Source organism: Sardina pilchardus, chromosome 19, assembly GCF_963854185.1.
Source record: "Sardina pilchardus chromosome 19, fSarPil1.1, whole genome shotgun sequence".
NCBI lineage: Eukaryota > Metazoa > Chordata > Actinopteri > Clupeiformes > Clupeidae > Sardina > Sardina pilchardus.
Window position 1 is genome coordinate 28,616,510 of NC_085012.1, and position 142,890 is coordinate 28,759,399.

General features: G+C 42.5%; 8 protein-coding genes, 1 long non-coding RNA gene and 1 pseudogene across 16 annotated transcripts in view; 2 read left to right on the plus strand and 8 right to left on the minus strand.

The window, feature by feature from the left end:
• Positions 1-11,572: 11,572 nt before the first annotated feature.
• LOC134066475 (uncharacterized) lies at positions 11,573-12,265 on the minus strand. Its single transcript, XR_009936448.1, has 3 exons — positions 12,224-12,265; positions 12,073-12,131; positions 11,573-12,000 (listed from the first exon to the last, which is right to left on the minus strand). It is a non-coding gene; the product is annotated as an uncharacterized LOC134066475 (long non-coding RNA).
• Positions 12,266-29,795: 17,530 nt separating this feature from the next.
• LOC134065812 (zinc finger BED domain-containing protein 5-like) lies at positions 29,796-32,599 on the minus strand. Its single transcript, XM_062520901.1, has 2 exons — positions 31,325-32,599; positions 29,796-29,933 (listed from the first exon to the last, which is right to left on the minus strand). The coding sequence occupies exons 1-2, from the start codon at positions 32,597-32,599 to the stop codon at positions 29,796-29,798; spliced, it is 1,413 nt and encodes a 470-aa protein (XP_062376885.1).
• A 17,347-nt stretch (positions 32,600-49,946) lies between these two features.
• Positions 49,947-55,012, minus strand: LOC134065813 (CDK5 and ABL1 enzyme substrate 1-like). The gene is made up of 10 exons (XM_062520902.1): positions 54,591-55,012; positions 54,368-54,433; positions 54,125-54,214; positions 51,898-51,975; positions 51,673-51,775; positions 51,243-51,396; positions 50,856-50,959; positions 50,651-50,757; positions 50,270-50,477; positions 49,947-50,087 (listed from the first exon to the last, which is right to left on the minus strand). Exons 1-10 carry the CDS (start codon positions 55,010-55,012, stop codon positions 49,947-49,949), a joined length of 1,473 nt encoding a protein of 490 aa, XP_062376886.1.
• Positions 55,013-56,441: 1,429 nt separating this feature from the next.
• Positions 56,442-58,869, plus strand: LOC134065814 (membrane-spanning 4-domains subfamily A member 4A-like). Its single transcript, XM_062520903.1, has 6 exons — positions 56,442-56,555; positions 56,875-56,985; positions 57,149-57,205; positions 57,390-57,539; positions 57,893-58,012; positions 58,190-58,869. The coding sequence occupies exons 1-6, from the start codon at positions 56,442-56,444 to the stop codon at positions 58,298-58,300; spliced, it is 663 nt and encodes a 220-aa protein (XP_062376887.1). The 3' UTR covers positions 58,301-58,869.
• Positions 58,870-59,306: 437 nt separating this feature from the next.
• Positions 59,307-70,376, minus strand: esco1 (establishment of sister chromatid cohesion N-acetyltransferase 1). Its single transcript, XM_062521058.1, has 10 exons — positions 70,304-70,376; positions 66,565-69,193; positions 65,400-65,487; positions 65,166-65,229; positions 64,944-65,028; positions 64,053-64,184; positions 63,733-63,822; positions 60,983-61,126; positions 60,429-60,613; positions 59,307-59,872 (listed from the first exon to the last, which is right to left on the minus strand). The coding sequence occupies exons 2-10, from the start codon at positions 69,190-69,192 to the stop codon at positions 59,725-59,727; spliced, it is 3,564 nt and encodes a 1,187-aa protein (XP_062377042.1). The 5' UTR covers position 69,193; positions 70,304-70,376; the 3' UTR covers positions 59,307-59,724.
• Positions 70,377-71,508: 1,132 nt separating this feature from the next.
• On the plus strand, positions 71,509-87,388 carry rbbp8 (retinoblastoma binding protein 8). 5 transcript variants are annotated; one of them, XM_062520594.1, is made up of 19 exons: positions 71,509-71,570; positions 76,347-76,485; positions 77,514-77,556; positions 78,352-78,447; positions 78,716-78,828; positions 79,056-79,128; positions 79,361-79,515; positions 80,316-80,402; positions 80,860-80,927; positions 81,246-81,328; positions 81,583-81,913; positions 82,146-82,254; positions 82,362-82,432; positions 82,818-82,908; positions 84,668-84,844; positions 85,951-86,011; positions 86,100-86,190; positions 86,890-87,031; positions 87,128-87,388. In XM_062520594.1, exons 2-19 carry the CDS (start codon positions 76,356-76,358, stop codon positions 87,214-87,216), a joined length of 2,010 nt encoding a protein of 669 aa, XP_062376578.1. In that variant the 5' UTR covers positions 71,509-71,570; positions 76,347-76,355; the 3' UTR covers positions 87,217-87,388. The 5 variants fall into 5 exon arrangements, with proteins under 5 accessions (XP_062376578.1, XP_062376577.1, XP_062376579.1 ...); XM_062520593.1 differs by lacking the exon at positions 71,509-71,570 and adding an exon at positions 74,395-74,525; XM_062520595.1 differs by lacking the exons at positions 71,509-71,570; positions 84,668-84,844 and adding an exon at positions 74,395-74,525.
• An 857-nt stretch (positions 87,389-88,245) lies between these two features.
• LOC134065815 (galectin-3-binding protein A-like) lies at positions 88,246-92,004 on the minus strand (annotated as a pseudogene).
• Positions 92,005-99,214: 7,210 nt separating this feature from the next.
• Positions 99,215-102,983, minus strand: LOC134065631 (galectin-3-binding protein A-like). Its single transcript, XM_062520599.1, has 5 exons — positions 102,892-102,983; positions 101,518-101,721; positions 101,110-101,241; positions 100,580-100,868; positions 99,215-100,449 (listed from the first exon to the last, which is right to left on the minus strand). Exons 1-5 carry the CDS (start codon positions 102,968-102,970, stop codon positions 99,450-99,452), a joined length of 1,704 nt encoding a protein of 567 aa, XP_062376583.1. The 5' UTR covers positions 102,971-102,983; the 3' UTR covers positions 99,215-99,449.
• Positions 102,984-104,948: 1,965 nt separating this feature from the next.
• On the minus strand, positions 104,949-109,327 carry LOC134065632 (galectin-3-binding protein A-like). The gene is made up of 6 exons (XM_062520600.1): positions 109,289-109,327; positions 108,341-108,437; positions 107,844-108,047; positions 107,120-107,251; positions 106,691-106,991; positions 104,949-106,522 (listed from the first exon to the last, which is right to left on the minus strand). The coding sequence occupies exons 2-6, from the start codon at positions 108,429-108,431 to the stop codon at positions 105,484-105,486; spliced, it is 1,767 nt and encodes a 588-aa protein (XP_062376584.1). The 5' UTR covers positions 108,432-108,437; positions 109,289-109,327; the 3' UTR covers positions 104,949-105,483.
• Positions 109,328-129,003: 19,676 nt separating this feature from the next.
• Positions 129,004-142,890, minus strand: part of agla (amylo-alpha-1, 6-glucosidase, 4-alpha-glucanotransferase a) — a 24,807-nt gene continuing 10,920 nt past the window's right edge. For 3 of the 4 annotated variants that reach the window (XM_062520633.1, XM_062520634.1, XM_062520632.1), the window contains exons 12-33: positions 142,288-142,475; positions 141,674-141,797; positions 139,272-139,537; positions 138,625-138,780; positions 138,036-138,186; positions 137,386-137,510; positions 136,890-137,002; positions 136,615-136,749; positions 136,236-136,366; positions 135,989-136,125; positions 135,040-135,173; positions 134,105-134,280; positions 133,560-133,662; positions 132,746-132,971; positions 132,336-132,447; positions 132,031-132,166; positions 131,343-131,455; positions 130,902-131,113; positions 130,429-130,526; positions 130,227-130,314; positions 130,008-130,141; positions 129,004-129,648 (exon numbers count right to left, since the gene is read on the minus strand). In XM_062520633.1, the coding sequence (XP_062376617.1) occupies positions 129,531-129,648; positions 130,008-130,141; positions 130,227-130,314; positions 130,429-130,526; positions 130,902-131,113; positions 131,343-131,455; positions 132,031-132,166; positions 132,336-132,447; positions 132,746-132,971; positions 133,560-133,662; positions 134,105-134,280; positions 135,040-135,173; positions 135,989-136,125; positions 136,236-136,366; positions 136,615-136,749; positions 136,890-137,002; positions 137,386-137,510; positions 138,036-138,186; positions 138,625-138,780; positions 139,272-139,537; positions 141,674-141,797; positions 142,288-142,475 (3,176 nt within the window). In that variant the 3' untranslated portion in view covers positions 129,004-129,530. Of the gene's footprint in view, positions 129,649-130,007; positions 130,142-130,226; positions 130,315-130,428; positions 130,527-130,901; positions 131,114-131,342; positions 131,456-132,030; positions 132,167-132,335; positions 132,448-132,745; positions 132,972-133,559; positions 133,663-134,104; positions 134,281-135,039; positions 135,174-135,988; positions 136,126-136,235; positions 136,367-136,614; positions 136,750-136,889; positions 137,003-137,385; positions 137,511-138,035; positions 138,187-138,624; positions 138,781-139,271; positions 139,538-140,258; positions 140,383-141,673; positions 141,798-142,287; positions 142,476-142,890 lie in introns of all 4 variants that reach the window. The other variant, XM_062520631.1, reaches the window with a different exon arrangement.

Here is a 142,890-nt window from a genome sequence, read left to right on the forward strand (position 1 = left end):
CAGAAAAAACTCTGTCATCCTCAGACAAAACCGTGTCAGAAAAACCTCTCTCATCGTCAGACAAAACTTTCTCAGCGTCAGAAAAAACTCTGTCATCCTCAGACAAAACCGTGTCAGAAAAACCTCTCTCATCCTCAAACAAAACTTTCTCAGCGTCAGAAAAAACTCGAAACTTGAAAGGATCCGCTTAAACTGTATACCGTTGCAAGTTCACTTGAGTAAACTACCCACTTTAACTAATGTCAGTAATATTATTCAGGTAGTTGTCATTTCAAAGAAATGACACAGCTCCGCTTAAAATGTTACCTTAGCTAGGCGGCTAGCTAACTAAGGTAACCATAGACAGTAAAAGATATGGACAGAGGGGGTCATCCCTATGTTCCCCGGGTCCTATGTTCCCCATTGTTTCCCAAAAGGGTCCTATGTTCCCCAGTTGCAATACATACTGGGGAACATAGGACCCTTTTTGGGAAAAGCGGGGAACATAGGACCCTTTCTAAAATGTAAGAAAAAAAGGGTCCTTTGTTCCCCTGTCCCATACAAAGTGGGGAACATAGGACCCGGGGAACATAGGTACGCTCCCTGGACAGAGCTATAACGTAGACGGCAGCAGAGACCGAGGAAGCAAATTTCAACTGTCTTTTTAGGTCTTCTATTTCCGTCATAGGTCTCCTGCGCAGGCTCAGGTGTCGTACATGTGACGTAGGCACGTAGTCTGACCAAGTCTGACCTATGACGACGCTTTACTCTCTATGGACGCATGCGCATTCCCACGTTAGCATTGATTTCGGAAAAAGTTTATTACTCTGCCGATAAAACAGTTAGGAGATTATGACGCCAATTTCACAATGTAGTATGCACTCCGACAATAGAAAATGTTCATATAAAGGCTTAAAGCGCTTCAGCTGTAACGTTATTTGATGTCAAAGTGGCGCTTACGCCCCATAGGATTCAATGGAATGGCCAGCTAGCCACGGTCTACTTTTTAGCATGGCGGCCGCCATACTGTCTACACTCTCAGAACGTTCGCTGCCCCCTTGAAGGTAACGGAGTCTTTCAACTGTTAGTGACCTGGCAACGCATAGCTATTTGTCATGGTTACTGCCATTCACTTCCATTGCTTTTTAAGCTAGCGTCCGCTAGCTAGTTAGCTCGGTTCACAGACTAATTAAATTATTCATGTGGTCAGAAGCTTGCTCTAGGTGTCTACACATAAAACGAAGCACCAACAACTTGGCTCACGAAACCGACGTTTATAAAAGAAGACTGTTATGAACACTTACCCCTTCCAGCTCCTCACGAAGTAAAGTCCACGATCTCGCGTGACATTTCTGAGCTTCATATGGGGTTGCGGTCTCGAATTGATTCTACGTGTATACTGACTATTCCAAAGTTTACAGACTGATTGGTGCTTCGTTTTATGTGTAGAAACCTAGAGCAAGCTACTGATGAGGTTTGGCGCTGTTTTGAGCAATGTTTAGTGGTTTAAAAATGCGATTTTGAAAGCGTGTGGCTGTTTGCCCCATGCTAACCCACTGTTTGCGATTTTGGACTGTAGCTCCTGCCCGTGCTAGCTCTGTACTGCGTGATGAGCGAAAATTACTTCCTCCACGGCTTAGTTGATGTATTTTCATTCAGAAAATAGCTTTATTTTCAATTTCCGCCAAACTTATGCTTTAAATAATTAAATGGCCTTACAACAGTTTGAAGCGGAGCTTGCCACCGATTAGTTTCGGTTTCTGTCGCGCAAATGCTCACACGCATGCATGCATTTAATGAACACTCAACTAGTTGTATTGTTCTCTGTCTGATCACATCAAATTAGCAAGTATTTCATCCTGATGCCAAAAACGTTTGTTTTCGTTGCTACAGCAACCTGTCAGATCAGTTACTAATGTGACCCAGTCTGAATAGAGCCATATCCGATTTGGACACTTGCTAAAGGCAGTGTGAACAGTCAGCCCTAAAAATCGGATATGAGAAGGAATCAGATTTGAATCAGATTCGTCTGCAGTCTGAACGCGGCCTAAAGGCCCACCCCCTGTGTCTGCAGCACCCATAGGCCTACTGCTGGTGCTCCCTGCACAGCCACAGGCCTCCTCCATCCTTTATCGTGGGCCATTCTGCAGCCAGAGCTTTGTACCTCTTGCACCAACAGTGAAGGAGTTCATGACTAACAAGTCCTCACGGCCATATGGGTCTTGCCATGTGCCTAATTGTGGTGGACAGCGGAAGAGGTACACACCTTCCAAGGACAAAGTGGCTGGAAGCATGCAAAATATATTTTCCTACTGTCCAGCCACTAGGATGTCCATCACCTCTGGCTTTGACAATGTGGTGTATGACAACTTTGAACACTTTAAAGGGATAGTCCTCCTCTCATCCAACTTCGCATCCACGACACTCTTAAAGGGATATTCCGCCATTTTAGAAAATACGCTCATTTTCCACCTCCCCTCGAGCAAAACAATCGATATTTACCTTGTTCCCGTTCATCCAGCCATTCTGTGAGTCTGGCGATACAACTTTTAGCTTCAGCCTAGCATAGATCACTGAATCAGATTAGACCATTAGCTTCTCGCCTGCTAGCTTCATTTTTAAAAGTGACTTAGGGCGTATTCACACCAGGAAGGTCCGTTAGTTCACTTATTTGGTCCGGACCAATTTTTTTTTCTTTTTTTCTTTTTTAGTGCGGTTCGCTTTCACACAGTGATTAATTGCAACCAGACCAGAATTTATAAACAAAAGCACATGTGCTAAGGTCGTTCAACCATTGGCTGGTAAACGTGTAGGTGGGGTGAAGAATAGGAAGCCAAAGTCAAAGTTGGCCCACGTAAATATACTATGTTTGCGCACTGTACTCGTTATTATCCTAGCAATATAATTTATACAGTTACAGCTTTGCAGAAGTGCTTGAGCGTCAAGACCGTTTGATGCAAGTTTAACAATATCATGCTCGTAATTTTGCAACGAGGAAGACGTGCAACAAAACAGCTGAGAAGAGCTCTCATGTGTGTCCAACATGCTAACAGCAGGCCTACGGAAGACGGAACGGGTAGGAGATGCTAAATCAAATTATTGTTGGCAAAAAAAGCGTTAGCCCACTGCTGCTTACAGCTGTTGTGCGTCACGGAGCTATCCTACATTTCCCATAATGCGCAAAAACTACGGGAGCTCGTCAAATCCAAAAAAGGTAGATTTCTGTAACTGGGTCGGATCGAGGTCGGTCTGCTTTCACACCATAAACGAACCGCACCAGGGTTCGATAGGAACCGCTCCGAGACCACCTCCTCAGCTGGGTCTCGGTCCGCTTGTTTGGTCCGCACTAGAGTTCGAGTGATTGTATTCACACCAGTCAAAAAGGTCCGAACCAAGCAAGAAACGAACTTGAGTTCGTTTTAATCGAACTAAACAAGGCAGGTGTGAATACCCCCTAAGATTTCTGGTAATTTTCCCATTTAAAACGTGTCTCCTCTCAAGTTAGAAAGTGCAATAAGACCAACTGAAAATGAAACCTGGCGTTTTTCTAGGCTGATTTGACATGGAACTACACTCTCATCTGGCGTAATAATCAAGGCAACTTGCAAACGTACCATAGGCACAGTGATATCGTACACAGCATCTGAAAATAGTCCCCATAGACAACAAGCAGTAGTAGTGCCAGTAGCTGCAAGTTGCCTTGATTATTACGCCAGATGAGAGTGTAGTTCCATGTCAAATCAGCCTAGAAAAACGACAGGTTTCATTTTCAGTTGGTCTTATTGCACTTTCTAACTTGAGAGGATCCACGTTTTAAATGGGAAAATTACCAGAAATCTTAGTCACTTTTAAACATGAAGCTAGCAGGCGAGAAGCTAATGGTCTAATCCGATTCTATGATCTATGCTAGGCTGAAGCTAAAAGTTGTATCGCCAGACTCACAGAATGGCTGGATGAACGGGAACAAGGTAAATATCGATTGCTTTGCTCGAGGGAAGGTGGAAAATGAACGTATTTCCACAAATGGCGGAATATCCCTTTAAAGGTATACTATGCAGGATTGGCGATATCATCGCCGGTTTCGCTTTCATTTTCGTTTCGCTTTTCATTTTCGCTCGTTTTATGCTTGCATATTTCTCTGCAGACCTTCCCCTACAGCTTTAGCGTGTATATTTGACAAAACTCCTCAATCGGTCAGTCTGCCGTGCCTTTTCATGAGACTTTACATGACACTTCCTGGAGTAGAGCATGGGTGCGTGCCCGGTGTGACCTGAAGTTGCAAGTGTGGTTTTACCGCTACAGACCACTAGAGCGGCCAAAAAAACCACTGTTCGACCGGTAATGACTCATTTAATCATAACAGTATGGAACGAATTGATTAACTGAAAAACGTTGCATAGTATACCTTTAAGAGTGTCGTGGATGCGAAGTTGGATGAGAGGAGGACTGTGTAAGTGTAAATATATGTATACCTGTAAATATGTGTGTGTGAAAAACGTAACTCTGCAATGCCACTGTTCCTGTGCCATCTGTAGGAGAGAGAAAGAGGCTTATTTCTGTGTGTTTGTCTCATTTTTTGAGTGTGATTTAAAGTGCTTCAGCAAGCACAATCTATTTATATAGTTAAAAAAATGCACTTTACAGTTTTGCTTAAAGTTCTTTTGTTTGCTTTTTATTTATTATTATTTATATTACAATTCAAATGCACTTTGTAGTATCAGTTCTGGTCTATCTTCAATATCAACGCCAATATTTGTCCTGTGTGTTGTTTGTTTGTCAGCTTCATGTTTTTGTGATGTTTGCTTCATGTTTATCTAAAGTTTGAGACTCCTCCTCCTCACGCGACTGCTCTTCCTCAACTGCAAAAATATAATTATGCTTATCACAAACATGTCTATACAGCAATACATTTTTTTGGCAGTTTTTTGCTTTAACTATTGTACCTTTCTGCACGTAGTAGTCCCTGGCAGTGAAGCTGGTGGACTGGCACATGGCGTACTCCACACCAAGGAGATCCTCCTCGTCGGGGTGCTCGTAAGCTTCGGGGACTGGCATCGGTGCAGCGAAGTTGGGCTCCAGGACGTGCTCCTTGCCAAAAAGAACCTCGGCCTGCTGGTTGATGCGCTGTATCTGCCGTGGGTCCAAGCACATCGTCTGCTGGCCGTGACCACCAGCTACACGGAGCGATGCCATGCGATGGTTCCACTGGACGGCAAAGGACACCAAGTATACCTGAAACACACATTTCCATTTGACCGTTATTGTGTGCTATGCCTACAAGTGATGACTGAAGCTGTGAAATAAAATGTATCATCAATCATTGACGCTTTTCTTTTTAAATGCAGTGTTTCCCACACATAGACTAATTTGTGGCGGTGCGCCACAGATTCAGCACCGGCCGCATATTGCGTTTTGTTATTCTTTTTAAATTATTTATTTAATTTTTAACGCTAATGAAAAACACGCAGCATTCGTTAAACTGAATTTCCTTTCCCTGCTCTCCCTCTCTGTCAATCACGCATCTGTCTCTCATACACACAAACACACGCACCCATAGACATAGAACGCTAGACGGAGCATTGGCTGCTGAGACGCGAGAAATACGGCCGCCATCTTGGAGAGGTGAACGTCGAGAGACAACACATACGGAAGATACAGGATTCCGGGCTGGTGTGCTGCATACTCCTACTCAAACGAGCGAACGGCAGAGATGAGGAAAACAAGATAACTTCACAAGTAAGATTTAACATTACTGTGCTATTGTTTGTATTTTGTAACAGCATATTATCATATTATCGATAGCTACCACAGAGTTAAAGATGCTGACATCGTTAACAGCTAGCACTATTGATCGTTCTAGGTTAACACAAGAGTACAACTAGCTAGAATTGCTTGGCAATGAAACTGATTAAACATGACATATTTGAACATCATAAGTAGAAGTAAGTAATTGAAGTTAAATATTGTAAAAGCCAATAGGAGTAAACATTTCAGTCCACATTGAGTTGGGGGTGGGGGGCGTTGTTAGCTAGCAACTTTAGTCAGCAGCTAACGTTAATGTTAGCAACTTAGTCATTCATTCATTCATTCATTCATTCAACCTTTATTTATTCTCGAAGAGTCATTGAGGGTAGCCCTCATTTTCAATGAAGCCGAGATTACAGAAGCAATAAAGGAACAAGAGATGTTGAAATAATATAATAGTAAGATAACATACAGTCAGCAGCTAACGTTAGACAATCAGATGGACAGTGGCTAGTACAGTATAGCTTTCCAATGCAATGTTGTGTAATACAAAATGCGTGAAAACCCCTTTCCAACCTTACTTGACACCTGGAGGGGGGTAATATTGGGATTAGTGTTGAACTATTACATCTGAATTGACTAGCTGTCGACTGTTGTTCCTAGACCCTCAGTGTTTACCTCATAAGTACTGACTGGCCTTACTTCTGTGTAATATGAGCAGTACACACACACCCACCCACACACACACACACACACACTGTGTCACTGAGTAGACCATAAGGTAAGAGAAATTAGTACTTTTAAAGTCATATACATCATGTTATTGTTACTCTCTATCACTCTCTTTATTAAATTCCTTGCTTAATAACTTGCTTGACTAATTCATCTTTTCCTCATAACATTTCAGATCTTAAGATGGACATTGTACCAAAGCAGGGCCATGAGTATACAGGACTGCAGAGAGTTTGAACGGCTCCTCCGCTGACTAGCGTTCAACTGCTCCTCCGCTGCCCAGCGTTCAGCTGCTCCTCCGCTGCCCAGCGTCCACCTGCTCCTCCGCTGCCAGCGTCCACCTGCTCCTCCACTGTCCTCTACCCAGCGTCCACCTGCTCCTCCGCTGCCCAGCGTTCAACTGCTCCTCCGCTGCCCAGCGTCCACCTGCTCCTCCGCTGCCCAGCGTCCACCTGCTCCTCCGCTGTCCAGTGTCCACCTGCTCCTCCGCTGTCCTCTGCTGCCCAGTGTCCACCTGCTCCTCCGCTGTCCTCTGCTGCCCAGTGTCCACCTGCTCCTCCACTGTCCTCTACCCAGTGTCCACCTGCTCCTCTGCTGTTTGCCATTTCCTGCATTCTAGTGCATTTTACAGTTTTTGCCCGTTGCACTATAGACCAATGCTTAGACTAAAGTAACACAACTTGGAGCTTTTTGTACCATACCTCAAACACATGTACCCATACCTTAAGCAATTATGCAACACACTTGGTCCTGCATACTATCTATTTCATACATAAGGCACTTTGTTCAAAAATGAAATCTCAGGGCGCCATTCGGAAAACACATGTAACCAAAATACAAAACACATCGGGCAATTGCAACCACTCAAATACACACTTGAAGGCACTTACTTGCAAAACTGAACACCAATCAGCCAGCTACAAAAAGCTTTCAGTTTAGCCATTATAAATAGTGATGTGAATGGTATAGTTCCCAGTGTTGTGTCATGTTTACTGTGTAGGATTTTGGCACAATGAGCGGTTACAGTTTTGCTAAATGTATTCCAGCAAGGTGTTTTATATAAAGTAGACTAGTGTGTTCCTCCTGATCTGAAAGTGTATGCATATGACGCAAGCGTGTTTTATTTTTTCACCAGAGTTACATTTTGACAAAGGATTGTTAGGTTTTCATAGCAGAGTTTAGGTACTGATAGTAGAGTTTCAATTTGACATAGACGTGAAAGGTATATTTCCTAGTGTGGTGTTCTGTTTACTTATGTGTAGAGTTTTGGCACAGTGAGCGAAGTTTTGCAAAATGTGTTCAAGCAACGGGCAAAAACTGTAATAGATTGTAGCTTAGCCTACTAAAGATTTAGTACTGTCACAAGTTAAGTTTATCTAGCCAGGCATCATACATGGTTGAAACAAATCACCTCACCTGTGTGTGTGTGTGTGTGTGTGTGTGTGTGTGTGTGTGTGTGTGTGTGTGTGTGTGTGTATGTAATGTTTAATAATCATCCCAGTGTTATTACAGCAGTTTAAAAAAAACTTAATTAAATTGTTTTATTAAAATCTGGTGTGCTGTATTTACTATGACCTTTTTATGGAGTTGCAGTTGAATCCAACAGGCAATGCATGACCTTGCAATAGGTTTATGGCAAGCTGAATGAAATATAGGCCTATAACAGTGTAGTGTGAATGATAACATTTCAACTGTTTTATACAGTTTTATTGATGATATTAGGCCTACTATTCTCCCTATTTTTGTAATTATTCACTGTTTAATTTAATTTGAGTTATTTATTTGTATGTCGCTTTGGACAAAGGCGTCTGCTAAATAACTATAACCATAATAAAACAAACAAAGGATTGCAGCTAATGAACTATTATCCATATCCAAAATAAATAAATAAATCTGCTCTCTGCATTTGTCTCAACCAGGATTCAATAGGATTCCCTCCCATCTTTCTCCTTTCCCCCCTTATAATAGTCCGGCAGCCAAATGCCATAATTTAGGTAAACCTGGTTTTGTCGGTAAAAGTTTTTTTTTTTTTTTTTTTTGCAGAATCTAGTAGGCTAGGGGTACCTCTTTAAGATTTAAGAGGATGCCCGGTGATATCCCTTGAGCAATTTAGTATATTAAGGTGAGTGATGTATGGTACAGTGGGTCAAAACGCAGCTTTAATCACAAAATGTGCAACATTTTGCTCTAAAACCAGATAATCGTGTGTCCTTTAGCATAGATTTGCACATGACAAAAAAGAAACGTGAAAATTAGTGGTATGTAGTGAGGAATTATTACTAAAATGGTCTGACAATTAATTTCTCCAGCCAAAGCGATTACACGGAGTGGAATTAATCACCTTTCCAAGATGGCCGCCTCGCGTCTCGTTTGCTTCCATTGGCCAGAACGTCGGTTGCTCTGTCTAGCGTTCTATGTCTATGCACGCACCCACACAGCCCCTCCCTTCCGTGCACACCGCGTCTGTCTCCATGAAAACCAACGATATCATCCCTGGAAGCGTGGTCGCACTAATGCTGCATTCCAGACCTCATCCAAACGAGTGGGAGGTGGGACCTACCCTACCTGAAAGGTTCTACCTCCCACTTCAAAGCGTTCCAAGCATTTTGGAGTGGGAGGTTTAGAAAACATGGGTGACCGCTGTAACGTTAGCATACCGTCGTAACGTTAGCATATTAGGCTAGGTTAACTGTATAACGTTATAACGTTACTTTCACAATACGTTGTATTCTTTGTTGGCACAATTTAAAGGGATAGTTCGGATTTTAAGACACGAAGTTGTATGGGTTCCCTGTCAGCAACGTAGTGCATCAGCACTGACTTACCCCCGACAGCGTCCTGTGAGCCGAGATCCAGCCGGTTTTAGATCGTTTTTGATGCTGAAGAAAGTAGTCCGGCAAGTTTCTGGGGTCACGAAAGTAAAGTGTTTTTCTTCTCAAAACCATATGCGTTCAACCGAGTGATATATTTGCACCACAAAAACGTTGTCCAGGAAAAATTCAAACCTCGTTATCACTGACTTATTTTTCGCGATTCCTATCACTGCGCGCTACTGACAGCTGGACAACGTTTTTGTGGTGCAAATATATCACTCTGTTGAACGCATATGGTTTTGAGAAGGAAAACACTTTACTTTCGTGACCCCAGAAACTTGCTGAAGAAAATAGTCCGGCATCAAAAACCGGCTGGATCTCGGCTCACAGGACGCTGTCGGGGGTAAGTCAGTGCTGATGCACTACGTTGCTGACAGGGAACCCATACAACTTCGTGTCTTAAAATCCGAACTATCCCTTTAAGTCATAATATGAAGAACAAGTTAATTACCGTGGCTAAAACAACCCTACCCTAAAGTTTATAGCGTATTCTTTGAAGTTACCTCTCACGGAGCATGTCTCCATGGGCGCCGCCATAATCCTCCCACTTCATTTTGTTGAGGTCGGGGCAGGTTGAGCTCCTACGAGTTCGCAAGTAGGAGCTCCCACTTCGACAGTCGTTCCAGTGTATCTTTCGTAGTTGGAGGTAGGATAAATCCTACATCCCACTAGTTTAAATGCTGTCTGAAATGCACCATAATGCACATGACACTGCTCGGGTGAAGCATAAAGTTCTTCCGCAAACTTTGTAGCCTATGCGTGCAACTTTTCCAAACAGTAGAAGTAAACCCATTCTCCTTGGCCCGCTCTCGTGCGTGCTCAATGGACACCCGCCCCTGACATGCACATTTAATCTAGATAAAACATTCACAATCGTGAACGCAATGACGCACAGAAGACGACTAGCTAAATTACTGTTAGATCCGTTTAGCATCATTAGTATAACCTGACTTTCGCCAGATCCTGTAGTTCGCTGTCTGCTTCACACAAGGATCTGGGACTTCTCGATAGGAGATGTATTTCTGAAGGCGGGTCCTTGTAAAACATCCTCGCATGTGATTTGATAAACCACTTGCCTGTTATCTTGAATGACGTGCTAGGCTTCTTCAAGCTCTTGCCAAACCCGGTCGGAAGAAGAGTAAAAACATCCTTGCCACCAATAAATGTCTTCAAAACTATTCTCTGTTAATCTTTTAAAGAATGAATACTCGATAGATTCGACAAAACGGTTGAAATAGCAGAATCAATGTCAGCACAAGACTCCTCGCTGCGTGCCGCCATTGTTATTTGAATCAAACACTCGCTTCGACGCTCCTGATTTGTTGCTCATTTTTTTATCACTGGCAGGGGTTTGGATTGCCCTCGCGTCCAGACCCTTGTGTGGAGCTCAGCGAAACGCTTCTGGTGGAGCATGGCGTAACTACAAGGGTCTGGCGAGAGTCAGGCTATCATTAGTAGGCTTTGCTGCAGACATTTGATTAAAACTCTTGCATTCAAGTTGACTGACCTTCTTAATACCAATGTTTTTCAACTCCAAGGGGCCTGTCCCAAGGAGAAAAAGTATTAGCTTACCTGAACAGAAAACTTAGCCTGCTACTTTGTTTATGTGGCAAGTGGTAGTAAAGTGTTAGATATTAATTTGTATGTTATCCGACTACGCCACCCTGGGAGTTTCACCCAGGGAAATGTATGTACTAAGTTGCTCAATAGGCACCCAGGTTCATTAACTGTGAGAGAGACGTGGTTCCATTCCAGTAAAATGACAATAATTTATTAACAAAATCTAAAATTACACTCACATTGTCTCAAGCACATCAGACATACCAAGGGGAGACAGACAGCAGGAACTGAGGCTTACCAGCGAGGGGACTGGCTAACTAAGGAGAGAGGCGTCCCAGGAGAGGTCACACCACTGCAAGAGTGTCCACGTATTCGCACACACACACACACACACACACAGCAAAGGTCAAATCAGCAACACCCGTGAGGTATAATAGTAGCACACCAAAAAGGGTACACCACCAGGAAGACAGCAGCCCCTCCACCGTAGGCCTCAGCTCCTAGAAAAGATGCAGGACAGGGGGAGGACAATTAGTGGGAGCCACACCGGTTAATCAACCACATAAAGAATCACAATTACGGGTAAGACACGGGCTCTCAGCAGCTGGACAAATGGCCTCCTGCCAGTGCAACATAAACAAACAAACAAACAAAACAATAAACTTAAGTAGAAATTCCCCAGAAATAATAAATACTAGCACACTGGTAATCCACAGCACAGATGGAATAGCAGCCTCCTATCAGTGGCTAATCAAATCATAAGAAGAAAGCTAGAAAACCAGAGATACATTACAAAGTAAGAGATGTTGGGACACTGGTTATCAGCAGCGCAGGGGAAATGGCCTCCTGCCAGTGGTAAAGCAAATCAAAACAGTAGAGCAATAAACCAAAACCATGTACACACAGAATTGACAAGGATGACACGTAATATGACAAGGTCGAGACAAACGTTAGCGGTCACACGGTTACAAACACAGATGAGCGATCACGCTTCGTGAAGACAAAGCAGCAGCGGTCACACAGCAGCAGTTCCCCGTCTCGTTGTTAGCTAAGTCTCAGTAGGTTCGCATAGCAGAGGGCACAATAAGTGCTAGGATGTAGCAGCGACTACCTAAAATGTAAACAACATTCATTATATGTGGCGATGTAGCCTATTTGCGTCACCGATAAAATGTAAACATACCGGCTATGATGCAATTCCAACTACGGAGATGCATGGGGATGAATGGATCCACAAGGAAGCTGTATACGCAAAAAGTGCACAAGTATAACAACTAGACAGCCACAAAATCAACCAACAGCAAAACTTCACGAGGAAGTGCTCAAATTGTTACCTGTGTGAGCAGTGGGAATTGGGCGAGCAGCGACCAGCCAGTCCGACGTGAAACAGGAAAGGGTAGTCACAGAGAATATATACAAAAGTTCCCACCAAGCCATTGGTTGACCAATTACCTGTCAGTATACGGGGCGCTACAGACCGGAACTAATTTCCGTTCTGCTACATTTACAATATTTTGAGGCTTCAACCAGTTGAATTTAAGAGGTGGAGTTATAATAATATGAATATAACAGACCAAGACATGGGGCAACCACCACACATTGCCTTCTAATCTGTGGGAAACACTGAAATGATACCATATGAACATCTTTTTGTGTGTGTTTTAATCACTCACTTAGAACGGCATGATCCCACAGGTGGGCGTCAGTGATGCGCGGGTAGCCTACGTGTCTGAATGACCCGCCCCGCCGTTTACAACTAAAGGCTGGCTTACATTGCACGATTTTGGTCTGTTTTAACAGTCGGCGACTACTTTTCCAAAATCGGGCGGAAATCTTGCCAGTTGTACTAGAATCTCGGCGCGCTCCCGTCATCTAAAGGCTGGCTTACATTGCACGATTTTGGTCTGTTTTAACAGTCGGCGACTAAATTTCCAAAATCGGGCGGAAATCTTGGGAGTTGTAGCCTACTGAAATCGCAGCGCGCTCCCGTCATCTAAATCGTTTAGTGTAAGGTGCCAATCTTAGCGGTTTTAAGTCCGTCGGAGGCAGTCTTTTTCTAGTTTTGCCGTTACGACAATATCAAACATGTTTGATATTATCGGAAGTCTTTTCAGTCGTGGCTCATGCAAATAGTGACGTGAACATTAAAAACCAATAGTAACCTTGCGCGAACATGAAACAGGAAGGGGCAAAATAGGCGACAGCTGTAGCCTTTATGATTATTTGTTATTTCATTTCTTAGTCGGTTGTTCTACGTGACAGAACAGCTCTATATCTGTTAGTGATGTCACACATCAAACAATGCTGCAGAAACGCGAAAAAATTACTTTGATATGAGTAGGCTATCATGTGATTTCCTGTGAATGATGACGTGTAGCCTATTGCACGATGGAAATAATTTGAAGGAATCTAGCAGCAGTCTTGTAAATAGTGACCCACAGTCTTTGCAAAATCCTAATCTGAGACTGGCCTGTGACTAGACTGTGACTAAAAACTCAATGAATTGTCTTTAGATGTGAGAGGGTCTGAGACTGTAGTTTTTCCAAAATCTTTTCCAAATCTTTGCAAAGTCTGGCAATGTAAGGTAGGCTTTAATCGTTTAGTGTAAGGTGCCAATCTTAGCGGTTTTAAGTCCGTCGGAGTCAGTCTTTTTCTAGTTTTGCCGTTACGACAATATCAAACATGTTTGATATTATCGTAAGTCTTTTCAGTCGTGGCTCATGCAAATAGTGACGTGAACATTAAAAACCAATAGTGACCTCGGTCGACGAACACGAAAACGGAAGGGGCAAATAGGCGACAGCTGTAGCCTGTATGATTATTTGTTATTTCATTTATTATAATTTATAAGTCGGCTATTCTACGTGACAGAATAACTCTATATCTGTTAGTAATGTCACACTATCAAACAATGCTGCAGAAACGCGAAAAAATTTATTTGATATGAGTAGCCTATCATGTGAGTTCCTGTTGATGATGACGTATAGCCTAGTGCACGATGGAAATAATTTGAAGGAATCTAGCAGCAGTCTTGTAAATAGTGACCACAGTCTTTGCAAAATCCTAATCTGAGACTGGCCTGTGACTAGTCTGTGACTAAAAACTCAATGAATTGTCTTTAGATGTGAGAGGGTCTGAGACTGTAGTCTTTCAAAAATCTTTTCCAAATCTTTGCAAAGTCTGGCAATGTAAGGTAGGCTTAACCCGACCGCAACTCGGATCGCAAAAAATAATTATTGAAATACAGGACCCGACCCGCTTCTTGTAAAAAGTAGTCTAACTTAGTCGTAGCGTCATTTAGCTACGCAAAATTGGTATCTCATGCATGTAAAACAATAATATATATTGCCTAATTATATATAACCTATAATTGCTCAGAATTTGGGAAACATGCATTTAGTCTACCTTTTTTTTGTTCCGTGTCAGCATTCATCCAAAAATGTGGCTATTTGACTCAACATTCTAGGATTTTCCTATACAAATTCTGTTTCAGCCGTTCCTCACATGAATGCCTTGAAGCTCTCCCAAGCATGAAATGCAGGCATAGAATATTATTAAGAAACTCTTTAACGTCTTCATCAATGGACCAAAAGTCCATTGCTCCGCGATTATAAATTGCAGCGAGATGAAACCTTTATTGCACGACGTGGGGAAGAGCAGACGTGGGGCTTTCCAACGAGCCACTAGGCCTATATAAGTTGCGCAAGGACGCACATATTGCATGCTCATACCAATTGTAGGCTATATGCCTTGATGACATTAAATTAAGAAGTATTTCCTGATTTGGGAAACTTTTAGTTTATTTTTCTTTCCATAATACCATTCGATCTTGCTGCAAATTATCAGACTTGAGAAGCACGCATTGCATCGGCAACTTCGCTGCTCAGTAGACGATTCTGCCACTTTCTATAGAGGCCAGCAGTTCGAGAAAAAAGCTGCAGATCATAGACAGAGAAAGCATATGCTCTGAGAACAGAACACAACTGCATGTCAAGTGTAGCCGAGGGTCTGTCTACGCAGAAACAAGTGCATTTCTACATGCTCGTGACAAAATGTGGGGGATAGAATCGCGTTTCAGTGGGAATGCTGCAACTTATGTCTTTCTCTTCTAAAGACAATTATGTACGATATAAATGACAAAAAAATAACGGCATATTTTTTTTTACCGACCCGACCAAACATGACCCGCATATCATTAAAAATATTTGTTCTTGACCCATAACCGCGGGTGACCGCGGTCGCCCGCTCGATTTGGATCAGCCCGCGCATCACTGGTGGGCGTGCAACCCCTCGAGAGAGTTGCTGCCTCACCGGCACCTGTACTTGTTAAGCCGTATGCCGTTCATCAACACCACCCTCACAGAGACATACATCTGTACACCAGGGGGATCCTGTAATACACAACATATTGCATTCCTTATTTATTCTGGTGCCACTTTTAAGTGTTGCCATACAAGTTTGAATGCAACTCAGGTGCTTGCTGGTAACTGCCCAGTGTGCGTCGACTGCCTCGGGCGACTTGAACAGGTGGATCCCATCAATGTCAAGGCCGGCTGGTCCCCGGAACTCAGCAAGGATGGACTCCATCACTCCACTCCATGACTGTTGATATACAAGTACTTTATGCTGTACATATTGTGGTGTATTTTCCTTTTATATTATTTGGATAAGACACATTAATAAGATACATTAATAACCTTTAATACCATACTTATAACGAAAAGAACAATGTGTACTGGTCAGGGTTTCCCGCTGCGCTTTCCTGCTAAGGCGGCCGCCTTAACAACACAGGGCTGCCGCCTTAACTAGCGTCTTCAAGAAATAAATAAATAAATAACTATATTATGTATAGTGATATTCGCCGTATTACTCTGTCATGTTTTCTCCATGTCATTCCAAACCGTAGCCGCTAGTCTCCCTTCTCTGTAGAACGCATAAAGAAAAGAAACTTTTTCAAATCGAGTTGGCCTATGCGCACAGGCGACGCGCTCATTCAGCATGAGTATTTGATATCAGGTCAGGTACCACTGCCACGCATATCTCAGAGTGACTGCGAACACAAATAGCCTAAACCTTGCTAGATTTGACGACTCTCACAGGAATGGTTCTCCGTTGAATCTACCAAATGTGTGGGATGAGCGGCATAACACTTTTGAGCGCTTTATCTTTTTTTTTTATCACTCGTCTACTATGAATGGATAGCCCACTGCATCTTGTAATTTGTTGTGACAAACACTTGTGCCATCTAGCCTACAGCTAACAACAACTTGTGACGGCTATTCATTCACGTGTTGTACAATACTGAAATTGTCTGAGGTTTACACAGGCTAGTTTAAACTTTAAACATAGCCTCTTGTCTCCCATGCCAGTTTCATTCATCCCGACCGGGCGGGACGCACGTTTCCGTTTTGTAGAAATAATTCCTGAATGTTTTTGTTCAGAGCTGAACATGCAACTGTATTTGACAGATGACAGATTTGGTTGCTAGTGACAAAATATTAGCGTTCAATGCGGTACGATCTCGCTAATTATGTTTTTAAAAGCATTAAAAACGTTCCGGCTCTCTTAGGCTATATGAGCAACAGGCACAAATACAGCTCCAATCAAAGAATTGCAGCTTTAGGCTACTAAATCACAATTCACTAACTTTACCATACTTTACCATACAGTCGCAATGTTACATGTTCATACAGTTTCATCTTTATTTCATGATATATTCTAAAATATCCACCATTACAAATATTCTTGGTTTTAATAGAATATTATAATATTGACTGGCTTTAAAATATATCCTATGGTGCTATGCTGAGCAGTGCAAAGGTTTTGAAAGATACAAAAGGCCCTGCATTGGAGTTATAAACTTACACTTTTAAGGTATAATATTGTCTAAATTGTGTTAATGATGTTTAATTGGTTGCTGATTCAATTAAATCTGATACAATGAATGTGAAATCCAGGTATATTGCTGTCATTAGTGTCAAAATTCAACATTTTCAACATGCTGACAGCCTACTAATTTTTTACTTCAGCTGACCTCCTTGTCTTTAAGTAAATCAGAAAAGAAGTTATTTAGATAAGTGTGTGCTAGACTGCTCCTGTAGCCAACAATCCCCTCTCTACCCTTTGGGAATTGAACTGTTATATGATCCTTGGTGATGTAAATTATGAAAAACCCTTTATTTGGTTGGTCTTGATGTGGCCTTGACTCCTTTAAGACTCGGTCTCGACTCAGACTTGCTTCCTAAAAGACTCGGTCGTTGTCACTCGGTCTCGGCTGCAGTTCAACCAACGGTCTCGACTCCCCCCCCCCCCACCCCCCCCCATCGTAGGGCAGTGGCGGCGATGCGGTGGGGACGCTACGGCGACGCCCCCTTCCCCTGGACAGACACCACCTTAACTAACAAATTTTCTGGGGGAAACCCTGCTGGTGTATATGTAACGGGTGCTAGCTGGTTAGCTATGCTGTGGAACGTTAGTAAACCTCACTCCCCGACGCTTCAAGAGCGCTGCTGGCATGAAAGCTATAGTAGCCTGGGCTTTTAGCTGGATTGTTAGCGTGCTCGACTCCCGATCCGAGGTGCTGCTGTCTCGCGGGTTCGAGTCCGGGCGTGTGCAGGGCTGGACCGCGGTGGTTCCACACAACGCAGGTTACATATAGAAAAGAACAACATGTACTGGATCAGAGTGAAATGGGAGAAAGGGGACTTTCTACCCAGGCAGGAGTGAGGGCAAGGTGCCAGCTGGTTGAAAGTGCAAAACAGATGCAAACTGGAAAACTGGAAAGAACCAGAAAACCCAAACTATAGCAAAAGAGCACAAACAACTATGACTCAACATAGTGACCTAATGAGAGGTGTGCTCATATTCTTTAAAAATGGAGGTGGATGGAACTTCCACCATTATGATTGGATCCTTTTGCCCCTCCGCCTTTTCTGATTGGCTAAACAAGATCTGGTGACGTTCTCAGAAGGAGGCGTTTCTGAACAGAATATAAAGGGGAGCAGAGCAACCAGTGATCAGATCGATCTCGTCGAGGTACCAGCTGGTAGCGCCGCCTTCACTCTATTGCTTGGTAGTGCAGTTCAGACATTGTTTGGATTGTAATATCATTGTGATACAGTGAATAAAGATCATCAGTGTTGGGAAGTCTCTGTCTGCGTGGTCTCCTTCGGATGCCTGTTCCAGAGTGATAATTGGTTTCTTCACAAGAGTTAATTGGTTCCAGAGTGCTAATTGTTAAGAAGTCCAGGAGCGTGGAATTTTCCACCACAATATCTTCCTCATGCCGTCGATGCACAAGATCTCCCCAGTGGTGCTGAGGATCTGGTCCCTGTACACGGGCATCTTCTCCATCTCCAGGATCAGGTGCGCGCGCCTCAGGACCCGAGCAGACGGAAGAGGAGTAGGGGCGATGGGAGGGGTGTAGGTGCCAGCCGGTCTGGCAAAGGACAGGATGCCTCGCTGAGAGGATGGGGACTAAGCCGTGGACGTGTGGGCGTCGTAGAGGAGGGTCTGGTACCGGTCCCAACGCACCACGCCAGCCACATGTACTGCTGCTGGGCGTCGTCCTCCTCGTCATCGTCGCTGCCGTCCACATGCGCTTCACTCAGCTTGCGGCAGTGCTTGCACATTAACCTCTCGGTCAAGAGGGTGTAATGGCAGTTCATGCCGCACACTTACCTGGCGTAGCTGCCGAACCCTCTCTTCTCCAAGAAGTAATCAGGCGGTGCGGGGCAGTTGGGGTTGGGGCAGCGGATCAACGCCTTCATCACGCCGGCCGGGCGCCAAAAGAAGGCAGGGGTGGTAAAGAAGGAGAGCATGTTGGGCACAGCTCCCTTGACGGCCATAGGAAGAGGGGGGTGGATGGAACTTCATCTGCTTCAACAGCCTCCTCTTGGCCATCTCTCCCCTGGCGTTCTTATACCTGGACACCCTCTCGAACAGTCCGTGGGTGTCGTTCGTTTTCAGCCACTTGATATTGGCGGGGGCCATACCAAAGGCTTGGGCGGACTCGGACGGCTGCTCCCAAAATTTCTGCCAAAGGCTTGGGCGGACTCGGACGGCTGCTCCCAAAATTTCTGCCAGTCCTCCAGCACGACGGCACCAGGTTCTGAGGTGTCTCGGAGGGACGAGGGTCCGCGCCTGTCATCTTGGCCCACAGAGCTGGCAAGGTCGCCCCAGGTGGTCAGGTGTGGAGAAGCATCTCGCTACAGTCCGCGGGAAGGCGGGGCTTGACGTCAAGCCCCGCCCACATCCAAGACAGCCATTTTGTTTTTGATTACGTCACTCGCAGGCACTTGTCAAATTCATAGAGGTCAAATTCCTGGATTACGCTATTTACCGAAGTAGCTGCTACAGCGAAGATAGTACCTATCTCTCTGCAGAAGAGTTGAAGACTCAAATATGTCAGTAAGTAACACATATGATAGAATAAAGAAGTTATTACTCGCAGGCACCAGGGGGCGGGAAGCACAGTCACAACTGATACGGCCAGCCGTCGTTAAGCGGAAGCGCAAATTTCTCTGGTTCTACGATTTTTGCCTTGCCGCCGCCAGAGCCAACTTAAACGTCAACGAGTCGACAACTTGGCAACACTCCGGCGAGTATACTAGTTTGATTTGTTTCAGGTAAGCCTATTTTCTTCAACCATTAGAACGAAATACATAATTTTTCCTTTCATATAATATTAGTGGCTCCTTTTGACGTTTACACTATTTTAACTGGTAAGCTAAGGTTAATAAAATGTTGTTATCCGTGTGTAAAATAATTTAGCAACGCTTTTTTTTTTATCCAAATCGACTTAATTTTGACAGTTTACCTGTTTCAGGCCAGGGCTCTCTCGCCTAGAGCAATTTAGGTTTAACTGCTAATGCCATGCTTAGGATTTTAATGCACAATTTCCACGCTAGCATGCTAGCCTGATAACATAGCCGCTACCACATCCTCCGTAAGCCAAAAAATAATCGAGATGTGTCGGCAAATTAGCAGCTATCTATGTTGTGTGATAAGTGTTTGTATGTTAAAATATTGATTACAATTAGATGGGTGTCCAAGCATCAATTGAATATGGCCTCTCCCTCCTCCCCCGTCTCTCCCATAGACAGCCCCAGGACCAAGGCGTGCAGGTGGTGTGACTGGAGCCGTGGAAAATGTAAATATTAAAGCACTAACGTTTTAGCCTATGTTTCTGACATTTAAAATTCACTTATGAACCAAAATATATTGCATAAAGTTGTTATCAGGGATTACAATTCTCGTTCGAGCGACGGACAATCGTCATTTGGAAAATTGAGTCCCCGATGGTGCACTAAAGCTAACGCTGGACAAGCGTTCCACTCTAGAATATTTATTTCGCCCTCAGCGTGCGCCATTTTGATTACATAGCAGGAGCATTTTCTAACTCGTGGTAATTGTGGTTGAGAAAATTGAAGCAGCGGCAATGGAAAACACACTTTACAGAGGTACAATCTAGTTATAGTTAAACTGTTCATGTTTTTGACACAGTGTCGAATAGAGGATTCTATCATAATTAATGAATATTTAAATGTTGCAATAGTCATTCCTGTTAAGTGCACGGAGTTGTATTAAACTATCAAAGACTAATATCTTTTTTGTTGTATTAAATCGTCCATCAAAGATTAATATCTTTGGTTACTTCAGATACAGACAGCAGATGTTTGTCCTGGAGTTCCGTGCCAACACTATATACTCCGATTTGAGTAGCGATTTGTGTATGCCGCCATCTTGCAGCGGCGCCATGGCTGTGGTGTGCGTTCTCATAGTTGTTGTATGCCGGTGACTGAGAGCAGTGACAGTATGAATAAACTACTGATATTAATTCATTAATTACTATATTGAAATATTTGTAAGCGGAAAGTTATGTAGTAGGATATATAAACACTGCTGGCTATGTTGAACCAATAATTAAGGATCTTTTGTTGAACTGACTTGACCTTATAGCATGCTAGCATTTAATCTTTATGGACAGCCCAAAGTGATTAAAAAGTAATGTAATGTTTAATGTTGGAATTAAATACTTGTTTCAGCAATAAGTATGAAATAATATAGCTGCAAGCAGCAATGTGGGGGCCAAGCAGGCAGGACAAAAAGGCCAGAGTTGCCATGGTAACTCAATGCTGTTACGTCAGGCATGTAGTTTTAAGCAGTCACAAGAATTTTGATGTAAAACAACCCAAGATTGGCCGAGAAGCGAGCTCATTTCCTGTTCGGCGGCTTCGCCGTCAATTTCGATTGGCTATTGCGGGCGGACGGTTTAAGATATCCTTTCGAAAAGCACAGCCTATGTTACACTCGGGCTGAAGATCATCCCTGTGAAGTTTCGTGATACATTTTGTGACCTGTGGAAATGTTTAAGGGATTAAATCCAATATGGCGGCCGAATCACATAAGGTTGATGTCACAAATTTAAATGGGTCAGCCTAAGGACTTCCCACAGTATAATTAGACATCAGTAGCAAGTTTAAATTCTAAACACATCAACAGCTACAGGCCAAAATGCATTTTTGCTAACTGCGGCGCCCCCTAGAGGTCAAAGGTCACCAAATTTCTTGAGCCTCATCCTGATGGGGTCTAGAGTCCATGTACCAAGTTTGGTTTTGATGCGCGCAAGGATTGCTGAAATATGAGCCCACTTCCTGTTTGGCGGCTTTGCCGCGAAATTCGATTGGCTGTTACAGGCGAACGGTTATAGTTCCGAAGAATAATTTCAGTGTTGTGATGGTCTGTAGATCATGTGTGTGAAGTTTGGTGTCGATCGGACAAAATCTGTAGGAGTAGAAGGCTTTTAAGTGTTTTTGATGAAATACAAAATGGCGGAAAATCCATCATGGCGGAAAATGATGTCACAGGTTGCGTTGAACTCGGGCTGGTCCAAGGATTCCAAAGATACATGATTTTTGAAAATTGGCCCAAGGGGTCAAAAGTTAGGTGCGTGAACGCACGTCTAACTTTGACCTGTTGGTGGCGCTAGAGAGTTCGAGGTGCCGACATGAAATTTGGTGACATGAATAATGGGACTGTCCCTAATCAGTGTGCCAAATTTCACAACGTTCCCGTAGTTGGTTCTATGGGCTGCCATTGACTTCCATGTCAGAATAATAATAATAAGAACAAAGACAAACACAATAGGTGCCTTCGCAGCTTCGCTGCTTGGCCCCTAATTAAAATAGGATACAGCAAGAAAATAGACTGTCAACACACATCGCTGTGTTGACGTTCGTCGCAAGCTAACATTCCCATAGGAATAAATGGAAACACTGGAAAAAAAATAGCCTCCATAAGACCTCCCCAAATCCAGAAAAATGTATTACATTGAAATCGGACAATGTCGTTATCTTTGCCCAACGCCCACCAGAAACGGCGTTCAGCGGTGTTCGGCGGTCTGGGCTTGCCGCGCAGGATTTTAGAATAGTTTTCTATCTCTGTGCGGCTGCTGCGCGGCAGACGTTTCCAGTGGGCGTTGCTCCATTGAAAACAATGGAATTCTATTTTTTTTCGTGGCGCGGCGCGCCGCTTACGCTTCTGGTTGGCGTTGGGCTTTACTGGTAAACTGTGGTGTAAATTATGTGACGAAATTCGAAGTCTAAATATACAAACTTTATGTTGAAAGTGTAACTGCGATTTCCATAGGAATATAGTCTAAATTAATTAAAATCTTCGTTGCCTCACGCACAACGCAGACAGGGCGACCGCTCTACTTCCGGTATTTCGTCGAATCGGTGTGAGACAAAGAGATAGCAAGCATCGTGTAGCCTAACACTACCAGCACATATTTCTATTCTATTTGCCATCTTAGAAAATTACATCGTTTGATTTTCTCTGAATGGCTAGTCCAGAGTAATATGTTCTTGTAGAAATTGCAATCACGGCACCCGTGAAAAACAGTCAAGGTGCGCACCATTTGCTCCTGGGAATCCAAATCATTTTTTTTTTTTTATGTACAATCTGCATAGTGCTTTACACTGTCAGATTCATCTTACTATGTCTCAATTTTTCTCTCTCTCCATCCATCCCTGTGCCTTTTTCTCTCTCTGTCCCTCTGGAGATCTCAACACACACACACACACACACATAAGAGTACTGTCTCAATTGAATTTAATCAAAAATGCCCTCCTCCCTGTCAGATGACCACCAGCATGTTACCCAACCCAATAACCCAACCCAATTTGAGACCGGAGAGGATGGGCTCTAGATCCACCCATTGCTCTGGTAAGTGCTTTCAATGAAACCAGTTTGGTCTCATGACCCCCCCCCCCCCCCCCCCAAAAAAAAAAACAGTACAGCTTTAATTAGCTATCCACGATGGGGCTATCTATGCATCATTTCTTATAATCTGCAGTATTGGTGCTTCTCAGTTGAGCCTGACCTCCTAAATTGAAGTCACTGGTTTGGACCTTTGGACTTTTCAGTTTGGTCCGAATCTAAATTGCACTGTATGTTTACTATGTCGTTCTCTTTGGATTTATACTTACAGTATTTTTGCCTTTACAGATTAGTATATTGGGTGCAGTAGGAGGGCCAAACCCTAAAAAAGTTACTTTAGCGAGGATATTCACAGATTCTGCTGCAAAGCAAATCAATTGGAAAGGAGTCCATGGGAAACTACGGTTTAAAGACATGCAGACCCGAAGTTTGCTGATCAGTAAGTATCTTAATGCAAGGAACGTCTGTCTGTGTCACACTGTCTGTCTGCATAACTCTCGAACCACTCATCCGACTGACCTAAAATTTGACACAGGTCTTGCTAATGGCATGTGTGAATGCAGTGCAAAGTTTGGTCGTTTTTGGGAAAAAAATGACAGATATCGTTAAATTAAGCAAAATACAATTCTACCGCTCTTTAGCCACTATAACTGTAACCACTCCCCCATTTCGCTATAAAAATAAGTAGGCCTAGTTCGCCACACAGATAAAACAGACAGTTTCAGGTGTTGACCTTCACTTTCAATGAGATTCCATTGCAATAAGCAAACAGACCTGTTGAGGATTGATATGAAAGACGTGAATGAAAAACACATAACCCGTTGCCATTGACAGTAGTCATTATATACTTTGTGCAGCGGTAATTATATAGGTTTAACAGACCTTAAAATGTTGAAGGCCCATTCATGTGAATGGACATTTCTGCAGCGCTCTGAAGAGCTGTGTGATAATGCAGAAAAATACCTGGGGGTCAATTTTTGAGTTATACTTCAGTGCTCTTCTCGAATCAACACAACTGCATCTCAATGTAAATGGCCATTTTGTCAACAAGGGGCTTAATAGTTATGCAATGTCATGTATGCTGATCAAGTATTGATTGTTCTGTCTAAACAGGAGCTGTAAGGAAGAACCATGCTGGTGGCGGAGCTGCCGACACTGATATCGACAGCTTCGCCATCAGGTGGTTCAACCTAGCCACTGACCGGGGGGGTGGACGGAAGGAGAGGGAACAAAGAACCAGGCAAGAGGCAGCAACCTAGTTTTGGTAAGGTGCAAATAAATCTAGCTGGCTCAGCCAAAGTTTATCAGATGGTGGCTTAATTTGGCTTGCAAAATTATTGGCTGGCTGTGGCTGAAATTCTAAGTGGCGGCAGCTTCGGGGTCTAGATGTAGATGAAATGTAGAATCGGATAGAATCTGATCTTATTTCAGAATCCCTCTTTTGCTTTTGAAAAACCCATTTCCAATATGTGATCCATTATCCAAAATCCCACTAGATTACTTTTGAAAACTGGGCCCACTATCAATGACTCCTACCTGTTTACAGAATTTGTTAATAATGATAACTGCCGTTTTGCTGTTCGGTCCTCGTACCAAATTTTCTTGTTCCAAGACTAAGCCATTTTTCCTCAAACAAGATTTTTACATTTCCAATTTCCAAACCGTGAATCAACAGTGAACAACTAGCAAGCAGGAGAACGTTTTAAATCTAATAGGGCTCGGGATCATGACGTGAAAACTTCGCGGGCACAGCCATATTGGCAGCCTCACTCCTTAGTTTACTATGGATTACTATGGATTTACTCCCACTTATTACTGTGTTCCTGTTACTTAGTTTTTGCCTTCTTGGTCGTATGTTGCTGTGTAGTGGGGTGTAACAGCGCAACCAACGATCGCAAGAGGAAAAGAATCGCTAATACTATATTTCTGCTTCTTGTCTTCTGCATCTGAATGAATGGATATTACGTTCGGTGCGCTACCAACATGGCGGCAATATTCCTAGAATGCAAGCCGTGTGCCCGAGCCCTATTGTCGGAGTCGGCGCTGAAACATAAATTAGAGACGCCACGACCCGCCTTACGTTGCTTGTGATTTGTTGCTTGTGATTAGATTTAGGCACAAAGGACTTATGGATTGGTTAATGCATTCAGTCAATCAGAGTTACTCTAACTACGGCAAGGCAAGGACCAAAGTTTATTATCATGAAAAAAATATATATTGTGCATTGAATGGGGAAATATTTTGCGTGAGAAATGTCAAGTATGGCGTGTGGTGTGAGAATGGGTCAAATTGCGTGACTCTCACGCTCAAAGCGTGAGACTTGGCAGCCCTGATATATATATATCTATGGATAACCCGGTGTTCGGGCCAGGAAATCCCTTTCAAAACAAACAGAAGACAGAACACTGGTGAGACGAACGTTATCCACTATCACTTACTAAACTATAAAGGGTTTGAACTTAAATAAACACGACATTGATTTGACAAGACTGTTTGATGAGTGCTTATTGTAACGAAAAGGACAATGAATGTTACGTGAATGATAACGTGATGACAATGTAATGATGGTGAAGGTGATTATAAACAGTTAAGAGTGTACCGTCACACCGGTGTGACAGGAATGTTGGAAAATTAACATTCTAAAGAATATCTGGGTTCATTGAATTCTACATAGAATTTTAGAACCTTGAATTGTTGCGGAATGGAATCTTGTGTTAGAATGTTCAAACACCCTTTTAAAGGTTAATACGTAAGGGATAATGTATAGAACGCCGGTCATTATGTAAGGGATAATGGACGACACGCCGTGCGGTTATTCAAAGTTAATGCACGTTCTAGACGGTGATACGGCCCGACGCGAAGTGGAGGGACGTTCCGTCTAGAAAAGTTTAATAAGAATTATTTTCCGATAATGACCAGCGTTCTATACATTATCCCTTACGTATTAATCACGCTTATTATACGGCTACTTGCCAAAACGAGAAAAGAAACTCATCTCTATGTGTCTTTAGCAATGGCTACCGTTTCGTGGCTTCCGCAACAACTAGCGGAGTGAACCCGTTGCCCATTGGCAGCGGTCATTATACCTTCGGAGCGGTCATTATGCAAAAATAACTGACCGGTAGAACGTTGAGAGGCCCATTCAAAGTGAATGGGAGCTCCCTCAACATTCTAGAGAGCCATATAATGAATTCTTCCAGGTGGCTAAAGCGAAGCGTTCTCACCAAAGCCATCGATATCTCAAAGTTGCGACACTACCATTGACTCCCATGTACAAACAATGGCGGCACATCCGGTATGTCATGGTCGTTGAAAGGAACTATTCTCATTGAGAATGAATGAATATATCAGGTGAATAAGACTTTTCTACATGACTTATGGTCGTGTGAATAATAATGCATTTTCATTGAGTAATATGTATGTGGAAATGCAGTTTATAGTAATTTTCATTGAGTATTTACTGTAAATATTAATGCGATCACTGCTGTCAATCCCGTAGTAAACCAGGGACCAAGGGAACTACTGAGGCTACCCACTAACCACGTGACCGCTCTAATCTGGCTTTAACATGGAAGTCAACGGCTGTCGCAACTTTGAGATATCGATGGCTTTGGTTCTCACTATTCATTTGTGCCACCTACGTCACTATCAAGTAGAACGCCGCCATATTTACGACCAATTTCGTCCAATATGGCTGCCCACACTGCCCGTTTGGATGGAAGAGAAAGAGAGAGAGATCTAAAGAAATGTTCAATTTTAGGCTCCGATCTTTATTTCTTACCCCGAGTTTTCCATCCCTTATAATCTGCCCCACGTTTGCTCCAATGGCTTTCCATACATTTATGTAACCACTCATACAGTGGCGTTAATTAGGCTATTTTAAGATAAGGTGACGATGTTCGGGACCATAACCGGGAAGATAATCCCAAAAATGTGGGATAAAAACGGGGGACGTTTTCAGTTTGACTCTCAATCCGATTGAAATACATACAAGTTTTGTCTTCAAAAAACGGGGGGATAGGTCGTTTTTCTGTAGCCTATTTTCCCCGGGGACGGGCAACCAAATCAGGGGCTGTAGGAAACCGGAGACTGGAGCACCGATGTCTATCAGTAGCCTATCAGCATGGGAAATGTACGTAGGCCTATAATAAAAAGCATGATTTTAGTGGTAGTTAACTGACCAGGTAAAGTTGTTAGGCTCATGTTAGTGCCTCAAATAAATTAAATAAATAGGCCTAGCCGCAAAGGCATTCTCCCTCTCACATTATTGCGTTTTTAAAATCGAAACTGGGTTTTGCTGAAGTAGCCGGCTACAGGCTGTCTTTATTACATAAAACCAAGCAACCAGTGTTGCTAGATCCCAATTGGGCTTCTTTTATATCGTTCGGCGGGGGAAAATAAGCTGTAGACGGGTAAATAACATTTTGAGTTCAATGGTTCTCTATGAGAAAATTGCATCGGGCGGGTTTTTGCTAAAGACGGCGGGGTGATTGGGCGGAAATCAGTCAACCCAATCTGGCAACACTGCAAGCAACACGGTGTAACCTTAAATTTGCTGTTTAATGCTCTGTCTGAAGCACACAAAAAAAATTAGCAATCAGGCATGCATCACGCAAGACGCGTCGATTTCTGTATGTAGTAGCCTTTCTCATTCACACCGATAGCAGCCACTACCGCACACTCTGTAAACTAGCAAACTCCATAATATCTGTAGCCAACCTGCAACGTGAATACATTTGTGCACCGGACATTGGCAAGATATAAAAACAACGTAGCCAGTGTATATAATGATCACAATACAAGTAGATAGACTACATTACAGAAACAGCACAAACTACATCTCTACTAGATCGCATTTTGATGACACCATACCTCTGCCTAAGGACTGTCGCCGCACCCACTGGGCTACATGAAAACTAGTAAGGGGTCCTCCGCAGCGTGGGAACCAACTCCTTCCACACCCAAGCCACACACACCCATTACTATTTACTGTACCCAAGAGGAGTATGAAACAGTTTTTCACCGTGCAACATTGTACAGAACATGCAGGGAATAAGGGGAAATTCAGGGAAGCTTAACCCAGACAGCAAAGGAATCCAAAACAGACCCGCGCTCAAGCCGCCACATCCGCCTGACAGTCAGCCTCCGTTTTGGATACGAGCACAGAACACAGTTCGCCTCCGTTAACGCGCCTTCATACGGCGGATCCACGCCGGACCCTGTGCGGGTCCGCTAACGGTTTCCTTCCTCAGTTTTTTCGCTGATGGAGTGCGGAGTGGAAGACGAAACAGCGGTGTCTGAGGGCTCACTGTGCTTCTATATGCTTTATGTATGCAGTTACCTTATGTATGCAGTTACCTAGTATATTCAGTGAAAACGTACTTCCATAACACCAAGGCAAGTTACCTACTTATCTAGCTTTATTTGCTGATATAATCCGTAATTTGCTATACTGGCCAGCTGATGATAGTTCACATTTACACACCAGCTAACGTCTAGCTTGCGCAAGCTAATTTAGCTCACTTTCGACAGGGCTAAATCTTGTTCAACTTGGGCTTTGTTAACTTTTTAATCAAAGCTAAACTCGAAAACTTGATTTGGTTGAACGCTAACTTTATGTATGCCTGTGAACAACAAGTTGGTTTGCGTGAGCTAGCGTTGGCTAACGATAACGAATATGAATATTTTTCGTCAACGTTAATGAAAGCTTAGATGTTGGACTCGGGAGTCTTTAAGAAGACTTAGATGTGTTTAAATCTTATTTCGTTCTTGGAGGGAGGCTGATTTCACATTGTTTACCTGGCCTGGATAAGATAACGTTTGTGATTTTAAATTATGAACGACGTATCGATAGTTCTAGTAGTAATGCAAGCTATGTGCCATGTCATGCGCATGCTCAGACCTGTTTGAAACTTTTTGAACTCGTAGATGGCAGCAAGAAATACCCTCGGGATTATGGTGCATTCCAGACAGCATTTAAACGAGTGGGACGTCGGATTTATCCTACCTCTAACTACGAAAGGTGCACTGGAACGCCTGTCGAAGTGGGACCTCCTACTCGCTAACTCGTAGGAGCTCGACCTGCCCCGACCTCAATAAAATTAAGTCGGAGGATTATGGCGGTGCCCATGGAGACACACTCAGTGCGAGGTAACTTCAAGGAATACGCTATAAACTTTAGGGTAGGGTTATTTTAGACATGGTAATTAACTTGTTCTTCATAATATGATTTAAGATTGTGTCAACAAAGAATACAACATATTGTGAAAGTAAGTTGTAACGTTATACATTTAGCCTAGCCTAATATGCTAATGTTACAGCGGTATGCTAACGTTACGGCGGTCGCCCATGTTTTCTAAACCTCCCACTCCAATGCTTGGAACGCTTTGAAGTGGGAGGTAGGACGTTTCAGGTAGGGTACGTCCCTACCCCCACTCATTTGGATGAGGTCTGGAACACAGCATAAGCCTAACTCTAACTCTACAAATCCAGCTTACCATACCTGGCAATGCAACTTTGGGTGCTGGAGGATGTGCAGGATGTGCACGTTTGGACAGGGGCTGGCATTCACTATCCAGGTTAAACTCCTCGTTGACATAGATTTGATTTGCTCTAGAAAAATAATAAATTGATGAATGCTGTTTTCACTTTAAGTTACTGTTAGTACAGAAAACATGCATGGTTTTAGATTTTAACAAACCTCTTGAATCTTCCAGCAGTTTTTTCTGCATCTGACTCCATGTCCGATGTGTCACACTGCTGCTTGAGGTACCTCCCCAGGCTCCTTTGTGCTTCCTGGTATGTGTCTACAATGCAGAATTGCTGTCAGTTACAGGTAAATGTTGGTCATATTGAGATATTTATCAAATGCCAAAATCATTTGACAATACGCACCACGACTAATGAGCACTCTTATAGGTTGTAAGGTTCCCTCCTCTTATGCTGCCCGGACCTTGGTAGTGTCCTTCGTAGGGTAGGGAGGCCAGAAGACCTTCTCATCATGCACCCATGTGTGAGGTACAAGTTCGGTGTCGCCATTGTTGAACTGAATTACGCTCCACTGGTTCATTTTTATTTTATTTATAGAGGCGGTGTGCAAGCTATAAATTAACCACACAAACAGAATTGTATGAATTTATATAGATGTGAATGAACTGTTAGGTTAGGTTAGGTTTCTTTTCTTTATTAGTCTCCACCAGGGAGAAATTTGTCTCGGAGACAGGGAGGTTGCAGCATTACACAAAAGACAAAGAGGACAACACCAGTAACAGAACAGATAAAAGTAACAGTACAGGCTCAGAAACATTGGATATCCTAACCCAGGGGTTCTCAAACTTTTTTGGTCCGGGGACCCCTAATGGAGCAGAACATTTTCCGAGGCCCCCCCCCCCCCCCCCAAAAAAAAAATACAGTTACCACAATTGTTTAAAATAGGCATTTTAATGCAAATAATTTAAAATAGGCATTTTAATGCAAGTCATTTAAAATAGGCATTTTGATGCAAAAGTAGGGCCTAGGAACAGTTTTTTTGTCAAATGTGGGCCTACTGTGTGTAACTGTATTTCACTCACATTAATGAATAGTGGTGGGATTCTATTTAAAATTCATTGAAATCAAAAAACAGACTGACAAACTTCAGTGCAAACACAGCATGAATTATGCATTCAGAGGTAACTGTCAAGGAGTAAATTAAATTATACATTTACTAATCAATGATTAGTAAGATTAGTAAAATCAAAGATTAGTAAAGTGAAAATCAATGATGCAGTAACAGGCACCAAACTGGTGTCAGAGTAAGACAATCAAACTGCTAGAAATACATGCATTAGGCCTACTATTAAAAATTGTATTAACCATTTTTTGGTGGTGGTGGTGTGTGTGTGTAGGGGGGGCAGCTGGAGAGTGAACAGGTGAGATTTTACAGGTTTTGGGGAACTGTAGTATCATCATCATCATCATCATCATCAATGAGATGGGTGTGCCTGTCTATCACTACACAGTTTGTCCAGTCTTGGTGTGATGGATGATAGGCAGACTCTAAGATCACTCTCCACATGGAGACGAGCTCTGTACTTGGTCTTCATTGCAGTCAAAGACGAGAAAGATGACTCACATAAGTAAGTAGTAGGAAAGGGTAGCAATATCTGCATAGCATGTGCTGTGAGTTCAGGATATTCAGATAGTAGGGAGGGCCAAAACTCTGCATGGCTCACCTGCTGGAATTTGGCCTTCAAAGTCCGATCGCAAGACAAGTCCACTAACTCCTCCTCTGCTTTGCCTGTAAGGCTGTGTATAGCTACTGGAGCAAAGGGATCTCGCACCCAGTCCCAGGCATCAGTGTTGACATCTGAGAAATATGAGGTGAAGTGCTTGCTGAGCGCAGCGAGGTGAGAGGTGGCAACGTCTTTCACGACAGTCACAGGCAGATCGTTTGCGAGCAGATATTCTGTGAGCTGCGGGAACATGTCTGTCACCCCATCTTGTAGTCGTCTTCTCCACAACTCTGCTTTCCTCATGAAGGCGGTGAGTTTGTCGCTTACCTCAAGGATGGAGGCATGGCGTCCTTGGATGGAGAGATTAAGGCTATTGAGGGCATTGAAAACATCCACCAGATATGCCAACTTAGCAATGTATTCAGGATCGGAGAAAAACTCTGCGATGTCGGGCTTCTCCATTCGCATAAATTCAGACATTCCGGTACGTAGTTCAAACACCCGCTGAAGCACCTTTCCACGAGAGAGCCACCTCACTTCAGAATGGTACAGCAGTGTGTCATGGCCTGCGTCCATCTCCCGACAAAGTTGCCCAAACAAACGTGTCTGCAGTGCTCTTGACTTAACAAAATTAACTGCAGCCACAGCTTTATTCAGCACGAAGTGCAAGTCAGGTTCCATGGCTTTGGAGGCTAGCGCTTGACGATGCAGCATACAATGCACAGATTTGACGTTCGGGTTGACAGCCTTTATGCGAGCGACAACACCACTCTTACGGCCAGTCATCGCTGCCGCTCCATCTGTGCACACGGACACACATTTGCCCCAGCTCAGCCCAGCTTCTTTAATAAAATCATCCAGGAGCCTGAATATCTCCTCTCCTGTTGCCCTACCAGGGACCATTTTGCAGAACAAAAATTCCTCTAAAATCGATCCTTCCCATGGGTAGCGGACAAGAGCGATCAGCTGAGCTGCACTAGCTATATCAGTAGACTCGTCCAGCTGAATACAATATTGGCTACAGCAGCGAAGTCTATCCAAAAGTTGTGACAGGATGTCATCAGAGAGATCATCAATCCTTCGCCTTATGGTGTCGTTGGAGAGTGGCACAGTTTTCAGTTTATTAGCTGCTTCTGTTCCGATCATGACCTCGCACATATCCACTACTGCTGGAAGGATCAGCTCCTCCGCCAAGGTATGAGCCTTCTTGCACTTAGCTATACGCTGGGCTACCAAATAAGACGCTCTCTGTGCCCTCTCTGATGTGGTTGCCATCGTTGTTAGCCTTTTTCGCTGAGATACATATTCCTCACCTTTTCGTTGAAAGAATTCTTTTGGTTTGCTGATGTATTTGGGGTGTTTTGTTAGCAGATGCCGCCTTAGCTTGGCTGGTTTCATAGCTTCGTTAGCTAGCACCTGGAGACAGTTCACACACATAGGCTTTCCTCCGCTGCTTTCAATGAAGCCAAATTCAATGTAATTGGCATCATATTTTCTTAATTTGTTTGGCTTGGAGGTGCCATTAGGCCTACTCGTTTGTTTCAAAAAGCGATCCATTTTTATATTAAGTAGCCTTATACTGGCTCACTCTATTAACCAGTGTTGTGACAGAACTTATAGGCTAACTGAGTCTCGCGGCTAATATAACGTTAAAGTCTTAGAACGTGTTTTGACAGCTTGACGTAATTTGTCAACAAAGTATGACATTGGTCAACGGTATGAGGGCGGGAGTAAAGAGCAGAATGTGATTGGATTGCTGTATATTCTAAATATCAGAGATCTGCTTTAATCAGTGCTGCTGTAGCGTTTCGTTTATTAAATTGTAACTTTTTCACGGACCCCCTGGCAACACGTCACGGACCCCACTTTGAGAACCACTGTCCTAACCCACTGCCCCTGTCCCATCAAGTCCATACTATCCCTCCCCTCAGCCTTCACACACCTTTGCACATCACCCCCCAACCCAAAAGCACATTCATTCTATAATAAATATCTATACATTCATTCCATAATTTAAGAGGAATACATACCTACATGCATGCATGCAATAAATCCCCCATCACAGCTGCACCCCCTCAGTCATTACTTCATTCCATTACCGACCACATCTTTTCCCTGTATTCAGTAGCTTAATAGACTGAGGTATAAAAGAATGTTTGTAGCGATTGTGTTTGCACAGAGGGAGTCTGAATCTCCTCCCAGAGTTCGGATGTATTCCCCATTCAGTACATGATCGCTATCTGATACAATGACATTTGCCTGTCTAATAGTGGCCTGCTCAAAGAGCTCCTGTGGGTTAAGGGGGGGAATCACCCCCATAATTCTTCCTGAAGTTTTAATGAGGCTTGAGATTTCTGCCCTGTGTTTCACTGTTAGGTGTTATTACAGTATGTATTGATGAACTTCTGAACTTTTATTTATTCTATTTATTATTAACTGTATATATTGATTACGAACTGTGTGTATGTGTGTATATATATATATTTATTCCTTCATGAATTTTTACTGAACTGATTGCTAAACTGACAGCTGGGATAATTTACTTGGTGTGAATTATTGGGATGGCGATGTAGTCTGTATTGTCAGGCTAAAGTATGTATTTTCTATGAATCAACTCTAACCTCACCACACTGACAGTCTTGCTCATCCCTGACACTTTATACAGCCCAATTAAAGAGGATGGAAATCGATACTGGTTATAAGAGTCCTTCTTTGTAAACGTTCTGAAAATGATATAAGTCTCACAAGCTACCCTGACTATGTTCTCCACAATTCCAATGTTGTCAAGTATTTGTATGCCATTGTTCCCAAACTTAGTTGATAAAGTATACTTTTCAGTGACAACTTTATGGTACTGATCTCCATGGCCTAAGTGAGACACCACTGGACCATCATGGTGAGGGTGCATGTACTTGTGGCTGTTCTGGTTTGGGCCTAATGACTCTGTGGGTATCTCTGAAAGCCTCTTCACAGTTTGCTGCAAAGGCAAGTGAGGCTTGTGTAATAGGCTCTTTAAGTGACCCTAGTAATTTTCGTACGGGAAGCCAGCAATGTTGTCTAGGGGACCAAAACTCTTGTACTCTGCTGCCAGGTGTGTCAGCTGGTGGACGTTATACGTGATTTCAGCTTTCCCGTACAGGTGCCCAAAGTGATTGACAAATGAAACAAGCAATTCATTTGCAGTCTATCATATTCTCAGCTGTTCCTAGTGTCAACAGTAGCTGCATAGCCACAGAAAACAACAAAAAATTGTTGTACATCTCTATGGGAATGGTGTTGTTTAGAACTACAGGGCCAGCATACAGCATAAAGTACCGCAGTTCAGTCGCCTTCCACCTATCTATCTCTGAGAGGGCCCTGGGTTTGCGGCTGAACTCCGTTGGGGTGTAGGGACTCAGTTGGTTGAGTTTAACAGAGATTTCTTTAATGGTGTTGCTACCCAACCTAGTCTTCAGTGACTTGCCTCTCATCCAGATATACACTAGTTTCCTAGTTACTCCAAGACAACAAAGATGCATATAGTCTGAGGGAAACATCGTAACCATTTTCACCACAGAAGCTAGGGGAGACAGTGTTTGACCTAAGTGATGGTCCTCATCAACCATTGAGTCGAAGTCCTCATCAGTCCTCAATTTTGCATTAACTTCTGGAAAGACTATTTTGCCTTCCCATTCACCCACTTGGACGCATGTCCAGGGGTGTTTCTAGACTTTAAGGACAACCTGGGCTAAGCCCCTATAGTGTCATTGCGCGCGCACAGCGCGCGCCGAAAATTTTTTAAGGGGACATTAAGGGGTGCGCGAAATGAAGAAGGCAATGGAGGATCTACAGTAGCCTATTACTGTAAAATATAATGTTATACTCCTACATTGTATTTTTTACAAGGAACACAAGATAGCCTATAGGAAGAGCACTATTGAGAGAAAAATTAGGCTTATCTGACTATAGCTGTTACAACTACCCATAAGCTTACACTGTCCAGGGACACACAGCTAGGCCTACTACCAGTGGATGACAAGGAGTCTGAGTAGATATAGCATAGCCTATTAGGTCTAAATCAAAACATACAACAATACATACTTTTCGAAGTTGAACTTTTAAGCCTAGCCTACACTCATCTGCTCCTCTCAGAATGTGTGTAGACAAACATAGTCCTACCAACGATTCATATCAAGCATCTGCCATGGCTATATGACAAACAGGGGTCTGAATACAACTTCTGATATGAAAAATAAAATATTTTGAAGTGGGGGAAATGGGGATGTATGAAAAAATGCAGAAATGTGATGTGATTGTGATTTCAAAAAAGGATGTCTCGTGATCACCGCTAATTATACAGATACATTCTATACGCCATTGGAATCAGTAGGATCTCCTGTTTATTTTGATATGCAGTTTGCCATAGGGCAGTAACGAAATCATGAGATATTTCACAGAGAAGAATGGGTATGACGCAGAACTGCATGTGATTCATTTTTGTATGTACAGTAACTGTAATTTTATACAGTTTTTTATACATACTGTAAGTATCTCGCGAACCGTTCATCATAGAAACTAGTGGCTACTGCCACTGTAAAGGCCAGGTTACGTAGTTTCATATGATATGCCTGTTATTTCTATGCGAAAATATCTCGCAGCAATATGACCGAAAAGAATGGGTGCGGCCGCGGCCGCATTGTGCGTCTCTCGGAGAAGGCAGAGAGAGTCGGCCGGCGGCCCGATGGTAATAATCTTGTCGCGGCCCGGTACCCATAGATTGAGAAACAAACACTGGGCTAGCCCATGTAGAAACGTGAAGCTAGTGTTGTATTGTGATGCCAATCGATAGCTTGCTTAGCCTACTACTGGTGGTGCTCAACATTTAGCACCAGGCAAATGCTGGTTGATTTTGAAACTGGCTGATAGATTCAAGCATTACAAAAATTTACCCCGGGCTCGGCTCAAATTACCCCGGGCTGAAGCCCCGGTAAAATCGGCTGGTGACGCCACTGCGCATGTCACATCCAGAATAGCCATTGTGGCCCTTGATGTTTTTAAGAAATGCTCGGGCAGGGGCATCACACACAAATGTACTCACTTTCACTAGTATCTGCTGTCCATTGTGCAGGATACCTTTCTGTAAAAAGTCTTTAAGATTCGCCATGAATGGCCCCAAAAACTCAGACACACTTTTTGGCTTACTATGGCCGCAAAAGAGGCCCACAAGAAATGGCGATCTGGTGTGATCCACATTAACTGTGGCAAGAATGGGCCAGAACTGCAATCTACTGCTTTTAAACAGTGGAAGTCCATCTACGTTGAATTGCATCCACACAGTGTTAGCCGGCAGGGTCAAAGATTTTAGCCTGGATATCAGCCCAGTGGCTAGACCAAAGTGTAGTATTTGCCACCTTCCATCTTCTTAGTTGGTACTTCACATTTTGTCCTAAGAACTGTCCTAGCATCTTTGGGCAATTTTGGGTGAAAGACACGCAGAATAGTAAGAAGTGCAGTCAGTGCCATGTAGAAGTCCAAAACCTCAAACTAGTCAACAAATACTCAAAGGTTGGCTCCTCTTTATCAGAATCATCCGAATCTGATGAATAGTCATTAACACTGTCCATTGACACCTCATTGGCTCATTTTCCCCTATAATGGGTAGTTCCTCTTGACACATGGGTAGTTCCTCTACAACTGAGTGACTAGAGGCTGGCACACTTGACTCTACTACTACACTCGGAGTCTCAGTATGTTCTATTCTGGCCATGTTGCCTTGCAAATTTGAACTACTAAACGTCTCCTCAAATGTCTGTAGTATTTCAGATTCTGTGGCCTTAAGCCTTGACCTAATTTTGCGCCTCTTGGACCAGCGTGATGCCATTGTGGAAGTGGTGTAACAATTCAGAAATTGACAATTGCATACTTGATAAAGGATGAACAATCTGGGGAAGGAGAACAAAAAGGGAGAGTGTCAGCAAACAGCATTTAACTTTATTTCACACAGCATTTAACAGTATTTCATCTTGTATCCTAAGACTGTCTGAGCAACAGTTGTGCACCTAATGTTGTATGACTATTACTGTATTTCCTGTTTTCTATTATTTTCTGCTGCTTGTTGTGTGTATGGAGCAGGAGTCATTAGTAATTAGCCCACTATAGCTGTGTCTCATTTCAGGGGCTGGATGCTTCGGAGCATTCGTGCTACCTAGCACCGGTCTTCTGTGACCGCATAGACCCGACCTAGCTGGACCAACGGTTTTTTAAACGGGACGGTCTAGCCCCAAAAGAACGGCTCTGTTACGTCATGAGTCCGAGCTTGGCCTACTGATCTGTCAAACTCATGTAGGCTACGTGAAAAGCATCCTTTCAACACGCCCATGTCATCAAAACATGTTACATTTAACTCATAGGCTACAACAGTACAACATGCTACTACTGACTGAGAACAATCATCTATTCGATGTTTTATTTTTTATTTAGCAGACGCTTAGAATAACATTCAGTGCAGAGGAAACGCTAACAAGGAATTAATGTGGCATAGGCAATGGCAATCTTATTTTATTATAAGACTAGTCAAAACAGTGATAGGAGGATAGCCTATATGGCCATATTCTATGCGTGCCTTGTCCATCTCCAATTTAAAATAATTTGTTAAACCACCGGCTAAAAGCGGCCACACAACTGTCGCATTAGGCTATTTTCAAGAGATGGCTATTTCAAAGGGAGTTGGATGTAGCGTTCATGTGAGTAGCCTTGCCCTTTTTCTTTCTACCCTGGTTAAAACCAAACTTTACAGGTAGGGTACAGATGGGCATGGCTAGCGTAGGCTAATTGCTTTCGCTGCTTGACATAATTTCAAAAACATCGGAGGGAATATAACAGGAGTTTAGATAACTGGCTATGGAATTGCAGGATAACGAGCTGTGATCAGCTGATGTGAACTTATGCTGGTCGTTTGCAGGCTTAAATGCATATATTGGACTTCGTCGTTAACTGACCTAGCTTGTAGCTCCATTGAAACGTTGACAAACGTCATTGAGGCTCAGCTGATGATCATATCCATGTTATCCATTTAGCAGAAGTTCGTCTCTTGCGCAAGTGCTGTTTGTAGGTTTATATCATGTTTATAGGCTATCTCTTTTCATATCTCGATCATGCACAAAGCATCACATGCATTTGCCACATAACATAGATCGACAAAGTAGGTTACTCTATTGGATTGCCCTGAGGAAGACCCGCTCCTGTTGAAGGGCAGTCTCATATAACGGCAGAAGATGCGCTCTCATATAAGTCGAAACGCGCTAACTTTATCCAATGAAATAAAGGATTTTAAAAAATGTTTTCACTTAATCGGTGTGCCTCGGACCTCTGACTAGCCTACTGCCTTCTACAAACTTTATCACCAAGAAACTTTACATAGGCTACAGGACAGTCGCAGTTTGTTTCAATTCTATTTTTGTCCGTTCCCGAAGAGCTGTTTTTTACTTTAATTAAGCGACCCAACGCAACTCTCTCTCTCTCTCTCTCTCTCTCTCTCTCTCTCTCTCTCTCTCTCTCTCTCTCTCTCTCTCTTTCTATGTTAGGCATTCTATTATTGCAGGTTTACAATTAGTGATCAGAGTTGCTTTCATTAGGCTTAGGCTACTGATTATATACAAGAAAACTATCCCCAGCGGCATCGTGTGTGCAGGCTGTGGTTAATTCAGGCTACACATTTTTTTTTAACTGATGGAATTGTATTTGCTACTTAATTTGCTAGGGACATATTTGTAATCTATCAAATTTAATCTAGTTTCCATTAGGCTAGATGTCACCAACACATGCTTTAAGAAACATTTGGTGGATGTCATTCACCCTTGGACTTTACGCAAACGGCCATCAACTAACATTACGATCTTCTAGTGGGAACCAATTATAATAGACTAGCCTAGGCCTACTCACTAGTGATTATATGAGCATAATGTTAATTGGCATATGACTTGATAAACCATTTGAAAGTGAAAGGCCAATGTTTGAGCTTTATTTAGGAAGTGATTATTTTGATAGCCTACGGAAATCGGCGACATCGTTTAAGCATAGTTCAGATTTCAAAAACTTATTTTGAAACTGAGACTTAACTGAAAATATATAATAACTTAATTTGAATATTATTATAACCTTTATTAAATGTTTAAACGTGTAGGCTACTCCTCTGCCGTCTGTCTCGCCAACTCAATGAAACTCAATGAAACGTCATAAACGTATCGAATCTTGGTGGCCAGGTAGGCCGCGAAGCATACATCCGATGCACACTCCGTTTCGGGGAAAAGAAGGGTGGGTTTGTCGGCCGGATTCGAAGGAGCCCACGGAATGGGACAGTACTAGGCACGCCACTATGACGCAACCGGTCTACGAATCCAGCCTTAGAACCACGCAGCCCCTGGAATGAGACACAGCTTATGTGTTTCTAAATTAGCCATAGTCATGTCCAAGCTCTTCTGTTATTTTAGTCCAGATGTTGTCTTTCAAATTGACATCAACATATTTCTGGTGTACGGTGTACATTTTAGGACATCCTCAGACTCAGGTGTCAGACTCAGAAAAACATCCGTCATCCTCAGACAAAACTGCCTCAGCGTCAGAAAAACCTCTGTCATCTTCAGGCAAAACTGTGTCAGCGTCAGAAAAAACCTTGTCATCCTCAGACTCAGGAAAACTACCGTCATCTTCAGACAAAACTGCCTCAGCGTCAGAAAAACATTGTCATCCTCAGACAAAACTGTGTCAGCGTCAGAAAAACCTCTCTCATCCTCAGACAAAATTGCGTCAGAAAAACCTCTGTCAGAAAAACCTCTATCATCCTCAGACAAAACTTTCTCAGCGTCAAAAAAAACTCTGTCATCCTCAGACAACCGTGTCAGAAAAACCTCTCTCATCCTCAGACAAAACTTTCTCAGCGTCGGAAAAATCTCTGTCATTCTCAGACAAAACCGTGTCAGAAAAACCTCTCTCATCGTCAGACAAAACTTTCTCAGCGTCGGAAAAAACTTTGTCATTCTCCGACAAAACCGTGTCAGAAAAACCTCTCTCATCGTCAGACAAAACTTTCTCATCGTCGGAAAAAACTTTGTCATCCTCAGACAAAACCGTGTCAGGAAAACCTCTCTCATCCTCAGACAGAACTTTCTCAGCGTCAGAAAAAACTCTCTCATCCTCAGACAAAACTGACAAAACATACAAACATAATTGAGATTACAGTATTTCTGTCTAAAATCATGCATGATAGGCCTACCAATGAATCATTCCATAGGGCACGGAATGAATAATTTAATTAGTCTGTGAACCGAGCTAACTAGCTAGCGGACGCTAGCTTAAAAAGCAATGGAAGTGAATGGCAGTAACCATGACAATATAGCTATGCGCTGCTAGGTCACTAACAGTTGAAAGCAAAGATTCTAGAATCTTTGGTTGAAAGACTCCGCTTAAACTGTATATACCGTTGCAAGTTCACTTGAGTATAAACTACCCACTTTACCTAATGTCACTAATGTTATTCAGGTAGTTGTCATTTCAAAGAATGACACAGCTCCGTTTAAAATGTTACCTTAGCTAGCTAGCCAGCAACCAGACAGTAACCAACAGCAGCATGGTCTGATATTAAGTTATTTTCTTAACAAATCCATACACCAAAAAATACACTATTAGGCTTGAAATGATCGGGAAAACTTACAGATTATGACAAAATATTCCAAAATACCGTCAACAAATCCAGAAAGCCATAATGGCCAATTTATTGATAACATAAGTATCCCATTGATATTAATGCAGCGAGGGCGTACTCCCATTGAGGGGCTAGCTGTCTGGTTGCTGGCTAGCTAGCTAGCCGCCTAGCTAGGTAACATTTTAAACGGAGCTGTGTCATTTCTTTGAAATGACAACTACCTGAATAAGATTAGTGACATTAGTTAAAGTGGGTAGTTTATACTCAAGTGAACTTGCAACGGTATACAGTTTAACCGGAGTCTTTCAACTGTTAGTGACCTGGCAGCGCATAGAGCTATTTGTCATGGTTACTGCCATTCACTTCCATTGCTTTTTAAGCTAGCGTCCGCTAGCTAGTTAGCTCGGTTCACAGACTAATTAAATTATTCATTCCGTGCCCTATGGAATGATTCATTATTATCATGCATGATTTTAGACAGAAATACTGTAATCACAATTATGTTTGTATGTTTTGTCAGTTTGTCTGAGGATGACAGAGTTTTTTCTGACGCTGATAAAGTTTTGTCTGAGGATGAGAGAGGTTTTTCTGACACGGTTTTGTCTGAGGATGACAAAGTTTTTTCCGACGCTGAGAAAGTTTTGTCTGACGATGAGGGAGGTTTTTCTGACAAGGTTTTGTCTGAGAATGACAAAGTTTTTTCCGACGCTGAGAAAGTTTTGTCTGAGGATGAGAGAGGTTTTTCTGACGCTGAGGCAGTTTTATCTGAGGATGACAGAGGTTTTTCTGAGTCTGACACCTGAGTCTGAGGATGTCCTAAAATGAACACCGTACTGGTGGCTTTTGTCATATTAGACAGGGTATTGGCAAACAAGATTGATGAGTTTTCCACCCATTTTCTCTTCCTTGGTGAAGTTTTACGTACTGTATTGCATCTAGACCCTGCAAAGTCATTATTTGATTGGTTAGGAGCTCTTTTTCGCATGCGAAATTTCGCATCAAACAAGACCGATCCGAAAGTTTTTTTTCGTCGCAACGAACTTCGTCCTTGGTGCGTACATATTAATTGGAATACATGTGTTTAAGAGCCTGCGTAATTTCGTGCGAATATTCGTCCGAAAAATCGGACTTGGTGTGTACGGGCCGTACACACCAGATACGACACGAAATTGCGGTGCGAAAATGCGATGCGATCCGAGTGCGATGCGATTATTTCAATGCGATGCGATTATTTCTATTTCGCATTTGTTTCGCGGCATAATAATAATCCTGTCATGGCGAAACGGGGGCGAAACCTAGAATTCTCGCGTCTGTGACATCAGCAACCTCAATAGAGCTCCACAGTCCCGCCCCTCCTCCGAGAGAGGTGCTTGCCCGGAAGTAAATTTCTCATTCATTTCTCCCATTGACTTCTGGAAAAATCCGGATATAAAGAGTTTTAGACCATGCCTTAGGCTAACCAGCTACGATGTGACTCATAAGCATATAACTTATCATTTTGAGTGAAAAAATGAACAGAAAATGTAAAAAAAGCGAAAGGTACAAGACTGTGTACATATCTTGAATTCCGAGTTAGAGAACTCAAATCCCGTGATGCTTTGCAAACGTACACACATTTCCAACATTTGCAGCCTAACGATAGTTTAACATGGTTCCATATTAATAGGAAAAAAGATGATTACTTCCTACCGTTTCCATTGAGTAAATTCAACCTTCAAGATGAGAAAACTGTTCTTTTTCGAAAGACCACACATCGGTCCTGACAGCCCTGCAGCCATTTTAAGTTTTGAAGTTCCAGCGAGACATAGCTGGACGATAGGCGCGGGAAAAGTTGAGTACAGTTTGTTTGGGATTGCCATGGCAACGGCGATCTCTACCAATCAAAGGCTCTGCTTTCACCAGTTTTACACGTTAGGGTGTCGGGTAGTGTAGTACTCTCTTGTTAAATCGTGAATAAAGCATTTTCTCAAAACAAGGTTGATGCCCCATTAACTTTTGACATCTATATGAGCAGGTATAATCGCTTAGTCACATCGTAGCTGGTTTTAAGTCTACCACGGACAGTTACGATTTTATGGCTTATTCTCCAGTTGTCAATGGAGAAATTGTATTGGATTTTTTCATCCGGGCAAGGCTGTGGGCAGGACTGTGGAGCTCTATAGCATGTGAATAGCGCAGAAAGGACACGACTACTGACTTAATTTAGGGAATCATCTCTAATAGTTTGGTTAATTTACGGTGAAATTGTCAAAGACTTTGCCTGGCCCCTTTATGTGGAATTGAGCTTACATTAAGTAAATCGAGCAAGATTCTGCATAACGCAAACGATTACAATAGCCTATATGTTTGTTGAATGTGTCTATTGGCGCATTTCCACTATGGTCCTGGGCCGGCCCCAGGCTTTACCCCGGTCTTAAACACCGGTGCCTAGCCCCAGTGTTGTATTTCCACTACTGAGTTAAACACCGGGGTTTTACGTGAACTTGGAATGTTTACTATACAAACGTAATAGCCTACGTTCATTTCCCGGGAGAGATGCATATCGCCGCCTATCATAGCAGAAGTAACCTTCGACATCCGGGTTCGTATCTTAGCAACGGGAACGCTGGCCGCTTAAGCCGCTCCGTCCGACTTGTTTTTATTCAGATTATTTATATTTACTATTTTATTACTGATCATTTTTCCTTCATTTTTGTACTTTCGTTTAGTTAGATGCGTAGTTAACCTTTTTTATTTCAATTGTTTATTTCGTTTTTCCATACTTTTTCTTCATTTTTTCCCACTTGTGCCTCGCTCTACCTGCGCTGCCGGGTCAGCGCTGATCAGCTGTTTCCATCAGCGAGACATCTGAGGACTGGTCCACTGTTGACGCTAAAAACAACTTTCTGCACTGCCTGCTAGTGTCTCTAGTCAGTGTTTTTCTGACGCTGATAAAGTTTTGTCTGAGGATGAGAGAGGTTTTTCTGACACGGTTTTGTCTGAGGATGACAAAGTTTTTTCCGACGCTGAGAAAGTTTTGTCTGACGATGAGGGAGGTTTTTCTGACAAGGTTTTGTCTGAGAATGACAAAGTTTTTTCCGACGCTGAGAAAGTTTTGTCTGAGGATGAGAGAGGTTTTTCTGACGCTGAGGCAGTTTTATCTGAGGATGACAGAGGTTTTTCTGAGTCTGACACCTGAGTCTGAGGATGTCCTAAAATGAACACCGTACTGGTGGCTTTTGTCATATTAGACAGGGTATTGGCAAACAAGATTGATGAGTTTTCCACCCATTTTCTCTTCCTTGGTGAAGTTTTACGTACTGTATTGCATCTAGACCCTGCAAAGTCATTATTTGATTGGTTAGGAGCTCTTTTTCGCATGCGAAATTTCGCATCAAACAAGACCGATCCGAAAGTTTTTTTTCGTCGCAACGAACTTCGTCCTTGGTGCGTACATATTAATTGGAATACATGTGTTTAAGAGCCTGCGTAATTTCGTGCGAATATTCGTCCGAAAAATCGGACTTGGTGTGTACGGGCCGTACACACCAGATACGACACGAAATTGCGGTGCGAAAATGCGATGCGATCCGAGTGCGATGCGATTATTTCAATGCGATGCGATAACCTTCGACATCCGGGTTCGTATCTTAGCAACGGGAACGCTGGCCGCTTAAGCCGCTCCGTCCGACTTGTTTTTATTCAGATTATTTATATTTACTATTTTATTACTGATCATTTTTCCTTCATTTTTGTACTTTCGTTTAGTTAGATGCGTAGTTTTTTATTTCAATTGTTTATTTCGTTTTTCCATACTTTTTCTTAATTTTTTCCCACTTGTGCCTCGCTCTACCTGCGCTGCCGGGTCAGCGCTGATCAGCTGTTTCCATCAGCGAGACATCTGAGGACTGGTCCACTGTTGACGCTAAAAACAACTTTCTGCACTGCCTGCTAGTGTCTCTCTCCCTTCCCACCCTGTCCTAGCTGGTGTCGGTTGATTATCCGGAGATTGAGGCTTTGTGCTAGCCAGGCCAGGCCTGTTTGCGTTGTGAACATGAAGACCTGATGATAAGCCAACACTGCCGCTGAACCTTTTTGAGGCATATGTTACTTGGCTGGTACCTGCGCGACTTCACTATCTCACAACTGTACACCAAGTTGTGTAGCGGAGTGACTGGCTGGCCATGGGGGCCTTGCGGTACTCAGCATTTGAACTTATGCAGATCACCTCCGCAACTGCCGCTCTCAGCGACGAAACTCTCCATCTCTGCCGTGCAGCGGGGATTTCACGCAGAAAACGTTACATCCATCGAGGCTCTGGTCTCTCCCGCACCCAGAGGGCTCCTGAGGGCAGCGCTGTGGAGAATCTACAACGACCTCCTGGATCGTGTCTGGTTGGGTCCTGCACACCGCAGCGCAACAGTGTCTTGGTGCCATCCACCAGGGGTGCGTTTCTAGAAAGCGTCGTTTGCTAACTTGCGTCGCAATCTTGGGAGTTCGCTCCGTCGTTCTTGAATTTGGTGTTTCTAGAAAAGGTAGTTCAAACTCTCAATCGCAAACAAGGACGCAAAGTTTGGTCGTTTGAACTACTGCCCCTGGGCAGTCGCACCTGTGTCGTACCTTGGGAGTTCCAGTTGGTGATGTCGTCAGTGCAAGATCGCCTGACCAAAAATCACAAGCGCCCAACCAAAAATCACTAAGTTGTTGTTTTCTCGTGACTCAATGATTGCGCTATACTGTAAGCTAATATAAAGTAAAATACCGTTGGGCTCATTGTTGCTACGTGTGTTACCTTGCGTTCATTTGCGTGTTGGTTTGCGTTTTGGTAGGCTACTGTTATAATATTGACAAACCCTCGGGTGAAGCACACCGTTCATAGTATAGTGGTTAAGGCAGGTGGTTTATCATCACAACATCGTAGGTTCTTTTCCCGTATGCATCACACATGCTTTTGTTTCTGACTAGTGAAACGTGGAAATAACCCTAATAAGTAATGTCGTGGAACTATTAAACTGATGTCGTGTTCCTGGCCACTCGATGTGAAGCAATTAAATATATTTAGGGTCTAACCTATAATTGTTGTGTGTGTGGTATGCCTGCTCTTACTCAAAAGTGACATGGAGAGGTAAGATGCGAACTTGGGCCGCGCGCGCAATGTACTGACGTGCAACAGCTGAACCACCAGACACCGATTTAGTATTGTGATCATTTGTAATTAGTCTAGGCCATATATATTTTGTACAGATATTTTTTAGATATTTCACACAAATAAGTACATATATTGGACAGCTTAAGCAAACTGTTTCATGTGCTTGCATAGGTTTACGTTTTTTTCTGATAGCAATGATAATGCCAGCATGAATCACTTTGGGTTTAAATTAGACTCGTCGACACATAGTGGGTGCCTCTCAACATCCCTCCTCGATCCTCGGTCCTCTATCCCATTGTTGCCGCCCTATCATTCAGTGAGGACGAGGATCGAGGAAGGAAAGGAGAATCTATAAAAGACAAGTGATAGGCATCCAGTGACGGAGCATTTCTAGTGGGTGGGGTATTATACGTTGACACCTTTTCCACCAATGAAATGTGCCGCTGGGTCCTCAACAACGTTGTTGGAACAACGGTGTTCGAACAACGGAGGTAGCGAATTGCGACACAGGTACGATGCTTTCTGGAAACAGGTGTAACACTGTCGTTGTTTGATAGCAAGTTGCGTCGCACCACGGTGGTTAAACAACGCTGTTGCTAACTTTTCTAGAAACGCACCCCAGAACAGAAGAACATCAGAGCTGCATCCATGCGCTGACTCCTCCGGCTGACAACTCAACATCCACCAAAGTCGACAACACAGCCAAGACTCTCATCAAAGTAGCTCTTGTCAATGCCAGATCCCTAGCCATAAGACATTTATTCTAAACGACTTTTTTACCACCCACAACCTAGATCTCCTCTGTATTATGGAGACCTGGTTAAATGTTGGTGAGTCCAGCCCTTTCTCTAAGTTATTGCCAACTAACTGTACTTACTTCAACTCCCCGAGAACAACTGGAAGAGGAGGAGTAGCAACTATTTTCAAAAATAGTTTCAACTGCAGGCAATTATCGACACTTTATTCCAGTTTATTCCTTTATTCATGTTTGTGTTTAACCGGGCTCATCCAGTGTTGTTTGCAGTAATCTACAGACCTCCTAAATACAACAAGGACTTCATTAATGATTTCACTAATTTCCTGGCTGAAATATTGCCAAAATACGACAGGGTCCTCATTGTCGGAGACTTTAATATTCATGTCTGCTGTCAGACTAAGCCGATGGTGAAAGGTTTCTTAAATGTTATTGATTTGTTTAATCTGACACAGTCTGTGATGAGCCCTACTCATTTACAGGGCCATACACTAGATCTGGTACTGTCATGTGGTATTCCTGTCTGTAACGTCGATATACGTCATGCTTTGTTCTCTGATCATATGCCCATTTTGTTTGATTTTTCTCTACCATGTACCAAACCGCTCACTTCAACATACTGTTGTCGCTCGCTAAAACCCTCTACTGCCACCGATTTTTCAAACTTGCTGTTAAATCCCATCAAAGCTTACCGCATAATAGCACAGAAGAACTAACATCACTTTTATACTCCACTTCAAGATTGATCTTAGATAACATCGCCCCTTTCAAAATCATACAATCCAAGTCAAAAACTGAACCATGGCTGAATGACGTTACACGCACAGCCAGGCAAGAATGTAGAAGAGCAGAAAGAAAGTGGAAAAAAGACAGACTTCAGATATCCTATATACTGAAAAACAAACTATCTGCTTACCAGAAAACAGTAAAACAAGAAAAAAAAAATATTTTCTGATATAATTGATAAAAATGTCAACAATCCACGTGTACTCTTCAGGACTATTAACTCTATTCTGAACACCCCTCAGTCTAACAGCCTTGATATTTCCTCAGATACTTGTGAGAAATTCTTACATTTCTTTGTTGACAAGTTACCACTATTAGAGCTTCTATCTCAGCACCCTCCTATGACCCTCCTACTGCCCCCTACTGCCCTACCCTCAGTCATTTTGAACCAGTCTCTCTCACTCTCCTCAAAGATACAATTAATAAGATGAAATTTCCAACCTATCCATCAGACTTGGTCCCCCCCCAAGCTTTTCAAAGAAATGTTTGATACTACTGGACCTCTTATCCTAAATATCATTAATAGCAGTCTTATGACAGGTGTTGTACCAACCATATTTAAACATGCTACAGTACTCTGATTAAAAAGCCGAATTTAGACACAACAATCCTGTCTAACTTCAGACCCATTTCCAAACTTCCATCCCTTTCCAAAGTCTTGGAAAAAGTTGTACTTGCTTGTAACGGTGGCGGCCCCAGGTAATTAAATATTCAGGCGCCAGGTAGGCCTATAATCCTACCACTTAACTAAGGAAAACACCGTCAGCTACTAAACAAAAAATAAGTAAATAAAGAAGACTCAGGTGTTCTTTTCTTAAAAGTCACGTCAAGTTTTTTTCCGTCATCGATTCTGAATTTTCCGTCAACGATTCCCGGCACAACGTAACACCGGGGCACCTGAAACTTGGTGGGCATGTAGCCCCAGTAGATTTCTGCGGAAAATTTCGTTTCGTCCCTGGGGGTCACTCCACCCCCGCGCTGCCCCCGCCCAAAGCCCAAAAATTGCAGATTGAAAAATTCCTACATAACTACCTGAACCGTGGCACCAAGGATGACAAAATGTTTATGGTATGTTGGTCTTAAGAGCTCGCATCAACTTAGCTTATAACCAGTCATTTGTGATTTGCACCCCCATGGTAAAAATTGAAAATGCAATGTAATATTGCTTTAATTGCCCCTATCTTCAGATGAAATGTTATGAACTGCACCAAATTTCAGAGTATGCCAAGTTTTGTGGAATTTCATCCATGGGGGGCTATAAAATAAATGGATTTATGTGTACATTCAGGACTGTATACCCATCGGCCTGTAGATGGTGGTATTAACCCTCTGGAGTCTAAATCCCCCCCTGGGGATTTGAAAAACATCTCAATCTCTACTAGTTTTTGTAGAAACATATAAGTGACACCATTAGAAACCTTTAATCAACTAGTTTCCAAATATATGTTTTAAAAGAGAATGGTTGCTCTGGGTGCAACAAACATGCAGGAACATACACACACACGCACACACACACACACATAAATACACACACACACAGACGCATACCTACACACACACGCACCAGCACATACACACATGTACATAAAACATTACACAAACACATGCACAAAGACACCTACACGCATGCACACATACACCCTTACACACACACCTACACACACCTCACACTCACACACACACACACATGCACAGTGCACACACACACACACACACACACACACACACATCTTTGACTATGTTTTGTGAGATGCAGCACTGTGTGGACTTTCACACATTGATGTGCTCTTCAGTGAAACTTAATGGCATGGAAGTTATTGAAATAGAAATAAATGTGGCTTAAATTATTTAGTTTTGGCTGAAAGCTTCCACTCATGACTGGGAGTTTGTTTATTCTCATTATACTAATTTGTTTATTGTTTATTTGGAGGATTTAATGGGTGAGACAGAGAGATTAATAACATTGCAATTCAGTGAATAATAAAGAAATTAAGGATTTACTTTTTACATTTGAAACGAATAACTTCAAAGCAATGTCATGTCATACAAGTTATTTTGAAGTGTCTCATTGTGTGAAGGACAGATTAAGGTCTAGAATAAGGTGGCTTACTAACATTATACTGCCATCTCCACTGTCCCATACAGAGTTAGGTAGTCTGTAGTTTAAAATCCTTGATGGTTTATGACGATATTCAGTCTAGTGTCCAGCAGTGGAGAATGGTGGTGTTGGTGGTGTGAGAATGGTGCTGTTGGTGGTGTGAGGTTTCCTCATATGTCAGGCGGTCTGCAGCATGCGTCTGTAATGTGGTAGCAGTTCGTGGTCAGACAGGTAAAGGTTAAACTCGAGCGCCACCAGCACAGGAAACTCAAATGCCAGCAACTCCCTCCTGTTCAGCCTCAAACGTTCCTCTAGCCTCTTAAGGACACACACACAAAACATATCCATGACATTTCATCTTTAGGAATAGGTCAAAATCTAATCTTATAAAAGAGGTTGCAATACATACTGTAATACTTCACAATGTAAGAGCAGACTCAAATCTTCACAATGTACGAGAAGCATACAGCACAATCTCACACTGTCACATGGGTCCTCACATCAATCAGCTGTTTGACCTCGAACCTCTTGAGGTCACTGCCAATCTTGGCGGCCAGGAGGATGCAGGCCCCAGCACATAGCTTGCGGTTCTCCTTGTCCAGCTTGCCTCTGAGGGCCAGCTTTTCAAAGTACACAAACACCATGGCCACTATGGGCTCCTCGTAGCCACAGTCCTCTTGAGCCAACTTGCGGATTTCTTTCTTCAGACTGCGAAAGTCACAAAGGTAGAAAAGAAAAGAATACAGGTCAGGTCCAGTCTACTTTTCTTGGTTTCAACATCAGCTCATTTCACCCAAACTGATTCACAAGTGTGGATTGGTGTGAAATTAGGCAACTGTTAATATTATAATAGTGTAATGAAATAATAATAAAAGCGGCACCTCCGAATTTTGCTGAGGGTCAGTTGAATGTGTGGAAACCTCTGTCTAAAAGTGTCATTCATGTCCCTCTTCAGCTCACTGGGCTTGGTGTATTCAATGACAGTAGTCTGAGGGATGGAGGATGGAATGGGAGACAGATTGTCATTGTTTGCTGACCGTACTTCCTACTCTGTTTTCAGTCACGCTTAACTGTAGGACAGTGTACCATGTAAGAGGGGAAGACAAGCACACGCTTGTGTTTGCCGCATGGCCAGTGGGGGTCATCCAAGAGGTTTGGGTCATAGTATGTACGGTCTCCTCTATTCGCTCCTGAAGGAAAGATCACACCATGAATATGAGCATCCGGATCTGAGTCATTTGCATTGGCATGCATTGTGTGTAACTGAATCCAGCTAATGGCGCACAAACGTTTTGAAATAGGCAATGTTTCTATGTAGAACCTGATAAGTAGTCTGAAACTTCCAGCGGCAGATGACATGGCAAAAACACTAAAAAAGAGTCGCGAAACTCCTGTGTCCAGGATATTTACAATATTCTTTCACATTGTTTTGTAAGTCTCTGGCGACATGATTCAGAGAGATTCAGTGCTGACCTGTATGTTCCTTACAATGGGCTCTGATGCTCCGCATGGGGCTGAAGCCACGCGGAGCCGCAGGGTAGACCGGGTCTAAGGAGCTCTGCTGCCCCACCTCACAGTCTCTGCTCAGGGCATGGGTGGGGTACAACAGCTGGGTGTACGAAACAGTCTGGAGGGATACATCAGACACGAGCATGCAGCATTCAGAGTTCTGATTATGGCATGCAGTTAAAGAATGCTTGTCTGAAAGCAACGTCACTAAATTACTGAATATAGACACATGGAATTTCAGCTTGTCAGTATAGCCAACTGGCCATTTTTAAGATCACACCTTTACATTTTTAGCATAATGAGCATCATTACTGATTGCCAGTGACTCACGGAGAAAATTCAAATTGTGCTCTCGCGAGAACTCTGGATTGCCAGGGTAAGTTTTAAGACTGACCTTGCCATTAGCACCAAGCTCGACACCTTCCAGTCCCACGACCATCTCTTTTGTGGCGATAGCTCCAGATGGGTGCTGGTGTCTTCTCTCCAGAGCCACATCGCTGCATGTGACAGACATCATGCGTCACACACATACTGTATCTGATATCTCTAAACCTTTGTAAATCCTATTGGCTTTAAGTATGTATTAGGAGAAACATTCTGTACAGTGAATGCAACATACCCATCATGGCTGTATTCTCGGTAAGGTATGAGAGAAAACACACAGAAGAGAGCTCGTCTGACACTAATCAGAATTATCCTGTGATGGAAAAACACCAGTTACAACCTGAAATGTCATATTTCTTTTGCTTCAAGTGGGAAATATCATTGTATAGAAATAGGTCTACACACAATGTATATTACACTTTTATTACAAAGCTTTGTGTCATCTCAACTCCCAACTATCCCATTGTTTAGCTTAGTCTTTTGCTGTGTTTTATTTGTTTGTGAGGATGTGTGTTTTGTATGTGTGTTTGTTTTATACAGACATGTTGTTCCTGATCTTAACACTCATTGATGTCCTCAAATACTGAGGTGTAATCTCTGTCTGGACTTTTGCAACCTGTTTAGATCTTGGAACATCTCAAAATGAGATATGATGTGTCTTGTTCCAGAAATCTGGGATTGTCCTCATCTCTGTTAGTAGTCGACCATTTGCAGTAAGTGCTTAGGCCTAGATACAGTGCCTATAGAAAGTTATCATACCCTTTTGAAATAGTTCCTTTTTTTGTCTTACAGCCTGAAATCAAAACCCATTTTAAAAAAAATCTTTTCCAGTTTTATTTACAAATGTAGCTGTACAACATCAAAATAATGAAACAAAAGTCAACAGTTCTGAAAATTAATAAAAAATTAAAAACTAGAATAACAGGGTTGGGAAAGTCATCATACCCCTGACTTAATACTTTGTAAAGCTTCCTTTTGCTTTCATTACAGCCATCAATCTGTTTGGATATGTCTCTATTATAGCTTTGCACACCTAGACAGGGGAATATTTGCCCAATTTTCCGTGCAGAATTGTTAAAATTTAGTCAAATTCTGTAGGGAATGGCGATGGACTGCTCTCTTCAAGTCAATCCACATATTTTCTATAGGATTTAAGTCAGGGCTCTGACTTTGCCACTCAAGGATATTCACCATCCTATCCTTAAGCCACTGCTTTGTTCTTTTGGCAGTATGTTTAGGATTTTTGTCGTGTTGGAAGGCGAATGACCTCCCCATCCTCAGCTGTTTAGGAGAGGGACGCAGGTTTTCCTCAAGAATTTTGGTGTACTTGGCAGCATCCGTTTTCCCTTCTATCCTGACCAATTGCCCAGTCCCCGCTGAAGAGAAACATCCCCAAAACATAATGTTGCCCCCACCATGCTTCAAAGTAGGTATGGTGTGTTTTGGGTGTGTTTGGGTGTGTATACTGTGTTTGGTTAGCGCCTGGAGCTCAGTCCAAAAACTTCAATCTTAGTCTCCAAAAAGTTCGATCTTAGTCTCATCTGACCATATAAGCTTTTTCCACATGGTAGCAGAATATTCCAGATGTGTTTTTGCACTGAACTCCAAGCGCAATGTTTGGCGAAAACCAACACAGTACACCACCCAAAACACACCATACCTAGTGTGAAGCATGGTGGGGGCAACATTATGTTGTGGGGATGTTTCTTTTCAGCGGGAACTGGGCAATTGGTCAGGATAGAAGGGAAAATGGATGCTGCCAAGTACACCCACATTCTTAAGGAAAACCTGCGTCCCTCTCCTAGACAGCTGAGGATGGGGAGGTCATTCGCCTTCCAACACGACAATAATCCTAAACATACTGCCAAAAGAACAAAGCAGTGGCTTAAGGATAGGATGGTGAATATCCTTGAGTGGCAAAGTCAGAGCCCTGACTTAAATCCTATAGAAAATATGTGGATTGACTTGAAGAGAGCAGTCCATCGCCATTCCCTATAGAATTTGACTAAATTTTAACATTTCTGTACGGAAAATTGGGCAAATATTCCCCTATCTAGGTGTGCAAAGCTATAATAGAGACATATCCAAACAGATTGATGGCTGTAATGAAAGCAAAAGGAAGCTTTACAAAGTATTAAGTCAGGGGTATGATGACTTTTCCAACCCTGTTATTCTAGTTTTTCATTTTTTATTAATTTTCAGAACTGTTTACTTTTTTTTCATTATTTTGATGTTGTACAGCTAAATTTGTTAATAAAACTGGAAAAGATTTTTTTTAAATGGGTTTTGATTTCAGGCTGTAAGACAAAAAAAGTAACTATTTCAAAAGGGTATGATAACTTTCTATAGGCACTGTATATGCCCACTTCCCACAATCATATTTATTAGATGCAAAGACAGTGCTAGTGGGGTGTGTGTGTGTGTGTGTGTGTGTGTGTGTGTGTGTACAGAGTACAGAGTACCTGCCATCACTTGTATCATGCTGTCGCAAGTTTTTTATGAAGTGGACCCTTCTAGAGCTTTTCGGTCGACGAGAGCGTGATGATGAGCAACTGAACAGAACACATAGTGGTCTGAGTGAGCTGTTTATCTTGACCTGGTGTTCTACAGCATGGGCAAAGTTATACCATCAAGTGTTCTGGTGAGGAGATAAAATATGATGCAAATCGTATAAAAAATGTTGTGAAATGAAGCATCTGAATTACCTGCGGAGGGGAGCATTTTCCTCGATGTCCTCCAGGATCTCGAACCGTTGCAATGTGTGTCTGCGTCTGCAACAGATGACAGATGATATTAGTGAAAGGTGTGAAAGCGGTAAAAAAAACAATACACCTGGTGGTGTCATGTTAACATAGCCTCAGACTCCAACTAGCAAGATAAAAGACTTTTTCTTAACCGACTCTAATCACGTGTCTATCTGAAAGTTACCTTGTCCTCTGCAACTCCAAGGAAGAGCTGCCCTGGCTGTCTGAGGAGCTGTGTGCTTGCTTTTTGAGGGAGCCCGAGTGACCTCTCTGGGCTCCTGGGGTGAACCTCCCTTTGACCGCGCCGGAGAGGAGATGAAGAGGAGGAGGATGGCCACTGACGTCAGACGCAGCCTCTGCGACTCTCCGTGAGTCCGTGGCTACCTGGCCAACAGGTGCATCATCACCACCCTGCAGCTGGTCTCCTGATCCACTGTGCAAAATCGCCGTGGTGATGCTACTGTGATGCTGCCGTGTTGACGTGGCAACCTCACTCCTCATCCCTGCACCCAAAACACCCTCCCCGTCGGCACCCTGCGGCGGCACACTGTCCAGAGAGATGTTCCTCAGGAAGTGCAGCGCGGCCTCTCTGCTGAGCGGGTCCATGTCTGGTCCAGAGTCTCTTGTGCCAACAGCACTGATAGTGTGTGCTGTGCAGCAGGGCTCCTGGGTGCACGGCTGGAAGTGACAGGTCTTGAACTGCTCAAGTGGGCTTGACACACAGCTGACAACACAAGGCTGTTTTAGTAGTCTGTTACAGTCTACGTGCAAGAGGACCCTAAATCAGAGCATCAGATTGTCTAATACTGTGTGAATACATTATTAATAAGTTCAGAAGAACCCTGCATTAGTTGGTACACAATGGATCCTAATTTGAATTAATTGCAAAGTACAAATTTTAAGTCTAACTAAAACTAATTTAGTAGGCAAAATAACTGTTCTAATTTCGATAGATAGATAGATACTTTATTGATCCCCAAGGGGAAATTCAAGAAAATTTCCGACCACAGGTAAGACCTCGGCCACAAACACTGATGAATCAGCTCTATGGTCCCACACGCCACATGATAGGTATGCTTCATTCAAGAGTACTTTGCCTGTGGATAGACTTTCCTCTTTCCCCACCATTTAAATCAGGGCCCACAGTGTTAAGTATTGTTTGTGGGAACAACTGTACTTCAGCTAAATTGAATGTTGAGTGGAAATCTGCAAAATGTGTGTCATTTAGAAAAGCGGAATATCTATTTCAATATTGACATACAACACTGCATGAAATTGAGGTAGAATAACAAATAAGATACAATTGAACATTAAACTCAACAGTGTAATTCAAAAGAGAACAGACTCCCTCTGACTTGCCCTTGAAAAATGAACACATTGTAAAGTATAGACCTTGCTTTACAATCATAGCCTGGGACCCATTTTCAAATACAGCAGATATTTCTAACAACTTGACCAAATGCATACTACGGTAACTCTATAAATAAAAACATAATGTAAGCAGGACAGAATACAACAAAAACAGAGCAGATGAAGCTGTACGCAAATGAAGTGCAAACCAGAAAGCACCCCAAAAAATAGCACAACTGCAGTGCTGACCATGTGATGTCTCTGATACACCATATTGTATCAGAGACACCTTTGTAATAATTTTATCTTGAGAATGGCCTTAGTACATGCCAAAGCAGCTCAACAATTTTGATGGGAGGATTTACTGTCATATCTCACGGGGTACACAACATTTAGCTTTCTGAAAAGAACTTCCTCTGAACACAGACACCTGATTCATAAGGTAAGAAGAATATTAAAGATATGAAAAAATGCAGGTTGTAGATTTCTTGATTTATTTTTGTCTGAATTGTGTCCATATACTGTAGGTGATTTGAATTTCAAAAGTTTTTAAATGTATCACACATAAACATTATTGTTCTGTAGCTGTGCTGTAAATATGTTGTCTCTTTGACACCGGTGAGATATGTTAAAGTACCCGATTTACACTATACTAAAAGCTTCTTTTCATTAATAGGCTAGTAAGATGACTGACAATGGTCAAGTAATTTTGAACCAGTTCAAAGAAAATGATGCCGAAGGTGTTCATGAAGCTCCTTTGCTTCAAACGTTCCTTAGAGGGCATCCGAAAACCCTGGGGGTAGGAATGATCCTTTGTTTATTTTCTTCTACAAGATATGACAATGACTAGGGTGGCAACTGAGACTTAACAATGCTACCACCACACACCACATGATATTTTAATTTCTGCACAATGGACTGCTCATTGCTTGTTGATCAATTAAGTTAGAGCACATCGCCATGTTTAGTAGTTTCCCACAGTCCTAATATAACAGGAAGTTACAACAGTAATGAACGAAAGGAACAAAACTCAAGCCTTTTTGATACAGTCAATTTAAATTAACCTTCTGAGGCTATGGAAGCCATATCAAATGCTCCATCTCTTGTGTCGCTTACAGACAGTTCAAATTTTGGTTGGTGGAGTGATGCTCATGTTTGGTGTGGTGATGACAATACTCATTCATGCAATGTCTGCCCGCTCTGGTATCCTCTTCTGGGGTGGCCTGATGGTAAGATATGTGAACTATTATATATAATATATATGTATTTTTTTTGTGAATATGACAAAAGTGAAGCCATAGTCTTGACCTCTCCTTATCAGTAAAAGTTGTATGCATCATGAATATTTTGAATTCATCTATAAATAAATCACAAACGTTCCTCTTTCCCCAGTTTGTAAATGCAGGAGCACTCTCCATAGCAACTGATAGAAAGCTCACTGTGCGTTTGGTGGGTATTATTAGGCAGAGGTCATCCTAAAGAGCAAATCCAAATTGTTGAACAGACCTCAAGAGATTTTGAATGCATTACGTTCCAAAGAAATTAAACCAGACCACATCGTCTACTGCATACAGTATATTAGGAGACACATGATCAGTAATTTCTTCAATTGTATCTTATTACTATAATGCAGGTCAAAGCCACATTTGGAGTAAATATCTTCTGCTCCATAATTGCACTGATTGGCATTGTTCTTCATTCTTTGGATTTGGCAATGTTTTCCTATTTGATCAAATCAAGTAAAGAGTCATTCAAATGTGTTCAGCCATGGATACTGTATCTGGTAAGTCTGCCTCTATCACATTACACCAATATAATCATGTGCATATATATTTTTGTATAATGTTCTTCAAGCTTAATGCCTCAATACCTCAGGTAAGTAAAACTATATGCAAAATTACCCTTGTCCTGGATAATATCGGACAATGGCTGAGTTTCCCAGATTTGTTAAGAAGCTCTTAAGTGCTAAGAACCTCTTAGGAGTGTTCTTAGAACGTTCTTGGAGCGCTTCTAAGAAGTTCTTAGCACTTAAGAGCTTCTTAACGAATCGGAGAAACCCGGCCAATATCACTTTATAGAAGTGGTCTATAGGCTATGTTTCTAAAAGCTTCAACATGACTGGTTTCTGTCCCCCAGGGCAGGTCAGTAGGAATCTCAGCAGTCATGCTCACTCTGTCCCTGCTAGAGCTCATCATTGGCATCTATCTCTGTGTGTTTGCCTACAAAGCCACTTTTTCTTACCGCTTCCATCCAAAGGTGAGGATCCTTTTCAGTAGATGTTCTTGAATCGCTCTGGTCATTGATCAATCTCTACAACCATTTATTGCTCTACACGGTTTGAAGTGTTAGCAAAAATATTTCCATGTAGCCAATATGATTTAACTACATTCACTGTAGTGTTGCAGTGTGTAAACTGAAATTGTCTATGTGCAGGTTGAGTTTGTTCCAGATGCACGAGGTCTGAACATTTCAACTGCTGAAAATTCAACTCAAGGTCAAGGTCCACTGATAATGGCCAATGACAATCCCCAAGAAGAGAATTGAGCGCAGAATTACTTCAACACTTATCTGCGGTTTCATTTATTTATTTAACTTTTTTTATTTGTCAAATTGAAATGTCAATAACAGCTTTATTATTTTTGATGAAGTATCCTGGATTTGATTGTTTGTTCTACTACCATGATGCAGCACCAGAGCATCATATCAAGATAGGTCTCTCTTAGTCCTTGATACTGGAACCCTATAACCTGTGGTATCATTTGTGCACTCTGATTAATGTGGGGTTTGCTTTGTTTTGACATGACATAAGGCATACACCGTGTAATATAATTTCTGACGTACATAGATGTAACTTGTTAACTGTAAGTTTAATGCAACCTATTGGTCTTAATGTTATGCTACTGTATTCTTTCCACATTAATCCACTATTCTCATTTTTTCACAAGACATGACATGTAATTTTTAGAATTCTAACTTGTATTTCAATAGCTGTAAAATGCCTTTGTTTGCAAAATATATAGCGCATAACTGTTTATTGACTATGGAAAACCTAGAAGAGCAGCCTACTGAGATTGAGGTGATTAAAAAACAATACTTACACACATGGTTACAGGAGGCCTTTTATTAGACTTTTTTAAACAGATTACATTATACAGCTATTTGTGTAGCTATGTCCTCTAATCTCCGGTTTGTACACTAGGTCAGTTACGCAATGTTACCGTTATCAAATGTGTCTATTGCTGTCAATTTCATCTGTGTAAACTTTTAAAACACCAAAAGTCTGTCATAGTAAAAAGAAAAAATGCCAAGAAAATATTTCTCTTTTAAAATGTTTAACAGTACAGTTTTTAAAGGGAAACTTACCTAACTGACAAAAAAAGATCACTCATTGATGTTTTGGAACCTGAGATTCTAAAGTAGTTGTGAGGGTCTCCTCTCCTGACCAGAAGGCGGTGCCCACAGCTAGCGTCTTGAACCGTTGGTGCAAAGTCTCACGACTGAACTTTGGAAAGAGGAAACCAGTTTGGGGTTGCTGATGTGCTTGGGGGGTAAATGACACCTTTTGGAAGGTCCCAGCGAAGTTCATGATCCACTCAAATATTTGAACCTGAGTGAACATCATCAGACTCTCACAGAGCAAAGTGATAACATAACATGAAATGCTGCTCGGACAAATTTCACAGGCCAGCCTCAGTGGTTAAAACACTTGGGCAATCTCTCTCAGTCAGAAGGACAGACAGTGTCCTCTTGCGTGGTTCTTTCACTTCAAACCAGAGACATCGTTCCACACATGTGAGATTTGCTGTGCAGTGTCTGCTGCAATACTATGTGGTCAAGCCCATTCAGAATGGACTTGAGACATACTTGCCATTTGTTTTAAATCCAGGCCATGATTTCTTCATCTCAAAACTATCATGATTCAGTCAGTGATCTGGGGGGTACACACATGAAGGGGGGCATGGGAAGGGTCAAGTTGAACGGTTCCCACTGACAAAGTTATAAACCAGGAATTGGGAAGTGCCGCAGTAGTGGGTGGCGAAGAGTTTTCCGTCAGGTGTGGGGTCTGAAAAAGCGATCTCTTCTTTGCTCAGGTGTGAACCATAGATGAAATTATTCCTAAAATGTAATACAGACAATTGTTACTAAATGAAAATGATCTTGTTTCACTTTGATAGACAGAGATCACTTGATTAAAAATGATTGTTTCTCAGACACATTCATTGAGACTTTATCACCACAAAGTACTCTAAGTAACTTTTTGACACTTGAGCCATTCAAATATTTTTCTCTCATTAGCATACATACACAGTATACATACTGAATTTCTTCCCCTCTGCATTTATGGTACAGAATCTGAACCTCTGGTGAGTTTATCTTTATGAAGTCAAGCATACTAGTTTGTCTTTTTTAAGCCAGGGAATCGGTTCTATTTTATTCCCTTTGCATATACAACAAATAGACAAAAAATGATAAAAAAAAAATAAGACTGCCTGACAGGGCTAGGACTCACCTGAGACACTCTATCATGCTAGTTTGAGACAGGCAAGCATGCTAGTTTGTCTTTTTTAAGCCAGGGAATCGGTTATATTTTATTCCCTTTGAATATACAACAAATAGACAAAAAATTATAAAAAAAAAAATAATAAGACTACCTGACAGGGCAAGGACTTACCTGAGACACTCGATCATGCGCGAGGCGATGCCTCGGCGTCTCATCAGGCTGAAGACCCAGATGCGGCTGATGCCGCAGAGGGCCGGCTCGGGGTTGGTGGAGCAGCACCAGGCGCGCTGCCGCTCAAACATCACCTTCTCCCCCTCCGAGCCCTCCGGCACAGGCTCCACGATCACCCGGTAACCCTGGAGGAGGGAGACAGCACAAAGGCCATAAACGAGACACTATTGTTATCTTCATCGTTACTATTATTATTATCAAATAATTTGCAACAAGCTATTAGAGTTTAAGTCCTTCGCTGGCCTTTCGTCACATTTCGTCTTCAAATGATAAAATAAAATAAAATAAAATAAAGCCGCATGTCCTTTTCTCTGTGTGCATGATGATTTCAAGAAGATCTGAATAGAAGATGATTCATCTATGCTACACTGCAGTATGTAGTTTAGGCAACAACGTGGAATGCTTATTTGCCACCTCAAAAAAACACACACACAGTGGGAAAGCAGGCCTCGAAGCGCTGCATCTGCATCTGCAGCCATTCAGACGTCTCTCACCTCCTGGATATGCTCCGCTATGAGGCAGCCGGCTACCTTCTTGTCACTTGAGATGAAGAGGAAGGTTTTGGTCTGAGAGGGGCACTTGGTCTCGACCTGCTGAAAGCCCAGGTCATTGTCCACCATCTCCCTGATCTCCTCCACCTTGGTAGAGATCAGAGGAAGATTTCAGACGGTTATGCAAAGCCATCATTATAATCTTAGACACGTATGTACTATAATCTCTTATTACATGGCTCTTCAGAGTGCTGCGGAAAGTTACATTCACATGAAATATTAAATTAAATCTATATAATGACCGCTGCAAAGTATATACCCATATTTTCCGGCCTATAAGTCGCACTTTTTTTCATAGTTTGGCTGGCCCTGCGACTTAGTCAGGTGCGACTTATATATGAAATTTAACATGTTTTTGAATAATTCCAAAATGAAAGAGGAGTATACATTACTGTCTACAGCTGTCTACAGCTACAGATGGGCGGCCATTCACGCCTTCTCATCATTAATATTAATCTTTTTGGCCTCCGTGTCTAGCAGCCTTTTTCTGATCTTGATCTTGGATTTTGTGAATACATTTCTGAATAAATGCGACTTATAGTCAGGTGCGACTTATATATTGCATTTTCCTCTTCGTGAGGCATTTTTTGACTGGTGCGACTTATACTCCGGTGCGACTTATACTCCGGAAAATACGGTAATGACCACTGTCAATGGCAACAGGTTTTGCTTTTGTGTGTTTGATTCACGTTTCATATCAATCCGCAACAAATCCATTCACTTCTTGCAATGGAATTTCATCGAAAGTGAAACTCTATCTAGTAATACATTGCCATGTAACACCTGCAAAAGTTCTATCTGTGTGAAGATGTATTTATTTGGTTAGCGGAAGCCACAAAACGGTAGTCAAATCATTGCTAAAGACGCTGCACGTCCGGGTTCTGTTCGTCCTGTCGGGACTTATTTTCCGATAATTACCAAGTAATCCATTATCCATTATCCCTTGCATACCCTGGTTAGTCTGGGTACGTTAATTACATTTCAATAAAGGCAACATGCAGCTTCTCTATGGGTTTCATCAGGTCCCTTTCCACAGGTGTATAAAATCAAGCACCTTGATTGTCAATGCAGACTGCATGGTGCTTGATTAAAGGAATAGTTCGGAATTTTGGACATAGGACCTAATTTCCAACTTTGCCGAGGTGATATAGGTCGGTGGAGACCTAGTTTTTATCGCGTTTAACCCCTTCCTTAAGTTGCAGCGTTCCCCTTTGCTAACGCTGGTTCTGAGCTAACGCATTTCATCTGTAACATCCAAAACAGTCTTACTTACTCCACAGCACACCCGAGACAAGTCAATTAAAACGTCAGACTATCGATGTACATGTCCGTGTTGATAGAATAATTTTAGAAATAAAACTAACCTTGCAACTCAATGATTTATTACATTTTGAGGGACTAGTTTCTCAATATCAATCCGCTACTGCTACAAAGTAGGCTATTGCAATGCGATGCAAGGTTAGTTTTATTTCTAACATTGTGCTATCAACACAGACATGTGCATCGATAGTCTGACGTTATAATTTATTTCGGGTGTTCTGTGGAGTGGATTAAGACTGTTTTCAGTGGCAGACTGGATGTTACCGTTGACTTGCATTATCTCGGCACCAGACTAGCACGAGATGAACGCTGCAACTTCAGGAAGGTCAGAAATTCACTGAATATGGTCTCTCCACCGACCTATATCACCCCGACTAAGTTGGAAATGAGGTCCTATGTCCAAAATTCCGAACTATTCCTTTAATACACCTGTGGAAAGAGACGTGATGAAACCCATGAGTAGTAGGGCGAAGGGTTTGGAGGAGTGAAGGGAATGGGACAGAGCCTAGAGTTCTCAACGGGCCGGGTCGGCCCGAAAAACCCGACGGGACCCGAGGGTTCGGGCCGGGTTCGGGTCAAAAAATATAAGCTCGGGTCGGGTCGGTCCTCGGGCTTAATTTTCCACTCAGTGAAAAAAAAAAAACATTTATTAATCATCGCTGTTGTTTACCGCGAATCATCATTAATTTCCCCTTATGGATCAATAAAGTCTATCTATCTATCTATCTGTACCGTAAAGAAAGTCTGGCTGCTGCATGAAACGTGCATGCAATCATGGAGCGGGGACAGACGTGACGCTGTGTTGGGAGATGGAAGGACAGAGCTGGCAGCAACTCTGCATGTGTTCTGTTCTGTTGCACCGCACCAACATTTATTAGTTCCTGTGCAAGTTCTAAGAAGCCGTCTCCTTGAACAAAATAAAATGGCAGTAGCCTAGATTGTTGCTGGGCAATAGGCTACGTCTTCGTGAATAGCTAACAACTCATTGCCATCATAGTGAAGCGTGTTTGAAGCGGTTATTGAAATATCATGCTCTGTGGATGATTCTGCCTTTTTTATAGCAAGAACAGTAAGTTTCCCCATTTATATCATGTTTCTATTGTGGAAAATATCGTTTCACTAGGTTTTTACGTGAGTTACTTAGGTTGGCCAGGCCACTGCACATAATTGTGCCCTTAACGACCGTCCGTCTCCATAGGATAACATGGGGAAACTCGACCGCCGGCGTCGGGCCGCGGGCCAGGTTTGGATAGATCATTCATATTTATGTGTCGGGTTACATCGGGCTCGGGCTTTGAAAGCCACGGGCCGGGTCGGGTCGGGTTGTAATTTTCAGGCCCGTTGAGAACTCTAACAGAGCCTATGACACATACCTTTTTCAGTGCATACTTGGGGTCATCGGGAAGGACAAGAATGATTTTGCCATCCGGGTACTCTCCCAGAATCCTCTCTTTCTTCCATCCCTGTGGGGGGCAGAAGGTTTAGTCCATGAAAACATGACTGATGTGTACATGGCTGTTTTGAGGGTCAGAAGCTATCGTACAGGCTTGTTCACAATTCAAATGAAACATCCAAATAAAGTGTATGTTGGTGCCTTAGTTAGTATGTGCAAGCATGTTTGCATGATTAAGAGTGAGACTTGGTGTATTCTATGTGCATGTAGCAGTGCGTGTACACATGTGTCCCTCCTCACCACGTATCGAACGGCGCTGATGAACTGGTTGTGGAAAAGCAAGTGCTGAGACTCATCTTCTGCACTGGATGCTGAGTACAGCATCCCACACACACTGCAAACCGTAGCTCCAAAGGACTTCTGACCAGACTCCTAGATGACACACACACACACACACACACACACACACAAACACATCTTCTTAATTTCTGCCCAAAATTCAGCGCATTCAGCGAGTATACATAATGACACAAATGTATGAGAATTCCTTTGACAAGATTCATGTGACTGCTGACAACAACAAAAGCACAACAGACGTTATGGACACACTAATATATAATTAGTTAATAATAGTTAAGATAATAATATAGTGTGTTATAATAATAATAATATAATATATAACCAAATATAGTGACTTCCAGTAATAGATGAGATTTAACAGTCCTTTACCAGATGCTTTGCTTTCACTTTTGAAAATTGAGCTATCCTGAGACCCCTAGTGACCAGCCTATGCACGTGGCCCAAATGGCCACATACAGTATGTGCTCATTTGTAGCAAAGACCACATATTTGCTGTACAAGGGGCTTTTATTTGACCAGCGTTAATAGCAGCGTTTCCTCCAGGCATGGATGAAAACAACACACACACACACACACAAAGTCACTAGACTCTACAGCACCATCACATTAGCTCAGTTTCTTGGTAGCTTATCTACAGTATGTGCAAGGAATACATGACACTGCAGGCGTGTTTCTTTCCAGTATGGAAGCAATGTCTCCTTTGCACAATCCATCAAACCATTTACAGCCAGACACGACTGTGCTGGTGAAAACCCAGCACGGCCACCCCAGGCCTCTTGGTTCGATTGAGACTGTAGCAGAAGTGGACGTTGACACTATATTAAGACTCACGGTCGTAGTCTGCTGGCCTCCTTTGGTGGCCTCTTTCTTCATATCTTTCTCGAGCTTTGAGTCAGACTGTGGACCACAGTTAGCCCTAGAAAAACACATACACTCAAATCAGCACAACATGTTAGAATGACATTACGTCCTAATGCACATATTGCTGCACAGTGTGGGGAAAACAGCTGATGTGAATAAATTACTAAAAGAGAAGATATTTTCATATCTTACTGGACAATCTCTCCGGCTGGTGACTTTGTCTGATCTGTTTGAGCTGGTGGCTTTACCTCATTATCTACGAGGTTTGATAAAATGTGGTTAGTGTATTACAAAACATGCCTCAGAGCATTTTAAGTATTGAGTCAAACATGTCATCTACAAACAACATGTTTGTGACTTAGACTGTTAGAGTGTGATAAACTGGTATACATTTTGGCACTGCAAAGCACTTTCAGATGGCTTTACCTGCAGGTGACTTAACACATAGATGCTTCTCTGTAACGTTCACCGTGGGGCCTTTGGACTGTGAGGAAGAAGTTTGTCCTGAACTGCCCTGTAACGTTTCATAAAAATAACACACAACAAACAAATTTCAGAAAAATTCGACATGGACATTAGCCACGAAACTAGGCGATTCTGAAATCTTTCGACAAAGGCGTCTGTTAAGCAACATAACCATTTATTCTGGCCTCTCTCAGATTCCAACCAGGGCTAATCACAACCTCTTCATACGGTGCAGGCTTTATATAGATGACAGACAGAGGAGCACTGTTGAGGTACTTTTGTAAACAATCGATGGCTGCAGCTGATTGTGTCAGTAAATGACAGCTAGCTGCACTTAAGGCCTTTGTTGACAAGGAAGATACAGTGGGGAGCACATGTATTTGATACCATGCTAAAACAGGAATACAAAGTCATCATTTGACAATTGATCTTAATGCCTTAATTCAAAAAATGAGTAAAAATTGAACCGCCAAGGACACCAATTTTCTTTGTGATTGAAGAATGTATCGTAAATAAATAAATGCTTTCCTTTAATGGGAAGGAAGTATTTGACCCCCTATGTAACCCTATGGGAATTTAACACATAGGGTTAACATAGGGGCAGGCAGACTTTTATTTTTTAAAGGCCAGCTATTTCATGGATCCAGGATATTATGCATCCTGATAAAGTTGCCTTGGCCTTTGGAATTAAAATAGCCCCACATTATCACATACCCTTCACCATAGCTAGAGATTGGCATGGTGCTTTTTCCAGTAGGCCTATTAGCCTGTTTGATTTACATTGAGCTCAATGAGCATCAAACAGGCTAATAGATATTAAGCTCAATTGTCAAATGATGATTTTATATTCCTCTTTTTAGGCAACTTTAGCATGGTATCAAATACATTTTCTCCCCACTCTATGTTTATTGTAACTCCAACAGGAGGTATGCTTAATCTAAGACCTTAATTGGCAACACTCCTTGTAAATAAAAGATAATCTTGAAGGGTCCAGAACAACTCTCAATTGGGAATAAGTCTGGTGCCAGCCAGCAAGGCTAGGTTGACAACTAGTTCCTATCAGAGAAAACAAAACGTGAGATATTGGTTGATAACAGTGGGAGCCACACAATATTGTCCTTATTACCTCATGTTTCCCATTGCTGGGTACCACTGGCTTAGGGATCTCGTCATCTAAGCCATCCAGCACAAAGTCGTCCGCAGAGTACTTTGGCCTGGGAGTATAGGGTTTGTATTCTATTGGAGGACGTGCCTTTGGGACAGTCACTCCATTTGGTCTGGGAGGGGGAACTGGAGGGAGTACCCTCTTGGCTTCAGGTTTACTGGGAGGTTTTAGGGCATACTCCTTTGAGACGGGATGCTTGGCAGTCCGGTCAGGTCTAGACACATTTGAGGCAGCAGCTGGTGTGGGAACAGTAACAACAGAGGCAGCAGCAGGAGCAGCAGCAGGAGCAGGAGGAGGCGTTGGCGCTGGAGAAAAAGCAGCAACCGGCGTAGATGATGAATCCCGATGGTCTTCTCTGAGAGGCAGGTTCTGACTGGCCTGATCGGACTTCAGTTTCTTGACCCGCGTCCACGTAAGTTTATCCCTCTGGAGCTCCACCTGCCGCAGGCGCTGGTATCGTGACAACTTCTTCTTCTCATGGACCTTCAGTGGCACAGTTATCTGGCTCAAGAAGAAACGCCTCTTGGGCGTCTCTGCCTCCGGCGGGGGCGCTGGTTCTGGGGCCTTCTGCTCAGGCTCACTGGTCTGAGGGGGCTGTTGGGAGCTGAGAGAAGGCTGAGCTGTTTCTGCTTCCTTGGACTCAGCTCCGTTTTTCTGTGTCGCAGGCGTTGCAGGCTTTTCATCCCCAGCTGCTGGCGGGGGTGCTGCTGCCGCCGCTGCTGGTGGTGGTGGTGGTGGTGATGATGATGGCAGTGCTACTACAGTTTGGGAAACAACGTCTTTCTCTTTCTTGATCTCCTTGATTAGCGCAGTGTCTGACGCGATGTCGTCAGCGATCTCCTCACACAAGGCTAGCAGGTTCAGCTGCCTGTGAGCGGCTCTCTTAGAGGCTGCAGCCTTCGCCTCTGCTTGCGCAGCCAGACGGGCTTTTGTCCTGGCCTGAGGGTTCATGGCCTGCTTCTTGGGCTGACCTTGGCTACTCCCGGCCACTTTGTTCCCACTGACCAAGTCCTTTAAAGAGGCCCTCGCCACCCCAGACGCACCTGAAGAACTCAGTAGTCCAAGCGCTACCTTATCCAGTGCATCATGCTGGTTATCTGTTGAGCCGAGCAGGTTCTCACTCACCACTTCTACCACACAGTTCTCGATTTCAATCTCCATGTCGTCTGTGTCCAGCATCGGCTGTGTGTCTAAAGAGAAGTCCGGCTCTGGTGAGGGGGGTGCATTTGTTGGTCCCTCTGGAGAATCAGCACCAGTGCTTGATGCTGTCAATTCAGTCACATCTGAACTAGGTGGATCAGTGCAAGTACTAGGCTCTTCGAGGACTGGTATCAACTGATCGGGGGGATTTGTGGCATCTTCCAATGTTCCCTGCGGTTCAACAGTAGAAACAGCAGGGGCATCCTTGTGCTCTCCCTGGCAATCTTCACTCTGCTCTGCCATCTCTGAGGTAGACACCGGAATAGAATCCTTGAGGGATTCTGTAGTCTGATCAGCCGGGGCTGCAGTTTCTGGATTTGGAACCTCAGTCGGGGCTGCAGTTTCTGGATTTGGAACCTCAGTCGGGGCTGCAGTTTCTGGATTTGGAACCTCAGTCGGGGCTGCAGTTTCTGGATTTGGAACCTCAGATGGGGCTGCAGTTTCTGGATTTGGAACCTCAGTCGGGGCTGCAGTCTCTGGATTTGGAACCTCAGTCGGGGCTGCAGTTTCTGGATTTGGAACCTCCGCTTTGACAATAGCGGGAGTCCGTGGCTCTTCCTGTTCATCTGACACTTTTTCAACTTGCTCCCCAACCTCTGATGCAGTTACTGAACTGTCCTTAAGAGATTCGACATTCTCGCTGCAAGCCACAGAATCTGGTTCTGTTAGCTCTTTTGGCTCATGTTTAATATGCTGCTGTGTTTCTGTTGTGGCTGCTGTATTGTCCTGTGCAGGTTCCACAGACTGGTGCTGCACTATGGCTTCCTCCTTCGACCTTTCAATTACTTGGGTTCCCTGTTTCTCATTTGAGGAGATCAAAGTCTTTACTGTTAATTTGGAGGGTTTGCCATAGTTGTGATCTATCTGTATGAGATCCAGTATTAGCTGTAAACCTGTAGATTCCAATCTGACAGAAATATTGGTCTCCTTTGGGTTGTACTTCCTTTTGTAGCTCCCCAGCCCATTAGACGGAGGGCGACCAACAGGCCGTTTTATCACATTCCCCTCACCATCCTTCTCCTTCTTCCTTCTAGTTCTCTTTCTCGGAATTGCCTCTCGGATTTGTACAGCCATTTCAGAGTCCTTTGAGTGCTCTGGCTTTAAAGTAGCTCCTTGTTCAGCTGTGTTTTTTTTCCGCCTCCCTCGCTTTGCACCCTTTGCTGGTCCTCTGCGCTTCACTGTTTGATGGGGGGCACTTGTGTTCTCCTCTGTGGAGGGTGATTTCTTAGACTGTTGATCCTCCATTTTTTTCTTCTGGGATGCTGCTGCTCGCAGTGACCTGCGCGGGCTTTCAGGAACATTGCTGGTCTCTGTCCCTGACTGCTGGTCCAGCTTTCTCTTTTTAGTTTGGCTGTCAACTGATTGTACCCTTCTTTTATAAGCTGGCATTCTGCAAGAAAAGAGACATTGAAAAACATAAGCATTCATGTGATGTCATGGGATGAGGACACACATTTATAAACGGTTATCATTAAAGAAGAACAGAAGGCCAGTGCCACTGAATATAAGACATGTCAAATCTACTATGACAGCAATCAACTTAAGGTACCGGTGGTTATTACCAGTGATTAGATGGTTTATTACATTAGTTATAATCATATTATTTTACCTTAACAAGTGTTTGTGTCACTGAATGTCAAGTTAATATTGTATCCGTAATTTTTCAATATCATGAGAACACGATTTGATCATTCTAAATTACATATCATTCAAAAACACAAGGCCTGTGTTGCACTGTTTTCTCCAGAAAAATCCACGACTCGTCTCTGGCATGTATGGATTCATTCTGACGGCTCAAATCATCGGTAAGAGTAGGTCCAAACATAGTAATTTAGGCGAAATAAAGCTGAAATACACTGACTTCGTAGTAACCATCGAGTCAGTGGTCAGTAAGCTAGCAGGCGAGCTAAAAGGGTGACAGGTTTAAGTGGCAAGCATAGCTAAAAAATAATAACCACAAGCTACCTCAATTTAACAGAGGTGGTAACCGCTTCATCATTCTGCAATCACCTTTGATACAATCGATAGCGCACAGAAGACACTCACTTTTGACACCTACTGTTAAGGTAGCTACTTATCTGGCTCAATGCATAGGTCCGCTGCTGTAGCAGACTAGCTACGCTTGTTGCTAGCTAGCTAGTCATCTTTCAAAATTGCCATCATAATTGCTCAGCACAGATTTCTTTCTCTGCACGCTATTTGGCAGGCTATTTTTATAAAATATAAGATGCGCATACATTTAAATACAAAGGATGTCGCGTAACTATGATAGATGGCTGATCACAAATGACTACTTCTTGTTTTTCCCCCCCGACAACTTATCATCAGCTAGCTAACTGGCTGGTTGGCTGGCTAGGGCAGTCATCTAGCAAGTCAGCAAACAAACGAGGAATAAGAAGCTCGTTTGGCAGTAACAGCTAATAACCGATGTGCAATGTACATTGATATTACAGAATAATATATAACTCTCAAATAAGCCAATTATACATTACAAACTCACTTTATGGTTTACTTCTACTCCCCAACAACAGCTGTTTTCTCCTGTGAAGTAAAGTTTGGCTGTACTTCCGGAGCTAGCCAAGCGAAGGGAAGTGAGAAAAGGGGTCATTGTTTTGGTTTTCCCACCTCTCACACATTTCATATGATTATGATATTGGAAATATTTACATTTATTTTTATTCAGATTTTTGACAACATAATTTATCACATGAAATTATCATTGTCGTTGGTTGGAGTGATTCAATGTGACTGGTTTGTGTGACGATGTATAAATATTTTTTTTAAGGGAATATTAGACATGATCTTTACACAGTCTATGATTATAATTTATAGCTGGAGTAGTCTATCAGTCGACATCTCCTCGGTGAAAATTGTTAAATGGTCAGTGTAGAGTGTGCTCTTTTATGTCTATGGTATCATTCGAGCCAAAAACATTGTAGAACTCCTCTACAACAATCGACCATTTGCTTGCATAACGTCTGACACATAGCCAGATATAAATGATAACGGTCATTATGTACTTAAACATTGGTATCTTTGCACATATTGTGTTGTTTGTTTGCAACAGTTTAGACACAACAACCATGAAACTAACGGGGAAACATTCAGCCCTTTAAAAAACCTCCCGCGGAACCGGAAATCTACATAGCATTCTATCCCACAATGCCATACGGCGCGCGCTCTATGAAACTTGGTGGAAGGGTAGTTAGCATTTTATATTTCTTTACACTCTGCATTTATATACTTCTTGAAATGGGAGTTTAACTGACCATTGGTTTTCTCTTTGCTTGCTTATACTTTACGGAAGTGTCTCGTAAAACTTGCCGCGTTCATTTAATGTTAGTTTAGCTGTTGGTAGCTCACTACCTTTCTAGGCAAATGCCAAAAGATGCAGGTTGACGCGGGCGCGAATTTACGGATCCTACTACAACTGCTAGTTCTTACATTAACCCTCATGTCATGTTACTGTTTATTGTGTCATGTCATGTTACTGTGATTATTTGTTTGCTTATGTAGAAGAGTGATTGAGACGCAAAAGCTATCTTCAAAAATATAACTTGTCTATCGTTTTTGTTGTTGTCAGTTAACCTCAACGTTAGCCTACTAACTAATCAATGTTAGCAAACGTTATCATTTTTGTTGAACTTGTATTACCTTTTGAGGCCAATGAAATTCAAGGTAATTGTAAGTAATTTCCCGCACTCTAGGTGGTGCTCACGGAGTAGGAATCAAAGACTATGCGACACATTTCCTACCAACACCGCTAGGTACGTGTATTCATCTCTTTCTTAAGCAAGTTGGTCAATCCATAGTTAAAAGCATTATTTTATACTATTTGTGCCAAATGTAAGTGACTTAGGTATCAAACAATGCTTATTTGTTGTTGTATATTCATATACTGAATTGGAACTGTAACTTGCTGTAAATGTCGCCACCTTGATGATACTATTTGTTTGTTTGTTTCTTTGTATGTGTGTGTCCTTGTGATATGTCACTACTTGACATTAAGCAAACATAATGAAGACGCTCTGGAGTTGTCCAGACATGGTGTTTCGATAGCTTTTTTGTTGTCACATCTGTCAATGTATGTGGACCCTTTCTCAATCATTGGCTCTTTAACATGACTGTAATCCTTCTATATAGGCAAAAATAGAAAAATATCTAGGATGGTATTTTCCAGTGGCATAGCTGCTAAACAAGTTTCCAAGCTGACAGCTGGACTACTCTGCTGTAATAAGTTCTTGGCTCTATATAGAGACCTTTGTCTGTCAGTATTGTCCAGTAATAGCTTGAAGATGAAGATGTGTTTTGAACATATTCAAACATTTCTGCACATATGCCTGTTCGATGGTTTTAGAAATGCAGCATATTTTACCTGTAGACCAAGAAATAATTACTCATTTTGTCTTGAGTGAATGTCTACATTTCTTAAAGAATACATTAGCGGGTTAATGAAAGGAAGCATCCTCTTAAGTATAAAAATATATGTATCCCTGTCAGCTGTTATACATATTGAATATAAGTAGACATCAATGAGGTATCCCTAGTCTGTATACATTTTGGTTTGCTTTTTAACATAACACCCTGAATATGTCAAAGAAACAAGAAAGAATAGGTTCAGTGTTCAGTTTGTATCACACTTTCTTGAGTATTGTCAGGCTAGTCTTGTTTGGGACATATCCACATCACCAATAATGCTAAAGTAGATGGTTGAGGTAGATAGATTTTTGTAATTTGCATAATATTATAGATATTCAAAATTCTCCTACAATTGTCTTAGGTCAGTCTCCTGAACTTGATGGAAATTATCAGATGTAATACTTCAAAGGTATAAGTGTGTGCCTATGTCTTTCTAGCTTGACAGGAAATGTGGCGAGCTTCTTACATGTAATGCCTTGGCTTGAACTCGGTTAATGATCGAGAATGTTTTTTTAATTTTTTTTTTTTCATTGGCAAATTTAGTGAAAGGGTGCTGTGGAAAGACTGGGTAGTTGTAAGTAAGTGGTGATGGTGTCCAAGGGCTGCAGAGGAATGTGTTTGGTCTAGATATTGTGTAGTTTATGTAGGCTAATAATATATATATATTTTTGTAGATCATCCTACAGAAGCAGTGAGTATAAACAGTATAAACAGTTTTGTCATGAAGTCTGCATATGATTTTATTTTGTTATTTAGGCTATGTTGCATAATTAGAAAAAATACCTCAATTTTGTGATTGACTCAAAGGGTTAGTTTAGAGTTGGTAAGTTGTACCAATGGCGAGACCTCCCCCTTCCTGGAATGCCTTTGGCTGGCACAGGCGTGTCCCAAAGCATGTTTTGGATCATATGCCACACCCAACAAGTCACTGCTCGTCTTGTTTGAGATCCCCTTGTCTTCACCAAATCCCCAATATATTCTCTATTTCTGGTATAATGGCCCAGTTGTTTATTTTGGGGAAGATTAAAGCACCATGTTTCAGCAGCAGATTTAGAACTGGGCTTTGTGATCAAAGCTGGTGCTGGATCAGTGAGATGCCTGATTTGTCAGAGTCTTGGCAACTGTTTTGTGTTCATGCGCTTACTTACAGGTAGATGTTTGGATTGGTTGAGTATTTAGAGTTTTTAACAGGTCTCATGTGCATGTCATGTCATGAGATGCTGGCCTGTGAACAAAAGAGCAGCTGGTTAAGAGACCTGTCCCTGTCTCTGTCCATGAGGCTTTATTTGCCTTACCTCGCTTTAAGCACTCATTTGTGTGAATCTTGCATCTCCATTCATGCTTGAACAAGAGGGCAATACCCCAATGGACTGGGCAGTGTCTGCGGAGATTTTAGTGGGCAGTACATTTTGTTTCGCAAATTAAAACAATGTTGTGTTAACAGCGGTGTGACCTGAATGGAAATAATGATAAAACAAATGTTAAATGGTGCTTACATCATAAGATCCAAGTCTGATAAAACACTTGAGTGTGGTGAGGCACAGGCATTTGTGTAGAACCTTTGGTGTGTATGGTGTGTTTGAGTTGTGGAGGAGGGAATGCTGTTGACAGTTCAGAGTTGTCCAGAGTTGAGGGCTCAGGGTTGAAGGGCGTGTTTGTCCGGAGATGGCTACATCAGGCCCTGTCATCACCCCGTACTTTTCCTGGCCCTCCAGCCATAAGCAGCAGCACTGGGGATTTCTCTGCCTCCAGGCTATGGCTTCTCAATCTGTCTGACAGCTCTTTAATAGGAGAGTTCTGTGTATCTACACGCCCGACTTTGCCTGGGAAGAGTTAATCATCAGTTCATGTCGATTTGTGTGTGTGCGTGTCTTAATGTCTGAGACACACACACACACACACACACACACAGAGTGGGAGAGAACTGGTGAAAGAGATAAATGGAGTGAAAGCCAGTTTAAAAAGCAAGAGCGGTGGCAAGCAGCTCAGGGCCTCTCCCTCAGCACCAGGCTCCTACATGCTGTGCCGGCTGCCCTTTGAAACAGGACAGGGGGGGGGGGTGGACCGGCAGGACCGGTTTTCCTCTGATGGGCAGAACCTGTCGGACCAGTTGTCTGAGCCAGCGAAGCGCTGCTACGATCCCAGGTCCCGCTGTATGTGCGAACCTGCCCTGCCAGTCAGATGGAAGACAGTGGCGTATGGGTTCAGAGGTATGCAGGGTGAATGTAGAAGCACACAGCCTGGTGTCCTCAACAGTATCTCTGGATTTTTTCCCCCATCTCATTGACTCCACTAACCCAGAGGTGAGTTCCAGGAATGTAGTGGCAGGAATGTCAAGGTATTGTTTTCAAAGACAGTTGGAGCGCTCTACTTGGTGGATTGCATAATTTGAGGCTTCTGTTAAGCCGTTTGCATCCAGAGGCGAAATGTGTTTAAAGAAATGGCAAGTACTGTGTTGTTGAGAGTGTCCTTGTCTTTTCTGCCCAGTGAGGGCAGCATTATTTCAGGGAGGTGACTGGAAAGGCATAGTCATGGCTCTTTGGGTCTGAGTACCGCTAACTCATTGATCCTTGTTCTTGCGTAATATGACCAGGTGTGACTGCACTTCAAAAATTGGGATAAAAGTTGCAACGTTGTCTTGCTTAAAGAGTAAAAAGTCTTTGTCCGACTCTTTTGACGTTATGCATGCAGGGATCCAGTTTCTCATTCATCACTGTGTGGGTATTACTTCATTTGGATACCATTTGTGTAGATTTCAGTTGAGGTAATCCATGGCAAAACAAGTAGTAGGTATTGGGCAGGAATCCAAACAGTAGACAGAAATGACCAGAGAATGCTGTGAGGAGAGAGTAGGGTTATGGTTCAGGTTTTCCTGCGCTCTCTTCCAGATGGCTATGATTATGATCATCATCAAGACTGATAATGTTGTTATAAACACACTTGAACATATCTTTGTTCAAAACACTTGTATTGACATTTTTTCCTCAAACACCTGAAAGGTAATACACCAAGTCCAAATGCATGTCCAGACGAGATGATTTTTAACATTTTGGTTAAATGAAAGTTCTCCAAATGACGCTTGTTAAACATTTATTTCGTAGGGACAATGGCCCTCATTTACCAACCGAGCGTAGAAACCAGCGTACATCTGTAAATGTGGGCCTGGAAACAAGAGTAATTTAAATATCACGCCCCTATATATGCTTGTTTTAATGGCCTCGCCCCTAGAATTTACGACATGAAGGTGCATTATACATCCAAAAGAGATCATTAGTGATCTCGAGCCACGGTAACGTCCAGCTGAACCTTGTTAATTTTGACAGCTAGAAGCTGTCATCAAGGAAGGCGGGAAACTAGAGCGATTTAAGCGCAACAGACTTTATTTTCGCAGAGAGAACGCATCATACTATAAATACATTCATTACAAAACCATACGACACTGAAATTTGCCCTTTGAAAATGATTAAGGTTATAATTCATGAATGTTGCGTTTGCCAAAGAGAAAGTAATCATCTCCTATATGGATATCCTAAGCCATCAAATGTGTCAATATAATATGCTACATTACAGCAAATAGGCTGCACATGTACAAGAAAGGTGTTATGTCCCAGATAGCCTAGTCCATGAATTCAACTCTTCAACTTTCTAATCCACCGCCGATTTACTGCTGCACGATGCTATGCCGCCTGAAAAACTTGCGTACGCGAGTTCAGACTAGACGTGAGATTTGAGCGTATAGCAGCAATCACGTTCACATTGATAAATGCCATACTTTGCGTGGAAACAAGCGTACGCCTGTTTTACGCCTGTTTTTGGTCGTACGCACGTTTCATAAATGAGGGCCATTGGCTGTAGCCCAAGGGCTATTTTCCTGCCCTCTTCCTTCCCTTTTATAATATTACAGAACAGGGAGGGATGAATGAGGATTATCATTGAGTGAGGATTTAGTTTAATGTGTGTGGTTATAAGGACACACAACACCTGTAAAGTGTCCCCCCCCCCACATGCACACACACACATGCACACACATTCACTCACACTCTCTCTTTCTCTCTCTCTCTCTCTCTCTCTCTCTCTCTCTCTCTCTCTCTCTCTCTCTCTCTCTCTCTCTGTCCCTCCTCCAGTTCCCCGAGATGATGAGCAGCCCTGGCCTGAGCGGGAGCAGTCCTGGCGGCAGTAGCGTGCTCTCCGACCCCGCCGCCGCTGATTTGTTTCACGAGCTGTGGGGCCGCCTGAGGGAGTGCCACGACAACACGCTGCAAGGTAGCCATATCAGCAGCACTGCAGCAGCATGGCTCACTGAGCTATGTACACACACACACACGTTTATCAGATATGTGCACACGTAATGCCAGATATGTGCTTTGATGAATGACATTGTCCTGTCCCAAAGCACCGTCTTGCCCTAGCAAACGATAACGGTCCTCATTAAATTTCCTCTTTGACATAAAAAAAGTTCATAATAAGGGTTTGCGTATGTAGAATTTTGGAATAGATTTTGTTGTTTAAGTGTCACTTCTGGCACTTTATGTGAGGGGTCTGTAATGGAGTATCTAGATTAGAATTTCATCTCATAACACATTATGGCCGATAGTGCTATAGGCCAAAGTGCTATTTTTGGCTTTTTTCTTCTTCTCCCCCCCCCCCCCCCAGTAGATGTGACTGTGTTCAGATAATGATTCAGCCAAACAAATCCAAGAAATGTCTCTGTTCAGAATTCAGCCCTTTCCCAATGCACAAAAACATCATTGTTTAGAGTGGGGTATCTACAAGCAACTCCCTAATGGATGTGGTGAAAGGGGAGGCCTCTCTCTCTCTCTCTCTCTCTCTCTCTCTCTCACATCCACAGTTCCCTGGTTTCTTGGGGGGGGTGGGGGGCTACTGAATATCCTTGCTCATTCAGACATTCCCCCTCACAATCAGCTCATTCAGGCCTGCCGGCAGGATTAGGTTCGCCGTATTGATTTTGCTTTCTGAGGTCGATGAAGGCATTCAAAGCCAGGGTGCTGTGTGCTCGCAGGTTGGCCAACAAACAGGACTGTGGTCACCTAGGATGGCAGACGACAAACAGACTAGTGGGGAAGGACAATTGGTAACAGGGTTGTAGCCAAATGTGTGTAGATCTAGAGGACTGCAAACTGAGCTGGGATAATGACATGGAGGAATAAGAAAACCAGTGCTAAATTCTGCAGGCAGACACATTCCCACAGTTCCACAGCGTGGTATTTCAGTGTTGTGAGCAGTGATACAGGCACACACTGTCTAAAGACTTTGTTTTGTCTTCTCCACAGGTCTCCAGGCAAAAGTGACCAAACTGAAGAAAGAGCGATGCCTGTAAGTCCTTCTCTCATTTAAATCATGGTGATACAATGGATTGTGGATACTGAGGGACAACACCTCCGTATGAGAACTGAAGTGAAATAACTAATTCATTTTCTCCGAGTTACCTCCACAATCTGGCCAAAGCACTTTACAGTATTACATACATAAGCATTCAGCCATTAATCAGATTTGGCTCAAAGTTTTCCACAGAGCTTGACATTTGTTTCGCACTCTAACAAAGCTTTCCGCTTGGCCGTGCAAAGTGTTTCTCTTGGTTCTGGCTGAAGACTTCTATTCCAGCTGACCCCCTCGGCCAGTGTGCTCGGCGTTTCAGGTGTCTGGGCAGGGGGCCGGCCTTCTTCACGCAGGGCACAAGCCAGACAGTTCAGTGGTTGTGAAGAGCTACCTGTCTCTGCCGACATCAAGAGATTAGCCTCAGAGCTCTTTTAATGAGAAGTAGAACCTGTTTCTCTGACGACATGTTGGGGCTTTGTATCAAAGATGTAAGTTACTTTTAAAAAGATGTAAGGAACTTATGGTGAAAGCAGCAATGTCCATAGTACAGTCTGGTCCCAGTGCTCACAAGGACCCAGGATCAAATCTAACCAGTGGTCATTTCCCAACCTACACCTCATCTGTCTTTCCCTCCCGCTTCCTGGCACTTCTCACTGTCCTATCCAAATAAAGGCAAAAAGACCCAAAAATATACTTTAAAATAGTTAGGTAGTTCACCTGCTTTTTTGACGGTGTGAAGAGTCAAATTACTGTATAAATGCTAATGGGCTGTCTGTCTGCTTTTCGACGTAGAGATGCCCAAAGACTGGAGGAGTTCTACAACAGGAACCAGTTAATGAGGGAACAGCAGAAAGCGCTGCAGGACAATGTCAAAGTTCTGGAGGACAGGTGGGCCTTCACTAAATGCACGTCTCTCAATTACATTGAACGCACAGGACCTGTAGTCATCCTGTGGTGTAAAAGCACTAGTAGTTCGTGCTGGAATGATGGACACTTGCGTGTTTATTTGGTTGATCTGTTTTCGTCGTTGCTATTGGGTTGCTCTATGTATTTCACCAGCTCTCATGCATCCTCTCATTTCTCTCTCTCTCTCTCTCTCTCTCTCTCTCTCTCTCTCTCTCTCTCTCTCTCGTTTTCTCTCTCTCTCTCTGTTCAGGTTGCGTGCAGGGCTGTGTGATCGCTGTGCTGTGACGGAGAGACATATGAAGAAGAAGCAGGTGGAATTTGAGACCATCTGCAGACAGAACCAGCTACTTCTCTCCGATATCCGTGAGCTTTAAACTTAAAGCTTCAAACTGAGATTAATTTGGGCACATTCTGTTTCTCTCTACCCTCACTTGCAAGAGAATCACATGTGTTCAGTTTGTTTGTTATATCAGACTACTTGAGGTTGAAGATCATTCATTGTGTTGTCTATGCCTAGTTAACATTTTTCTTTGGTTTACTAATGTGTGTGTGTGTGTGTGTGTGTGTTTTTGTTTGTTTGTTTGTTTCAGGAGCGGAGAGAGACTCCCTTCAGGAAGAGAACAAGAGGCTTAATCTCCAGTTAGAACGTCTACAAGAATGCAGGTTTGTACAACTATATGCAATACACTGTTAAGGTGCAGTCCAGGATTCCAGTCCAATTCTTGTTCTAGTTTATATCTTGCACCACTATGCCAGTGCCCTAGAATGACACTCAGTTCTTTGACACATATATGCACATATGAACATCCATGTCATCCTATGGAATGTCAAGTGCCAAAGATGTGTTTCAAAAGTGTGTGTGTGTGTGTGTGTGTGTGTGTGTGTGTGTGTCCAGCTCTCCTCAAGCTGTGTCCTCAGAGGCAGAGGATGGTATGATCCCTGACTCTCCTCTGCACTCGGTCTCCCTGTCCGCCGTCAGCAAGATGAAGAGGAGGAAGGAGCAGAGCCATGTGCGTTACGCAGAGAAGCCGCTCTCACAGTCTGCCAAAGGTACTGTAGGGCCACGGGGCTGGACACGGCCAGAGCTTTGCAAAAGACTGCAGAAGCAGAGAGGTCTTGTTTCGCCCTGAAGATACTTATTTTCCCGATAATGACCTGCTTATTACACGGCTGCTTTCCAAAACGAGAGAAGAAACTTAACACAATGTGTCTCTAGCAATGACTTGGCTACTGAACAAAATAAATAGTGTGCCACACAGATAGAACTTGATAGTTTCAGGTGTTGCGTGGCGACCTCTTACTAGCTGAATTTCACTTTCAATGAAATTCCATTGCAATAAGCGAACGGACTTGTTGCAGAGTGATATGACAGATCTGAATTAGAAGCACAAACTCCGTTGCCATTGACAGCGGACGGGTAGAACTTTGGGAAAATCCATTCAAGTCAATGGAGCGTTCTACTTGCATTGTGAAGATTGTCTCTACTGAAACTACTTTTATGTCTTAGCTCTCCAAAGAGGTCAAGCATTTGATCATAGGCCAAAGTATGTAGGAGCAATGCCCTCCTAAGTACATGATGTGCAATGTTGGGCAAAAAAATCAAAAAGGGGGAGTATGCATAAGAGTCTAAGCAAGACTGAAAACAGAATAGGATATGAAGCTTAAAACCTGAGCAGGATGATGTATGTTCAGTTAAGTAGCTATGTCTGTATCTGCCATGCTACAGTACATTAACCAATAACAATTTTTCAGTTTTTTTTTTTTTTACACAAAGCAAGACAGATGGTTGAAGGTAAAAGCGGTAAATGTACTGCACACTTAATGTTTCTGTTTGTCTTCCTGTCCTGTAGGATTGTCTTCCTCACTGCCTTCCCGTTGCTATGGCAAAGATATCTTGGTGCCTGAGACCTGTGAGATGGATGTTAACCCAGTAGCAAGTACAAATGCGGCCACTTTATTTTTTTACTACAAATGTCTTTGCATCACTTACTCGAGTTCAAATATTTTACATATACATTGGTTACAGTTACATTATTTAATATGTGATAACTGGGTATCATTATTTGTTTTAATCATGACCCCTGCATGTGTTCTGAATGGGTCAAAAGATAAATATACTTGCGGAGGTAGTGTAGTGGTTAAGAAGCTTGGCTAGCGTGCAGTAGCTTGAAAGTTGAGTTAAATTGAGCAAGGCACTTAACCCCAATTTGCTCCGGGGACAATGTTATGCCTTGTAACATAGTTGATATGTAAGTCAGTTTGGACAAGAAGTGTCTGCTAAATGCAATGTAATGTAAAAATATCTTATCTTATTCTGGTAGGTGCTAAATGTGTACAAAAGACCATGTGGAAAAGCCTGTGTTGTATCAAACATTTTTCTCTTTGTGTGTTTAGAACTGGGTTCAGTAGGTAACGGCAGGGTAGTGGTTGCAGAGACCTGTCGTCTTGATATACCGGAAGAGGTTTGTGAGACTCTGCTCTACTACTGTCTACCATAATCCTGATTCCTGAGGAGACCTGAATTGAACCCCATCAATCATTTTCAGTTTGGTCACATTAAGTGTATAGCAATTTGCTCAAGGCTCCATTTTTATTGTATAGTAACATGTCAACAGTAATCTAGAACTTGTACATAACTGTGTGTGTGTGTGTGTGTGTGTGTGTGTGTGTGTGTGTGTGTGTGTGTGTGTGTGTGTGTGTGTGTGTGTGTGTGTGTGTGTGTGTGTGTGTGTGTGTGTGTGTGTGTGTGTGTGTGTGTGTGTGTGTGTGTGTGTGTGTAGGACTCTCAAAGTGTACTCGACTCAGTTACTGGGTCAAGCACTACACGGAACACATCCCCAGATGAAAATCAAAAACCTTCAAAGTGAGTTTACATTGAAACTGCAAACAGATTTTGGAAGTTATAAGTGAATGCATACTTACTAATTGAAGATAATTAGGGTAGTCTTATTATTACAGGTATACTGTTTAGTGTTTGTTAGCTAGGGCTAAGCTTGTGCTCTGCTTATACCTCCATAATGGATGGTGCTGTATGTGTGGACGAGGTCAAGGTGACATTTTGTGGAGTGGAGGAGTGGGTTTGACTCAGCGGTTGATGTTCTCTGTGCCTCCACCCAGCCTAGTCAAAGCAGACACCAGTTCCCCTTCCCTCCTGCGACGGCTGTCTCTCTCCCCCCACCACCTGCACCGCCCGCAAGCAGCACCTGTCCCCCGTATCACCCCTCTCCAAGCCCCCCGCCACCTCCCCTCAGAGCCAGGGAAGAGGAAGCCCACGAGCCTGAGCAGCGAGGAGGAGGAAGAGGGTGCCGAGCGCCCCCTGGACCTGTCCCCAGAGGAGAGGCTGGAGAAGAGGCCCCGCCTGGCCCCCCAGCCACACGCCCCCAGCAGGACCACACGGCCAGAGGAGTCGCACGATGAAGATGCGCTCTTCAAACAGCCCACCATACAGGTACTCACTGTGTGTGTGTGTGTGGGGGGGGGGGTCTTGTAAACCTTAATCATTATGTCTAAAAGTATCATTCATGTAACCAGGCAATTATTCTGTCCTCTTTCCTATTGTGTGTTTATGAGGGTGTGTAGCTCTTAAAAAAAAAAAATGTGGGTTTGATTTTTTGTTGTTGTATAAAAAGCAGTTGTCACTTGCCTTAAACTATGAACTACATTTGACTACTCCCTGTTAGGCTCCTGTGAGGAAGAAAATACGAGAAGCACTGCCAGACTCAGAGCAGACCTCCGTCCTCCAGCCGAACCCCTGTGCACGTGTGAAGAGCCCTCTGCAGGAGGCAACAGGTACTGCACCTCAGTCAACATCACACACATCCCAGACTCGTGTCTGAACAGCATGGCATAGACAAAACATACAGATAAGAAATGACATGGCTGTGCTTGTTCCACAGAGCAGAGTTGGAGTCTAGACCCAGGAGCTGCCCTCTCTCAGTACAATGGCGACAGCCCTCCTCTGCCAGAGGTACAGAAGGGCCCATTGGCCCCGGTCATTCTGTGTCTGTGAAGGAATGTGCTACCACCATTGATTTAAATGAGAGAATATAAAATAAACAATATTGTTGAAAAATAACAATATATTTTTCAACATATTTCTCATTGTTGTTAGAAATAACATTAACAGTATGAACACGTGGTGTACATTAGTACAAAGTTTGTCATTGCTGTGTTTTTTTCAACGGCATAGTTAATACATAAAAGGTGTTTCAAGTTAAATATGCTAAAACTATGAGGAAACTTTCTGCTCATTGAATATTTGAAGAAACATTGAAGTAACATCCAACCCTTGACAAAATTAGGTGATGTGATGGTTGCTGATTTTGTGTGTGAATTTGTGTGAATGCTGACAGCCCAGAGCAGAGCCAGACACCGTGGACACAGACTGCACCTTCCTGAGCCACAGCATGCTAATGCGGGCAAGAAATGCGCATGACACATCAGGTACAGTTTCAAGAACACTCCCTCTTCAAGGTCCCAATCCACTCTCAAACAGCAGTTTTCTATTCATGGGTTTCATCAGGTCCCTTTCCACAAGTATTTAGATAGATAGATAGATAGATAGATAGATAGATAGATACTTTATTGATCCCCAAGGGGAAATTCAAGGTCCCAGCAGCTTAAGACACTACACACAACATACAATACAATGTAAACAGGGAAATAAAAAGCAAATCAACAAATCAACATGACTAAAGGAGCAGTAAAATACTATAGATAAGATGTGCATGAATGTACTGAGGATTGGTACTGTGATCCAGTATGAGGTGTGTGTCAAGTTGGTAGTGCAAATAAGTCCAACAGTGCAACAGTGCAAGATTAAATTCTAGTGACCAGCAATAAATATGTACAGTACAAAATGTAAGCATAGTAATAATAATAACAGTACTAGTATAAATATATGGACAATTAAAATAAACTCAACATAGTAATAATATAAGAGTTAGACATGAGGGTAGACATGTAAGCCATGCCATGTAAGTGTATAAGAGGGTGGAGGTGCAGATATACTATGCATAGAAGTCCAACTCTCCTTTTCCCTTCAGTGAAGCATTGTACAGTTGTATGGCCCTGGGTACAAATGACTTCCTCAGTCTGTCTGTTGTGCATGTCATGGAGCGTAGTCTCCAGCTGATCAAGCTCTTCTGCTGTATGATAGTGCTGTAGAGTGGATGACAGTCATTGTCCAGGATGCTGTGTAGCTTGTTCAGGGTCCTTTTGTCTGATACTGAAGTGATGCACTCCAGATCAGCTCCCACAACAGAGCCAGCCTTCCTTACCAGCCTGTCTAGTCGCCCAGCATCCCTCTTCTTAGTGCTTCCTCCCCAGCATGCCACAGCATAGAAGAGGACGCTGGCAACAACAGACTGGTAAAACATCCAGAGGAGCTTGCTGCAGACATTGAAGGACCGCAGCCTCCTCAGGAAGTACAGCCTGCTCTGCCCTTTCTTGTATATTGCTTCAGTGTTGACTGACCAGTCCAGTTTATCGTCCAGATGTACGCCCAGGTACTTGTATGTGTTCACCACCTCCACATTGACCTCCTCAATGGTGACTGGCAGTAGAGCAGGCTTAGACCTCCTGAAATCTACCACCATCTCCTTGATCTTGGCCGTGTTGAGTTATAGGTGGTTTAGTCTGCACCATTGCACAAAGTCCTCCACTAGGCTCCTGTATTCCTCCTCCTGCCCATCCCTGATACATCCCACAATTGCAGTATCGTCTGAAAACTTCTGCATGTGGCATGACTCCGTGTTGTAGCAGAAGTCAGACGTGTACAAGGTGAACAGGACTGGAGAGAGCACTGTTCCCTGTGGAGCACCTGTGCTGCTGATTACAGTGTTGGAGAGGCAGTCCTTCAGTCTGACAAACTGTGGCCGCTCTGTCAGGTAGTCTGCAATCCAGGATACTAGATGAGCATCCACACCCATCTGCAGGAGCTTGTCACTCAGTCTGGGGGGTTGGATGGTGTTAAAATCAATGCAGACGGCATGGTGCTTGATTGACACACCTGTCGAAAGGGACCTGAAGAAACCTATGAATTGCTGTTAAGAACTTTGGGAAATTATACCAAAACAAGCACTGCAATATATCCACATGCATGTTTGTACTTGGAGTCAATGAGTTACAGATCATCTGATGACTCATATCTGTAGTTAGATGAAGCGATTTAAGAGATGTTGGCTCGTGTATTTTGATCCAGGGATTGGTCTGAGGGCTAACGACAGCCTGGCTGAGATCTTTGACAAAACAGCATACGGGGAGTATGAGTCGTGTCCACAGGACATCAACTTTGAGGAGGAGGAGGAGGGCTGTGAGGACAAGCACGGTGAAGATGAGTGGGCAGAAGAGGAAGAGGAGGAGGAGAAACCTGGACATGGTGAGTGGAACAATTAAGGAGGCTGGCCAGCATATAAAACATCTGATATGACCATACAGGGATGTGTTCAACTTCATCATATTGAAGCAAACTGTACTGAGAAGTGTAGATTGACTGAATTACGCTTGGCTTGATCAATGTTTGAAACAAAGTAGCAAAATAACCAGACGTCTAAGGGCATTTGGGGAAATCTCGTCTGGATGTTACAACAGAGATGAGTTGCGCTCTCTCTCTCATAACATGTGAATTGGGGTCCATCAACGTTTTGTGACATCAAAATGAGGTCACCTGCCAAAAAAGGCTGGGAACCCCTGGTCTAATCTGTACCACACGTGTGTTAAATCACGTGACGGTCAAGCATGAATAAGCAGAGCACAAACAAGGCTGTTATACGAAGAAGTGGAATGGGAATATGTTTGCTGTTCACATCGACTTTATTAATATAGTGCTGACCAATGATCCAACCCGCAACATTGGTTACGTTAGTGTGTCTTTGTACAAGAGTAAACAGAACAAGAGCAAGTAGCCTATTTTCACAGACGTTTTTTTCTCTCCAAAACTGCGCTATCATAACAGACTGAAAGGCCTATCTATCGAGGGCTGAGAACCAAAGGGGCGTAAGTGACATTTTGGTCAAAATTGAGTTATACACATCACCTGAAAGCTCATGATGAGCTCTTTCTAACTGACAAAATTATAGAATTAACATATTTATAAATATAATGTTATTGAACAAAAACCAAAGGTCTTTAACTGTGAACATATAGAAGAAGTTAGATTTGTTTTGGCTCTCCAGTAAAGTTGGTGAAATGTCACTTACGCCCCTTTGGTTCTCAGCCCTTGCTATGATCACAAAATCGGCGCATTTACCATTCAGTCATTTCCTTTTTCTGTTAAAATAACCATACACCATAGCATCTTTGTGTTGTTGCGTGGAACAGATCGTGCTGTGTCATACATCATCTTAAAACAGGATTATTTGCATATGCACAAGCATCTTGTGCATGCACAGAACAGATTGTGCAGACTGCACAGATCGGGTACCGACACCTGGTATGTGCAGGGTGCCTGGAAGTAATGACTGTTATTTTGACAAATGATTTCAGAAAAGGACTGTGATCCTGTAACTAAGGCTGCTAGGAAAGCCAAAGGAACTCCAACGAAAAGGTGAGACTGTGTTCCTAGGTTTGACCTTTCACTCTACATGTATGTGTCAATTGTCAGCTGTTGTTCAGCTCTTTTGTTTTCCCCACAGTGGGGAGCCTGGTTATGCTTATGTGGATGTGGTGCGCAAAAGAGACGAGAGGAGAAAACTGAAGGGGCATACCTGTAAGGAGTGTGAAATAGTAAGTACTGTCGGACATTTTGTTTGTTATTCTTTTCAGGAGGGATGGGGGCTATTATTATGAAATGATTGAGAGAGGGTGCTTGATTTTGGAGAGTTATTGGTCTCAAATGCAAGTTGTGTGAATTTTTTATTATTATTTGTTTGTTTTTCCCAGCAAGCAAATTGCTAGGCCCTCAAAACATTTAACTGAGAGGGGAATGCAAACTTTTATTTTTCTCTTTTATTTTATGGTATTGTAACTGGTTGATTTATACCAGAATTCACTTTAGCTTTCTTAAAGGAACACGCCACCGTTTTTTCTTATTAAACTACGTTATTCCCTTAACTAAGACAAGTTGATACATACCTCTCGCCTTTCAATGCGTGCACTCAATGGCTCTGGCTCTCAGGGAAAATGTGGAGGTGTTTCGTCGCTTCTAACTTCCGAATGAATGAACTGGGCTAGCTAAGTGCTATCAAAGTAGTGCCATGCGCCAGAGCCATTGAGTGCACACATGGAAATGCGAGAGGAATAACGTAGTTTAATATTGAAAAACGGCCGAGTGTTCCTTTAAGGTATTGGACACATCTCCCCTCCAATTACCCTTTCCTTTTGGTAATGGATCATAAGAACAAAGCTGATGCACTTAGATATAGAAACGGGTCCGAGTTCCCCTATGTTCAGTTGTGGATCTGACTGTGAACTGTTGGCCTGCAGTACTATGCTGATCTTCCTGAAGAAGAACGAGAAAAGAAGCTGGCGTCCTGCTCCCGCCACAGATTTCGCTACATTCCACCCTCAACGCCAGAGAACTTTTGGGAAGTTGGGTTCCCATCCACCCAGACATGTGTGGAAAGAGGTAAAACTATGTGACATCAGTAATAATACCAGTTAGGAACTACTGAAGAGCTATGGGATTGCTCACATGTGATGTATTCATTTCTGCCATTACCAGGTTACATCAAGGAGGACAAAGAGCCTGACCTGCACCTGAGGAGAAGACGGCCCTACGTCGCCATGTTCTCTCCAAAGGCCAAGGACTGAAGATGTTGGAAACCACTGAGGTGTTGGTTCAGTCACAACCTTCTTTTTGACCTTGTCTTGAACAATTGGTCTTTTTCTTGTTTAGTTTGCACTTTCATCACATTTTGTCTGATTGTAGATTGATACTGTTGATTTTGATACTTAATTGTAATAAATATTTACTTAAACCAAATATTTGATATACACTGTCATTTTCCCAGTAAGTTGGTAAATGTTTACCACGCAAGGTATAGTGTTCAATTGCTATCTCATTTTTTGTCAAATTCATTGAAAGTTAAGTCGCAGTTTCAAGGTTTCAGAATGCCATGGCTTGTCTCGTCTCGTCTGGAATCTTTGATCTGAACCCTACTTTAGAGACACAAACGGCACATTCCCATTCCCTTGGGCTTCTCAGTAGATAAGCCAGAGGCTACAGGTTTAGCTACACTTTCAGTGGTGGTAATAGACAGGGCCTAGCAATTTGCATTTGAGACCAATACCTCTCCACCCTCTCCCAATCATTTGTGGGGAGTGAAGCTTCAACTCCCTAAGAATTGACCTGTTAGATGTGATGATGAGGATGTGTTGCTCTTGGCAGTGAAGGCTGTTCCAGTGCTGAGAGAATGAAGAATGAAGAATCTTTGCCAGGTACACGGTCTCATAGTATGACACTTCTCCAGCGTGTAATGTGTTTTTCAAAGTGACTTGCAGGTAGTTCAGATAAAAAAGTTCAAATAATTATAATAAAAAAAAGATTAAGTGCAAACCTACAGATCTTTGAAGACAGTTTTCATTATCCATTGGTACATCTTGTTAATTTACAAAGTATGCCTTTTTAATTTTTTGGAATATTTAATTCCTTTCACATGTCCTCTACAAACTGTTTTAATCAGCCAGGAATGAACTCGTTGGAATCTAAATACTGATTGACTGACCGCAACCACTGGTCTAAAACTTTCATCCTTGCTCAACAGTTACTCAGACTGATAGAATGTTAATGACCCATTTCCAATAATTGACATGATCATTTACATCAACTTGAGAGGGTATATTATTTTATTTCTCAGTGTGCAGGATACTCAACTTTAAAGGAATAAATCATACAGTAGATTATTTTTTTAATGATACAGATACATCATCTACATGGATGAAAACATTGCTGAGAAACACTCAAAATTTCCAGACTGGAGAAAATTCTTGAGTAATTCTGTAAATGAGATTTTCATACAAATTATTTTCAAATAATACACTTTCTGGATTAATGTAAACATGGATGAAAACAATTTGTTGCAGTCACCTAAAGCGAGGAGAAACATGACTAAATCATAGGCACATTGTCTAGGACAAAGAGGTGCTCTCCTCAGGCATATGAGGACGAACCACAAATTGGTAGGTAAGATCATCTGGACATGTGATATGAACGGTGTCTGGGATTTTAGCTTCATTGTTCTTGAATTCCTGCACCTGAAATACATATTTCCCTCCACAGGATAACACTAGTCTGTTGCTGAAATGGAAGTGACTTTCATATTCTCCCAGATAGATTTCCATTTGAAGGCGGCTAGAAAAACTCTGGTCAGATTTATAGAGGGTAGCCCTCCATTGGAGATTTCTAGATGAAAAAGTGGATGTACAGTAAATGGTACTGGGGTCATCAGTATCTTATCAATTTGAGAAGAGTAATATGGCAGGTCTGTGGCATTGATGCTAACGCTCCAGGGATCGGCAGTGTAAATCCTGGACTGGAACTGTTCGCCTCATCCATCCACATGTCCGGTTAGCATGGAGAATTTCAGTGCGTGGAACTGGAACCCTTGTAGAATTCCAGCGGAGAACAGGTCTTTGTGACCGCTGTAGAGGCGGGCGGTGAAGGGCACCTCATAGAGCTGATCGGGGGTCATCATGGGGAAGCGCAGGTGACCCAGCAGAGCTGCCTGCTGCTCATGGGTCACCGCCTCACCTTGCTCCAGCACCCAGGCCTCCAGAGCAGCCAGCAGCCAGGCCTCGTCTGGCAGCACCAGGTCTGTGCGGACCAGCAGACCCTTCAGGAGCTCCTCTGGTAGGCTCTTCCACTGGGCTGAAGTCACCAGCGGCTCCATGTTCCAGCCCAGGTAACGCAAGACGTTGTCACGGAGCAGGCCGTCACCAGACCGCCCAGCGTACTTGAACAGCGCCACCTGTGTACGGAAGGAGGTATCTTCAGGCAGCAGGGGCACAAAGAGACGTCCAATATCTTCCAGCAGACGCACTGCACCGAACTCAGAAGCCAGTTGATGAAGACACTGCATGGAGGAGACGGGTGACTGTGACCGTGCGTGTATAGAGGTACCTGTTGGAGACAACAAGGAAGTGACAAGCCACTCAAGTATTACAGGTGAGACAACATGACTGGATGCAGGATAAATGTACTAACTGACATGAGAGACTTGTGCGGTGCTGTTGAAACCATACCGTGTGAATTCTCTGATGTAAGGTTGACAGTTTGAGCTGATCTCCAATTCATAGCTTGAGTTGATCACAACAATCTTTGGGAAGAGGGAGAGAACCAAGCGATGCACACAGACACTCTCTTTGTTATTAGACGGGGCCTGATCCACCTCCGCCTCCATAGAATCCTCGGGGGTGTAGGAGAATGTGAGGGTATAATCACAACCCATGCCACTGTCAAATAACTCCCCCAACTGGTCAGCGAGCTCAATGCTGTGATCCAGAGGGTAGCTCTTCGTAATGTTAAAAGCTGGATCTGTTTGGATAGTCCGAAGAATGTTAAATTATGTCAGTTACCGTCCCTGAAGACAGACAGTTTGGAAGACTATTGGTCTGATTATCCATGGTACCCCTTTTTCACTTTCAGTAGATGGGCAGACAAGTGAATGCTTTGAGTTTGTGTGATCAATGTTCTGTGGCACAGGAATAGGAAATTATTATACATTGAGTTCTAAACTTGTTTATAGGCAGTTTGTCTATGTTTGGAAGAGCTTACCGACATCACACACCACACCAGCATCCTCTGAATGGGAGCAGTCGGTCACTCCCCAGCCTTTAAAGCCACAGCTGCTCAGGGAACTCTCACTGCCTTTGCATCTCAGATCATCCAGCCATATCTTTCCAGAACCTGATAGCAACAAACATACACACTTAGCAGTGATGATTGTGTAACAGCTGGTGGAAAAACACCTCGTCCAATTGTTTTAAAGAAGGAGCTCATCTCCTGTGGAGCATAAATCTTTATCATTTATCTCCTGAGCGATGGAGTGGAATCACACATCCTTGCGAATACAGTTTTCATCCTCAGCAGTGGCAGAGTTGGGTGGGAGGTGATCCGGAGAAGACTAACCTTGTCCGAACTTTGCTCCTGTTTCTGCTGAAATGGCACCACGTAAACCCAGCTGCCTGCACACCACCTGTGCCTCCTCAATTCCCCAGTCATCGTCACACACTGTCCCCCAGCTACCAGTGTGGAACACCTCCACTCGTCCCTCAGATGGAGATTTCCCTCCCACCAGACGAGCGTCACCCTCTTTCACTTCCCTGTGTCCGCCTGAGGAGGGAGACAAACAGACCACTAGAAACATCCATTTGAGACGCACACTTTCTATACATATTTTATTTACAAATTCATAAAAAGCATAGCTAAAAAGGAGGTATAGTGGGGCGTATCTTGCCACTAATATAAAATAGGACTAGCCTGTTGACCAAAGAGTAGACAGACACATTCTTCAGTCCTCTCCAAATTTATCTGAGTAATATGACATCATTTTCTTTTTAAATGTAGTTAGAAGACATACAGCAAACGCTATGTGTTTTCAAACGAGACAATTGCCTGGGCCCCCTTAATGATGGTAGATTATGTTTGTCTACACGTACACTCTCCAGCAACAACAGTTATGTGAGAATTGCCTGAAAAATCTGTGATTTTGTTCAGAAGACCATAAATTACATGTTGAGAGTCCCAATACAACAGTTCAATCGGGGGCCTGTCCTATTACAGCATTTACCTAAGCTAGTGAATACATGGTAAATTATAATATTTAATTTAGTAACCTCTTGGTAAATATTTCATTTAATCTCAACTATTACCAATACATTGTAGCATATTATTGGGTAACTGCAGGTTATATACAGAAATACAGAGAAATGACAACACTAACACCAAAACAAGCCCCCACTTATCAACTCAACAAAGAAACATGTAGTTGTGAGCAGTTTAGTCTTATGATAATTCAAGATGTAATTGTAAGTAGGCAAGTATTTCTAAACACTTTCTGTATTACCCATCAATTCAGTTACAATTGTAGTTACCCAAGGTTTGTGTTGCAAACAGGAATATAGACAAATGGGTAGAAATGATCATTCATAATAGATAAGAGGAACAATTGGCAATTGTGATAAACTGCTTTATGAAACAGACTGTCAGATGAGAGTTATTTTATAAATAGAGTATCACTGGGGGGGAAAAAAACATGAAATTAACTCACCGTCCAACCAGTCCAGAGTCCTTGATTCCAACTCACTGAGTAACAAGCAAGCCACAATAAGCCTGTACAAGCCTGTGAACGCCACCATGTTGATAAATATACAGACCCTGTGGAAAAGGCAGATATATATATATATATATATATATATATATATATATATATGCATATGCAGTCTCTGGACGTTTTATATATATACTGTATATAACTTCCAGAGACTGCATATACAAAGACCAACCAGCCACGGTATATCGCAAATAATATGATAGCCTAAGAATGCTATACAATGTCCATTTATGAAGGGTCAGCTCATTCTTACCTCACGCAGTCAACACAATTGTAAAGGACCGGACTGCTTTTATAGGAGCGGTTGGGAGACGAAACATGACCTCCAGCCCTCCCCTGGCCAGCCATAAGTTTCATTTTCTGGTAAACTGTGACAATCAAGGAATTTGGGGGCTACGAGTGGGGGAGAGGAGAGTTTTCCAAAGTGAATTCATACTGTCTTGAGGCCAAAATGAAACTCTAAAATGCAACATTTTAATGAAAGATGACAAAAAGTCAATAGAAGCCTGCGCCTGGATATTATGTCAATCTCATACAATTCACCCATCTTGTTTTCTGTTTAGTTATGGCATCCAAAATGATTCTGCGCTTCCTGAGATTAGAATGGGTTTCCAGTTCACTTGACTGGTCTTCACTTCATCAGTTAGCCTACTGCTTCACACACACCATCCACTAAGTATAGGCCATTCCTTAAAATTTCACCCAGAACATTATTTACAAAAATCTTTTCTTGTTTATTTTTCAGAAATATCGTAGCCCAATTCTGAGAAACACTCACCCTTCCTACACACTTTCACTTTGATCTGCATAATATTTGTGAATGTATAAGTCTGTGTCCACTGTTTTACTATCATTTATTACAGTTTTTTTCAATCGCTAACAAGCGTTTGTCCATTCAGTTGACACATTTTCAAAACTCTAAACACAGTTAGCACAGCATCGGTCTTTTGTGGCCATATCATTCACACATTTCATGTTGTTTTCACACAGTATGCAGTCAGTGAATACATTTTCACAATGCTTACATTTTCTTAACAGACAAACTATACCTCCCAACAAAACAATGGATCGTTTTTGTATTATTTTCGAATGTTAACACACAACATCCCACAATAGTTAAAACAATATTCCAAACCTTAGATACAGTATAAAAACCTCTGCTTCTGCAATGTTATCAATTCAAAAGCAATATATCTCAGCTGATAACAAACAAACAATCGAATAATTGACACACAGATGATTTATGTTGGGTAAATTGGGCCAACCACAGCTGATTCCAGTCTATCTTAGACTCAGTGGCAGGGGTTATTTCTCTCTATTACATTGACACTTACACAGTAAAAAGAGGAGGTGATGTTTTTGGAAGCAGAAACAGAAAAAGATTTGTTCACCCCCTTTTTATCTAAGCTTTTTGCTGTTGTTTTTTGTTCAGAATGCTCTTGTGTTTCATGGATATTTTGTTCACTGCAATTCTGTAAAACGTTTTCTGTTCTATCATAGTCTACTGTAAACAGTATTTACTGTATACTGCACCTCCTGTAGGCCTAATGAACAATAATAATAATAAAAAAAAAAGATTTGCTTTTTACTGGAATGCATTTGAATGTGAACATTACATCTGGACATACAGTTCCCAACCAAGACATTTAGTGTAAAAATGCTGGATTGCATGTTTTGCATGCAAATACCTGTAAAACTGAAACATAAAAGTCTATGCAGTTTTTGTAATGTCAACAGTAGCCAGTATTTTGAAACCTAATGTACTCTGATTGACTGCATGTATCTTGTGAAGTGAAAACAAGTTTCATTCTTTGACAAAATAACTTCATTTTGAGTCAGGTTTCCAGTGTTTTGGTAAAGTTAGTGTGTGCAGAGAAATGACGAGTTAGTGTATATGTAACAAAATGTGGTGTAAGAACATGGGATGTGCTTTTGAGAGGAAAATGATCCATTTGGCCAATTGTGTTTTGTAGGTGAGAGTCTGTGTTTAGAGTTTTGAAAATGTGTCAAATGAATGGACAAACGCTTGTTAGCGATTGAAAAAAACTGTAAAAGATTTTGTGGTAATTCATTTAACAGATTACCTGTCTTATATGTATTCATGTTCGGTTTGGGTTATTAGTTAACATGCTTTTTTTGTTGAGGGTAATTTGTCAAATCAGGGAAGCGTGGAGAAGCCTCAATTGGCTCTCCAGCATGAGCAGACACCAGAGACGAGAGGAAACAGTCCCTCGCCTGTCCTGTCCCCGGAAGTTGGGGGATATATGAACCATTGTAAATAAGACTTTGATGCTTCAGCAATGGGCTGACTTTGTTTCTTTATCTGTAGTATAATAACTACCATCCTAGTTGAAAGAAAGAAAGCAGAGAACAAATGGACAAAAGTGGAATCTTAAAAGCAAAAAAAGCCGAATGTGAAGCAGTACTCCCACAGAGAGTACCAGAAAGAATCCTATGGCAGTAGGAGTAGGTTCTTCAGGGCCCATCTCCAGGTCAGCTCAAGATAAGCTTAGGAAAACAAGCCTTGTGCCAAACACCAGATTCATAAACAGAGCGCAAGAGAGGGAGGAGTATATGTTTCGAAGAGCAAAATAAGCACTTCATAACAGCTGAGGAAGTGCTTTTTTCGCAAGTCTAGGTTGAAATGTTTATAGTGGCGTAGGCATAGGCATTTAAAAAATCTACACTACCAAGTGTTTTCTGGGGTCCATGTCCACTGGGTCTTTAACGGCCCTCTGCTTCTCCCTACTGTGAGCCTATCAATGGTCATTAGTACCCGGGACTAGTGGAGGCTAAACGCAAGTAAACACTGTTTATATACTTCTGAAACTTCAGAAAGAGTTTTTTTCACCAATTGCAACAGAAAGCTACATTTAAAGCTGTCCATGTGACCTTTCTCCCAGTCCCTCTCCCTCTAGCTGGCCGTCTCTCCTCTGCTCACTGACCTCCTCTGGAAGCCCTGGAGCTTTAGCTCGACTGACTGAGCTCTGGATGAACCTCCTGTGTGGTGAACCAGCATCTTCAACATACTTTCAATCGGCTTGGGTTTGATTAATGACATAATGTCACCCATATCCACTATACATTTTCACCTTACACATTGACTGACAAAAAGTATGTTGCAGTTTTTTTACAGTCACTTTGGTACTATTTCCAGAACCTTGATGTCATTTTTCAAAACTCTAGACACAAAACTCAAAACGGTTATCACTTGTAACTAGGGATGGGTATTGATAAGTTTTTATCAATATCGATGGCATTATCGATTCTGCCTATCAATCCAATTCCTTATCAATTCTCTTCTCGATTCCCAAAAAATGTAGGTGCATCCACATTTTTCATTGCATCGCCTTTAACGCCAAAAGGTCACCTTTTATCGCTCTCCTTTCATATAATGTGAATGATTTTTTAACAATAAGGCGTAGAAAAAGCTTGTCTTTATTTAAAACACATTAAGGAATATACATACACTCTAAACCCAGATTTAGTTCTAAATAATCTTTTAGGTTGTCATTACTAATGTTTGTGTGTTTTGCGAAAACTCTCCGTCATAACTTAAACAAATTAGTTGATTGTAATATTTAAGAGAAATATGCAGTGCACTGATCATGTTAAGTGTAGACAACTATAAAGTTTATGTTTTTGCAAGGCGGAGGAGGGGTCTAATCAAAATTCTGCCCACCATGCCACCAACCGTTCTTCCCGACTCAAACACGTCTGAGTCATCACAGTCTATCTTCATCTTGCTGCTGTTACAACATTAAATGGTGGGTGAACTTTCTGATTAACTTTGTGACAAATTATGATGAAATTATCCAAAATACTGTTCAGTTGACAGATAGTTACCTAAATGTTCATTTGTGTGATTAACTTACAAACCGTGAGAATACTCCAGTAAAGTTGGCTTGGTTGTTAGCATGCTAGGTATTTCGGTTAGATGTTAGCTCATAGCTACCCTAACATTCAAATTGGTGTGTATGGCAGATCATAGTTTATAATATTAACACGTGTATTTTTTGTGTAAATATACTTGTCTTGCTGCTTTAGATTTAGCATAACTCAGACTTTATCGTTGAAATTGGTGTTTCTGTCTGTAGACAGTTGCCTAACAATAGCAGCACACGTTGGTTAGCTTTTGGCTAACGTTAGCTGAAGTACATTCATGGTGATGATTTTAAAACAGACTTGTTTAAATGGAGTAAACGATCATGGACTAACAGTTTGTTCTCGTGTTCTTTTGTTTGATAGGTTCTTCATCTGGGAGATACAGTGGATGTGGACTATTTACGAGTTTTGATGCTGGTTGTTAATTTATCAATAATAAAAAGACATTCCTACATTGAGATGAATTCTTTCTCTTCAACATTGAATAAAACAATTAATTTAATACAGTAATCTCATCATGAAACAACAATACAGAACTTAGTTTATAGCCTATTTTAATGAGCCTTTTTAATATTCTAAAACCGTAACCTATAATATATATTTATTTATACAACGGCAATTCCTGAAACAGATCATTCAAATGAACTAAAGATTTTAAGTACAGACTACTAATGTAGTTTAATTGGTCTACAGCATCCACATAAGATTCTTTGTTGACACAACTTAACATGTTTAGTTTTATGTTTTGCCAAAACTAGAATGGTTTAAGGCAATCGGTTTCCACGCAATGATCTAGTAATGACAACTAATTTGGGTTTAGAGTGTAGGCTATTCTTTATAAAGAATTATAAAGATGTATATAGCCTACAGTATATACATAATATAATATAATTCTTTATATATTCTAATCTATACTAGCCTACTGACATTGCTGATATTCATGACATTCATGACTATTCATATTACAACTCTGCCTCTCTAATTCAGCTGTCGGCTTGAAGCCTCAAATTGTAAACAAAGTAGCATAGTTGGCTAGCTTATTATAGTCTACTGGTTGGACTGTTCAGTTTCCCCGCGTGTGTTTAAGTTGCAAGGTAGGCTAAAACTTTTTCTATTGGGACAGGCCCTTTTGAGTCTTAGAGTTGGAAAACATTGAGATGATCAGTCAACTTGAATGCAAGAGTTTGAATCAAATTGGTGCAGTAGCCTACGCTATGATGCTAACCGAAATTATAATGTCGCTAGTTGTCTTCTATGCGTCACTGCTTTCACGATTGTGAATGTGCATGTCGAGGGGCGAGTGCCATTGAGCGCGCACGCACGAGAGAGGGAGGGGGAGAGAGAGTGGGCCAAGGGGGTTACTTATGTACAGTTTGGCAAAGTTGCATAGTCTACAATTAAAACTTGTGAAGGAAACGTATGCTTTCACCAGAGCAGCGTCAGGTGCACCTAGAATTATTTCCAGGCACACTCTTAAACATTTTGGGCGCATATGCACTCTGGAGCCCTGGACCGGGCAACGTTAGCACCCCTCCGTAGACTGTCGAACACATGACACTCTTGGAGCTTAATCCCATGATGCTTCACGGACAAATGTTTTAACATATTGCTGGTATTACTAGCCTTACACGATAACAATACTGTACTGGTTGCAGACGGCAGAATATTCATCACGTTTAGTGAAATGGGGCCAGGCTTTGGATCTCTTCCTCCTCTCGGGGTTGACTTGTAGTATGAGTCGTCGCAGAGGGCGTGTAGTAACACAACATTTCAGGAAAACCGGAAAAAGTCCGACGTCATGCAGGCTGAGGTAATCGTTAAGGGAATCGATAACAAAAAAGACGTACGATGTCGATGGAATTGATAAGTTAAACCCGGTTCCAAGACGGAACCGGTTATCGATGCCCAACCCTACTTGTAACACAGGCTGTCTAATGTTCAAAACATTGTATCGTGCATTCACATCTTCTAAGAAATCTTGCACTTGCACAATCATTGGTTCAAAAAACTAATTTACTGTGAAATACCATTGAAACATAACTATAGATCACCTATACACAAGCAAACGATAGTTTCACTGTGTCATTTTTCGTACAATCATTAGATATTGAAGAACAAAATAGGTTTCATTAGGTACTAACAGTACAGTAAATACGTCTCTGTAAAAGTAGGCTACTGCAGTAGTAGAGCGCATACAACAGACACAGTGGAATCATTGAACAAAGTTTGATGCAAAACACTACAGTACAATCACAACATAGGTTTATCTGAGTCAGACAGTCTGATGAAGCATTGTAAAATATTACCACATCCATGGATATTGTAGCCTAATTGGTTCATGCTCCACGCTAACAGGTGACAGTGAATCTCGTTACAGTATCTTGAAGATTTCATGGTTTTCAGTAAACATGGAAGATTGTTTGTCTGTTTCCATACAACTATGCATTAAGAGTAATGCAACAGTTACTTATAATTTTGAGCAGTTGTATCAATTGATGGTTAGATCATGTAAAGAAATGAATAGACACTCATTTGAAACGTAATGTGTGAGTTGCCTTTTGAAATAGTAGTATTATGATGTTAAGTTGTATCATATTGAACAGGTCATCTTTGTTGAATGAGCAAATGATCTAAGTTGTATATGTATTGTACCTAAGCAATTGAGAAAAAGGGTTGGAGTTTTAAAAATGTGCATTTTGATCATTGGTTGTGAGTTTTGTGTCTAGAGTTGTGAAAAATGACATCAAGGTTCTGAAAATAGTAGCAAAGTGATTGTAAAAAAATGTATTGTGTCATAGAAAGACTGTTCTAGTCCCCTGCTAAAGTGAGAAGTAGTGGTATTGTGAAAACCAATCAGGTCATTTACCTTCTGGGCCCGTGGTATTTGTGCATTCTCTTCTTTACCTACAGTAACCCAACTATGGGGCTTGGGTGAGGGGACTGACGCGGCTATGAGAGAAGCTTGATTTTGTGTCCAGTAACTATTTCCATGATGATCTGGACATTTGTTTTGGATCCTTGTCCTGCTTGAAGATGTAATCATAATTTCTAGTGTTATTTTATTTCATTTATTCCGAAGAAAGCCACAGATAGGTATGAATCCTACATCATTCTGTGAACAACTGAGACGCCCTTCTGCTCCCCCTACGGGCCGTTTGCTTTGCTGTTCTCGTGGTGGCCACACGGGCAGAATGCTGGCTTGCAGTGGGGATTCTAATTGAGGGAGATTGGCCTCACCTGGCACCGGTGTAGCCATATAAACCATCGCCATCCTTTACATCTCTCTCTCTCTCTACCACCATACACACATCTTTTGGACACACCGCACTGCATTACACTTCTACTTACTTACACATGACCGACACGCATTCATGCACTTACAGTTTTCATCCCTTAGACATTTCCTTTAATAGAGTACCTTTAATATATAATTTGATTGGGAATCTGTTGTTTTGCCTCTCTTGTGTTGCGCCGTGAGCCGGGCGTAACAAAGGAAAAACTCTTGCTGTATTCAGGCTAGATTTGCTTTGATGACTTTTCACTTTTTACCATTAAAGTAATTCTTTCACATTTCTATAATAATTCTCCAGTACTCAGAAAGGATACATTTTATTCATCAATGTGCATGACGATTAACACTGAAGGAAAACCTTCTGTAATACAAAAGCATAGTATGATTCTGGAAAAATTTGATTTTCACCCAAATGATTTTCATCTAAACATAAAAACAATAATGATCTGTTGCAATCACCTAAAGCAACGAGAAATATTCTGCACTGGATCACCAGAGACGGAAATCGACACCTCTGGGACGAAGAGACAGTCGTCTCAGACATACTGAGGACGAACAACAACTTGGTAAGTAAGGTCATCTGGACATGTGATCGGAAGGACCATGCTGTCGTTTGAGATCTTTGCCCTGTCATTCTTGAATTCTTGCACATGGAAGACATAACTTTCATTACAGGCTAACAACAATTGGTTGCTGAACTGGACACTTGTTTGTTTAGTGGCAGAAAGGCGGAGGGAATGTTTGCACTGTTGACCGTTGGTGATGCAGCTCTGATCAGGTGAAAAGACCTCAACCATCCATGGCACAGGTGAATACGTAAACGTTAGAGGGGTGGTGAATCTCTTATGTCCAATAGAACCGTATCTATTATGGGTGTAGTCATATCTCCTGATGGGCAGGTTTGAGGCATTGAAGCTAACGCTCCAGGGGTCAGCAGTGTAAATCCTGGACTGGAACTGTTCACTTCGTCCATCCACATGTCCGGTCAGGACGGAGAAGTTCAGTGCGTGGAACTGGAACCCTTGTAGAATTCCAGCGAAGAACAGGTCTTTGTGACCGCTGTAGAGGCGGGCGGTGAAGGGCACCTCATAGAGCTGATCGGGGGTCATCATGGGGAAGCGCAGGTGACCCAGCAGAGCTGCCTGCTGCTCATGGGTCACCGCCTCACCTTGCTCCAGCACCCAGGCCTCCAGAGCAGCCAGCAGCCAGGCCTCGTCTGGCAGCACCAGGTCTGTGCTGACCAGCAGACCCTTCAGGAGCTCCTCTGGTAGGCTCTTCCACTGGGCTGAAGTCACCAGCGGCTCCATGTTCCAGCCCAGGTAACGCAAGACGTTGTCACGGAGCAGGCCGTCACCAGACTGCATAGCGTGCTTGAACAGCGCCACCTGTGTACGGAAGGAGGTATCTTCAGGCAGCAGGAGCACAATGAGACGTCCAAGATCTTCCAGCAGACGCACTGCACCGAACTCAGAAGCCAGTTGATGAAGACACTGCATGGAGGAGACGGTGACTGTGACCGTGCGTGTATAGAGGTACCTGTTGGTGACAACAAGGAAGTGACAAGCCACTCAATCTAAATATTACAGTAGAGACAACATGGCTGGATGCAGGATAAATGTACTAACTGACATGAGAGACTACCTTTACAGTGCTATTGAAATCATACCGTGTGAATTCTCTGATGTAAGGTTGGCAGTTTGAGCTGATCTCCATCTCATAGCTTGAGTTGATCACAACAGTCTTTGAAAAGAGGGAGAGAACCAAGCGATGCACACAGACACTCTCTTTGTTATTAGACGGGGCCTGATCCACCTCCGCCTCCATAGAATCCTCCGGGGTGTAGGAGAACGTGAGGGTGAAATCACAACCCGTGCCACTGTCAAACAACTCGCCCAGCTCGTCAGAGAGCGCAATGCTGTGATCCAGAGGGTAGTTCGGAATGTTAAAAGCTGGATCTGTTTGGATAGTCCGAAGAATATTTATGTCAGTTACTGTCCATGAAGACAGACAGTTTGGAAGACTATTGGTCTGATTATCCACCCCTTTTTTCATTTTCAGTACATGGACAAGTGAATGTTTCGAGTCTGTATCTCAATATGATGAACTTTCTGTGGCACAGGTATAGGAAATTAACTATAAATTGAATTCTAAGCTTGTTCATAGGTGGCAGTTTGTCTGTGTTTTGGAGGAGCTTACCGACATCACACACCACACCAGCATCCTTTGAATGGGAGCAGTCGGTCACTCCCCAGCTTTGAAAGCCACAGCTGCTCAGGTAACTCTCACTGCCCTTGCATCTCAGATCATCCAGCCATATTCTTCCAGAACCTGATAGCAACAAACATATCACACTTAGCAGTGATGATTGTGAAACAGCTGGTGGAAAAAATATCCTAAAATTATACAGCTGGTGGTCCCAAAATATCCTAAAATTATGCAGTGCTGTTTTACTTGCTCTCGTTGATTTAAAGAAATATCTCATTTCAGTGGAGCATAAATAATTTGTCTCCTGAGCGATGGAGTGGAATCACACATCCTTGCGAATACAGTTTTCATCCTCAGCAGTGGCAGAGTTGGGTGGGAGGTGATCCAGAGAAGACTAACCTTGTCCGAACTTTGCTCCTGTTTCTGCTGAAATGGCACCACGTAAACCCAGCTGCCTGCACACCACCTGTGCTTCCTCAATTCCCCAGTCATCGTCACACACTGTCCCCCAGCTACCAGCGTGGAACACCTCCACCCGTCCCTCAGATGGAGATTTCCCTCCCACCAGACGAGCGTCACCCTCTTTCACTTCCCTGTGTCCGCCTGAGGAGGGAGACAAACAGACCACTAGAAACATCCATTTGAGACGCACACTTTCTATACATATCTGATTTCCTAAATTCATATTTCTATAATTACCATTCTTGATCATTAACTCATACTCATATAAGTCATATCAAGTTAAAGTCCTGGTTTACAAGGATAACCAAAGTGCTTTACTGAGTAAGAAGGAACACAATGGCATAATAGTGGCACCAAAGTTACCACAAATAATATTTTTAGAGTTTTAAAAAGGAATAGAAGCAATTCAATGAAATTAGAAATAATTAAGTAATAGAGGCAGCAAAAAATCCAAGGAAACAAATCTACAGTATATAAAGCACAGCTAAAAAGTGGGAGCAGTCGGGGCATATCTGGCTACTACTGTAATATAAAGTTAGCCTGTTGACCGATTTAAGAATAGACGGACACATTCTTCGATCTTCTCCAAATGCATCTCAGTAATATGGCATGATTCTTTTTAAATTTGGTTAAAAGACATACACTGCACTATAAGTGTTTTCAAACGAGACAATTCCCTCAAGGACAGTCGTCTACATGTACACTCTCCAGAAGCATCAGTTCTGTGAGAATTGCTGGAAATCTGATTTTGTTCAGAAGACTGCAAATTACATTTTTGAGAGTCCTAATACTAGTTAAACCAGGAGCGTTTCCTTTGACAGTCCCCAAAGCATTTAAATACACGGTAAATTATAATATTTACTGTAGTAATTATCAAAGGGAACTAGTAGATAAATTATACTAAGAAATACCTCAACTATTACCAATACATTGTAGTACATAATTGGGTAATTACAGGTTATAGGTTATATAGGTTATATGCACAGAAATACAGAGAAATTGCAACATTAACTCCAAAACAAACCTCCACTATTACCTATCGACTCAACAAAGGAGCATATAGTAGGCTTGTGATAACTCAATATGTAATTGTGTACTTTCTATGACAGAAGGTGAGTATTTCTTAACACTCTCTGTATTACCCAATGATTCCAGTTACAATTGTAGTTGCCCAAATGGGTAGAAATGATTATTGACAGTAGAGGATCAGTTGCCAATTGTGATAAACTGCTTTATGAAACTGTCAGGTAAGAGTTGTTTTTTAAATAGAGTATCACTGAAAAAAGAAAAAAAAAGATTAAACAAACTCACCGTCTAGAGTCCTTGATTCCAGCACAGTGAGTAACAGGCACACCACTATTAGCCTGTATAAGCCTCTGAACGCCAGCATGTTGATAGGTAAATATACTGTGAAAAAGGCAAGCATATACATAAAATGTCCAGAGACTGCATATATAAAGATCAGCTACAAGTTGCAAACATGTTTTAACAATGGTAGATATTAGGTAATAATGATGCTTACAGATGTTCTTTAAAAAGATTCAACCAGCCACGGTATATCACAAATAATAATAATAGCCTAAGAATGTTATACGATGTCCATTTGTGTCATCTCATTCTTACCTCAAGCAGTCAACACAATTGTAAAGGACAGGACTGCATTTATAGGAGCGGTCGGGAGGCGAAACCTGACCTCCAGCCCTCCCCTGGCCAGCCATACATTTCATTTACCAGTAAAGAATTTGGTCGCTGCGAGGAGAGGAGTTTCCAGGAAAAATTGGATCTAACCTGAGACAAAAATTAAACTCTAAAATGCAACATTTTAACAAAAGATGAAGTGAAGAAAGCCTGCGCCTGGATATTATGTCAATCTCACACAATTCACCCATCTTGATATCTGTTATTTTAGTGATGGGATCCAAAATGATTCTGTGCTTCCTGAGATTAGAATGGGTCTCCGGTTCACTTGACTGGTCTTCTCTTGATCAGTTACTGCCTCACATACACCATCCACTAACTATAGGCCATTCCTTACAATTTCACCCAGAACAAGATCTACAAAAACCTTCAGTTTTTTTTTCAGAAATATTCCAATCCTGAGAACACATCACTTTTTATCTGCATAATTGATCAGATGTAAGTCTGTGCCTCCTGTTTTACAATCTCTTCTGAAAAGATATTGTGGCAATTTATTTAACAGACTAGCTGTCTTATATGTATTTATCTGTGGTTTGGGCTATTGGCTAACATGCTTTCTTTTGTTGAGAATAATTTGTCAAATCAGGGATGCGTAGAGAAGCTCCAATTGGCTCTCCAGGATGAGCATGGAGACTATAGGAAACAAGTCCCTCAACTGTCCCCAGACGTTGGTGAATATATGAACCTTTGTAAATTAGTCGTCTTACTGATGTTTCAGCCATGAAGTAGTATCCTAGTTGAAAGAAAGAAAGAAAGAAAGCAGAGAACAAATGGATGAAAGAGGAATCTAAAAAGAACAAAAGGCGAATGTAAAGCAGCATGGTGACGCAAAGTACTGTAGGCCTACACCCACAGAGAGTACCAGAGAGAATCCTACAGCAGTAGGAGTAGATTCTTCAGGGCCTGTCTCCAGGTCAACCCAAGATAAACCTAGAACAACAAGGAGAACAAGCCTTGCGCCGAACCACCAGATTAAATAAACAGCAAAGAGAAGGAGGAGTGTGTTTTGAAGAGCAAGATAAGCACTTCGTAACAGTTGGAGGAAGGGTTTTTTCGCAAGTCAAAGTTGAAATGTTTATAGTGGCGTAGGCATAGGCATTTAAGAAATCTACTCTACCAAGTGTTTTCTGGGGTCCATGTCCACTAACGGCCCTCTGCTCCTCCCTACTGTGAGCCTATCAATGGTCATTAGTACCCGGGACTAGTGGAGGCTAAACACAAGTAAACACTGTTTATCTACTTCTGAAATTCCAGAAATAGAGTTTATCTGGCCGTCTCTCCTCTGCTCACTGACCTCCTCGTGTAGCCCTGGAGCTTTAGCCTCCACTGACTGAGCTCTGGATGAACCTCCTGTGAGGTGGACCAGCAGTAACATCACAGATTTACAATCAGTCGGCTTGGGTTTGATTAATGGCATAATGTCATCCATATCCACTGTACATTTTCACCTCACATACACACTGAGCGACAAAAATAATGTTTTTGCTTTATATAAAGATGGTTATAGTGCCCCAATTTTTGCACCCCTGCTAAAGTGAGAAGTAGTGGTATTGTGAAAACAGGTGATTTCCCTTCTGGGCCCGTGGTCCTTGTGCATTCTCCTCTTCACCCGACCCAGCTATGGAGCTTTGGTGAGGGGACTGACACGGCTATGCTAGATGTAATGATCATTTCTAGTTCAATTTCCTTTCATTTATTCTGAAGAAAGCCACAGTTATGAATCCTACATCATTCTGTAAACAACTGAAAGGGAAAACTCTACAAGAACAGTCAGGATCGAGCACACTTGTGTAGGGTGCTTACAGTATGTGTGAATCATCTCTACATAGTGGATGTGTGCAAAGCCATGAAAATGCTCTGAATATATAAGTTGGGACAACTGAGCAACAAAACCTTTCATTCTTTCTCACTCTCCACTCTGTATTCAGGCTAGATTTGCTTTAATGGTTTCAAAGGGATCAATTTTATTCATCCATGTGCATGATGATCAACACTGAAGGAAAGCCTTCTGTAATACAAAAGCATGGTATGATTCTGTAAAAATTAGATTTTCACACAAATGATTTTCAAACAATACACATTCTGGAATCATCTAATCATAAAAACGATTAATGATCTGTTGCAATCATCTAAAGCAAAGAGAAATATTCTGCACTGGATTACCAGAGAGGGAATCAACACTCCTGGGACAAAGAGGGAGTCGTCTCAGACATACTGAGGACGAACAACAACTTGGTAAGTAAGGTCATCTGGACATGTGATCGGAAGGACCATGCTGTCGTTTGAGATCTTTGCCCTGTCGTTCTTGAATTCTTGTACATGGAAGACATACCTTTCTTTACAGGCTAACAACAATTGGTTGCTGAACTGGACACTTGTTCGTTTAGTGGCAGAAAGGCGGAGGGAATGTTTGCACTGTTGACCGTTGCAGTTCTGATCAGGTGAAAAGATCTCAGCCAGCCATGGGACATATCTAGGTGAATACGTAAGCGGTAGAGGGGTGGTGAATCTCTTTTGTCCAATAGCACCATATCTGTCATAGCCGCCATAGACGCCATTATATCTTCTTCCATAAGCATCATAGTAGTCATATCTCCTGATGGGCAGGTTTGAGGCATTGAAGCTAACGCTCCAGGGGTCAGCAGTGTAAATCCTGGACTGGAACTGTTCACTTCGTCCATCCACATGTCCGGTCAGGACGGAGAAGTTCAGTGCGTGGAACTGGAACCCTTGTAGAATTCCAGCGGAGAACAGGTCTTTGTGACCGCTGTAGAGGCGGGCGGTGAAGGGCACCTCATAGAGCTGATCGGGGGTCATCATGGGGAAGCGCAGGTGACCCAGCAGAGCTGCCTGCTGCTCATGGGTCACCGCCTCACCTTGCTCCAGCACCCAGGCCTCCAGAGCAGCCAGCAGCCAGGCCTCGTCTGGCAGCACCAGGTCTGTGCGGACCAGCAGACCCTTCAGGAGCTCCTCTGGTAGGCTCTTCCACTGGGCTGAAGCCACCAGCGGCTCCATGTTCCAGCCCAGGTAACGCAAGACGTTGTCACGGAGCAGGCCGTCACCAGACCGCCCAGCGTACTTGAACAGCGCCACCTGTGTACGGAAGGAGGTATCTTCAGGCAGCAGGGGTACAAAGAGACGTCCAATATCTTCCAGCAGACGCATTGCACCGAACTCAGAAGCCAGTTGATGAAGACACTGCATGGAGGAGACGGTGACTGTGACCGTGCGTGTATAGAGGTACCTGTTGGAGACAACAAGGAAGTGACAAGCCACTCAAGTATTACAGGTGAGACAACATGGCTGGTATGATGCAAGATAAATATTACTAACCTACAATTCATTTAGAGTGGCTTAAAAGAACAAAACAAAAAATAATGGTAGTGACATGAGACTGCTTGTGAGGTCATACCGTGTGAATTCTCTGATGTATGGTTGGCAGTTGGAGTTGATCTCCAATTCATAGCTTGAGTTGATCACAACAAACTTTGGGAAGAGAGAGAGAACCAAGCGATGCACACAGACACTCTCTTTGTTGTTATTAGACGGGGCCTGATCCGTCTCTGGCTCCGCCTCCATAGAATCCTCCGGGGTGTAGGAGAATGTGAGGGTATAATCACAACCTGTGCCACTGTCAAACAACTCGCCCAGCTCCTCAGTGAGCTCAATGCTGTGATCCAGAGGGTAGCTCTTGGAGATGTTAAAAGCTGGATCTGTTTAGAAAGACAGAGTCCATAGAATGGCCAATCATATCACTTAACACTATCTCTGAAGACAGACGGTTTTGGAGGACATTCAGACTTTTATAAGTGGCAGTTTGTCTGTGTTTGGAAGAGCTTACCGACATCACACACCACACCAGCATCCTCTGAATGGGAGCAGTCGGTCACTCCCCAGCCTTTAAAGCCACAGCTGCTCAGGGAACTCTCACTGCCTTTGCATCTCAGGTCATCCAGCCATATCCTTCCAGAACCTGATAGCAACAAACATACACACTTATAAAATGTAAATCAGGCTTCTCGGCCATGTATACAAGGAATTTTGACCCTGCATTTATCCCATCTGTGAATTAGTGAACACACACAGCACACAGTGAACACACAGAACACACTAACCCAAAGCAGTGAGCTGCCTTGATACAGCAGAGCTTGGGGAGCAGTGAGGGGTGAGATGCCTTGTTCAAAGGCACTTCAGCTGTGGACGTGGGTATGGGAGAGCAGTGGTGGTCAACCACTTCCCCCGCCCACATTTTTCCTACTGGTCGGGAATCGAACTGGCAACCTCTCAGTTACAAGCCCGAAACCAGGCCACGGTAGTGCTAGATTGTGCAACAGCTATTGGAAAGACACTTTGTAAAAAGTGTGGAGGAGGGATGTATTCGCAAGTGGAGGTGATGACCAGGAGGTTTATCACATTAAGAATAGGGCAGCCGCACACTCTGGTCTCAACAGCAAGAGATAAAGAAATCATAGTGTTCGGCTGCCGTATTCTTAATTTGGAAAGACACTTGGTCTCAAAACACCTTACATTGCTGCACTGTTTTACCTGATCCAGAGAAGACTAACCTTGTCCGAACTTTGCTCCTGTTTCTGCTGAAATGGCACCACGTAAACCCAGCTGCCTGCACACCACCTGTGCCTCCTCAATTCCCCAGTCATCGTCACATATTGTCCCCCAGCTACCAGCGTGGAACACCTCCACCCGTCCTTCAGATGGAGATTTCCCCCCCACCAGACGGGCATCACCCTCCTTTACCTGCTTATTTTCACCTGAGCAGGGAGACAAACATCCAATAAAACAAATTGGAGACAGACTGCACACTATTACACAAATGTTCACACATTTAATGAAATATTCCTCACCAACATATACATACTAATGAAGAATACAGACAGGCAAACAAGAATGAGAATTAGTTATGTTTCATAATTTCATAGTCAAATCTGCTCAATAGTCTGTAGTCCATACATTTTATTTACAGTATATTCTACTATGCCAAACAAGCAACTGTGGCAAAATAAGAATGGATTAGATTGTTAAGAAGGACCTGAAATAAACTCACCTGTCAGCCAGTCCAGATTCCTTGATTCCACCTCACAGAACAACAGGCAGACCACAATGGCCCTATGCAATATGCCTCTTAACAGCGGCATGTTTATCTGTGAAATACAGTACAGACACAGAAGTGAACAGGGAACCACATCTATTGTACACAACACTTCCAGAGACTAGAGAACATACTGTAGTGCAAAAATCAGGATTTGTTCAAGATGTCTTTAGGCAGAGTCAGCAGTCAGTCAGGATTCTCAGAGAGCTTTATTCACGATCTGACGATACAATGCGAGTTACACCTCTTATACAACTTGACAAAGACGACATCTCCATTTGTGGTATTTCAGTCATTCAATGACCATATCAGCATTAACCACACAAGGCTGTAACCCTTAACAACGAAATCTGTGGCATGTCTCCAAGTTTGACCTAAATCCTTAACATTATGAGGAGGCGCCAACCAGCACCTTCTCAGGGCCCACACTATCTCAACAGAAACAGCATGAATCCCAAAAACACCTCGGAAAGGCATTCCACAGATGCTACACAAATCATCATCTCAGTTTCTGTCTACTTATACATTTCCATGAATAATTCTCAAACAAGATCAAAAGAGTAAATGAGCAAATAAAGATAGCAGACATATCGGTTCTCCACACACACTCCTTAGGGTTAAAATGTCCTCCTACAATATCATGGTGTGTAATGTACAGGTCCTCTCAAAACTATACTACTGTATATTATATAATTTATATCGGTGATAGCAGAAATTACAATGATAACTTGATACATTCTCTGCTATGACCTATGTGAGTTTTCACCTTTCCTTTAAGCAACAAGCATTTTTATACCTTTTATACCAATTTGACTTGTTTTGACGTCGCAATACATCATGCTTTCATAAAATCATTTTCTTATGCACATAAATGCAAGTTGATGTCCGATTGTGAAGTCTTACCTCATTATCTGAACCAAGCAGTTGATGAACTCTATAAAGGATGAGATGTCACTGCATTTATAGGATTTGCTTTGGGGGAAGCCTCCCAACCACAGCCATAGGTTTCATTTCCCCAGAATTGGGATGTTTGGGCTGCAAGCTGATGGTGCAAGATTTAAGTAAAAAGTTGAGCCCCACAGTCTCGAGACAAAAATAAACTAAAGTGAAACATTTTATCTGGGAAAGGGGAAGTGAAATTTGTATGTCGAGACGTTTGACATTTTGTCCTTCATCTTGATTTTCATGATTTAGCAATCTTATTCCTAACTTTTCTTTCTGAATTTAAAAGAGGATAACTGTATGCTGTAAACATAATATAGAGCGCCATGAACTGTGCCCAGTGGAGATGGCGTGCACAGAGGGATATACAGACATATATAGGATATATATATATATATATATATAGCCTATATATATATATATATATATATATATATATATATACAGTATATTCAACAGAATGGAACAGAACAGAATATTTCACAGCCATAACTTCACAGTTTTTGTTCTTTTACCAGGCTCCATAAAAAAAACAAAAATCTGCAAATCTCTTAAATTCATATTTAGCTGTAAAAAAGGACACAGACAACATATCAAATGTTGAAATGACAAATTTGACTATATCATATCTTTAGTGTTCTTGTGCAGTGTGTGGGAACTCTGACTTAACACCAAGTTAAACCGTTGCCAATGAAGAGAGAGTCCGTAGTAAGATTCAGCGTTTACTGACGTTTTTCACATTCAAAAGACATACGGTGAAAACTGTGAACAGTAGGCTACAAAATACAAAGTATCAGTGTGTGTTCTTGTGAAAGAACGTAGCATTAAACAATGTATCTTTCCCCGTTAAGCACAGTCTAAAATGTTACATTTGTTTACCGTTACTAAGGTAACCAATGGCGTTGTTTAACATGCAGGCTACTGTATGATAGCAAAATCGCTGCTAAGTTAAATAACACAGATCATTTAAGTAATACTATCATTGTAATCATTCAGTTCATTCTTCAATTCAAATAATATACACATGCAATTAAACTTACGGCATTGCTTCTTAGACTTTGCGCAGTAGTTTAAAGTTAAGTCTCTTGGCTGTCTGTCTGTCTGTCAACCGGGTTCATTTGTCAACAAACTATCAATGGCTTTAGAACGTCTTTGTCGGCAGACGTAGCATCAATGCATAACAAGTTTACAATGCATAACAATTTTAAAATTACACTAGGTAACTAGGTAACGTAAACAAGCAAATGAAATGCAGTTGTCAGCTTCTTAAATAATAATAGTAATGAAAGACAATTAAAACAATTGGTTATCAAATTATTTCCAAGCAATAATAAAATAAAGAAACTTGTTCTCAAACAAAAACAGAAAATGCCTTAAAGGTGCACTATGAGATCCTGCTTGATCTTAGCGAGATTTCATTTGTATCTCAAATCGTATGTTTCTCCCCTTGATCAGCTTGCTGTCTGTCCACTGAATACGATGTGAAAAAACCCGATATCAAAAGACAACACAGGGGCTGTGATCCTCAAAACAAACGTTAACAACAATAGGGGCGCAGGATGTGCACCAAAACAATAACAAACCAAAGATTCTAGAACAGAGCCAGATTGATCAGTTATTACGTCAAAAGAATGAAGCTCTGAGTTCGACGTCAGGCGCGCCACTGTGGTAAACTCAGCGCAACATTTCAGACACAGTTCAGTCATAAACCCACCTAAACAGCTGTTTTTGCCGTTGTCAGCTGTTTTTTTGTTTTGTTTTGTTTACTCAGTAATGAACTGCAAGATCTGTGGGGTGTCCTACGAAGCTCGATTAGTGGCTTAGCGAGGTATGTTGCGCTCAAAACCAGGGTATGCTGTCATACGAAAGTGGATTTGTTTTAGCGTCGCTGTATCACCATGGTATCTTATGCTCGCAACCAAACCTGCTCGGGAGCGGGTTATGTGCTTAGTTATAGCTCAAATCGTGAAATATCACCGCCCTCTGACCAATTCTAACCAATCCATTATCTTGAACAACGAAGTTATCTCACGTGTGCTAATCTGTCATACTTTGAACAAGTTCGGCCCCGCCTCTGCAAACATTTTGAATCTCGAAGGCGCTTTTAAGTATGTTGTGCGTGCAAATATGTCACTACTATGGACATGCATGCCGTACAATATCTGATGACCATCGACTTTTTGATGTTATAGGTTAGACACTAAAAAAGACCACCCTAGATTTCGCTACCGCTCATAAATGCGGAAGTAATCGTTTTTAAACCTAGGCTGTCTTGTGCGTCTCCACGTTTCCCGATTGGTCAAAATCACCCCAACCACGAGAACGCGCACAGATCTGAGCTGAAAGCCTAGTTTGACAAATTTATCACATACCTGCTGTCGTAGGATCACTTAACTTAATACCCGAGTTGAGGCTTTGTGCAGCCTCGATATGTCTAGATAACCTAGATTTGTCTAACTTGCTTCGTAGGACACCCCACTGGCCGTGTCCGTGGCCAACTTTCCACTGAATAAGGAGGTAATAGCCTAGGCCTTTACTTAGTCAGATAGGCTAATGTAGGCCTATAAATGCGCTGGATAGATCACATCAATTCCCATTGGGAGATTCTGTTAAGCTAGCTAGCAGGCAAACTAACTTAGCTACGTTATATTATCATCTTTTTTTCTTATTTTCTATCCGTAGGCTAAGTTAACCTTTGTTTACGGCCACTGGCGCATTACCAATCACTATATAATGTATAGGCTAAGTCAAGTAACATGGTAGCCTACGACAACCACTATAAGCCTAGGCCAAAACGGGAGTCCAGAACAGGACCGAACAGTGTGAGTAATGAAGAAGCAGTGATCATAATCAAAATTGTAAAACACGCTGCATATGCTGCTTCCAGTGAATGCTTGTCGTGCAGTCTGTGAAAGCACAAAAAACACAAGCTTGATGCCTGTAGCGGTCGTTTGCAAGAAGCCTATGCCATAGCTTAATTTAAGACCGATCCAATTGCATCATGTTGTAGCCTATCTTTCGTTGTCGACTGACTTGAGAGAATAGGTTCATTGTAGCCCATATTCTCTTATTTCTCTAAACTGCAACATTGACAGACACCCTAGCCTACTAACCACGACAGCCTAGCGTATCCTTGAAGTTAACTTGGTCTAACGGTAGTCTTTTTCATAATTGGCTGCTGTGCTCTGTCGCTCATAGACAGTAGGCTAAAGATGTCGCTCGCTCCCTTTCATTAGGCTCTAGGCCTAGGCTACTGTGCGCAAAGTGTCGAGGCCACATACAGTCGAGTCGGGACATAGTTTTTGGTTTTCTTCTAGCTTGGGTAAGCAGGAGGATAGAATTTAGCAATTGCTGCCAACATAGGCTAGCCTACTGTCAAAAACATCCTTGTGTGCGGATGACGGTCTGATTCAAGCAGGAGGGTAGAATTTGGCGAATTTGGCGGCAGCTGCTGCCAAAATACTGTGGGGGAAAAACATCCTTGCGGTTTTGACACCACATAATAAACTCAACAAGGTAGCCCAGGTGCTGGCGAGCCGTACCTCTGCGGACCTGGTTTCTCCACACTATACTTTTGCCCCGGCCGCAATCGCTGCCAATCCTTCTTCTCCTCCTCTTCAGATGAAGAGATAAAAAAGAACGAGTCGATTTGACAATTACAACTTTTCTTACAATCCCTCCAACAGGCCACCGCCAACAAGACAGGCTCAGCAGCAGCCTCATACTGTAGCCTACTGTGTTGCTACGGGACCCGACGTCAGCGGATAGGCTACTATGAGCGCGATTGGCAAGACAACTAGAAATTCTTCTTTTAAACTCTTAAAACGAATGAAAAAAGTAGTCAGTTTGATCGTCGACAACCTTTATTACAACCCACGACACCCAAAACGACCACATTGTGTGATTTGGTGCGTTTTCAACAGCCTCAGAAAATGGTTACAGTTAACCCCAAAGTACCAAATAATGCACTTATCGAAGTGTATACCCAGCAAACAATTAACGTTCTGCTAACTTTCACTAACGTTAGCTTTTGGTTCCCCTATGGTTCGTTTTTCAGCAACCTACTAATAACGTTTAGAGAACGTTATCTCCAGGTTGTCAAAACAAATAACGTTCCCCTAACGTTTTTACAACTAAAGAAAAAAACGTTATATTCTGGTTGAATCCCAGCAAGCAAATAACGTTAGCCGCTGGTTCTCCTGTGGTTAGTTTATCAGTAACCTTCTAATACCCTGGAGAGAACGTTAGCTCCAGGTTATCGAAGTTTCCCGAACGTTATTACAACTAAAGAAAAAAACGTTATATTCTGGTTGCATTTCTCTTTTCACACAACGTTGCTAGTTGTTTTTAGGTATCTTATTTGTATAACCATATCGGTATTCCCTGGTTATGTGCGTGGGGTTGATTGATGAAAATCGCCCCAGAGTTTCTATGAGTTTCCAATTGAACACGGCCAGCAGCCACACTGCAAAGTCGGAATAATTTGTTGCAAAATCGACATATAGCTCTATTCTATTCTCCCCCCCTCTGTTGGATTGATATTCGGCCGACCAGCCAGCCCGTCAGCTAAAGGGGCCAGCGAAGCTAGGTTGAGAAACTTCCATCTCGGGTCCGTGAGTTCTGGGGTGTTGGTGTTTAAGCAGACTCAACCTCGCTAACTTTAAGACATTTGGATAACACAGAGATAAAGTTACTCACGTAGGCTGGCTGTATGGTATCGATCACATTCTTCACATCTCCATGCACTTGTTCCATTAAGTCCAACAGGCTTTAAAAAAACACTGTATAGGGTAAACCGGGTGGAAGAGCTAGCTAGCCATAGTCCCAGGCAGGCACACAACGACTTCATGCTAACTAATCTGACGAATAGTTTTGGATTAATCCATAATCGATTAGAGTGGCACCTGAAATGCATTCATGTTTTTAAAGCTTTATTTGTTATGCAAATAGCCTATGATGATGAGGACTCTCATGAGGACTCAATGAATTCTTTCTCAAACGAGACTGCATCTTAAACAGCACAATGTTCCCGGGGGAGAATTGTTTTATATTAACACGTCCAAGTTATAGCCTATGTTACTGTGCTGTTCACTCAGCCTATCCCACAATTCCCAGTCCCAATTTAAAACAAAATAAACCAAAATCCATCATAATTCTGAACCGAGGACTTTTAATGGCATACGATGCAATAAAAACAGCCTGTTTTGAATGTTGAAACAGTGTGTTAGGCTAGCGCCTGCTCTGCTTATGTTTTGATCTGACTAATCGTTTATTATAGGAAAAGACACCGTAGACAAGAAAGTATTAGACCTAACCGCATTTAAATACTTAGCTGACACTTGCTCATGATAACAAGCCGAATTCGTCGCAGTTCAGCAAGCAGCTAATGGTAAGTGAATTGTCATGCGTGTATAATGTCATTGCCTTAGTCATCAGAGACGTTCGCTCTCCCAGGTTGCAGATAGGCTGTCGCCGCAGATGGCAAGTGTACAGCGGAGCCATGCCTCGATGTCACTATAATTCTACATATTTTTTCCCCCTTTACACTTTGTTGCTGGGAGGTTAGGGGAACGTTAATGCAACCAAATATAGTAAAGTTCCCTAAAGGGTAGGAGAACGTTCTGCTAACCAAAATAAACAACCAGAAAAAAACGTAGTATTTTCGTCAAGAAAACTTTCCTGGGGAACCTTGTGGCAACTTTCGCAACTTTCAGGCAACGTTTTCCTAACCAGGAAAAAAACGTTCTAAAAACGTTCTCCTAACCAGAAATTGTTAGCTGGGTAGTCCCCTCCGCCTGCGGCGTCGGGTCCTTATTACCACTTCACGGCGCGTCGTTGATTATCCCTTACACAATACTCATTTGGACAACGTTACACAGCTAAGTTACAGCTAAGTTACGTTTAGTTTTGTTCAAGCATTACATCTGATGTTAAAGAGTGTTGTAATGCTAGTCTAACGTTCCGACAAGCACACAAATTCCCAGCAAACAATTAACGTTCTGCTAACTTTCACTAACGTTAGCTTTTGGTTCCCCTATGGTTCGTTTTTCAGCAACCTACTAATAACGTTTAGAGAACGTTATCTCCAGGTTGTCAAAACAAATAACGTTCCCCTAACGTTTTTACAACTAAAGAAAAAAACGTTATATTCTGGTTGAATCCCAGCAAGCAAATAACGTTAGCCGCTGGTTCTCCTGTGGTTAGTTTATCAGTAACCTTCTAATACCCTGGAGAGAACGTTAGCTCCAGGTTATCGAAGTTTCCCGAACGTTATTACAACTAAAGAAAAAAACGTTATATTCTGGTTGCATTTCTCTTTTCACACAACGTTGCTAGTTGTTTTTAGGTATCTTATTTGTATAACCATATCGGTATTCCCTGGTTATGTGCGTGGGGTTGATTGATGAAAATCGCCCCAGAGTTTCTATGAGTTTCCAATTGAACACGGCCAGCAGCCACACTGCAAAGTCGGAATAATTTGTTGCAAAATCGACATATAGCTCTATTCTATTCTCCCCCCCTCTGTTGGATTGATATTCGGCCGACCAGCCAGCCCGTCAGCTAAAGGGGCCAGCGAAGCTAGGTTGAGAAACTTCCATCTCGGGTCCGTGAGTTCTGGGGTGTTGGTGTTTAAGCAGACTCAACCTCGCTAACTTTAAGACATTTGGATAACACAGAGATAAAGTTACTCACGTAGGCTGGCTGTATGGTATCGATCACATTCTTCACATCTCCATGCACTTGTTCCATTAAGTCCAACAGGCTTTAAAAAAACACTGTATAGGGTAAACCGGGTGGAAGAGCTAGCTAGCCATAGTCCCAGGCAGGCACACAACGACTTCATGCTAACTAATCTGACGAATAGTTTTGGATTAATCCATAATCGATTAGAGTGGCACCTGAAATGCATTCATGTTTTTAAAGCTTTATTTGTTATGCAAATAGCCTATGATGATGAGGACTCTCATGAGGACTCAATGAATTCTTTCTCAAACGAGACTGCATCTTAAACAGCACAATGTTCCCGGGGGAGAATTGTTTTATATTAACACGTCCAAGTTATAGCCTATGTTACTGTGCTGTTCACTCAGCCTATCCCACAATTCCCAGTCCCAATTTAAAACAAAATAAACCAAAATCCATCATAATTCTGAACCGAGGACTTTTAATGGCATACGATGCAATAAAAACAGCCTGTTTTGAATGTTGAAACAGTGTGTTAGGCTAGCGCCTGCTCTGCTTATGTTTTGATCTGACTAATCGTTTATTATAGGAAAAGACACCGTAGACAAGAAAGTATTAGACCTAACCGCATTTAAATACTTAGCTGACACTTGCTCATGATAACAAGCCGAATTCGTCGCAGTTCAGCAAGCAGCTAATGGTAAGTGAATTGTCATGCGTGTATAATGTCATTGCCTTAGTCATCAGAGACGTTCGCTCTCCCAGGTTGCAGATAGGCTGTCGCCGCAGATGGCAAGTGTACAGCGGAGCCATGCCTCGATGTCACTATAATTCTACATATTTTTTCCCCCTTTACACTTTGTTGCTGGGAGGTTAGGGGAACGTTAATGCAACCAAATATAGTAAAGTTCCCTAAAGGGTAGGAGAACGTTCTGCTAACCAAAATAAACAACCAGAAAAAAACGTAGTATTTTCGTCAAGAAAACTTTCCTGGGGAACCTTGTGGCAACTTTCGCAACTTTCAGGCAACGTTTTCCTAACCAGGAAAAAAACGTTCTAAAAACGTTCTCCTAACCAGAAATTGTTAGCTGGGCTATTGCCCTGGGACCTTTCTCGGCCGTCTACTGATGCAGTCAATTTGGACTAAGTTGGCGTGGACTTTTCTCATTTTGTTTGCTTTTATTATTTATTTATTTGATTTGTGTTTGTTTGTCTGTCTTACATGTCTTGGTGTCACGGGTACGCTGGCGATTACGCCACTCCGTCCGGCATCTTGTGTTTTGTTATTTTGTGAATTTGTTTGTTGTGTTGTCATGGGTACGCTGGCGACTACGCCACTCCGTTTCGGCACTGGAGAGCACCAGAAGCTGAGGCACAAGCAGCAGAAGCACCGAGCAGCCTGAAGTCGAGAGCGACCCTGCAGGTTAGCAACATGTTGTCCCTGGCCTCCAACGTTAGCGCTGCTCGATCCAGACAGACTCAGTCCAGGCAGCAGCTCGGCAGTCGCAGCAGCAACTCCCGCAGTTGGTATCAATCGCCCGCGGTTGGTAGCCATATGGTCCTCAGCTCAGCTGTCCTGATCAGACGGTGAGGTGCAGCGCACGGAAGGAGGATGTGAGAGGCCCAGGGCAAAAATCGTCAGCGGTCTTCGAACCATAGGACTTTCACTGGTGGCAACAGCCAACTTGAAGCAGCAAAATAAGGACTAAGGAAAGCGCAAGACTATCGAAAATGCCGTTAATTAAAGAGTAAGAACATTTAACTAGACAAATAACTACAAAAAACGAACAGAATAAAACATAAAATTACGAAAGTGACATAAAAACAAACAAAAACATGATGCCAGACGGAGCGGCGTGTCTCGCCAGCGTCCCCGTAACCTAGCAACTGATAGCAAAACAATACTATTATACAAACCATAACACATCACAAACTCAAAGGACTAAGTGCATATTAAATAAATATGCCTTAAGACCCCTCTTAAAAGATCCAGATAGCAAACTTAATTGATTTAAAGTTGAAAATTGGTCAGATTGGTTGATGATTGGTTGAATTTAAAAAGTCAACATCAATTCAATGTTTAAGTGTAATCATAATTTCAACATTGAAAAACTGGCGTTGAATCAACATTGCTTAAAGGTTGGGTTTCCCATGATTAAAAGTTAAGCATTTCATCAACATTGTTTCAATGTCAATGTTCCGAAGGTGTGGCCCAAAGATTCTAGAATAGAGCTTTGGTACGCGCTTTAATCAACCATCCAATCAGCAAGCAGCATTTTATTTGAATTTTCTCCCGGAGGAGCTGGAGCCTCTCGCTGCTGCACTGCAAACGTTAGAGAAGAAGAAATAGAAGTATCAGCTTAACATTTGTAAAGGTAAGTTCGACATTTCTCATTTTTTTATCGGTCACTATTGAGAAACTAAACTAGAAAAAGTTGTTAAATGGGTTATTCCAAGATGTAGTTCGACCGTGTTGGTGAAAGAACTGAATTTGTTGTTCGTTAGTGCTAACATCATTATGCTAGTGAGTTAGATTAGCTATTATGTTAATATTCGTTTTTAGACTTGAAGTTGGAAAGGTTGCTATTGATTCACGGTTAAATTGTTATCGATACGTGGATGGTTAGTCTAGTGTTGGTTGGTTGGTTACCATTAGCAGGTAGCAGCTACATCCATTTTGAAGATTGGAGCACCAGAACTAACTGCTAACCGTTAGCTTATTAGCTTGCAGAGCTCCAGCCCTTGCCGTGACCCAGCTTTAGCTGCTAGCTGCTACCGAAGGAAGCTCTCGACACCTGGGACCGTTGATCCGCTGAGCTCGGTAGCGAGAGAGCTATGAATATTACCAAAGATCCTTAAGGCGTAGCAAGATACGTCGTCGTAGTTCATGTCTATGGGCGCAAAACGGGGATCACTTCCTCTGCATAAAGAGGCGCGTCATTGCGTGTCAGACGTATTCATGGGTTTCATCAGGTCCCTTTCCACAGGTGTACAAAATCAAGCACTCGATTATCAATGCTTGATGATGTTCCAAAATAATCTTGCTGCTCTTTCAAGCCCTCTACATTTATTAGTTCTAATATGGAAGTAACACACACAAAGCATACATTTCAAGGAATTGAATAAAAACATCAATGGAATAATGGAAATATGTCGCTGCTCTCATTAAGTTACCCCAGCGCCATCTGATCGTCGTTAGCACAAATCAGGATTTGGTTCAGCTGGCTGGCTAATGTGTTGTCAAGGTAGAGCGTACGTAGCAACCGGCCAATAAGCAGAATAAACAAGAGGGACACACCTGATATAAAGTCGATTTTCTCCAGACGGGAATGCTCAAAAATGCTAAAAAGGTACCTGAAGTGGTCAGAAGGGGTTGAGGGTCATGAAACCGTGCCCAAAATTCACATTCCTAACTCTAGAGAATGGAGATTTTAGCATATAAACTGCTCACAAAAAGTAAGGAAACTTGACTTTGGCCCATTATATCTCCCTTTTAGTAATACCAACCAGTAAAGTGTTTCATATCATTTTTATCGTTGATTTGTCACCTTTACAATGAGGTATAGCTTGTAAGCATAGGGCAATCATGGAATGAGCAACACAAGCAAACGTGTAAGTAGTGCCAACGAAAAATGTGCCAAAATGGCCTGTTATGCTGTTGGAATTCACCTTTGTTACTTCAAGCATTGACGATTGCACTCTCCCACAGAAATGAGGAAAACAAAACATGTTAGGCATACATTTGTTCATTTTATACTCAGTGTCAGGGTCCTCAGTAGCGTGTAGAGGATCCATATGCAGCCACAACAGCTTGGCACCTTCTTCTCATGCTGGTCACCAACCTGGCTACATTCTGCTGTGGGATGGCATTCCATTCCTCGATAAGGATCTGTTGTAAGTCAGCCAACCTGGTTTTGTTGGTGACTCTGGCACGTACAGCATGCCCAAGCTGATCCCACAAGTGTTCACAGCAGGCCATTAGATCCTCTCCACTCCCAAATTCTGGAGGTACTCTCTGATGATCCCAGCTCTATGGGGGCGAGCGTTGTCATCCTGGAGGATGGCAATTGGTCCCATATTCTGGAGATATGGAATTGCCACTGGCTCCAGAATCTCATCCCAGTATCTAACTGCATGATGATTGCCTTCAATGATAACAAGGTCTGTCTTTCGAGTTAGGGAGATGTCACCCCACAGCAGAATGTAGCCAGGTTGGTGACCTGCATGAGAAGAAGGTGCCAAGCTGTTGTGGCTGCATATGGATCCTCTACACGCTACTGAGGACCCTGACACTGAGTGTAAAATGAACAAATGTATGCCTAACATGTTTTGTTTTCCTCATTTCTGTGGGAGAGTGCAATCGTCAATGCTTGAAGTAACAAAGGTGAATTCCAACAGCATAACAGGCCATTTTGGCACATTTTTCGTTGGCACTACTTACACGTTTGCTTGTGTTGCTCATTCCATGATTGCCCTATGCTTACAAGCTATACCTCATTGTAAAGGTGACAAATCAACGATAAAAATGATATGAAACACTTTACTGGTTGGTATTACTAAAGGGGAGATATAATGGGCCAAAGTCAAGTTTCCTTACTTTTTGTGAGCGGTTTAGTTGAAATTCTGATCTATGTCCATAGACTTCAATGGAACAGTTGCTGCCTCTGCCCTGCATAAAGGGGGATTTTGACCCCCCCTCTTGCGATTCGGGTTCCAGGAAGTGGCTTCTCATGAAGTATCTTGCTCCGCCCTTAATTATCTTTGATATTACCGACACACGTAAAAGAATGATCTGCATATGCGTTGGCGAATCTGGTCGTAGGTGTGACCCACTGTTTCACTGACTAATCAGAAAACCATCATCAAATATTGCCTTTCAAACAATTTCAAACCATTTACTCGTCAGCCAGCGCTTTTGCTGCCCAAACTGCTAAAACTTAGGCAATCATTTTTCACTGCTAGCAATGCAATCCTAGTGGGTCGTGGTGGGCTCGTCAGTCAGCTCTTCCCATATGGAAAATATAGAAAAAAACTTATATGCCAGCAATGTGTTTTATATACAAAACGTGTATGATTTACTCTTGAAAATGGCCCTTTTCTCGTTTTCCTCATACAACGTCATACAGTCCTTACAGGTTAATGCAGGGCTATTCAACTTCAGTACCAAGAGGGCCAAATGGAAAAATCACTGGGTTTTCAGGGGCCGCATAAAATAAGACGCCGCAAAATAATTGTATCCAACAATATTTTATAAAATCAGAGTAAAATTCAGTTCAATTCAATTGAATTTTATACACTGGCATAGAAACTAAGAACATAGCCTATTATCCATATCCATAAAAAAATCTTCTCACAGGTGATAGGCTGCCACACAAACTACAAGTATTTGAAAACACCCAGGCTAACCATAGTATTTCATACCTGATGTCTGATAGCTGCCATATCATGCATCAGTGGGAAAAATTGCAGTTTTGATTTAACTAGCCTACTTCAAGATAATTAGGCTCATAAGTGTTTCAAACACACACAGTAGCCTACAGCGCCAATCTCTCAAATATACTTAGCATTGAATTTAAAGAAAAAGTAATGCCAGCTCTGCCTCTGTTTATCTATTTCACGATTTCTTACCGCCAAAGATTCTAAACTTCGAGCCTGCGCAAATCACAAACAATAACATTCCCACGAGTGGAGTGAAGATGGCTCTGTCTAAAGAAACGTCTAATTGACAACGAGAATCGTTAATTTTACCCTCTGCAACAAGTACGAGACTTTCATGTTTATTGTGCAACGAATCCATCGCTGTAAAGAAGGAATATAAAGTCAAGAGGCAATTCTCTACAAACCACAGCTCCTTCACTAACTTTCCCGAGGGCTCGGAGGAACGGAGACCGGGTATGATTGTAACATTTTTGATTTGCGCACGCTCGAGGTTTAGAATCTTTGGCGGTAAGAAATCGTAATTTAATCAACATTTAATGATAACATTTAAAACTAGTTACACATTTGGAAATGTCAGTTTGTGTAGTGATGTGCTGTGTTCTCTGAGTGAAGATAACTGGAAGAATTAGTCTGGCCAATAGGGGCAGGCCGACAGTGCGCTACTCGCCAATCATATGAAGATCTGTGAGTGTGCACACCCGTCAAAGCGAGTTCATTCTCATGACGAGACACGCGGGCCACAGGAAATTTGAAGCGGGCCACATCTGGCCCGCGGGCCGCTAGTTGAATAGGTCTGGGTTAATGTTTTATATGTTTCAGGTTACACAGATTTAGCAAGGATCTTATAATGGTTTCACTGGCATATAAAAACCTGATAGATTAAGAGTAAATCATAAACGTTTTGTATATAAAACACATTGCTGGCATATAAGTTTTTCTATATCTTTTCCGTATGGGTTTTGCTGCTCAAACCTAACAATTCTCATTTTGGTAGATTGTGGTCGTCTTAAATATCCATATAATGTCATGTCTCATGACCGGTCTCATTAACAGTGGTCTTCTGTCACCACTGTATCCCCAAATTATTGTCTCTATCTTTTTGTTGCATAGCTTTAGCTCACTTCATCATCCTAGGTAGGCCTATGCCACAGCTATCCCCCCCCCTCCTCTCCATCTCTCCATCTCTCCATCTCTCCATTTGAAACTCCAAATATATGCCTAAAGTGTCCCCTCTTCTTTCTCCTTATGCAGATGTCCTGGCTCTCAACAAAGGCACCAGGCAGGATTGGTTTTTTTTTGCATTCCCATAAGCCTGACTTCCTGATATCCACTACACTCTGTTCTCAATCTTCTCCAGTCTGTTGCAAACTGTGGTAAGTATCCCCAAATTCTTGTTTCTATCTTTTTGTTATATAACTTCTAGCTATCACCTCACCTCATCATCCTAGGTCTGCCACAGCGATATCTTTCTCCCTCTCTCTATTTGAAACTCCACATGTATGCCAAAAGTGTTCCCTCTTCTTTTTCCTGATGCAGATGTTCAGATGTCCTATAAGCCTGACTTCCTGATGTCCACTACACTCCGTTCTCAACCTTCTCCGGTATTCTGCAAACTATGGTAAGTATCCCTTCATTTGTTGCACAACTTCATCAAACTTTATTCTTTCTAGCTCATTCCTTTTTTTTTTTTGAAAGACATCTCTGCCCGAGTACTTTTCCTTTTTTATTTTACTTTGTTACTGCTCTTACTCCTCCCATCCGTTTGTCCATGGAAGTAATTATTTGACTTAGAAACTCTCTAAATCTCATTACTTGACACGTGTGTTTTCTGTGCTCTCTCCTTTTAATAATCAGAATGCCTCCTTGTGTTGGATTCATGATGTTCACCATACTGCACGGCCTACTTTTTTTCCTCGCAAGCTATGGAAAGAAACTCTGTTCAGCTCATGAAACGGACTGTTCACATTTTTGGACTTATGTGGAGGAAGCAGGGTATCCTGGTAATTTTATTTTGCAGCTACTATGCTCTCGTATATAGGCCCAACAAAGAGAGAAATCTGAACTGGCAAAGCTGCTCTGCATCACAGGTCGATATTGTTGACCTTCACAAATCAGTTTCAGTTGTACATTTAGATAATTCCAAACATTGATGTCAACACACTGCTGTTCTTGTACCTAATAATAACTTTGAGTTAGTCATGGCAAAATGTGTGCAAAATATGTGATGGTTGACTTCAGAGTAAACACTCATGTTTGACACATTGAACTTGTAGTAGAGTTGTTTGCATTAATTGAACAGGCCATCTTTGTTTTTTTGTATGTGAAGGTCATTAACAAGGAATAAAATGATTGTTTTCATATTCAACACCTTTGTTATTCATTTTGCTTAGTGAGACTTGAGACAAATGTTAAGCCAACTTGAATTCATGGTTATTATGGCAATGGTATGTTTGGTGAACTGTGCTTTTTTTAATTACTGAAAATCTTCATTTTTACTGTTCAAAGCGCAGTTTGTTGCACTGTATTTATCACGGACATGTTATGCCAGCCGATACAACCTTTACCGGTGTTCAAGAACACCGGCAGCTGGTTCCAGAACCTCACTGCGTAAGTTAAAGTGTTACGTTGTCCCGGTAACGCGATTTCCTGTTCTAAACAAATGACCTGCATGTGGCATTTTCTATCGCCTCACCGTGTTGTTTATTTCAAAATGAAAATAAATTAATTTGAAACGGTAAAAATCACTACCATGTCGAGGCGTTTATGTATGCTTCTGGTGTTCTGTAGCCTACACCAGAAGCATACATACACGCCTCGACATGGTAGTGACTTTTACCGCTTAAAATTCATTTATTTTCATTTTGAAATAAACACGAAAATGCCGCTTTCTGGTCGTTTGTTTAGAACAGCAAATCGCGTTACCGGGACAACGTAACACTTTAACTTACGCAGTGAGGTTCTGGAACCAGCTGCCGGTAAAGCATGTTTATGACACGTTTTCAATGTTGAATCAACCAAATTTCAATATTAGTACCATGGAATGAGGACTGAATCAGTGTTGAATCAACGTTTGATTATCATTGAAATTTCAATGTAATTTCAACGGCAATCACATCTGGTTGAATCAACGTTGAATCCACGTTTTAGATGATTGAAATTGTGATGTTGTTTCAACGGCAATCTCATCGAGCGCTTTCAATGTCGAAACAACTTCGGAGTTCAATGCAGATTCAACGAATCCTTTCAACGTTGATTCAATGCCATTTTGCTATCTGGAAGCTGTTGCTGGAACGGAGAGCACTGGGCAACTCATTCCACCAACACGGAACCACTGAAGAATAGGATCTACAATTTGACCTAGCATGTATGGTTATGAATATGGTTAAGAATAGGATCTACAATTTGACCTAGCATGTATGATTTGACTGATTAGCTTCGCCGATTAGCAAGGTACTTCCTCGTTGCCATTTTCCAGAAATACATCATGTCCGGTGCCGTTTTCCCTGCGTTTTCCTCATGCTGATTGGTGGCTGTTCCACTCTCAGCTCATGCACGAGCTTAGTGTGGGCACGAGCTCTCGTTCTGTACCTTACGTCAGTCAGTAACCTGCCACTTAATTGGCTAAGTAAAACGGCACCGGAAACAAGCCTCTTGTAACGCCATGTTGAAGCCTGAAAAAATCGTTCAATTTTGGCACTTTTCACTAGCCTAGCATTCCCATTGAAATGAATGGGGGTGGGACTTGTTCACTTTCTCCAGTTCTTATAATACCTCCATGGATGAAACCCATGAATAGTATCACATACTGTATATTACCATTGATATACAGTGGGGAGAATACTTTTTTGACCCCATGCTAAAGTTGATTAAAAAGAGGAATATAAAATCATCTTTTGAGATTTTTTTTTTTTTTTTTACAGAAAACACTTTTAATCTATTGGTGTGTCTTCAATGCTTCAGGTTCACCACAGTGAAAGGTTTCAGAGTGTGTTCCAACCCTAAGATGCCCTGGGTGAAAAAAGCTGTGAAGATCATTGACTCAAAGGCAACAATGACTACAGAGATTCAGTCCATTCTGTACATTGACTCAAAGCAGTGCCATTGCTGTGTACAGGAGAAAAGACACCCTGCTCATGACCACAGGGTCGTCGCCAGCCGATTTTGCCGGGACTTCAGCCCCGAATGTTCTGAGTGTAACCCCGAATGCAGAGGTGTCGCCAGCCGATTTTGCCACATTGGGGAGAGGTGAGAGGTGCCAATCTATTACACCTTAAAGTGTAACTTCACCCCATAACTCCACCCACTTCACATTTCTGAAAAAGGCTTTCAAAATGGGCAGGACATTCTGAAAATTTGGAAGGGAGTGCAGCCCTGCTGCAGCCAATCAACCATGGTGATTTCGCTTTCTCACCTTGGACAGGATACCGACTGCACACATACATCTAATGATCACATTTTCACAATCTTCCGTTTAGGGGTTATTAAGGATGCTGAGTCCATTTATGACAGTTTCATTGTGATCAGAAGTTCTTGTGACTAATTTTTTGCAGTAATAAAGGCAAATCCAATGGGGCAAAGTCGGCAAACAGTAAGTGAGCTCATATCTTGGGAACAGTTTGATGTATCCTATATGGAAAAGATATAGAAAAAACTTATACTGCCAGCATGTGCTTTATATACAAAACTTGTATGATTTACTCTTGAAAGTGGCCCCTTTCTCGTTTTCCTCATACATAGTTTTTGCCTGAACCTAACGAAATTAAAAAAGAGTGAACATGACGTTCACAGACGAGTTCACAGTATCGTTCATCAGGCAGAAATACAGTTTGTTCAGTTCAAGTTCACCAAAATTATGAACGAGCTCATGACCTTTCGTTCAATGAACGCGTTCAGGCACAACACTGTAGGCCTATATCTATTCCTCTAAGTCTAACTTACAGCTACGTGAATACATGCACAGACTATTGTAACCACACGCACAACTGAAAGTATTAGAACCACAAACTTCCTACTTGTGTGGAAATAGGCTGGACTACAGTAGTCCACTGAAATCTTTCCAGAAAATCTGTACAGAATACAGTATATATAATCCTCATCAAATTTACAATTATTCACTTTGCAGACACTTTTATCTAGATTTCTAGGCTAATCCAATGCGATTTACAAGGGTCATTCTCATCAGAATAACTCAGTGGCCAATGGGTGCAAACGACCTGCAATTTATGATAGGCCTAACACATGCAAATCCACAAAACACTAGACAAAACACAAGCAATTTAAGAAAACATTTTCATCAATTTGACGACAACAAAACGTGCATGACCATTTTGAGCTTTAGAAATGAGTGACTTTAGACGTTGGCCTTAGCAAAGATAATTAAGGGCGGAGCAAGATACTTCATGAGAAGCCACTTCCTGGAACCCGAATCGCAAGAGGGGGGGTCAAAATCCCCCTTTATGCAGAGCAGAGGCAGCAACTGTTCCATTGAAGTCTATGGACATAGATCAGGTTACTGACTGACGTAAGGTACAGAACGAGAGCTCGTGCCCACACTAAGCTCGTGCATGAGCTGAGAGTGGAACAGCCACCAATCAGCATGAGGAAAACGCAGGGAAAACGGCACCGGACATGATGTATTTCTGGAAAATGGCAACGAGGAAGTACCTTGCTAATCGGCGAAGCTAATCAGTCAAATCCTGACCCCCTGGATGAAACCCATTACGTCTAGCTGACACGCAATGACGCGCCTCTTTATGCAGAGGAAGTGATCCCCGTTTTGCGCCCATAGACATGAACTACGACGACGTATCTTGCTCATAGACAGTAAAAGATATGGACAGAGCTATCACGTAGACGGCAGCAGAGACCGAGGAAGCAAATTTCAACGTTTTTTTTAGGTCTTCTTATTCCGTCATAGGTCTCCTGCGCAGGCTCAGATGTCGTACATGTGACGTAGGCATGTAGTCTGACCGAGTCTGACCTATGGCGACGCTTTACTCTCGCTGGACGCATGCGCCTTTAACACTTTAGCATTGACTTTCGAAAAACGTTAATTACTCAGCCGATAAGACAGTTACGAGATTATTATGTCAATTTCACAATGTAGTATGTACCCCGACAATAGAAAACGTTCATATAAAGGCTTAAAACGCTTCAGCTCTAACGTAATTTGATGTCAAAGTGGCGCTTACGCCCCATAGGATTCAATGGAATGGCCAGCTAGCCACGGTCTTCTCGTTAGCATGGCGGCCGCCATACTGTCTACACTCTCAGAACGTTCGCTGCCCCCTTGATCTTGCTACGCCTTAAGGATCTTTGGCCTTAGTAATCAGTCACAACCTCCCCAGTCCGCCTGCAGGGGGCAGGTGTGTTTATGATCCGATATGCATGACCTTTAGTAGGCTACTTATCCAATAGCATTCGTGGAAAAATGTAGCCTAGCCTAAAATATTTTTAATATGGTATTTGAATGAATATTTAATTTGCATTTTGCAGAGCGTTGTCCAGTAGGTAATTTAATCAGAAAACACTGCAGGCTAGGCATATGGGTTTGTCTTACTAATTATTTTACAGTGTAGGCCTACTTTAGGTTCATATTTAAGTCCATGTAAAAATAGCTGCTGATTACAAACACATGTTTCAAATAATTTCAAAGAACAACTTTTCCATGGTGTATACTGTATGGCCTCTGCAAAAACAGGTTGAGGTGAAACAGCCTAATTATTAATCTTGATAAAAACGTCAGTATAGGCTTAGGCTACTCCTTTTTAAAGAAAGCCTATGATAACACACATTGGAGGTCGATCTTTATTGGGACCTTCATCAGTCAGTCTTTTGTAATGACCATAGAATATCATAAAAATAGGTCATCCACTTGGTTACTTAATAAACCCTAATAAGCTGTCATTTATTTCCTGTCCATAGCAGATAACCCCTATTCATTTCTTGTCAACATTATTAGAATAAGTTCATGTTGAAAAAGTTGTACCAATAGTCAGGGCAAAAAGGGAAAAATGTAGCATGGCTGACACTAGGCCACTTTTCAAATCTCATCTGAGACTAAGAGAAGGTCTGGGACCCTTCGTTCATTTCCGATTTCCAGGAGCATAACCAGCAATGGAGTTAAATTAAATACAGCTTATCATTTCCAAAGAAAACACATGCCCATATGAACACTGACGCAACCAGTATAAAGTTGAAATATATTTTCCAACTGTTGCCTAAATCTGTGTTTTAAATTGGGCATCCTCTGAATCACATACAGTATATATTAGTCAAATACAATTCCCATAAAAAAAATATAGAATGGATTCATAAGGAAATAGATGAATGAAGGAAAGACCAGAAAGAACAACAGAGCAAATGGAGAAATAGAAAGCTAAAGATCACACAGTGGAACAGGCAGAAGTGAAACAGCAGTATTTTCACCTCAGCACTTCCCCACTGCAATGCAGAAACTGCTTACCAGCATTCTTTGTTGTGAGAACTGCTGTGGTGTGTGTGTGTGTGTGTGTGTGTGTGTGTGTGTACACAGTACAGAGGACACACTGATGCTCTTCATTCATTAATCTTTATTTATTTTTTTCTTTATTTAAATCAAAAGGTGCTGGTGATCTATAGGAACATTAAAAATATCCAGGCACGAGGAACACGCAGACACAGGTAGACAAAGCTGATGTAGTTTAAGGACCAACAGGTTGTCGTGAAGATCATTGTGAAAGTGTCGTGCTGCAGGACGAGTGATCCTTCTGAGGAGTTTGCGGTATACTTTCAGAGCTCTAGCCCTTAGGCACGAGGAAGCTGCACTCTTGTAGTCTACACATGACATAGGCATCACCTCTACGTGTTCGGGATGAGACCTGATTATTCTTCACGGATGTGCACAAAAACCAGGAATTGGCTCTACAGAAATAATACCACACACGTGTTTTGAACACTGGAAGACTATGAAAAGCAACTCAGGGAAAACACTGTGGTGGACAGTTAGGTAAACAAACAGTAGGACGGTGAGAATGTGCTGACAGACCCCTAAGGGTGCAGTGGGTGGGATGCATATAATAAGGGAGGTTAAGTCCTCCTTTCACAGGTCATGGAGAACCTCCAAGATGGTGGCAATGGACCAGGCCTGGGTTTCACAACTGAAAGGACAGTACTGTCCATTCTCATTGGTCAGTTCTGGCAGACCCTTCCAGGGAGATCTGATAAAAGAAAAAAACAAGAACATTATAGAATTGTCAGATTTACATTGAATCAGCTGAAAAGGAACATTGAAAGTAAACTGTTACTATTATTTGATGGCAATCTGGCAAAGTATAATGAGGATTAAGGCCAATTGTCCATAACCCAGAAGATACTGTAGATGTGATTTACTGAACAGCTCATTTTGCTCAGAAAACTTTTGACAAAGTCAACAGTCAACTCTAGAACTTTAGAAAATGTTTTATGATATTCTAATTCTAATAGCGACTTTACTTGGATTTGAACACAAATCCAAAAAACAATCAAATAAAGTCACTGCTAAATCATTAATTCACTTTGTTATCAGATGAACCAGTACCTTTCCAAGTGGACGTAATGCCGAGACAGTACATTCTTCACCACATACACCGTCTTGTCGTAGGCTTCCTTGCCCATTTTCTTTGCGAAGTACAGTTTCGCACGTAGGAAATAACCAACAGGCCACAGCCATTCCTAAAACAAGCAGAACACATTAAAAACACTGACCTACCATACCTCGCACATTTGGAAGAGAACAAAGAAAGCGTAAAGTACTTACTGGTCCTTGATGGTAGTTGAAACCTCTGGACACATTGTAATTGTCATTGTCCAGGGCATTGTCATATACACCACAATACACCATGTCACTAAAAAGAGAAAAGGCCAGTTAGGAAAAGTTTGATAACAAAGAAAACAAACCTTTTATGTGAGGAGGGGTATAGCGCAGAAGATTGGATACAGCTGGTATCAGCAACACTCACTCAGGATCCAGAGTCTTCATTCCCAAAGGACCCAACAGCTTCTTCTCAGCCACCTCTAAAGCCTCCCATGCTCTCTTCACAGTAAACAGCTCAGGAGCCTGGTGGGCGCATAAGACAGATCTCTGGTCAACTCAGATTTACAGTTTCATGCATATTAAAGCTATAATATTATTATTATATACTGCATTATATTCATAATTACAGTATGCTTTTATTAGTGCCCAGAAAGAACAAATCAAAACACTGGCTCTATACAGGGCCTTTTTTGTTTTTGTGCCACCTGATGGCCACAATAAGCTGTTATAGAAGGAATGGCTTCGAGTTGGTTGCAATTAAGCCATCTCACCACTAGATGCTACTAAAAAGTGCACACTGCCGTTTTGAATTGAGTACAAATCAAACATCATGACGAGACAATGGATCCCTGAGTGGCAAAATATAAGATGAGGAGACATCTTCGAGAGAGAACGTACAACTGTCATCGCAATGGTGAAGTTGGGCCTGAGCTGGTAGTCACACCATGGACTGGAGGCCCCATGGCTGTCCTTGTATATGCCTTTCTTGTGCACCAGTTCGGGGTGCTTCTCGTTGGGGTCTTTAGGGTCATGGGACACATAGAACATCTTCTCAAAGTTTTGCTGGATCTTTTTGTTCCACTCCTCATAGGGCACAGACACCTCTTTCCCTGCAACATCCAAGAACACAGATTCACAAGTCAGAAGGTAATCTACACTGTTACAAGATAATAGACAAAAAGGCTAAATGCAATACATTTTATAAATTCTATACATTATAGACATTACTTTCAACCATAACGTATCATTATGATGATATAATGATTAACCACATATGAAATAATAATCTGTCCTAGTACGAATGAAATAGAGAGAACTGTTTCAGTGCAGAGAACATACCATCCCTGGTAATGGTGACGGAGGAGTAGGGGAAGAGGCCAGCCTTGTGCAGCTCCACCACCCAGCGCACGGTGGACTTGCTGAGGCCAACAATCTCCACTGCTGATCCATCCCTGGGGGGTAACAGTAGAGTTTCAAACCACGACTCAAACAAAATGCAACTCGTGGAATTCTGCTACAAAACAATCAAATGTCACACAAATGAAGGGGGACTGAGAGAGCCAAACAGTTGTTATAACACTGGTATCTTTTGAACTATTTTCAGTGATACAGTGAACTTTCAGGTTTAGGTCCTGTGTCCACCAATCACGTTTTTTGACAGTGCCCTCAGCCTCCTTTTCTCGGCGCTTCGGTCAGCGCTCTCAGTGCTTGTTGCGAGGTCACAAGGTTTCCTCTTCAATTTTGACTGATTATTGACAGAAAAGTGACATTGACGAGCCCAGCGCTGTTCCAAAAGTTGGAACAGATTTCAACTTTCAGCTCAACTTTCAGCGACTCAACTTTTCAACGGTCTGCGCCGAGGGCTTTTTTTCCCTCGCAGAGGGCACTGAGCGCTGTGAACGCTGAACTTAGAACATAGAATTTGTATTCAAAATAGCCGCCGTCTTCGCCAAAAACATGACTGGTGGACACACAGGCCCTTAAGCATTTTTGTGATCCAAGCTGTAGTTTCAGTACATTTTCATACCTGGGTGTGGCGGGCATGCCAGTATTGCGGGCTCTGTCACTTTCTCCCATCTTGTCCATCCAAGTCCCGCAATTAAATCTATTCCCACCATAAACAAATCCAGTGTCGGAGTTCACTTTGGCCACAACATTAAACCCTGACAGAGAGAAAGAAAACTGGATTAAGGCTGTCCAAAAATCAGCACCACCAGAAAAGAAAAGAGAGATTGAGTCTTCTAACATCTGTGTCACCAATTTCAGCACGTCCCAGTGAAATCATCACTGTGGCAACCGCTGGCCTGTATTTTGTTGGGGAGTGGAACTGACCTTCGTCTCTCATGTTGCGGTCGATCTGTGGACCGGCGTTCCTCTCGCGGAACTCGATCCCCTGCATGTGGCGCTGCAGGGCCTCGTGGATGACCTCATACAGGGGCTGGTCCTGCGGAGATGACCCCCCACCCCCAAGAGCACAACTAGTCAGGACAACGCCACACTGCTCATGTGAGTTCAGTTCATTTTTAAGGTCTTTAAAGCCTGTACATAGACATTAGGACTAGGAGAATGCAGAGAACCAGGAGTTGGATGGGGGGAGATAGAAGGAGGAATTAGGAAATGACTTGAGCCCACTCCCCCATGGTCACTTAGACCTGTACACGTGATGGCTACCAGTGCCTGCACCCCAAACACACACTCTGAGAGGTTCCCTGCCCTCCGTCCAAAAGTCTCCGCTGCCTCACCTTGGTCCCTGGAGGCAGGGGCTGGGAGTCGTCGGTGGGGTACATGCGCGACACGGGGCAGGTGAGGATGTCCACGCCCTCGGGCACCAGGTTGCAGTAGTCCTGGATGCACTGGAGCCACCACCACACGGCGTCGCGGCAGTTGAAGCGCGCGCCCACCCCCTCGCCCAGCAGGTTGGGGATCAGTCCGTGGCGCAGGGTGCCAGCAAACGCCAGGATGATGTTCCTGTGAAGAGGACAGGACACTACCATGTACTACGGTTCTACTGATCTATGGTGAACAGAAAATACAGGGACAAATATGGAGAAGACAAATACTTCATCCCAAAACTCGCTTTTTCTTTAAATTCAAGGAGGGTCTTAATCAAAAGCTACAAAGCCATTACGACAACATGGGCAGTTATTTAATATAATAAACACACATCGATACTTTCGTTTTTGCTCCCATTTCGCTCCCATTTCTCTTTGAATTGAAGTAAAAGATCTAAAGTAAGTCATCCAAACTGCTTATGTCTCTAAATGTTGCTCACAATTTCAACATGTGTTGTTTTATCACACAACCCAAATGCCACAGAAATCAAGTTTTTAGGGAGTGTGCGACTGGCATGCTGACTGCAAGAATATCCACCACAGCTATTTCCCTTGATCTGAACTGAAAAAAGTTTTACCATATTTGTGATAAATAGATATTTTTGTGCACAGTGCAAGTCTTCAACTTCAACTCATGATAAATGGCAGCAAGAACTAACATGACTGTGTGTGTGTGTGTGTGTGTGTGTGTGTGTGTGTGTGTGTGTGTGTGTATTAAACAGACCTAGCCTCTACGTGGCGCCCTGTGACCAGCATGAGTCCTCGCAGGGCGATGAAAGTGTCCCGCCCCCAGCAACGGAAGATTCCAGAAGAGAAATGAGGCAAGCCTGTTCAGACAACACAAGACACCACAAAACAGAGTATCACAACAGACTCAGTATTGTTTCTTCTGCATTTTTTATCTTCTCAATTTCATCACTACTAATCCTGTCCATGCTGAGCTTCCTCTTATTCATGACCTCTGTGATGACCAGGGAGGGTTCGCTGATATTCATGGAGTCATGAGTAACATATGTTTCTGTCCCTGTGGAAAACTGACCTGTGTGTAGAGCCACTCTATGTTCCTGGAATGCTATGATGTGCAGTAGTCCCTAATAAAACGCTAAGGAGACACTTTTGTCACACAAATAATGTGAAGACCCCTTGAAGCCCATCCAAAGATGGAGTCAACATTTCTGAGAAGCATGGTGGTGTATGAATCACCAAACATGTCTGGCAAGTTAGTCATTGAGACCTGAGGTGTGTTGGTAGGGCTAGACCGGTCCTGACCTGCAGCAAGGGACACACAGCACTGCTCCTCCTTCTTGGTGCTGGGGTTGATGCGGACAGGGACACCCTCCAGGCTTGGAGACAGAGGGGGCAGAGCGGGGAAGCGCCCCACCCCACACATCTGCACCGAGCCCAGGGACAGCTGCTTCACCAACGTGGAACCATTCTGCACAAAGCTAGAGAACCGAGTGGGGGTTGGGGAGCAGAAAAGAGGTGACACAGAAAACACATCAGATGATTAGCAGTTTCATGAGGGGGGAGTGAAACAGGGTACATGCATGAAAAATATGAAATACGGTGAGATACGGTGATACTGTATGTGGTCTGGAAAGTATGTTGAAAAATGACGCCTGTTCAAAGTTTTGCAACTGACCCCAAGTTCTTGTTTTTTACACTATGGCAACTGCGGTACATTTCCACTGAGTCTCTGATGAGCACATCAGTGCAGCCCTAGGCTGTCTTCAGAAATGCACTGACTTATCTAAACATCACGCTGGCAAATGTCCAGATAAATTAATTAATTAATCTGAATTATGATATACTACAGTACTCACTTCAGCCTCCTGTACAAAGATGCAATACTTCATACTTTTCAATATGGTCAGCTTACTAAAATAATGGCATAAGTCATTTTTGGACCAAAATGTTCTTTTTTGTTGCCTAAACCATCATCATTCAATTTATGAATTTAGGAAAAAACATACTTATGCCATTATTTGAGGAAGGTGTCGATATGTTATCCACACAATAATCTGCATTTGAAGTGAATTAATAGCTATTGCGGGTCGTTCCACTAAACACTACAGTGCAAGGCTGAGGTGTCTAAAGAAATAAATGTCCTACAGGATGGAACACGTCTCAATCTGTTCTAATAAGAAACACAGTCAGTTATGAAGCTGAAAAGTTTACAACATATGAAAATGTATTGCAGCTACCTGGACATCTGTTTGAAGACTGAGTCCAGGGCAGCGGTGTAGGCCCCTACAATAATAGCATCAAAGTAGCGTGGCACCAGATAGCGGGGAATGTGTTTCAGGTAACCAAAAATGGCCTCGAACCATTTGCCCACCTGTGAACAGGTAACACGGAAAATCAGCATAGATGTCGCAGCACTACTGACTATCATCTATTCTAGTACATCATCCTCTAATTGAAAACAAAAAAAAAAACGAAATAGTTCACACATCATTTCTTTATACATCCGGGTTTAACTTTCTATTGCAATTACCATTCGCATACTCTACATAGAGGTCTTTACTGAAACTGAATGCTTCACTTTAAGGCTCCACTACATACTGTAGGCTACAGTATGTGGCAGAGTCAATCCAATACTGGACTGTGGGCGGTGGTAACATACAGTAGTGGTTTAGGGAAAAATCCGCCGTTTCTCAAGGTCACCTTGAGAAGCATACTTAATTACACACTTAATTGTGTTTACCAGCTCGAGTTGCTAAAGCCAGCAGCTAATGCAGCCAGGCAGCTACAGCGCTACACTCTGTGGGCATGAACATGGGAGCTCACGGAACTCACAGGCCTCGTGACCTCGACAAACGGAGATCTATGTGAAAACTCGCCGGATTTCTCCTTTGAGGAGCTGGGCTGGGCTGGGCTGGCATACAGTAGATTGAAAGGTTGTGGGTTCACCGTTGTGCCCTTGTGCAAGGCACTTTACCCCTGAGTCTCTCCGGGGACAGTGGCCCAAGGAATATAACTGACGCATAATTATAAAGTCACTTTGGATCCAAAATAAAGCTTCTGCTAAATGAATAACTGTAAATGGACTCGAGGACAGCACTGTGCAGAACACAGAGGCTCGGAGTGCTTTGTGTTGGTGTGGAGAGTGCAGGCACTGGCCAGCAGCCTCCACAGGGGCCCGATACTGACCTCTCTCAGCGGCCCTTCTCTCTTCACCAGGCGGTTGCTCACGAATTCGATCATCCAGTCGCCCTGACGCAGGTTGTCACAGAACGGATGTCCCAGATCGTTTTTAGGACGAATGTCCGCCATGACAGAAATGAAACCTGCGTTCAAAATATCAGGAAATGGATCATGCGAATGCTCTTTTTTTTTTGAAGACGCAGAGTAATGTCTGATTGCAAAACACAGCTGTTTGCTGCACACGTGTGTGTACCTTGCAGGCCGGCATACTTGAGGGGAATCCAGGAAGGAATGTTGTAAACACCTCCACCATCCTCCTTCTCCTCACCATCACAGCAGAACAGCAGTGTGTTCAGGTCCGCCAGGCTCAGCTTAGACATCAGACTTGCACACAGAAAGAGAACGCATGGTCGCTCAGCTACTCACGTCACGTTTCACACAAGCCTCAACAAGTCACCAACTGTGGTAGTTCCCACATTGGCAGCGTAGTGGAATCTTTTTAGTGTATATTGCAAAATGCTTCAGTGGACAATTCAACATGCACAGGAGGACTGCTTCTACAGGGGTATTTACTCTCGTGATTTGAGAGGACATGAATAGATGGTTGGTTAAGGAATGGCAGATGGACTCACTACTCCAGGTCAATCTTCAGGATGCCGGGGCCCTGAGGGTCAGTCAGGCTGCCAGCTTTGTACTGCCGACTGAACTGGGCTAGGTGACCACGCAGAAGCCCCACCGTCTCCTTGGACTTGGGGTCCAGACTCACCCTGTGTGTGGGAATGAGACAAGACGACGCATTACATCAGCTTACATCAACAGTTTATTTTAACCACAATGAAAAGACTTTGTGCGATATCAAGACAGCTTGTTGTATACTGTATGTTCCATGATCCATTCATTTACCCACCTGAAGACGATGACACTGCCTGGGGTGAGGCGCTCAAACACAATCTCCTGCACAAACTCATTTGAACCCTTGGTTGTCACGCCCGCCTGCTTCACAATCTTGCTGTTCTTCAGCTGTGGGTGGGAGTGGAGGTGGCAGTAATGGTGTGTCAATAACATACCCATATTGTAGATCAACAGGTTACAACAGAGCAGATTAACAAAATAATGATAAAAAATCATTTCAGGTGACCTGCCTTTGGAGATAATGTTTTTAAGTCAACTTATGAAAATGTCCCTTAGCGTTAGCATTTGTACCGTAATTTCCCCACTATTAGCCGCATCTTAAACATTGATTTTGCTAGATGTCTTCAGCTATGAGGCTAATACACAAGGACAGTTCATATGGTATTAATATGGCTTTGTTTCTTTTAACTTGTATAAAACCATCACTGTGGCTAATAAACAGGAAATGACCATTGTTGTGATAACCATGTGGCGGTGGGGGTGCGTGGTACCTGGATGTGCTCGGTGATCTCCACAGAGTAGTTGGGCAAGCCGTTGATACTCTTGGCATCTTTACCGTAGGGCTCAGCGCTCCGTGGCACTGTGCGGGCCTCCAGAACCACCTCGTCAATTTGCCCTGCGGACCACATATGCCACATCCTTACCATGCCTAAATAAGGTCTTACGATGGAATAAAATAGACTCAAAGTATATTAAACTTCCTTAAAATATTCCTGATTATTCAAAAAGCATTGTGATTGCGCCCCAATAGAGCATAATTATGCACTATTAAGCATAGCATACAAAAACAGAAAACAAGCCTTATGATCCTAGTCATGTTGCTGAGCAAACTTCTCACACCTGGTGTGTGTTTTAAAGTAAACTCTTCAAGTCTAGTAAAAGTATGTGATAGCAAAACATTGTTCATACTTGGTTTGTGTTCTAAAGGCCTGGTGCACTAGAGGAGTTAGAGACAGGAGTGTTCTAGAGGCCTGGTGCACTAGAGGAGTTAGAGACAGGAGTGTTCTAAAGGCCTGGTGCACTAGAGGAGTTAGAGACAGGAGTGTTCTAGAGGCCTGGTGCACTAGAGGAGTTAGAGACAGGAGTGTTCTAAAGGCCTGGTGCACTAGAGGAGTTAGAGACAGGAGTGTATGAGCTGTACCTGGGATGCACATGGATGGCACCTCGTTGCTATAGTGATGTGTCTTGGGGTCCTTGAAGGCGGTGCGAGACACGGCCACCACCGACTGGTGAGTGCTGGGGCAGTGTCTTGTGACGGCCACGATGTCCACATCCACCTGGTCTACATACACCTGTCAACACACACACACACAAACTGTAAAACATGTTTTTTTTTTTCTCTCTCATGTTGAAAAAGCCTATCACGCACACACACACACACCTACAGTATATGTCCCTATACCAAAATAAAGCCTTTTCTTTGTTTAGTTCAGGGATTCCCAAACTGTGGTACGCAAGCTGCGGTGGAAAGATGTTAAAAACACACATGTCAAATTTTAAACGTTACTAACTAAACAAATAAACCACACGGATTTGCAGGATTTAAGTATGATCTTCACTTTTTCTTTGAACCGTACATTGTTGATCCTGCACCTGAATAACTTGGATGTGCGTAATTAAACTGTGTTTTTGTCCCCCTATGACAATCTACACAAAATCCATCAACTGTGAGCAACAGGGATCCTTTCCAAAGGCAGATATGATTTCTGCAGACCCAGCAGTCAGCTGACCTGATTGAAGCCTTTGGCAGCCAGCTCCTGATGCAGCTTGTTGAGGGCCAGTTTGCCCGCTACGATGCCCGTCTGAAGGTTGGTCTGTCCAGGGGTGTCGGGCCTTGCGTTTGGGTTCCATTTGGGGTAGAAGCGCTCCTCTGTCACTACTGAGATCTGAGAAGAGAAAAAACATTTAAAAGTACTATGTGTAGGAATATTCTGTTTGAATAACCATTTTGTTTGTCATGTCAAAGATGCCTATTACAATATGCAGTATTAACCGGTATCAACTCAAGTTAGCATGCTAACCAGCTAGCTTCAGATCATACTTTCTTGTAATATCACTTGGTTTCAAGTTTCAGTGTATCGAATCAAATCAACTTCAAGCCTACATAATCTTACACAGAGGTAAAGGTAAGACAAAGTTAAGTTTCAGACAAACTGCCATTAAATGCACTGTGTTGTTTGTTGCTCTTCAGGTCTGTTTCCTTGACAGCACCTCAGTATAGCAGCTTCAGAGTTTGTTTATTCTATTCTATTCTACGAAATGGCTGTAAATTATTCAACTCACTGGCTCTTTCGTCTATTGAGAAATTCTGTTATTGACACGCCATGGCATGTTCTATCTCCTGTAGTCCCGCTGCAGTGTTGTTTGTCTTTCTCACCTGATGTGGCACCAGCTCGTCATATCCTCTAGTACTGCCTGTGGCGCAGCAGGCCATGGAGACGATGGCAGAGCTGGGGAGCGAGTCGTAAGCTGAGCGGAGCTGAATGGGGCACTCGTTGTCGTGGGTGACGTCCAGGAACATAGCGTGGGCGATGGAGGGCACCAGCGGCCTGAGGGTGGGCTGCACGAAGGAGCCCACGGGCTCGCCCCCGTAGCGGTAGACCAAGCGACCCTCCTCATGGCTGTCGCCAGCACTCATGGCCTCTGGCATAAGGGAGCAAAGGTCAAAGGTGAGATGGGGCTCACCACCAAGACCCTGATTTACTGAAACCTTTTGTAGGTGCAAAATAATTCATATTTTCCCAAATTGTGCTTATTTGTCGTTTCTAATATTAGACAAGGCTAGGTATTATGGTATAATACATAGCAAGCAAAAACAATACCATTATACATAGTAGCATTGTATTGCAGCAATGTAATATTGGTAATGATTCTATGAAATGCCTTTTGCACCTGCAATAGGTCAGCAGTAAAATTGGGCCTAAATGTAGCAACACGTCCACTAAGAATTATAGGGGTCTATCTGACATTTTTGTCAAAATCGAGTTACTGACACCTGTGACACCTTAAGAAGGTGAGGTAAGGTGTTTCTTGTAGTTGTATGCATTTTTGGACATTTTATCTAAAGAGATTTGTTCCGTTTTCTGAGTTTAACTTAATGGAATTCTAAAACTTTGAAGCTCAATATCTCAGAACTACTCAGAACGTAGATAGAACCGTATCATTCTAAGGGGACAGACAGCAAAACAGCTGAAATCATAGCTAGTGGCATGTTAAGAAAACATCAAACATCCGAAGCAACTGACAAGACAGAGAATGACATGACTAAACAAACGTTGTATGTGAGCAACGATCATTTGAATATTGTTTACTAGTTGGGTTGGGGGGGCAGAGGGGGTGTTCTGTGCGTAGAGTGGGACCTTACCTCGGATGAGCGAGGTTATACCAAGTCGCGTCACAAACACATTGTCCAAATCCTCACTGCCAGTGAAGAGCTCAGCCACCACATACAGATCAGCACGGACCTCACGCGCCACCGCAAGCATGTACTGCAGCCAGCCACAGCAGCGCCAGCAGGAGCAGGAGCAGGGGCGGGGCGGGACAGGAGGGTCGTGGGGCGCAGATTAAGGAGTGTTGAAAGAGTGTGTGTGTGTGTGAGAGAAAGAGTGCAGAAAGAGAAAGAGGGAGTGGGGAATGAGAGGGGGTGGGGGGGGGGGTTGAGGGTCGGTGGGAGATGGACAAAGAAAGTAAGGAAAGGGGGGTAGAAATGGGAAGAAGAAAGACAAAAAGAGAGAGAGAGAGAAAGTGTGAGAGAAAGACAGAGAACGTGCCATGAAAGTTGAGTGAGTATGGGACCCAGTGAGATGAACCAATGCAGGCCACCGTGGGGGGGTGAGCATAGGGGGGAGAAGCAGAGGAAGCACAGGAGAAAGGTCAGGAGGAGTGGAACAAGGAGTTAGAGAGGGTTTGGATGAAGAGGTCAGTAGAGTGAGTAGTACGACGGCGTAGAAAATAAGGAAAGGGGGAAAAAACACATAAGGCTGTTTTAGGAGAACATTCTTCAACCTCAACACCCAAAGCACAATACTGCATCTGTTGCTTCTTAAAGAGACATGACGATTTTCACTGGGGCTGAAAATACAGAACATTTATCCTAATAGTGATATATCAGTGATACAATATTCTACCTTTTATGAGACCATATACTAGGCTAGGACCGTTATTTGCGGTATGGGGAAAGGGTTAATCAATCTGGGCACTTGCTGGAACTTCCTGTTAGGACAGGCCAAGTTCAGTGATAGTCATTAAAACCCACAGAGCAAGAAAGGAAGGCCAGGATATTAACATGATGTAACATCATATCCATATATTTTCAATTAATTAACATTACTTTGTAGAAATTTGCTTTCACTTTGCCATTGAAGAGGAGATTTTTGTAAATTTTTGTAAATTTTTGTAAAAACAGGCCAAATTAAATTGATGAAGAGTCAATTTATTAAAGCAATAAAAGAGGAAATATCCAAAAGGGTGAATACTTTTTAGAGGCACTGTATCCTGTTAGTGGAAATCACAACAGTGGTGGAGTACACTTTCAACCAGCACACAGAGATGGTGGCTCAGTTTAGAAGGGGATAACTTTGGGGAGGCTTGTTTTCACCCAATCGACTTAAAACATATTTAATAGACTATTTTATATACCGTTCAAAAAGTTTCTAAATTAACTTAATAAGTCAAAGTGTTTTTTCTTCTCGCTTTAAGACAAAAACAGGTGCAGGGTTGATGCCGTGGGGGTTATTTTCTAGCGTAGCCATTCTGCGTCTGTTTACAGGACCTCAGTACCTCTGATCAGGCTGGTAATCCCCAGCCGATTCACAAACACATTGTCAAGCTGCTCACTACCCGTAAAGAGTTCAGCTATGACATAGAGATTGGGTCTGACTCCCCTGGCTCGAGCTAGCATGGCCTATAGAGCACATATATACATACAAACATACATAGATAGATACATACAAATAGGAGAGGTCAACTTTTGTTTGTTTTTATATCACTAACACAATACCAACACTGGAAATATCTACTTAGTGAGAGACATTTACTTTAACAGTAAGCATCAGTGTTAAAACTGGGCATTCATATATTTCAAATCTTATGGGTTTGGAATCTTTCATGGAACACAAATTTACCGGTAAGTTCTTAATGACAACTCAGTTATTATGAAAAAAACTAAACAGGCACAGTAGTCACCTACACTATAAACCTAAACATATTCACATATTGTGGCAAACATTTTGACAAGCATGAAACTATATTTTCATATAACTACAGTTTGCAGTTTGCAGATTTGCTAATATACACTTGTTCTCAAACAGAACCATAACATAATGTAACCTAACAACGTAACCACCATCACAAAACAACAAGTCATTTGAAATGAGAAGGCTGCCTTCCTTTACCTCAGCCACATGGAGTGGTGTGGAATGACAGTTATCCAGACGGACCCCGGCGAAGTGTTTGGCTGTGATCTCGGTGTACTTGCTCATGTGAGCCCACAGGTAAGGGCAGTCCTCAGGCTTCTCGCCGTACCTCAGCTTCACACTGTCCCCCCAGCACACTAGCTCCCTCCGCAGGTACACATTAGAGCCTGAGGCAGGAGACGAGGGAGCCACACACACACACACACACACACACACACACACACACACACACACACACACACACACACACACACACACACACACACACACACACACACACACACACACACACACACACACACACACACACACACACACACACACACACACAGCTTGAGGAGAATCTCAAGCAAAAAAAAAACACTAGCGGAAATGCTGCATTTAAAATACAGTTTTCTATTGCGGTTTGACTGTGTTGACAGTCAAATTGCAATAGAGGCTACATGCATGTAAAATTTGAGTAATTTCTTGTGTATTATCCGCACAGTGTACAAACCTCAGGGCAGTGTTTTAAGCGAGTTAAAAAAAAACATATTAATACCATATTAACTGCCCCAGTGTATTAATCTCATAGCTGAAGAA

Bases quoted from the DNA above. Each gene is read 5' to 3' on its own strand.
- LOC134065812 (XM_062520901.1), bottom strand. From the start codon at position 32,599: ATGGCAACCACATCAGAGAGGGCACAGAGAGCGTCTTATTTGGTAGCC. The intron at 29,934-31,324 runs GTGAGCCATGCA...TGTAACTGACAG, and splicing joins TGAAGGCCAAATTCCAGCAG to CAATTCTGCATTGTAGACAC.
- LOC134065813 (XM_062520902.1), bottom strand. From the start codon at position 55,012: ATGGACCCGCTCAGCAGAGAGGCCGCGCTGCACTTCCTGAGGAACATC. The intron at 54,434-54,590 runs GTAACTTTCAGA...CATCTGTTGCAG, and splicing joins TTGGAGTTGCAGAGGACAAG to ACGCAGACACACATTGCAAC. The intron at 54,215-54,367 runs GTAATTCAGATG...TGTTCTGTTCAG, and splicing joins GAAAATGCTCCCCTCCGCAG to TTGCTCATCATCACGCTCTC.
- LOC134065814 (XM_062520903.1), top strand. From the start codon at position 56,442: ATGACTGACAATGGTCAAGTAATTTTGAACCAGTTCAAAGAAAATGAT. The intron at 56,556-56,874 runs GTAGGAATGATC...TGTCGCTTACAG, and splicing joins GGCATCCGAAAACCCTGGGG to ACAGTTCAAATTTTGGTTGG. The intron at 57,206-57,389 runs GTGGGTATTATT...ACTATAATGCAG, and splicing joins GAAAGCTCACTGTGCGTTTG to GTCAAAGCCACATTTGGAGT.
- esco1 (XM_062521058.1), bottom strand. From the start codon at position 69,192: ATGCCAGCTTATAAAAGAAGGGTACAATCAGTTGACAGCCAAACTAAA. The intron at 65,230-65,399 runs GTAAAGCCATCT...CAAACCTCGTAG, and splicing joins ATGTGTTAAGTCACCTGCAG to ATAATGAGGTAAAGCCACCA. The intron at 61,127-63,732 runs GTATGTGTCATA...ATCTCTACCAAG, and splicing joins CCAAGTATGCACTGAAAAAG to GTGGAGGAGATCAGGGAGAT.
- rbbp8 (XM_062520593.1), top strand. From the start codon at position 74,421: ATGGGTTCAGAGGTATGCAGGGTGAATGTAGAAGCACACAGCCTGGTG. The intron at 80,928-81,245 runs GTTTGTGAGACT...GTGTGTGTGTAG, and splicing joins GTCTTGATATACCGGAAGAG to GACTCTCAAAGTGTACTCGA. The intron at 86,191-86,889 runs GTAAGTACTGTC...GTTGGCCTGCAG, and splicing joins CCTGTAAGGAGTGTGAAATA to TACTATGCTGATCTTCCTGA.
- LOC134065631 (XM_062520599.1), bottom strand. From the start codon at position 102,970: ATGCTGGCGTTCAGAGGCTTATACAGGCTAATAGTGGTGTGCCTGTTA. The intron at 100,869-101,109 runs GTAAGCTCCTCC...CTATCCAAACAG, and splicing joins TGGTGTGGTGTGTGATGTCG to ATCCAGCTTTTAACATTCCG. The intron at 100,450-100,579 runs GTATGATTTCAA...TGTCACCAACAG, and splicing joins TACATCAGAGAATTCACACG to GTACCTCTATACACGCACGG.
- LOC134065632 (XM_062520600.1), bottom strand. From the start codon at position 108,431: ATGCCGCTGTTAAGAGGCATATTGCATAGGGCCATTGTGGTCTGCCTG. The intron at 108,048-108,340 runs GTGAGTTTATTT...CTCCCTGCTCAG, and splicing joins GAATCTGGACTGGCTGACAG to GTGAAAATAAGCAGGTAAAG. The intron at 106,992-107,119 runs GTAAGCTCTTCC...CTTTCTAAACAG, and splicing joins TGGTGTGGTGTGTGATGTCG to ATCCAGCTTTTAACATCTCC.